We start from the raw sequence: 136,734 nt of genomic DNA on the forward strand, positions 1-136,734 counted from the left end.
ATGGGTTAAATGCTCCGACCAAAAGACACAGACGAGCTGAATGGATACAAATCCAAGACCCATATATATGCTGTGTACAAGAGACCCACTTCAGACCGAGGGACACATACAGAATGAAAGTGAGGGGATGGAAAATGGTATTCCATGCAAATGGAATTCAAAAGAAAGCTGGGGTAGAAATTCTCATATCAGAAAAAAATAGAATTTAAAATAAAGACTATTACAAGAGACAAAGAAGGACACTACATAATGATCAAGGGATCGATCCAAGAGGAAGATATGACAATTGTAAATATTTATGCACCCAACATAGGGGCACCTCAGTACATAAAACAAATACTAACAGCCATAAAAGGGGAAATCGACAATAACATATTCATAGTAGGGGACTTTAACACCCCACTTTCACCAATGGACAGATCATCCAAAATGAAAATAAATAAGGAAACACAAGCTTTATGTGATACATTAAAAAAGGTGGACCTAATTGATATTTATAGGGCATTCCATCCAAAAACAACAGAATACACATTTTTCTCAAATGCACATGGAACGTTCTCCAAGATAGATCATATCTTGGGTCACAAATCAAGCCTTGGTAAATTTAAGAAAATTGAAACTCTATCAAGTATCTTTTCCGACCACAATGCTATGAGACTAGATAGCAATTTCAGGAAAAGATCTGTAAAAAAATACAAACGCATGGAGGCTAAACACTACACTACTTAATAACGAAGTGATCACTGAAGAAATCAAAGAGGAAATCAAAAAATACCTAGCAACACATGACAATGGAGACATGACGACCAAAAACCTATGGGATGTAGCAAAAGCAGTTCTAAGAGGGAAGTTTATAGCAATACAATCCTACCTTAAGGAACAGGAAACATCTCAAATAAACAACCTAACCTTGCACCTAAAGCAATAAGAGAAAGAAGAACAAAAAACCCCCAAGGTTCGCAGAAGGAAAGAAATCAAAAACATCAGATGAGTAATAAATGAAAAAGAAATGAAGGAAACAACAGCAAATATCAAGAAAACCAAAAGCTGGTTCTTTGGGAAGATAAACAAAATTGATAAACCATTAGCCAGATTCATCAAGAAAAAAAGGGAGAAGACTCAAATCAATAGAATTAGAAATGAAAAAGGAGAAGTAACAACTGACACTGCAGAAATACAAAAGATCATGAGAGATTGCTACAAGCAACTCTATGCCAATAAATTGGACAATCTGGAAGAAATGGAAAACTTCTTAGAAATGCACAACCTGCCAAGACTGAATCAGGAAGAAATAGAAAATATGAACAGACCAATCACAAGCACTGAAATCGAAACTGTGATTAAACGTCTTCCAACAAACAAAGCCCAAGACGAGACGGCTTCACAGGCGAACTCTATCAAACAACTAGTGAAGAGCTAACACCTATTCTTTTCAAAGTCTTCCAAAATATAGCAGAGGGAGGAACACTCCCAAACACATTTTAGGAGGCCAACATCACCGTGATACCAAAACCAGACAAGGATGTCACAAAGAAAGAAAACTACAGGCCAATGTCACTGATGAACATAGATGCAAAAATCCTCCACAAAATACTAGCAAAGAGAATGCAACAGCACATTAAAAGGATTCATTTAACCATTGATAAACAATGACATAGTTAATGACTATGCCTTGCATATTTTAGGTAAATATTAATACAGTGAACAAGGGAGTGCAAATATCTCAGTAAAGTAACTAATTTCATTTCCTTCAAATATGTATATTCAGAAATGGAATTGCTAGGTTATATGGTGGTACTGTTTTTACTATTTTGAGGAACATCCAAATTATTTTCCATAGTGGTTGTACTAAGTTACATTCCCACCAACAGTCTGTAAGTGTTCTCTTTTTTTCTACATGCTTGACTACACTTTTATGTCTTGTCTTTTTCATAATGACCACTATAAAATGTGTGAGTCGATATCTTTTGGTGGTTTTATGTTGCATTTCTCTTACTAGTACAGAACTTGAGCAAATTTTCATGTGTCTGTTGGTCATTCATAGGTCTCCTATGAGAGGAATATATCTGCTAAAGTGTTCAGCCAACTTTTTAATTAGATTATTCAGCTTTTGTTTTAATTGTGTCCTTTTATGTTTGGACATTAGTCCCTTAGCTGTCATGTAGTTGGCAAATCTTTTCTCCCATTCCATAGAATTCCTATGCTTCCTGTTCCATTGCCTCTTTACTCTGTTCAAATATACGCACACACACACACATATATACACGTATACAGAAAAAAAAAATCTATAACCCCCACCTAACCATAACATTGTGGACAGTTCCCAGCTACCGGGATCTATTTACATCTGGCCCTGAAACTCTGCCCCAGAGAGGTGGGTGTAATTCCAACATCGCTAGGACCACAGGATGTGTCTCTAGACCCCTAACTACCTTAGATTGCTAGGTAAGGAATACTCCAATCAAGGCACTTATGTTACTAAGAATGGAACCCACAAAGTCTGGCTCCTGTGACCAAGGGGTTTACTGGTGGGATAAGGGGATTATGATGCAAAGGGCGGGGCTCCAATCAGTCCCCATCTGGCATGCAGTCCTCCTGGCTTGCTTCCTGGGGAAGGGAGCATCTGACCGTGCTGCTGTCTGGAGCTCTGATGTCACAGCCTCAAGCCCAGAAACATCCACGTCTGGGTGCTCTGGAGTGCCTTCCTGTCCTGTGTCCCTACGTGACAAAGGTCTGAGCACTGCCTGGGAAAACTCTTCTACGTGGGTACCAGAGGAATGTGACAGGAAAAGCAGTAACAACCCCAAAGTCCATCAGAGTAGAACGGGCTAACTGGGGTGTGTTCCTAAAATGGAATACTACCCTCCACCCAAAAAGAGTGGATAACGGCTAGTCATCTCAGAAATATAAGGATGAGGGGGAGAAAAGTCAGCTCCAGAATACCCATTGTATATAACACATAAACTTCAAAATTAAGTAAATATAATTTGGGGGTGTGCAGTGAAACTTTATACAAACTACAGAATTCAGAATTCGGGTTACAACTAGGTGGAAGGGGGTGGTGGGGCGGAGTGTCTGGAAGAAACATGGAGTGACCTTTCCAGGTGTCAGCAGTGCCGTTACTTACGATGGGGTGTGGGGTACACGAGTGTCTATTTTATTATGTCTTTCCTTTTACATCACTTATATACACTCTGATGTGTATGATTTATTTCACAAAAGTTTTAAGAGCCAGGTCTGTGCCAATCAGTGGTCTGAGAATCACTGTGGACATACACCATTCCCAGGTCACATATTTGTTTTTTAACTTGCTTGGGATGCCAACCTTAATTCACGCAGGAAGATAAAAACTTCCCTTAGTGGCTGCTTTCTAACGTTGTAAAGACTGAAAATTAAATCTGAGATGATGTAGTAAATTAAAACGATAGTGATGTTTTTAGATCAAATTGTATGTGTTAAAGTGTATTTGATGGCTCGTTTTTAACATTGAAGAGAATTTGGCATATTCATCTCAGATTAGTTTTGTTATTTCAATTAGAAACCTACTAAATAACTCAGTTTAGGATTAAATGGAAAATTTAAGAACATTGTATTAAATGATATTTATTTGTTTTATTATTATTATTTTTTGATGTGAGGAAAAGAAACCTCAGGTTTTCTGGTTTCTTTTTTTATATTGTGAATTTTATTTTATTTTTATACAGCAGGTTCTTATTAGTTATCCATTTTATACATATTAGTGTACGTATGTAAATGGTATTTTTAAAAGAACTAGAGATTCACCGTGTTTATGAGTTTATTAGATTCACTAGATCAGGTTAAATACTAGAAGAGGTGGCAATTAAAGGGCTTAAAAAGAAAATTAGGGAACAGTTCTCAGAGCTTTCTGAGATGCTCTTCCTGGGTTAGAATCCGCAAATTCGGCTCAAATAAAATTTTCCAATTTTTTCTTTAAAAAAGTTTAATTTAAAAAAATAAAAGATTTAATTTATAAATGCACTTAAAAAAAACAGTGATGCCCTTATGCCTTTTTATGGCAGTAGACTATAAAGAAAAGATCAGAATTAACTATTTCAGATACTTGCAATGACCAGGGTGGGTATTTGGTAAAGGAAGCAGCAGCAATGTTTTGTAGTTTTCTGGAGGACCAGGAAAAGAGGCCCGTGTGAGCGGGGACTGTGGGAAAATCCTCATAGAAAACCCATCCCTCTGACCAGAGGAACCCAAATAAGATGTCCCTGTGACCTGAATGGTGGCAGTGTGGTTTTTGTTTTGTGTTTTTTTAAATAATTTTTATGGGAGTATAGTTGATTTTAAATGTTGTGTTAGTTTTTGCTGTACAGCAAAACAAATCAGTTATACATCCACATATATCCATTCTTTTTTAGATTCTTTTCCCATAGAGGCCGTTACAGACTAACAAGAAGCGTTCCCTGTGCTATACAGTAGGTCCTTACTAGTTACCTATTTTATACATAGTAGTGTGTACATGTCAATCCCAATCTCCCAATTTATCCCTCCTCCTCCCCTTCCCACCGGTAACCATGTTTGTTTTCTACATCTATGACTCTATTTCTGTTTTGTAAATAAGTTCATTGGTACCATTTTTTTAGATTCCACATATAAGTGACATCATATGATATTTGTCTCTGACTTACTTCACTCAGTATGACCATCTCTAGGTCCACGCATGTTGCTGCAAATGGCATTATTTTGTTCTTTTTTATGGCCGAGTAATATCCCATTGTATATATGTACCACATCTTCTTTATCCATTCCTCTGGGGATGGACATTTACGTTGCTTGGCTATCGTAAATAGTGCTGCAATAAACATCAGGGTGCACGTATCTTTTCAAATTATGGTTTTCTCTGGATACATTCCCCGACCTCCTTCCCCAGCCCCACTCTGCAGCCCTTGGGAATCTCCTTCTGAACAAAAGCAGAGATGGCCAGATGGTTTTTGGTGGCGGGCCTCGCCCCACTCAGGGCCCGTGGGGGGACCATTACTGAGGAAGGCACACGTGACCCCGATGGGCCCCAAGGCTGCTCCCCCTCCCTCCTGAACCCTTAGGAGCCAGGCCGCAAGGCTGGCCACTCGACGGAAACACCTGAGAGTGAGTTTAAGCTTAAGTTTAAAAAAGGAAAAGGCGACAAGTACTTGCCCCCAGACCCATGAAATCAGGAATTCTACAGTAGGGCCCGGGAGTGGGAATTTTTCTGAAGTTCCCCCAGGTGACTCCAAAGTGCACCTCCCAGGCTGAAAACTACTAACAATTTGATTTGCAGCAATACTCCTTAGACCAAAGGCAACAGTGTCCACCAGCACGGCTGGGCCCAAGCTCTAACGAAGAGAGCACAAAGGCAGCTCCTGTGGTTCCGAGCACCTTCCAACTGCAGACACCATTTATGCCATTTGACTTGGCAAATGCCTTCTGTACAGCAGGACAGGGTGATGATAACTCAGGTCCTTTCAGAGTTATGGAGGGACCCCCTGTGTACAGAACCAGCCTTCACGGTGCTGCAGAACATTGGGAATTCTATTTAAGCTGAAGCTAAATTTTAGTTTCCTCCCTGAATTATTTATTCCTCAAAAAATAAATGGTGAACCCCAGGAGATGGTGGTGACAGTGCGTGTTGCTCAGGAGGGACTTTAAAAATCACTGCTCCAGCTGCTGCAGTAACAAATTCCACAAATAAAATGGCCATCGCAGAGCGCTCACCTCCCATCAGGTCACTTGGCAAGCTGATCTCGCCCCAGAACACGTATGTCACTTTACGCTCGTGGGTGGTTGGTGCCTCCATCCGGAATGAGTGGGAGGCACAGCGAAGCTGATGGTGCCCATGTCCTGGCGGAGCACAGCACATCTGACTGCACCCCCTGAAGCCACTGCTTTTATAAAACGAGTTGTACTTTTGTAACCAGCAGTGGTGACCCCCAACTTGGCCATCTATTCCCTGCGCCCCCATTGGCGCCCCGGGAGCTCCTTTCGTGGGTCACTGTTCATCCATCCCTCCTCTCTCACCCGCTCCCCAATCTTAGCCTGGAGGTGAGCGTGCGTTTCTGGACCAAACGTCAACGTGTAACTGACACCACAACTAGCCACAGTGCACCCTGCAACCTTACGGGTAAGATTCCAAGAACAGCTGAGAAGCAAGGAGAGCTGGGGTTGTGGACTGGATGAGAAACCTGAATAAAACAAATCCCCACCAGATAACTGTGGCATAAAATAAATCTAATGGCAGACTAAATGGAGTATCTGGGAAGTACCTTGAACCTTCATTCAAAAACACATAACTCCTAAACCACGTCAGTTTTCTTGTTTCCACTTTTAATTCTGCCATTTTCCCTTAATGTTCAGGTTTTAACAAAGACAACAGGGCTATTGCTTGCCAAATCCCAGCTAGGAATTCAGAGCATAGAACAAATCAAAACTACAGCAAAAAAATTATCAATCTGTACAACTAACTTTAGAAAATAGTTTAGTACAATTTTGTTGTAAAACTCATTTACAGGAGGTTAATCACATGTACTTATCAAATTTCCTCCCGATAATACATGAAAACAAAAACTCAATAAACTATGCATAGTAAATCCAAAGCAAATTATATACAAAGAAGCAAAACAAATTTTTAAGTACAATATATGCATGTTCAAAGAACTAAGACTGAAAGAAGGCCACTTTCTTTAACGCCAGGGCAAGGACGAAACTAACAGCTGCATTTTTCACCTGCAGTAAGGTTAACCACCAATCAACAACACTGCTATGACAGCCACATCAGGAAAGGCCACACTGTACATATGAAATGCTTCATGCAAATACATACAACAGGAACCACCAATCGATTCCAATGCAATGTCAGGTATGACTGTTTCCTGCTGGGAGAGGCTGTCAGGACACAGGCTTGCTCATTACCAGAGATGATGCACTAATTCTCACGTTGCCAGACCAGGTGGAAGGTGGACCAAAAGTGAACACAACGTGTGAGAACAGGCACCAAACTTAACTGGAAATAACATCGTTTGGGTGGGGCAGCAAAGTACGTATGGTGGGGAGCACTTACTTCACGTGTTGTGTGAGCGGAGTGGGAGAAGTTCCTGACCCCAGCTCTTTCCAGCATGCCTCTTCTCTAAGCTTACAGGTTTTAGATTCTCTACATTGTCACTGCAAGTGTCTGCTAAATGAAGCATTTTACCAAGATAGCAGGAAAGTAAACTTAAAGAAACAATGAGCTTTCTTGCCAAAGGCCAGGCAGGAAGCTTACGAAGCCCCTACCCAGAGTGGGGCTCAGCCCGCCTCTGTCAACAGGGAGCAGGGGCTAACTGTGGGGACAGAGCACGTGCTCCCCGAGTGACAGGAGTGTTCAATCCCATCAGCAGAGGTCTGGAAACCAGAGGGAGGGACAAGGGTAACAAAGAAGTAGCATGCTTAAACCTTTGGCAACCAAATGTTTTTTTTTGAAAGCTCTTAATAACCTGCTTCAGTAGAATTCCTGATGAACACAAAGCCCTTTTTGCTTAAAAAGCAGATGACTGAAAAAGTTTCAAATGGTGCACATTCGTCTTCAGGAATGCATGCTTTCTCCCCCAAATTAACTAGGGCTGCAAAGCATTCACTACAAACCGCTAGTTCAAACAATGGTCAACTGTTACTAACACAGATTCTCAGTCTGTGATACCTCAACATCAGTGTGTGTGCGCTTGGAAAACTGGACTTTGACATTAGGCAGCCCTGCCCTCCATCAAGTCTCTCAAATCACCACCCACCATGGCCACCTCCTTTCACAGAAGCACAACCCCTCTAACCAGATCTTCCACCACAGCGGTGTATTTGTGTCAACTTACGATGGTTTCCAAAGATGACAGGCAATCTGTCAACTCTCTCCCTGTTCTCAACTCCCAAGCATTTGCACTCCTCTCCCATCCTTCGCTTTTTAGAGGATGTTTCTCTCCTGCCTAAAATATTGTATCTGGTCTGCCCTAACTGGTTCTCAAGCTGCCTGGTGACCAGTATCCCTTGGGAAGATGTTAAACATCCAGATTTTCATGAGTTGGATTCTCTTGGTGATCCCCAGGCTTCCACAAGCCACCCCAGCACTGCTCCAATACTTGGCAACCACTGGATTTGTAACCCACCAGTTGCAGGAAATTCACAATATGCTGGGGGGATCTGAATGACATTTCAAGAATTATTCTTTCATTTCACATTCTTCTATCTCACGAAGAATGAGAATTTTAGCTAGAGAACTACGTGCTGACTACAATGGGCAGACAAACTCATCACAGAAATGTAACATCCTGTGCCAAGGTGCCTCGTCTAAAAAGGTGCAGGAGTGGAACTTCACCTAACAGAGCTCTGCTTCCCAGGGTCTTGCCCAGGACACTCCAGTTGGTTTAACAGGACTCTGACCCAACGCATTGACTCACTTCTCTCAGGCCACCTGGGCTGTTAAAAACGTCTGTTTGCTACAACAATCTCTGAAAGGAACTGCCCTGCTCCCATCTTTTTTTTTTTAAATATAAGGTTGGTTCCGTTGAAAATGATTAACATTTTAAGCAGGGGAAAGAAAAGCTGTCTACCAGATTAAATTTTAAGAGGATTCTGTTATTTGCTATACAAATATACATTCCAACTTTTACAGCATCCTCTTAAAATCCTCCAGTCTGACCTTTCCTACAGAAGAACAAGAGATCAACATTTTAAGTCTTCGACTTCGAGGACATTATTACTGATACACAAATGCCTTCTGAAAGCTTTTGCAACTGACAAAATGTACTGAAGATGACCAAGAGGCCCATGTGTTAGGATACATTTTCTGTTTTCCAACAGCACACAAACTCCTTTAAGGAAAAAAAAATAATCTTATCTGGACAGTCCTACTAGCTGGTCATCTGAAATGTGCAGTAATGCTTGTGGCTGACAGTCTCATTTGGCTCCACTACAAAAGCTTCCTCTTCTTCAAGCTACTGTCCTCCTCCTCCAGTCCCCTCTCGTCCCAGCCTGAGTTCCTCTTTGTGTGGTGGCTCAGAGAGCCACGCCTCTCCTGATCCCCCTTGGTGAAGGCCCTGGTCTCCCTCCTGTGGCTGAGTGCCTCCCCTTCCTGGGCACATCTTCTCTCACTCGTGGAAGTATTGGTACTAGCAGCTGGAGGATCACACTGCATATGAGGTCTGTGGTTGTTCACAGCAGCTCCCTTGGCGGGGGCCTGCTGCCTGATACTGGTCACATCCTGGTGACTTCCGGGGGAGCCTGGCTCTACAGAGGGAGGCGTTGCTCCAGGATACCGGGGGCTCGAGGGCTGCAGCTCACAGAGGCACTTCCCTTTGGCTTCACAGCCCAAGCCCATCCTCCTAAGCAGTCGTGGGTCCCGAAGCCAGTCCTGAAGGGGTGGCCTTTCAGGGTCCTTTGCAGTAACAGTGACAGTGGCTTCTTTGGACTCAGAGGGTGAGGGGTACAGGGAAGAAGCAAGAGACATCTTGGCAAATTCACTGTCTAGCTTGTTGCTGGGCACTCTGCCCTGGGGTCTGGACACCTCTGGGGTGATAGCAGGAGGGTGAGTCAGACTTCTCTGCAGTACGGGCCTGCGTTTCAGAATCTTCATTGCATCGTGTCTATAGTTTTTGTTGCAAGTCTTAATAATGGCACCACGCTTCTGCGCATCCTGAATCAGGTGGTTCCAATGCTGGTTTTCCTTGAAACAAAGAGAAGGAAGAAAATTACATCCCAAAGAAACACTCATATGCTTGGGAAGCAGAGGTTCCAGCTTTCACTTCTGAACAAATAGTAAGTATACTTTCGTGAACAGATTCTCAAGAATCCATTACTTTTCAGACAAGGCTGAAAGGAAAAATAAGGTCGAATACAAAACTATAAAGCCATGCTGCTAGAACAGAACACTGGGAACCACCTCTAAGAAAGTACTTCCATCATTTTACCACTGATACTCAGGCCACGTGGTGAATTAGCTGTCATGCAAATCTGTACCAACTGCCGGTAGCCTCATGTAGCTCTTTAATCTTCAATTAAATAAAATTAAAAATTCATTTCCTCAGTTGCACCAGCCACATTTCAAGTGCTCAGCAGACACATGTGACTAGGGTTAGTATCCTGGACAACACAGACACAGAAGGGCTCCGTCATCCCACCAAGTTCCCTTTGACACTGCTGACCCTAGAGTCTTGCCTGTCTCCGGCCAAGGCTAACATTCTGGAAGAGGAAGGCTTGGTTTCAGAAAGCTCTAACTCTTGAGTGCATGCTGACTGTTCTAGAAAGAGGACCACAGCTTGCATCAAATTCCCAAAGGCTTCCCAAACTCCCAAGGGCTAAACCATCTTAATCTGCTGAGATAACTATTCCAAAGATGTCGTCTCACTTGTGTCTCTTTTCTAGAAGAGCTTAAATTATGAAAAGCACATCTAAACGGAAAAACAAAACAAAAACCCAACTCACGCATCTCTCCTCTCTTCCTTTTAGAGTTTCCTCAGCAATAAATTGCTTCTTTACAACCATCAGAACTTGGGCCTCTTTAGACAGAAGAAAGAGAGAGTATGAGGGAGGAAAAAAAGACAGAGACTGAAGGAAAGAGAAGGAAAGGATAGCTCCCCTCATGGGGGCTCCTGCACTATTCATGAAGGTGGGTAAGGGTATAGCAGTGAAGCTGCATACATAGTACTGACCTGCTGTGTGACCTTGGTCAAATCACTTGACCTCTCTGAGCCTGTTTCCTCACTGTAAGGTATGAATAGTATTTTATTTAAATGACTCTAAAATGTGCGTTGAAATAAAATAAAATAAATAAAATGCACTTTATTTTCACATTTTACCATTTCTGACTTTAGGGTGCCTCTAGGCCAGACAGCAGTTTCCATGTATGTAATCCTGGAGGAATTCATGGCTGGGCGACTACAACCTCTTGACTTTTAGTCAACAAACCACTTCTAAAAAGAATGAGTCCTGGCTCTTGCCTGAAAAATCTTTCCACAGACATCCTCTGATAAGACAAGAAAGTACCAGCACTACAACTTGGAGAATGGAGATCAGAAGTTGGAAAAAACCCCGGGACCACAGTGGGGCCCTCTCATGACACGCCTCTGACTGCACAGGGAATGGTTCGAGCGTCAGCAAGGGTACATGGGATGGTGAATGGGGACGACCAGAGTGTTAGTCTGAGAGTGAGATGCTTTCAGGGGTATCTTAGTCTACCTATTTTGCTGTTTTTCCTAGGTATGAACAAGAGTGGTATGACACTGGGTTGGCCAAAAAGTTCATTCAGATGCTACAGAAAAAAAAACAAATGAACCTTCTGGCCAACCCAAAAAAATCTGTCTAAAGTCTAAAAGAGTTCTTTCAGTCACTATAAGACAAAAATTCTAAGTGAAAATAAAGTGTCACAGTTCAATAGTGGAGCATAAAATAATGATGCACATAATATAACTATTGGCTTCTTGGATTTGATAAACTATGGTGGCAATGCAGACCTCACAGGGCCTTTTAAAGTAAGTCACGTAAATCAAGTGCACGGTACGGTGACCGCATGCATCAGGAAGGTGCATGTAAGCAGTACCAGGCTCAGATCTCCCTGACTCAGGAGAGCTCTTGAGAGTCCTACCCTGTGGCTGGAAAGCAGATGTAAAGCAGACGGCCTTGCTGCTATTTCTGCCAATTCTACTGCACCTAAACTTGCTGTTTAATCCAATCCCTAGATCACAAAAACAGTTCTGAGAAGGGGCTATTAGTCTTGATTTCTCAGAGGAAACCGAGTGCCTTAATCACTGATTCTATCTCCATAAGGGAAACTGGGCTGAAAAACCAAAAAAAAAAAAAAAAAAAAAAAGAGGCTCGGGAAGGGGGAAGCCCAAGGACAAATACGCAAGTTGGATTGCGAAGTCCAAATGATAAAGTGGAAGTTTTTCTACTCTGTTCTGTCAGTCTCTTTTTGTCACACTGGCTTCCCAGAGTGAAGATAATAACGTCTATACTGCAGCTAGACGTCAGTGGTCTTCAAATCTGCGTGACGGTGACTCTGGGGCTCACAGAGACTTACTCGGGGGGATGTGAGCACGTTTTCTGGGAATCAATTTCCAAACCTCAGCTTCCAAACCCCAGTTCCCTATGTCCTCCTGGGGCTTTTCTGCCCTTCCACTCCATCCTTCACAACCACAAGTCTCACCTGTCCCAAATCTGACCACAGGGCACACAGCTAGGGGAGGTAAACACGCCTGGGTGTCAAATAGAGGGGGTGGTAAACAGAGGGGTACCCATGAAGGCTCCTGCAATCAGGGCATCTAAGAGACACAACTCTATAAACATTTTACTTTTCGGGTTTGAACATTATCAAAATTCAACTGTGTGAAAAGAGTAATTGTTAATATGTTACTCAACTGACAAGATATCATTTGTTAATACTCAGATCCTTATGGTCACAGGAAAAATATATTTTTTTAAAAAAACTCTTCGAGGTAACTATACATTCATAGGAAGTTACCAAAACAGTCCAGAGGTTCCACACACCCTTCACACAGTTTCCCCAAATCGTTATGAAAACCAATTCTTTAAATTTTCAAATTTACATGTAAAGATTTTGTGGCAGAAAAGCCTAATAGTCATATTAACAGAAAGCCTTTTAATTATGAAAATATATAAACTACCCCCACTGAATTTTATCCTAAACAGTATAAATGGCAATTCAATTTTAAAGAGCAGAAAGAATAGCACTGCTCTCTATTCCACTGGATATATTTAAGAGTGGCATAATGGATTTATTTTTAATAGCTTTCTTTTAAAATGTCAAATATTTACAATACATTAGAAACAAAATCTTTATCAACACTTAACGATGAAACACTTTCAATATAAACTTAAAAGCGGAGGATACACAGCTTTTAAACATTCTTTCAAGGGGGTACACAAACAACAAAGGTTGAAGACCACAAATCTAGGTAAGAGCTGAATGAGAAAGACTGTATTTGGGCGCCCTCTGGTGGAACTAACCAAAACAGGGGAAAATCCTACTGAGTTGGCACCTCTCCTGAGATAAAACAATGACTCTGTTAAATACAGAAATTAGAGAAACTGAGTTATTACACCTAATGAGGCAGGCAAATACATGCTTTATCTAGCTGTGGTTCACCAAATTAAGCTGTACTATTACTATTTGTCGACTACACATGTAAACTTGCCCCTCCTTCTACAGGAGTATCTGTACGCATGGATGAGCTCTGATGCCACTCACCCCTCAAGGGAAACAGCAAGCAGTGCTGCTCTAAGTGCCAAGACAGAAATGAAGATCCAAGCACTTTCCTGCAAATTCCCCCTCTCTCTGGCATTAAGCTAGGCTAATAGCCACATTTACTGAGTGTTTACTAAGTGCTAACCAATCTTCTAGCACTTTACATATATGGGTTTACATGTCTTCTTAACAATTCTACGATGTAGATACAATTTTTTTAAAGCTCATCTTGAGAGTACACTACGGATACCTGCGTCTTGGGCTAAGAAAGGGTGAGCGGTTTAGGCATTATAAAAGCTCCCAGGAAGAAGCTGCTGGAGGACAAAACAACCAGTGGGAAGAGGCTCATTATTGTTTGTAGCCTCAAAATCATTTCCACTTTGATGAAAAATAAAAACAAAACCTCAACCCGGTATCAGTCATCATGAGCAAACTCTGGAGTTCCCCGGTCCTCTAGAATGTACCTACCATCAGGGTCCTCAAATGTCCCAGGATGAAGAGGCTGTACTTGGCTCGTGTGATGGTGACATTCAATCTCTGCAAACTTGCCAGAAACCTAAGCAATAGAAGGAAAAAAAAAAGAGTTACTTCTTTCTTCAGAAAGACTCGGCATGTCAGTGTAGGTGAGACACAGGCATTTCAGACAGCTTTTCTTGGGCTCCTGCTTTAAGCTCGTGGTGCAGGATCCGACACAGAAGCAATTCCCATTAAGGACAGCAAACAAACAAGAGGCCCAGTGCTTTCCTTCAAAGTGATGCATCTGTCTGTCGATTTCCTATTTTGACTTGGATGAGATATTGGAAATTTTAATGGTATGATTTTTAAGCCTTCAAAGATCCTAAAAATATGATAGTAGATCAATTATGACACATACCATGGAGAGGAGCATGCCCCTGCAAAATATACTGGATTCAATAATCTGTTTCACTCTTATCAAGTGAAACAACAGATTCACACTGTGACATGGGTTAATACACAAGGTACCAAGAGAAGCAGACCTAACAGTGGATCAACTTCACAACTTAAAAAAGAAACCTTCATGATATTACTCAATTTTTTATATAAGAAAATAGAGCAAATGATGGTATTCTCTAACAGTGATTAAAAAGATCTAACTCTGGATCATAAACAAGCAAAGAATCAATGATGACAGTTACCCACCCAATTGAGCCTTGCATGGCATTTGCTCTGACACATGTAACAATAATACAGTCTTTCTCACGACCCTGGAAGGCATCCACGCTATCTACTTCTGCTGGCCTATTTACGAAGAGAGAAACATATTTGCTGAAAAAAGATAATTATTAAATATACATATTTATACAGTAGTATTTCTTACTTTTGTAGTGCTATCTTTTAAAACTGGAGTAGAATTCACATAACACAGAATTCACCATTTTAAAGCACACCATTTGGTGGTGTTGAGTCCATTCACTACAGTGTGCAGTCATCACCGCTATCTAATTTCATAGCATGTCCATCACCCAGGAGAGAAGCCCTGCGCCTATCAGCCATCAGTCTCTATCTCCCCCTCCCCAGGCCCTGGCAACCACTAATCTACTGTCTGTCTCTATGGACTTTTCTACATGGGAAATTTCATATAAATGGAATCATAAAATATGGGACCTTTTGTGTTGGGCTTCCTTCACCTAGCATAATGTTTTCAAGGTTCATCCGTGTCGTAGACTGGTAACAGTACTTCATTCCTTCCACGACTGACTATTCGCTTGTACAGATACACAATTTACTTCTTACCTATGTACCATTTTGGGACATTTGGGTTGTTTCCACTTTTTGACTATCATGAATAATGCTGCTACGAACATTCATGTACAAGCTTTTGTGTGAACCCTTTCTCAATTCTTTCAGGTATGTACCTAGGAGTGGAATTGCTGGGTCACGTGGTAATTCTATGTTCAACTTTAGGAGGAACTGCCAAACTGTTTTCTGCAGTTTCTCATCAGCAATGTGTAAGTATTCTAATTTCTCCACATCCCTTCCAAAACTTGTTATTGTTTTTTTTTTTTTTTTTGTAATGATAGTCATCTTGGTGGGTGTGAAATGATATCTCCTCACTGTGGTTTTGATCTGCATTTCCCTCATGACAAATGATGTGGAGCAGCTTTTCATGTGCCTGTTGGATTTCTGTTTATCTTCTTTTGAGAAATGCTCTTCACATCCGTTGCCCGCTTAAAAAGTTAGATTATCATTTTATTAAGTTGTATGAGTTCTTTATATATGCTGGATATGACTTGTCAGATAAATATTTTGCAAGTATTTTCTCCCACTCTGTGTGTTGTCTTTTCACTCTTTTGATAGTGTGTCCTTTGAAACACATAAGTTTTTAATTTTTATGAAGGCCAATTTACTTCTCCTTTGGTTACTGGTGCCTGGGTATCATATCTAAGAATCTGTTGCCTAATCTGAGGTCATATAAATTTACCTTTGTTTCCTTGTAAGTTTTATAGTTTTGTCTCTTAGACTCAGAGCACTCATTCATTTTGAGTTAATTACTCTATACAGTGTGAGACAGGGGTCTAAATTCATTCTTTTGCGGGTGGATATCCAGTTATTCCAGCACCATTTGTTGAAAAACTATTATTTCCCCAATGAGTAGGCTTGGCACCCTTGTTGAGTATCAACTGGCCATGAATGTATGGACTGATTTCTGGAATCTCACTTCTATTCTATTGGTCTATATATGTCTACCCTTATGACAGTACCAGTGTTGATAGCTTTGTAGTAAATTTTGAAAGAGGGAAGTGTGAGCCCTCCAACACTGTTCTCTGTCAAGCTATTTAGGGTCTCTTGCACTTCCATGTGAATTTTAGAATAAGCTTGTCCATTTCTGTAAAAGAAGGTAGCTGGAATTTTGACAGAGGTAACAATGAATCTGTAGATCAACCTGGGGAATGGTGCCATCTTAACAATATTAAGTCTTCCGATCCATGGACATGAAATGTCTTTACATTTATCTAGTACTTTAAATTCTTTCAACAACGTTTTGTCCTTCTGTGTATGAGCTCACACTTCTTTGGTTACATTTACTCCGAAGTATTTTGTTCTTTATGATGCTAGTGTAAATGGAATTTTAAGAAATTTTCCTTTTCAGACTTCTCTAGAGTGTAAAGAAATACAACTGATTTTTGTATACTGATCTTGTACCTTACAACTCTGCTGAACTTGTTTATAAGGACCAGTAGTTTGCATAGATTTTTTTAGGTTTTTCTAGATGTAAGAGTATGCCGTTTGTTTTTTGTTGTTATTGTTGTTAGCTTTTTGCGTGTGTTTTTTTGTTTGTTTGTTTGTTTTTGGATTTTTTGTGGCCACACAGCATGCAGGATCTTAGTTCCCTGACCAGGGATCAAACCCATGCCCCCTGCGGTGGAAGCATGGTGTCTTAACCACTGGACCACCAGGCAAGTCCCAGATTATGCCATTTGTTAAGAGACACTTTTACTTCTTCTTTTCCAATATGGATGCCATTTATTTCCTTTTCTTGCTTAATTGCTCTGCATAGAACTTCTAATACAGTGCTGCACAGAAGTAGTGCAAGTAGAGAGAGTAGAGAGTGGCATCCTTCCTCATCATAGGGGGAAAGCTTTCAATCTTAGCATCAAGTATGATGTGTTAGCTGTGGGTTTTTCATAGATGCTCTTTATTAGGTTGAGGAAGTTCCCTTCTCTTCCTAGTTTGTTGAGTATCTTTATCATGAAAGGTTACTGCATTCAGTCACATGTCTTTTCCACATTTATTCAGATGATCACCATCATGTGGGGTTTCCCCCTTTAATACGGTATATCACACTGACTGATTTTCATATGTTGAACCAACCTTGCATTCCTGAGATAAATTCCACTTGGCTGTGGTAAATAATCCTTTTAATATGCTGCTGAGTTCAGCTGCCATTATTTTGTTGAGAACTTCTGCATCCATATTCATAAAGGATATTGGTCCATAGTTTTCTTTTCTGGTGATGTCTCCATGGCTTTGGTATCAGGGTAATAATGGCCCCATAAAATGAGTTAGAAAGTGTTCCCTTCTATTTTTTGGAAGCATTTGCATAGGACAGGTGCTAATTCTTAATGTTGGACAGAATTCACCTGTGAAGCCTGATCCTCTGTTTTTCTCTGTTGGAAAGTGATTACTAACTCACTCTTTTTACATTTAATAGGTCTATCCAAAGTTTCTGGCTTTTCCTAGAGTCAATTTTGGTACTTTGTGTGCTTCTAGGTGCAGAAACTTTTGAGTTAATGGATTTCTAATATTTAATTTTTTTATTTTACTGTTGAGGTATAAAGGAGACAAAAACATGATCTTCACCCTATACATGAAGGCACTAAAAGGGTTAAATAATTTATTGTAAGGGAAAATGTGAATACATGATTCTCAGTAGAGTTAGAATTCAGATAACAAGTCATCCAACTAAAGGTAAAGGCCTGAAGAATTTCTCAGTCACTTCCATTGTCAAGTGTAACGGTGATGACATTTGAACTGGCAGGAGGCACTCCATCTGCAGGGGCGACACGTGTAACCACACTCCCTCCCAGCACAAGTCTATGGAGCCAGGGTCCTAGTCTCCTTGTTCTATACTACCAGGGTCTAAGACCACTCCCTAGAGTTAAGTTTCCTTTGCTTCTTTCCTTCTATCCCCTCTTTCTTCTTTTTAATTCAACAGAAAAACTCAAAATCTCTGTAAAAATAGAGATGCCTCACCCTTTTCTATCAAACTCTTTGTCCAAATCCTTCTGAATCATCGTCTTCTGAGCCTTGTAATGGGTTATTATGCCAATGTTTCGGAAAGTAACATCCCTTCTTCTGTCTTTCATAAGTTTAATTATTTCCATTACCAGTTTTATTTCTTGAACATTTACATATGAGCTAAATAAGATGAAAACAAAAAAATACAACACATCAAAACTAATAGCAGCCCAATTGCTAAGTTAAGTTCCACTTTGTTTTCCACTACAGTAAAGGGTACATAGGTAGGTTTCATCTTTATTCAGTCAGCAGTGATTCAAAGAGGCTGTTATAATGACCATTAATATTGTACATATGAATAAATATAAAAATAACTGCCCAGTGAAACACAAAGTTGTAGGAGAGAAAAGTGGTTCGAGTTACGTGATGTTAAGGCACCAGTTTCTTCACTTATTAAAACAGGGATAGCCACAGTGAGAACGAAAGTATTCATAATAATAATGAAGATATGACTAATGAATAGCTAACATTAAGGATTGACTATCTTCCCCACACTGAGAAAAGTGCTTCAGATGTACTACCTTCCTGCATTCCCCACCACAGGTCATGCAGATCATGCACCACATGACCGAGAGGATGGCAGCCACACGGACTAAATGTGACCCGGCTCCCAGAGATGAACAAACACGGGGCCCTACAGCAGGATCACGTCCTCTGTCCTTGCTGGCCTCATCCTGCACTCCCAACTCATCTCCTGAACTACAATGCGTTCCCTCATCACCATACCAAATGCAACATGTGTGCACACTGGGGGATGCCCTGCACGCGCAACTTTATTCCCGAGGCTACCTTATCTGTCTCACTTTAAAGCCTTAAATATTCACTATTCTAATTTCAAGACTTACTATACGGACAAGCCAGTCAGCTAGCTTTCTTTTCCATACCTGAAAGCTTTATTTGGTCACCTCTCAGGCCAACTCTCTTCCCGTGACCATCCATCTCCATAATACTTATGCGGTAAACTCTCAATCCCCTGCTCCATTCCAACAGACCCCACTACAACTTCCACAGTCCCTCTGGAATAGCAACCCCCCAGCCAACTGCTCCGTATTTCTGACTTCTTCACTGAGGGGCCCCTCCTTCCACCACTATTAACTAATATCTTATTCTCATGGAGGACACCACTTGCTTTGCAGCTCTCTCTTCACACAGAGGTGGAATTTCTATTTCTTCATACGTCATGATGCAGGGGTGGCATTTCTATCTGTGCTAACAAATGCAGCCTCCGGGCTCCTCCTCCTTTATTCTCTCACAAGAAGCCCCGGCTCCTCTGAGATGCTTGCTAATTAGCAACCACTGCTCCTTTTGTGCTGTCATTCACAAACCACCTGATTCACAATCCAACATGCTGGAAGTATTGTCCACCCTCTGCCTCACACCTTGATTCAACTGTATCTGTACTTATCCGTCACAATACTTAACCCAACTGGAACCATTAATCACCACGGTGATGGCCTGGTTAATGTCTGTCTCGCCTGTTGGACCACAGCAGCCTTGCACTGGGGCCACGTCTGTTTTACTCACAGCTGGGATCTCAGCATGGATCTACTGAAGTGCTGACCGCATTTTAGGTAACATAACCCCCATTACCCAGTTAAGAAAAAAATAATCAAGACTGAAATATATAAAGACATCAGTAATTTATGATTGAAAAGGTGAAGTTATCAACCCAGCTAAAAGAAAATGATTGTGCACTGGCACTAGGCAGAGAGATTTATATGGAAAGTATTTTGAATTTAAATATGAACAGAAACAATACAAAAATTCTGGGACCATCAGTGGGGACTGAAGAAAAAGGAGAACTTACTCATTATCCCGCTTTTCTGAACCATCTTCAACATCAAACACGAGGTAGGGTTGAAATGGCCAGTCAGATGAACACCGAATGGTCTCTGTCATTCTACAAAAGAGCAGCCACCATTTAGAATGCAAGTCAAATTACAAGAGAAAATGTTTTAGAATTATTATTACTATTTGTTCTTTCTGTGGAAGAGAGCAAGGGAAAGTTAAGAGGACAAGAAGGACCTTCTTTTTAAATAAAATTAAATACTTGTAAATAACATATTTTAGTGAGAGGTAGCAGGTGAATTTCATTTCTATTCTAGTACTAGGGAGAATGACCCATGTAAATTAAAATATAACAATCATGATTGGAAAGTTACTCATAATACAGTAAGTGAAAAATGCATGCTACAGTATACTATGTAGAGCATGGTGTGCTTTTTTCCTCCAAAAAAAGGAGAAAAAGTAAAAAAAAAAGATGTGCATAGTACAAGGACTGGAAGTAGATATAACAAAATGTTACCAGTGATTACTTCTGGGTAGTATCAATAGGGGTTGGGTTTATCCCTTTCTTTTCATTTATCTGCATTTGCTACAATCAATAGGACTTTTGTAATTAAAATTATTAAACCTTTGTGTTTTTAATAACAAGACCTAAAAGCACAACAAAAGAGCTATTCTTCCTAAGCAGCCAAACCTACAAATAAAACAGGTGAACATGCAATGAACAGAGCTCACCTATTTGTTTTCAAGTTCCTGTTATAAATGTAATTAGAAGGGAAGAGACATATGTCTGGGTGCATCCTGTACTGAATGGTGAGCTGTAAGACAGGCAGCCTGCCAATCACGTTGTGCTCCACGTTCTCTTCCAGAAGGTTGTAGAAGCGGGCCATCATCGACTGGTCATAGCCATACTCCTGGGCCTTCTGAAAGGAGGAAAACAAAACAATAATCTGCAAGAATTCATGTGTACTTTTCCCACTATTAAAAAAAAAAACAAAACAATCACTGAGCTCTCAAATGTACAAGGTATTACCAACAACCAAAGATTCAGAGAGAGAAGATATTTCCGACTCCAGCCCTAGAAAAGCCATGTAGCTTGACTACAAAAGTTAAGGTATTTTCCCCTTATTTAGAAAACCCACATACTGCTTATGAACGAGATGTGATCTTGTGAATGACCACAACTGTCGCTATTTTATAGGTGCTAACAGGGGTCACCTGAAAGAATCAATGATAAAAGCAGCAAAGAACTGTAACCCAGATTTTAACAATTATTTCTGGGCTATGCTATCACAACTAGAAATAATGAATGCCATTGTAAATAAGCCTCTGAAAGACCACTTTCTTCATCCATCCATCATATACCAAGCAGCTAAAATTTGGGGTGCTGACAGTCTACAGTGAAGATCAAATGTCACAGAGCTTACATTCTAGTGGAGGACACAGGCAACTAAGTTGATTTCATAAATCCAAGAAAGGGTTACAAAACCTGTGATCTGAAACACAGTGACTTAATTGACAAACGAAGAAAACTGTCTTAATGTTATCACGGTCGTGCCTTGGGATATACTTTTCAATGGTAGCATCATATCAAGATTCAAAAAGTATTACGTCTTAAATAATCTAGAAGCAAAAAATGTGCTCTGGAAAACCCACTAGGATGATGCAATCTTTATGAGTGACGTTGACAATATGAGCGTTGAAGATGTATGTGCAAAGTTTTAATAAACCTGTTTCACAAACTATCAGAGTGGAGAAAACAGGCGTTACTTCTTATTTATATTAGTTATATATGTGATTATTTACATATGTGATATTAAATAGGTTTGTATAATTAAAGAGAATATTTTTAGTAGACATTTGGCAATTTCATCTATACCCCCCAAAGTTTATCTATTCAAGTTAGCTAAAAAACCTCATTTATTTCACTCTGTGAAAAAAGAAAGAGGTTTATATGAGGTAACACATCTACTTCCAGAAAAAAAAACTGAGTCCATCCTACAAAATGATGGAGATTTTTATGTTTTGACATGAACATATATCCCTGATCTATTTACTGACTGGAAAAAAAGGTAATTTGGTACAGACTGATTCTTCCACCTTTAAACAAGGTCAAAACCTACATACAGGGCTTCCCTGGTGGCACAGTGGTTGAGAGTCTGCCTGCCAATGCAGGACCCAAGGGTTCGAGCCCTGGTCTGGGAAGATCCCACATGCCACGGAGCAGCTGGCCCCATGAGCCACAATTACTGAGCCTGCGCGTCTGGAGCCTGTGCTCCGCAACAAGAGAGGCCGCGATAGTGAAAGGCCCGCGCACCGTGATGTGGAGTGGCCCACACTTGCCACAACTAGAGAAAGCCCTCACACAGAAACGAAGATCCAACACAGCCATAAATTAAAAAAAAAAAACCTACATACATATACACAAATTTATACATTCCCTATAGCCATCTGACATTCTGAATCTAGTAACTTATTTACTGTCTGTTACCCACTAGAATGTCAGCTTCATGAGGGCGAGGATTTTTTTTCTCTTTGTGGTATGCGGGCCTCTCACTGTTGTGGCCTCTCCCGCTGCGGAGCACAGGCTCCGCACACGCAGCCTCAGCAGTCATGGCTCAGCCGCTCCGTGGCTTGTGGGATCTTCCCGGACTGGGACACGAACCCGTGTCCCCTGCATCGGCAGGCGGACTCTCAACCACTGTGCCACCAGGGAAGCCAGAGGTCAGGGATTTTTGTCAATTTTCGTCACTGTCATGACGCCAGAACTTAAAAACAGTGCTTGAATTAGCCTGGCACTCAATGAACACAGACTGAAAAAAAGTCAACACACACATGCCCACAAACTGTTCAAATACTCACTAAACTGTTCATAGTACTTATCCCTAGGGTTAGAAAGGCATGCTGAGAAAATTAACTTTGTAATTATTTTCTGAATCTTCTCAATAAGCCTCTATTATTTTTGCAACAATAAGAAAAGCCCAAATGGATTTTTCTCATTTCTGCTGTTTTTAATCAATCACCAAAGGAGACAGTGAAGTTGAGGCCTATCGACAACCCTTTTCACTAACCACGTGCTAAGGCCCTTCAGGAAGTTAAATCAGTAGGTTTCTGAAATACTGCAACTATTCAAGGAATGCAGGGCAGAGCTGGCTCCTCCTAGGTCTCCACAAGCAGAACCCCCCACAGCAGCTCTGTCCTATGGACAAGGTTTTCACTCAGGGACATGGGCGCTCCTAGGCTACTCCCTTGAACAGTCACGCACGAGTGTTCAGACGTCAAAGAACTGCACTATCATTTTGATGATTCCAAAGTCAAAAACAATACTAACCAAAAAAACCTGCTTTCTTTCCATAACGTAACAGAAATGCTGTGAAAATGGTCTGTTCTCTGGGACAGTTTATGCAGCCACTACTCTATATTTGTACAAATAATCTATGTATCAGTAAAATGCTCAAATTTCATTAAACTTCAAAACCGTCATCTAGACCTATGAAGATTACCCAAAACATCTGAATCCTGATTCTGCTGTGCATTTCTAGGAGCCATCTTTAGTGAGATTTAAGAAACGAAGTGAAGGGAACCACAACTTTGGTGCTCATCTTCCCACAAGCACAGCCCACAACCTCTTTCCTTTCACCACCTTCCCTTTCAGAGGATGTGAGGGACACCGGCATTTTCCTGTGCTATAGGATACAGAATCCTAAAATTGAAAACGTTACTGTAAGAATAATTTCTCTTTATACTGTTTTCCTCAAATTTGCACATATTGAAAGATAAATCAGGAGGTTGGATTCTATTCCCTGCTTTTAAAGTTTTTCTATTATTATTGTTTTGGTGTTTATGTTACTAAAATAAATCAGATACAGCCCTTAGAACAGCTGCACACTGCCTTTCCCAAAGGAACAGCCCACTGCACATGGGACATCCTCCTCCTAAACTTCTGGTCTGTGACACTCACACTGCTCCTGTCACACACACATAAGCACATTATGAACAAAGGAACATTTCCGGAGACTTTCACTATGAAGGCTCTCAACAGTGGTTCTCTTTTCTCAGCCATTCCCTATTTATCCTTGCAAATAAGAGATGATGATCCAAGAAAGACCGCCCCGCCGCCCCCCCAAAAAAAAAAAAAACCCAAACAAGCCCCTACCACTTTAAAGCAACACGAATGTGAAAAAACATACCATAGAAATGACTGTGGGAGGGAGCTGCTTAGGATCTCCTACAAGGATGAGCTTGTTGCAACGATGTATGAGTGGAGTAAGAGTTTCAACTTCACAAGACTGTCCGGCCTTGGTAAGAGAGTACAGAATGGAGACATAATCAGAATTATCTCTATTATTTATTTATCCATATACAGTCTATCCAATTCACAAGTGTCCTAACCATTCAGAAACATACACTTTCTCCTTCTGCACCAAAGATCAAAAATAAGAACTTCCTTTGGTTAGAAAACAAAACAACAAAAACATTCTAAATGCCGAACCGGGGGAAAAAGACCCACACACGTTTTGAAGTCAGCCACCACTCAGGTGCCACTACCACCTGGGAAGCAGCCCATAAGCAAGAAGGGCCATGTCATGTCCCCAGTTTGTCTTCTTTGTCCCTGCTGGGCACATGCCTGGGGGGACTGTGTGTCTGTGTGCCCCACCCCCTCTCTCTTCCTTGCTCCTCAGTAGGCCGCTTCAGTTGCAAGACTCAAGCTTCTTTTCAATTCAATGGCATTTCCTTCAATTATTTCATCACTTCCACCTTTTCTATTCCTTCGTTTTGGTGAATACTGGATCTTGGATCTCCTGGATGGGTTCTCTGTACCTCATTTTCCATCTCTTTTGTCTTCTGGCTCTACATTCTGGCAAACAGTAGGTACCCAATAAATGTTTGCTCAATGAATGAAGTAGAAATAAAGATGTTAGCTGAAAATACGGTGGCTCAGAGCTGTCCAGAGTTATATTAAAAATGCTTCAAAAGGTCACCAGAGGGCTTCCCTGGTGGCGCAGTGGTTGAGAGTCCGCCTGCCGATGCAGGGGACACGGGCTCGTGCCCCGGTCCGGGAAGATCCCACATGCCGCGGAGCAGCTGGGCCCATGAGCCATGGCCGCTGAGCCTGTGCGTCCAGAGACTGTGCACCACAACGGGAGAGGCCACAACAGTGAGAGGGCCACGTACCGCAAAAAAAAAAAAAAAAAAAAGGTAACCAGAGATATCCCAAGCAGGAGCTAGAATAATCCTTGGGAGGGATTTTATGAAGAACAATCAGGAATCTCTAAGACTACAGTCCCGATACTGAAAAAGCAATTTTCATCGTGGTGGGTCATTAGCAGCGTATTTCAACATAAGAGAATACATATGTAATGGCAGGTCAAAATCAGATGCAAAGACCACTTTGTCAACATCTCGGCAGCCACTCTTCATCTAAGACTTACTCCTTACTCCTAGCAAAGCTGTATGGCCGACTGCTTACTGACCTCATCAACAATGACACAACTAAAGGGGACACCCCCTTGCCCACGGAAAGCAGCCTCGAGCAGCAAACCACCACTCGTGCTCAGTGTGCAGCAGATGATGTGGGACTCTAAGATGATGATGTTCTGTGTCTTTTGTGGGCATCTTTGAACCTAAGAGAATAAAAGTTCATCAACATTCAGTTGTATATAAATTCTTAACTACACTTATTATGTGGCAGAATAATGTCTAGTAAATGTTAGGTAGGAACCTCAAGCCTAGAAAAGAGAAGAAACATTCAAGATAATCAGAAGCCACCAGAAAGAACACTTTGCAGTGGAGTCTAATCTCAGAACATGAGTTAATAATAAGCACATTAAGAAAAATTTATTCAGGTTTAATTTGGTCGAAGTGGATTACAATTCTTACAGCCTGACGTATGAGGGAAGGTATCAGAATAAGCAAAGATTAAGTAATTCTACTGAGTTGTGAAGCAATTATCTGAGTAAAACCAGGATCAGAACTAAGCCTGAACATACACTTTGCTGTTAGTTTTTAAGTATGTAATATTGTTCTTTTATAAGGGATAGTACCAACAAAAACGCCTGTGAAACTGACAAGCATTCTAGTTCCACAGTGGAATCCAACAACCTTGGTCCAGACTATAATGGAATAAACTGTGATGGAGACTAACAGTATGAATGACACCTCACAATGCATATCATTCAGTGTTCAAATTAATAAACTAGTACTCTCATCATAGATTCAGGTAGCCTATCTCCCCTCCTGAAAAAGCTGTCGTGAATCATCCCTGAACATGTGATAGATTCAACCATGGAGGCCAAGGCATGTATGTGAAGAGAGGGTGGCAACTGTGGCCTTCTGGTGCTCACATGTTAACTGTCACATACCTCTCCTCTCAGCTATCTAATGAGTAAAACTGCCAAGGACAATTAATTTAATGGCCCACAGAACAATGTGATCAGCGGCAAAAACCATAATACAGGTAAACATGGACTTCATCCTTAAATGTGGGAAGATTAATTTTGGGCTCAGCTTAAAGTTTTAATAAAAAGCTTTCCACATAACTTTTGATTTAAATAAACAAACTGCTAGTGGAAATACACATTAAGTTCAATTATATTTATTTAGCCACACAGAGAAGGTCAATAATACATTCAAGAGGAAAACCACAGCTCAAAAATACAAATACCATTACCGGTTGAGTATTACCCTCTCTTTCCCTGACCGCCAATTCATTTCATTAAGGGCTGCATGCTGGTGATGGGGTACACACCTGGCTCATTCTAGCTTTGACCAATATAAATGTTAGTTGATATTTTTATATCCAAAGAAAACTGGGAAAAGTTATACATGTTATAGAAGGATTTTTTGTGATCAGAAACAAGTAAAAGGAGTGTATGCTTTCAGCCAAAAACTGAGAAAAAAGGTGCTTATATTTCTTGGGCCACATCCCAGCCACTGTCACTCTACCTGAATTCAGATGTGTATTTTTTTTTTCCTGTATCTTCAAATAGTTACTTATTTATTTATTTATTTGGCTACGCTGGGTCTTAGTTGTGGCATGTGGGATCTTCCCGGCAGCGTGTGGGATCTTTTAGTTGCAGCATGAGGGATCTTTTAGTTGTAGCATGCGGGCTCTTAGTTGCAGCACATGGGATCTAGTTCCCTGACCAGGAATCACACCCACACCCCCTGCAATGGAAGCAGAGTCCTAACCACTGGACAGCCAGGGAATTCCCCCAAATTTTTAAATGTAATTGAGAAAAGACCACAGGTTGTCTGAACTATTTCATAATTTTAAAAAAGAAAAAGTAATACCAGTAAAGTGCTACACGTGAACTACTTACCTCTTTAATTTTAGAAGAAAGCTCCTGCCTTTCTTGTGAAACTTTGGCCATTTTTTCATCTAATTCTTGCCTCTGGAAAAAATCAGAATGCCATCATTAAAATTAAATTAAGCATTTTAAAATGCTTTCCAATGGACTGCCTCACATTTCAAAAGGGTGAGCCAGTACTTTACCAATGAAAAACTGATTCACCCAGTGTGTTTTCTCTATACCAGTCTTTCTGTATTGCTGTGTGTCAGAGTTTAGCTAAGCTACTCCATGGTACTGATGCCCTGGCATCCATTTTGTTTGGCCAAGCAGCCTGCAGAGACCCCAAACTAACACTAGGCCCCTTCACACACATGCATGCCCTAGATGGCAGCCCGTGGAGTCACCGGCCCACCAGCCAACATAAGCTCTTGTGATCAACAGTCTCCTCTGCCATCCAGTGCCTTCCCCTTATATGCCCTTTAGATAAGAGACCCTCTAAGCTACTTACCAAAACCCTGCTCTTTCAGTTAAAATTGGCCAATCCAGCCCTAGCCTGGGAACCCCAAAGTACTCCACGCATGGACTCTGATCATGACATGTGCGCCAGGGCCTGCCTCTCTCTGTCTGCACTCTCCCTTGACCTGCCTGTCATGCCCCACGAGACATGCCTTATACCTCCCTCAAGACCTGTGAAAATAAACTTCTCTATTTCGCTTTCTCTTGTGGTCTGTTTTTAAACATCAGCTCATTGTCCAGCAACCCGACAACCAGCACCCCATGCTTCAATCAGTAGGTGCTAATTTGATAAATTCTTTTATTTTTTGTGGCCACCCTGTGCAGCATGAGGGATGCTCATGAGGAACTAGGGTTCCCTGAGCAGGGATCGAACCTGAGCTCCCTTCAGTGTAAGTGCAGATTCTTAACCACTGGACCACCAGGGAAGTCCAATAAATTCTTAATAGTGTGTATGATTCAGTTCTGTTCAGAGTACTGCAGGTACGCTTTCTGCTTAAGCAGGCCAACCCTTGGGGCATCACTTACGTGTTATCTACTCTGCCTTCATGCTATTAACAGTGGCGTTCAGTGGCTAAAACAGACTGCACGTGGCCTGCAAAGTCTGAAATATTTACTATCTTGTTCTTTTAAAAAAAGTTTAACCCCTAATGTAAGGCATACCATCTCTGTGTACATTTTTGTACACAAATTATGCTATTCCACAATGAAAGAATGGCATCAAATACTCACCAACTAGTTTATCTATGAGCTTTTAAAAAACACTGATCAAGACATGTTTAGATACCTGTAGTTCCCTTCCACCTCGGCATAAAGCACGCTGGCGAGAAAGTTCAGCTAGTTGATGATCTAGAAATTCCTTTCTTCTGTGAATCTCATGAATATGAGAAGGTAAGTCTTTTTCTTTAAAAAAAAGATAAAAAGCTGTTGATTCTAACAAATACACACATATGCATACAAATGAGAAGAAAAACTAGCTTTCAAAACTAGACTACTTCTAGGGTCTCCAAATTACCTTTAATGCCCATGCCATTTTCTACCATACAAAAAGAAACAGAAATCAATTTATATATACCTTTATTCAGTACTTACTCATTCTGTGGTTAACTTGGCTCTCCAAACTGAATTTTAGGACCTCAGTATTAATACACTTTTCTGGACCTAGACGTACTAAATTTATATCTCCACAGTTTCCTGTTGATAGAAGTCACACTTAGAGGTTAATAAGAATGCTGTCAATTTCTGTACATAATAATTATTTCTAAGCAAATATATTAACAGTCAGAGAAAGGAGCTAACATGAACTATTAATCAACCAAATACCTGGAACTGCGCTAGAGGTTCCACACACATTCTTTTAGATTTGCTTCATAAGAATCCTATAAGGCAAGAATTTATTTCCACCTAATAAAAGCTACTGAGGTTGCACAAGCAGTACACTGCAGAGTTGAGATTCTATTACACTAATGCTTCTCAAACTATGTTCTATACATCACTCCATGGTAAAATGTATTTGGGAAATGGCGAGTGAAAATAAAACAAATTTCTTGACCATAGGATATTTCGAAGATGAAGACTTTTCTCTATTAATGCAGGTCTGAATTCCCCAAACAGAATCTTACAGGACCATCAAATGCTTTTCTGCAGAATACTGAGAACCACGGTTTTGAAACACTGTTCCACATCACAATGCCACTCCAGGATCTAAGGGACACAAGATGCTGGAAATTCTGGAATATGGTAATTCCAAAAACTGTCAGCATCATTTAACTGGTTTATTAACCACATTTTAATTTTAGGTTAGCACATTTCAGATATTATTTAATCTAAAAGTCTCCCACTGCTTCACTGAACTACTAAACTATAGCAATCATGCAGCGTTTATTAGCACTTATCCCAATCTGACACATCACATACTTGTTTGCTATCTCCTTCCACTGAATCCAAGTCCCATAAGAACCAGGTTTTGTTTTGGTCACAGCCTAGAACCGCAGCTGGCACGTAAGTACAATAAACATACACTGAATGAATAAATGAACTCATTATACAGCTGTTCACACATATTTTTGTTCCTAGTTCAGCTCATTCTTCTAAAATTTGAAGCCATCTTCTCTGACCAACATTTACTTGAAGGTGTCAAAATTGCTAACTTGTGTTTCTACCAGAAAGGTGGATGAGATTTATAGCCACTATAAGCATCTAAAAATGCTCCAGAAATTAAAACAGACATCCTTTAAATTGCAGGGTGAGCTCAGAAGGATGTAAGAGAAATTCCTAGGGGCCAAAAACAAAGAGAAAGGTGAAAAACAGAGGTGAAAGCCCCTGAGCTGCTGTGGCTTCCCTGGAGGGAACAGGGTGAGGGCTGGTCACTCTCTAGATGCTTAGGTGTTTGTTTTTTCATTTACATACAATCAAATGCAGAGATTTAAAAATCCTTAGTTCTACAGAGTTTGACAAATATCTACATCAGCAAAACTACCATTCCAATCAACATATAGAAATTGTATAATGGGGGCTTGGATTTTAACGTCCACTAGAAAGCAAGAGGGCATGGAAGAGGTGGAGGGATGAAAACGACATGAATCTATCTTGGCCTGGGCTTAGCTGGGAAAAAAAACTCTCTTCTAGGACTTTCCAACTATAGGCCCATGCCACATGTGGACTTAGAGCCTAAACACATAATACAGAGAATGACAAAGGTGACCCAACCAAAATACAGTTGAGATTTTAAAAATGAGAATACAGTGAACAATGTTATACCAATATATTTGAAAACCTAAGGTGAAGTGGAGATTTTTCTTGAATAATATGAATTAGCAAAACTCACTCAAATGTAGAAAACTTGAATAAACCAACAATTAAAGACATTCAGCACACAGAAACTTACCCATCTGTCAAAAAACAGACAAAAAACAAACAAACAAGAAGCCCCCCAAAAAACAACACTAAAAACAAATTAACCTTCAAGTAACAGGTAATTCCCTGTCATATATGAAACATCCCAAATAAATGTCTGTATAAATTCTTTTTTTTTTTTTTTTTTTTTTTGTGGTTCACGGGCCTCTTACTGCTCTGGCCTCTCCCATTGTGGAGCAGAGGCTCCAGACGCACAGGCTCAGCCGCCATGGCTTATGGGCCCAGCCTCTCTGTGGCACGTGGGATCCTCCCGGACCAGGGCACGAACACATGTCCTCTGCATCGGCAGGCAGACTCTCAACCACTACGGCACCAGGGAAGCCCTGTATAACTTCATTTTTAAAGTCTGTATAACTTCAATACTAAAACCAAAGATATGACAAAGAAAAATTATAGGCTGCCGTCAGTTAAAAAAATCAATAGCAATCCAGCAATGTGGTAAAAAAATAATAGTACACAACCAAGCAGACCTTATTCTAGGAATCAAAGGTATTTTCAAATTAGTAAAGCATTGTAGGGAATTCCCTGGCAGTCCAGTGGTTAGGACTCGGCACTTTCACTGCCATGGGCCTGGTTTCAAACCCTGGTCGGGGAACTCAGATCCCTTAAGCCTCGGGGTATGGAAAGAAAGAAGAAAAGAAAGAAAAGAAAAGGGGCTTCCCTGGTTGCGCAGTGGTTGAGAGTCTGCCTGCCGATGCAGGGGACAGAGGTTTGTGCCCCAGTCCGGGAAGATCCCATATGCCGTGGAGCGGCTAGGCCCGGGAGCCATGGCCACTGAGCCTGCGCGTCCAGACCCTGTGCTCCGCAACGGGAGAGGCCACAACAGTGAGAGGCCAGCGTACCACACACACAAAAAAAAAAATGGAAAGGAAAAGAAAGAAAAGAAAGAATGAAAGAAAGAAAGAAAAGAAAAGCAGAATTCCCTGGTTAGGACTCTGTGCTTGCACTGCCATATGGTGAGGGGGAGGGGTATATGAAGGAAAAAATACTGCATGCAGTAAAATTCAACACCCATTCATTAAAAAACTCTAATTAGGTGGGGACTTTTTTAACCTGATAAAAGCGTATATACCAAACCCCAGGAACAAACATCACACTTAATGGTGAGATGTCCAAGGTATTTCTGTAAAGGACACCCAGGACCACTGGACATAGTGAAAAGAAGCAAAAATGAAAGTACTGAATAAGAAGAAAAAAGCCGTCTTTACTGACAAGAGATGTCATTTTCTCTCTAACAAAAATATTAAAAATCCAACCTAGACACTACACTTGTGCCACCTTCGTCCCAGCCTTCTCGTGTTGTCAGCCCACACCTGAAAAAGGGCTTATTACCCTCCCTCAGGGAAAGGAAAGTGAAAACCACACGGGAACTGTTCTCGGTTGTATAATTTGATACAACTACTTTGGAGCAGAACCGGGCACTATCTAGAATCAGCACAAATCCTTCAACCCAGCATTCTCATTTCTAGGTATATATACACTAGACCAGTGTTTTTATAAACTCTTTTGACCGTGATCTATAGTATGAGGTACACTTCACATTGAAAGCCAGTACACTCATACCTCACCAATAAAACAGGTTTCACAAAACAATACTTTACCCCTCACTACCTACACTCTAATCTTTTCTGTTCTCTTCTGTTCTATCTTATCTTGTGTAAGTATGCTGGTTCTGATCTCCCTAAACTGATTTCACAATCCACTAACTGGTCACAAGCCACAGTGTGAAAGCACTGCCCTAGCAGCCTGTATGAATACTCAGGAGACGTGAGTAAGAACACAGTACTCCAGTGTACTCCCTTCAGCTGCTGTACAGTACAACACAATACAACTCAGTCACGGCAGTAAACGTTTTCATCCTGCACTGGAGAAACAGGCACAAGTACAGGAATTAAGTTTGAAATAACAAAAAAAAAAAAGGGAAAGAACTTACATTTCTATCAATGGATAACGAATGAACTGTGCACTCATAGATGAGACACCCTATAGCAGTTAACATGAATGACCGTATCCATATACAGCGATACATAAAGTCATAGTTCTCACAAACATAATGGTGAGTAGAAAAGTTGCCGTTCACAATGCATTTTCAGTTTTAAAGGCAAATGACCTCTAGATGTAGCTAATACATGTGCAATAAAAGGGGAAATATGTGTGATCCCTGCGAAGACAGACGACACATCCTGGCTGCTCCTGCAGCTGGTGTGGCCACGGGACTGAGTTCTGGCCAAAAGGAAATAAGCAGAGGTGCTACTGGCAGCGTCTCAGAACTTTCCTTAAAGCACAGCTAGTATATCTGTCCCTTTTTCCTTGCACTTGCTAGATGGGACTACTGGTGCTGGAGCAGCTGTTTCTGACCATGAGGTGCACTAAGGAGTGGGGGGGTCCCACGTAGTGCAGCAACAAGGTAGAAAGACCCTAGGTCTCTGAAGACTTGGAAGTAGAGTCATCACGCCAGTATCATCCCTCAGCTGCCCATCTCTGGGCTTCTGAGTAAGCAGGAAATAAACTTCTATCATAGTTAAGCCACTGTAGTTGGAGTGTCTATTATTTGAAGCCTAATTGAATCTTAACTGATTTAGGTCACTGCCAGGTAACATCAAGGAAAATAAAATTTGCTTAGGGAAGACGAGATACATGTGCTTAGAAGAGCAGCCCGACCCAGAGCCATAACCACGCCACTCAGGATGGCTGGTGTGAGAGGAGGTGTTAAGGTTAAGGGCACAGAAATGACTTTACACATTCGCTCAAGCATTCCGAATCCTCGGTGGCAATGCTCTTCAATCTGTCAACTGTACTGAAAAGACTTGTCCCTGTGGTATACTTTACATCTCAACTCCTCAGCTTCTCCGCCTATAAAATGTAGATAGGTTATTTATTGCATGGCTCAGAGGATTACTCTGAGTACTGACACATAGTGAGCACTCGGTAACCATAAGTGATGACTGCTCTAGCTTTTGTGTCACTAAACATCTACTAAGCCCCAACTGAGTGCCAGGCACTGTTCCAGGCACGGGGGTTACTACAATGAACACATTTTTAAAAGCCCTTGCCTTGGTGGACCTCGTTATATTCTAGCTAGACTGAACCATCCACGGTTCTCTGGCTTCTGGTCCTTTTTATGTACAGTAAGTTCCACCAGAGTCCTCTCCCCACTTCACTTCCTCATTGCTCTTCCAAGTTTCATCTTAGATATCATTTCCTCTAAAAGTCTTCCCTAACCCCTACACAACTGAATCAAGGGCTGCTCTAAGGTGTTTCAAACGGCACAGGGCCTGACACAGAATAAATGCTCCAAAATATTCAGTAAACAAAGCAGTAAGTACACATGGGCCACAGCCTCAAGTAGAAAAAATGACCAGAACTGGCTTGCTCTTTGTCATTCAAAGTTACCACACTAAACACTGAAAACAAAAACAAATGAAAAGCCCACATAAGTATCATACCTAAAGGATTCTTCTTGTCTTTACACTTCTCGTTGAATTCAAGCATAATTTTTTTCGTAAGTTCATCAACAGCTGTATTGGAAGGTGCACACACAAGGACACGGTTTTGTTTGATTTTGGCATTGGAGTTCTCATCTGAATGCCCCCTCTTCTGGTTCGACAATTTGCAACAAATAAACAAACAAACAAAAAAAACAAACAATACTGATAAGCTCTATTGTGCAGTGTTATAGTTCTTCTCTACTGTCACATATATTTGAAAGTTCCCCTAATAAATAGTTAAAAGTAAATAAAAGCACCTACATCTTACACTGATGTTAAAAAATTACTCTGGCCGGGAATTCCCTGGCCAACGAGTGGTTAGGACGCAGTGCTCTTACTGCCAAGGGCCCAGGTTTGATCCCTGGTCGGGGAACTAAGATCCCACATGCCGCATGGTGTGCCCGAAAAAAAAAAAAAAATTACTCTGGCATAAAATCTAACTTCTCTGAGCCTTACCTTACTATCCACTTATTTTATTCAATGTTCAATCCAAAATGTAACCCAGGAATACATTCAAGATTGTCTCCTGGGATTAGCCGTGACCTATAATAAAGCCCGAAGACCACTATTCTAGCCCATAGAATTAGTTTCACACAAGATAACATTTTCTGTTCCTTTTATTTCTTATAACCTTCTCTACCTCTGCTACCGCTTTATCTGATATAGTTCCACACAGTATCAAAAAGATACACAGAAGTGAAGGGAAAAACACACTTTAGTACTTATTTACACGTTAAAGTAAAACAACATACTCAATTAAGGGCACAGATGCCCTCGTGCACACTCTACCTCTGTCAGTAGGCGGTACAGGAGGCCCACAATGGTTTTTGATTTTCCTGTCCCGGGTGGTCCATGAATCAGACAGATCTTGGCAACTGCTGGGGAGTGTTTCACCATGGCATATGCAGTTTCTATCGCTTTCTTTTGGTCTTCATTGAAATCTTTTAGGTAGGCAATCTATACAAAAGACACTAGTGAGAACGAGCGGTTCTTCCTGGGATGGCACAGGAGAGCGAGAGAGTGGAAGACATCTGTTTGAACTGCTGCTGACCTTTGTCAGACAGAAGCTTTGGTGATGATCAGGCAAAACCCCAAAATGACCCTTAATCTAAGAACCACTTTCACTACTGGAAAGAGCTACTGATGAGTCTACAGGCCTCAGTCCACCTACAACCACAACAACTATATTTTTATTTGTGATTCTTATAAAGATGATCACAATAAACTGTTTTGTACTTTTCTTCTTTTTATTCCGTGGTTCTTCCCATTTTAGTCAATCCTCTCTTTAGACAGTAAAAACATTCCAAGACTTCCTTTCCTAACACAAGTGATACAGTCAAAACAACAGGGATTTGGGGTCAGATCTGAGTCTACACCTCAGTTTCACTCAAACGCTAGGTCTCTAAACTCCTAACCTCTCTGGGCTTCAGGCTTTGACAATCATTAAATCTGGGATTCCTTAGAGGGTGGGAACTGACTGAGAAAATGCATATGAAAGTCCTAACACAAGACAGGGGTTCAAATAACATTCCTTTCCTTCCGCCTGTCTCTGTGTTAATTTCCTGGAACTTACACCCAACTCTTACAACAATGAGAAATATGTGTTCACACAAAAATCACAACTTCGTCGTCACACTGACAACAGTACCAGTCAATGCTCCACTGATCATTCAAATGCAAAAGTCATTCCATTAAACCTCCTCTTACTCCTGTATTTAATTACCTAACAAACAGTTAAGTAGGATGTTCACCTCACATTTTAATGCTGCTCTGCAAGCATGTTTTCAATTCCTTTTTGGACTCTACCTTTTTTCCTGAGGTAAGCTGACTAACTTAACACAAAGAACTACTTTGCAATATTAAAGAAAACTAAGCACTAAAAACGTCACTGGGCACACATGGTGACTATGTCTTTGTTGTAGACAACAGGGAATGTGTGACAGATAAAAATAACATGCTTTAACATCTTGACATGAAATGTTCTGACTTTCCCTGTTATCAAATGACTGTCACTCACAATTCTCTCAGATGCTGTAGTTAGTAAATCTTTTGTACAGAAGTCCATGGGGTTTGGATTCAGAACGGCTCTGGCCAGTTGGTTCCGACCACTCAGCAAAGACATGGCTTTCAACTTCCTCTGTGTAGTCACCAGAGAGCTGATTACAAGACATTTCACGAATTCATTTAAATTGACTGGTAAATTATGTTGAGTCTGGATGGAAAGGGAACACTCAGATTTCCCATTACGCACTATTATCAAGAAGGAGAAAAAGCAATTTCAGTTACCAGTGAATAACAGTGTCCAGTTAAAAAGGTTATTCAGAACAAGGTGTTTTGTAACTTTTTTTTTTGTGGTATGCAGCCCTCTCTCAATGTTGTGGCCTCTCCCGTTGCAGAGCACAGGCTCCGGACACGCAGGCTCAGCGGCCATGGCTCACGGGCCTAGCCGCTCTGTGGCACGTGGGGTCTTCTCAGACTGGGGCACGAACCCACGTCCCCTGCATCGGCAGGCGGACTCTCAACTGCTGCGCCACCAGGGAAGCCCTGTAACATGTTTTTTATACATCATTTAAATAATTTTCTCAGTAAGTATCTACTGACTGCCTCCTAAGAACCAGGCAACATTCCTGTCCTCTGGAGGCTTATTTTTTAGAAGAAGGGGGCAGATAAGCAAATAAACATGTCAGGTGATGGTAAGTGCTAGGAAGAAAGCCGAGAAGGGGGATGAGGAAGTGATGAGGGTTGTGAGGGAGTGTTGTTGTAGACAGGAGAGTCAGGGGAGGTTTTCCTGATATGATATTTGAGCAGAGCCATGGCATTAAGTGAGTGAGCCATGCCCGTAACCGGGGAAAGTGGGTTACAGGCAGAGAATCAGCAACTGCAAAGACAATGGGGCAGCGAGGTGCCTGGATTATTTTCACAACAGGGAGAAGGCCAGAATGGCTAGAAGGAAAAGCAGGGAGAAGCGAGCTAGAAGACCAAGACGGTAAATGCAGCTACACTTCAGAGGGCTCTGCAGTTAACCACTCTGAACATGACTCTGAGTCAGGTCAAGAGCACGGGACAGCTCCGCGCAGGTAAGTGACACACGCTAAGTCACACATTAAAAGAATCACTTATCGCGAATGAAGAATAAACTGCAATGGAAAAAGCACAAGAAGACAACTTAAGAGGCTAAAATCTAGGTAAAAGTGAATGGTCACGTGGGCCAGGAGGCAGCAGGAGAGGTGGCACTTGGATGTAGGATATATGGCCAAGGAAGATCCGACAGGACTTCCTGATGCATTAGATGGAGCGTGCGAGGGAAAGCAGGACTCGAGGATGACTCTGAGGTTTTGGGCTGAGCAACTGGAAGAATGGGATGGAGGTCCCACATGCTGAGTGGGGAAAAACCAGAGCAACAGCAGATGTCAGGCAGTAAATCAAGTGCTTCCTTTTGGAGTAGGTTTGAAATGTCTAATAATCTCCAAATGGAGATGTCAGGTAGTTGGATGCATGAGGAGTTCCGGGAAGGAGACAGAAACCATTGCTAAATCTTAGAAACAGAACTTTGGCAAATGTAACCACTTGTAAGAGTTGAAAGCACAGATGAAGCTAGATATCCCTGGTGCTCAACGCATCTTGCACAAAGAACTGAGCTCTGACCACACAATAGTGGACATGGCACACCAGTTATGATGCGGCACGATGTTAAACTCTAAGAGCTTTGTTGCTATTTTTAAGATATGATACAAAAAGGGGAAGGAATAATGATCACATATTCTCTTCCCGTAACAGAGACTAAGAGAGCAGCAATGTCAAAAAGGCAGCTTGGCATATATCAAGCATGTGGACTTCGTAGTCAAACAAAATTAGGTTTCAATTCTGGACCAAGTGTTTAATAGTAAGGATGCCTTTGGATATGTTACTTAACATCCCTGAACTCTGATTTCCCAATGAGCAGGGAACAAACCATTCTGCTTTGCAGGGCTCTGGGAAAAGATGATAAATGTGTACAGGAAGGACAGGGCACACTGGCTGGCACACAGTCAGTAGTCCTTAAATTCAAGCTAACATTATTTTTGTTATGCTACCTTAGGGAGAGAAGTCCCTACACCACAATGGATGGGAGTGATGAAACAGTAAACCCCTCCAGTTGCCTTACAATTTGTTCTGTGTTTGGTCTGCTCATCAATAATTAGCCCCCAAACCAAGGCTGGAATGTGATTTAACAAACAGATGGTTTGCAAACTGTCTGTTTTATAACAAACACACTGACAGATGAAGGAATTTACTAGAAGGAGAAGACATTACAAAAGAAAGCTTTAAAATCCTAAGTCTAAAGCAATACGTGCTGGGCCTTTTCCAGCTGAGTCTAGAAAAACTAAAAGAGGACTCTGAATGGTAAGTAATCAACCTAGCAAATACAGTCTGGTAAACATAGAGCAAACATACATCTGGTAAATGGACAGCAAATAGAGGGCTGGTAAATGTATAGCAAATACATGGCTAGTAAAGCCTAATTTAGAGGGAGATGAAAAGATGAGCTGCTGACAGATTTCTCTTCCATGTCTCATTAGGTACTTACTGACTGAAGTGCGGCGGAACGTATGAACATAGCCACAGTAATGTTCACAGGGAACTTGCAGGCGATGTCTCTCTATATCCTTCTTCTCTCCATTTACTCTTTCAGGAACCAAAAACACCAAATCATTTTCCTTTGGATGAAGCTGTTTAGCTAGTTCACATTCCTCAAGATAAACTATAACACAAGAAGAAGCCAGCATTTATTCTAACAGAATTATTTTACATGAGATTAAAGGATATTGAACGCTTGTACTAAGTTCAAGCAAGTATACAGCACTAGCGGACTTTGTACATACTTCAAAATGATAGTCTAAGCTAGTCAGCATTGACAAATATTGATCACATAGCATTATAAAAGTCTTCTTAAAAGCTGCTACAAAGCCAAAATAGATGAAGTCATAATATTCAAAAGTAGCTAATACATTTCTTTTCCTTGAAGTTTACCTTAGTTTTTAATCAAGGAATTTTCACTTTTGTGCCCTGCTTTCAAAATCCCGAGAGAAAATCTGGAAACAGATCCATGTACACGTAAGAATTTTGAGCCTACTAGTGGCATTTCAAACAAGGGGGAAAGGACAGTAGTAAAATAAATGGGGCTGGGAAAACAGAGCAAGCTCTAAAATTAAAAAAAGTTCAGTACCAACTGCCAAATCCAGCAGCAACATACTGAACCAAAGCACGAAGTACTAGGATTAAGTAGACTGAACTACTAAGTCAAAAAAGAATTTTAAAAATGCATCATGTAAGAAATGTCTATTTGAAGGCATCAGAGAGCAAATACAACGATGAAGAATCACTCTGTTGATATCCAGAACAAGGTGGAGATCCGTAAGGGTCAGCCCAGTATTTTCCCTAGAAACATCTGAACTCTTCAGGGAGTGGCAGCCAGGAATTTGAGCAGTACCTGGGATAGCCTTGTACATAAAAAAGAGACAAAAACTGGAGTCCAGGGCCTGCATAGATAAAGTAGGCATCCTGGTAGCCCTCAAGCTTCAGGTAGGGACCATGAAGGACTACACCCAACAATGAAGGCAGCTTCAATTCACCCGAGTACTTCAGGAAAGCTCAATCCTTTAAGCCGGATTAAGATGATCCCACATTGCTAGTACTCCCAGAATCCTGGCAGAAGCAAAGAAAAATCCTCTCTGGAAGAGGACATCCTATCATCCTAGGCCCCTGATTATTTTTTAAATAGCTTTCCAAAGACAATGACCAACATATTAGAAATAAGCAAAGCACCAGGAGAGAATACATGAACTACTAGAATCAACAAACAAACAAAAAAGGGCTGCACAAGGCACTACACAGAGTACAGTCCTTGAATTGGTTCTAGGACTCCCGCAGGCACCAAAATCCTCAGATGCTCATGTCCCTTATGTAAAACGGCATAGTATTTGCATATAACCCACGCACATCCTCCAGTACACTTTAAATCATCTCTAGATTACTTATAATACCTAATCCAATGCAAACGCTATGGACATAGTTGTAAATCCAACATAAGTGGTATGTAAATAGGTGCTGGTGCATAGCAAACATGTTTTTCTGGAATTTTTTTTCCCTGAATATTTTCAATCCACGCTTGAATCCGATGACGCAAATCCCGCAAATACAGAGGACCAACTGTATGTATAACACAGTTTAAAATATAGAGTTAAAATACGTAACAATAATAATATACAAAGTGGAACAGATAAACAGGGTTAAAGTTTTTTAAGATTTTGCCTTATCTATGGAGACACTTAAAGTATCAATGAAATCTGTAAACTTTGAATCATGTACGCTCTAAGTTTTCACCTAAACTACTAAATGGCAAAAGAGGTACAAGTTGACGTATAATTTCCAAACTAAAAGAAAAGAAAAAATGAATGGTTCAAAGGTCTCACATATATGTAAAGAGTACACTCTAGTTCTATCAGTTTTTTCTTTATATATGTTATTAGGTATTCAAAATGGTCCTATCTTCTGTTCACTGAACTTGCTATCATTGTGAAATACTCGCTTTTAATCTCAAATAATGCTCTTCTGCCGTAAAGTCTATTTAGTCTGGTATTAACAGAGCAAAACAAGTTTCTTTTAGTTGGGTTTGCATGAGTAGCTTTCTCCAATCTTCCTCTTCTAACCTTTCTGTATCCTTATGTTTACATGTATTACTTGTAAACAGCATATAACATGCCAATACTGATCTTGAAATAACTTTTTCTACCCAAAGATACTACGGCTACTTAGAAAATTGAAAGCTCACATACAGGATAAAACATATAGATGGTATCGGTTATATCAGGTAGCAAGAAAGCTCTCAAAGACTAGCCTGTCTAAAGGGCTCAGGAGCCAACTTGAAGAAACCAATTACAAAGACTTGAAACAAGTGTATTTAAGTCCATGTGTTCATAACGAAAAAACATTTTTTTAAAGTTCACTGGTCAACCCAGCACTTGCAGAGAATTAAGTCATTAGTTTGAAAACTGGTCAGGAGTCAAGTATCAATACTTATTCTACCCTTCTTTATAAAGTATACTACTGAGTAATCAAATAAAATGGAGCACTTTTTCTTTACAGAACTACAATAGCAAATAAATGAAGAAATGATCAAATAAAAATATCACCATTTTGTATCCTTTAGTAAAATAATTAATCTAGGCATTAAGGATCAACAGTTATAAGTATTACAAAAAGAGAAATTAGAGATCAAGCACCTCCTGATAAAGGAACACACCAACCTCAGCTATGAACTAGTTTTGCCAAAAATATTAGGTCAAATGAAACTGATCAAGCCTCTAGATCCAACTATCAATTTACAAAAAGTACAAAGGACTGAAAAACATACTAAACACCACCAGGGGGATGCTATCAGCAAGACACAGACACAGACCCTGTAATTCTACAGGGTCAACAACACAATTTCTTCAAAAAATAAATTACAAAGCGGGAGGGATCCATGAAGGAGACAATTGTAATTGAAGAAGACATATTAACAATGTCAGTGAGTGGACCTAACTTGGATCTTAATTCAAGCAGGCTGAAATAAATTGTTCTTTATGAGGAAACGGAAAACTTGAACACTGTCTAGCTATCTAATATTAAGAAATCATGGTTCATACTTTAGCAACAAAATAATGAATTATCAGCAAAAATACTATGAATTTTTAGGTCCATCTCTATTAGAGATAGTCACTTAAATAATTATGACACCAAAAGAAAAAAAATCTAACCAATGATGATCTGCAAAACCTCTCCCTAGAAAACTGTAAAACATTACTGAAAGTAAACCTAAATAACTGACAGTATGTATCGTATTCAAATCAGTATTAGAAAGATGTCAATTCTTAACAAATGTCCACATCTTTTTTTTCTCTAAAACTTACATGGTAATGCAAAGGGACAAGAATAGCCAACGTACTCTTAAGGCCAAACAAGGTAAGCAGACTTGCTCATTAATGTTTATAATAAAGCTTAATTAAGTAAAATTAAGCAATGTGATATGGGAAGAAAGGTAGGCAAATGATCCAACAAAGAAGAAAGGAGTCCAGAAAAAGGCGAGTGCATTAAATGGACATTAGATTTGTAACAAATATGACACTGCAGACCATGGAGAAAGGATAATCTTTTCAATAAACACTACTGGGGTAATTACATCTCCATTAGGGAAAAAAAAATGAAACATGGCCCCTACATCTTACTCGTGTACAAAATCCATTCCAGGTCGGCAAAACAGCGAAGCCTCTAGAAAAGGGATTGGCAAACTTTCTGTAAAGAGCCAGATTTTTCTTTGCAGGCTACACATGGTGTCTGTTGCATATTCATCATCATCTTTTCTTCAAAAGCTTAAAAAAATGTAAGAACCTTACTCTTGGGCAGTATAAAAACAGGATACAGGGTAGATCTGCAAGCTGTGGTTTGCTGACACCTGTTCTAGATGTTAAGATAATATATTTATGACCTGCAGCAGGGAAAGGTCTCTTAAACCTTTGGCACAGACCATTAACCATAAAAAATACACAGATGCATTTGTTATGTTAAAAAATAAAGTCTAAACAAGAATAAAATAAGAATTTTAAAGACATCACTAAGAGAGACATAATGCAAGCCAAAGTGGGAGGATGGTTTATATCCAGATTGCATAAAGAACTTGCTACAAATCAGTAAGGAAAAGACAACTAACAGAAAATGAACAAGAGTCTTTAATAGGTGCTTCCCTAGAGAGGTTACTTGAGCATCTACTAAATATATGAGAAGGTGCTCAATCTCACTGATAGCCAGGATATTACAAAATAAAACCACAAATGGCCATCAATACACACACACTACAATGGCTAAAATGAACAGCACAATCAACACAAATGTGTTGGCAGAGACATGGAGCAACGTGACTTCCATACGCTGGTGGGGTGTGTCATTCTGCATGACTAGCTTGGCATTATCTACTCATGTTAAGCTCATGCATAATACCCTGAGACTCTGAGACCCACTTCAGGAGACAGACTCCACAAAAATGCCCTCGCATAACACGAAGAGACACATGAATGACCATAGTAGCATTATTCATAAAATGCTGTGTGTAGAAGAAGGCCTGAGGCTGCTCTCATTACAAAGGCCTGCTTACAAGGTTGGCCCCCTTGGAATCTGGGAACTTGGTTTTCCAGACAGCTCTCATCATTTGCTGATGACAATGGCTCACTGTACCTTACCTGTTTGCCAATTTTTTTCTCTACAGCTTATGTCAAACACCCACTTTACTTGTGAAAGTCATGAATGTGGGCTAGGCAGAGGGTGTTTTAGGCACTGGGTCTCTAAGCTTCCCTGGTAGATAATGTGTCACATGGGTTGTCGCAGCCCACTACTGGGAAAATTAAGTGTGTCCTGTGTGACTTCGCTGGGAAATGACTCTTGGAAACTTGCTCCTGGTTTCCTTTTTCCCTTTGCTGATTTTGCTTTGTATCCTTTTGCCATAGTAAGTCACAGCCATGAGCATGAATATAATTCCTGTGAGTCCTCCTAGCGAATCACTGAACTTGGGCATGGACTTGGAGAGCCCTGACACACAGGCCTAAACTGCTGAAAAAATGTCCATTAACGGGAGTTCTCTGGCGATCCAGTGGTTAGGACTCGGCGCTTTCACTGCTGTGGCCCGGGTTCAATCCCTGGTCGGGGAACTAAGATCCCACAAGCTGCATGGCACTGACAAAAAAAACTTCTTTAAAATAATAATCATAAAAATGTCCATCAACAGTAAAATTGTGACACAGTCACATATTGAAATACCACCACAGCAATGAAAAAAATACCAAAGATGCACACAAAATTGATGAATTACGAAGACATGTTACGTGAAAGAAGTCAGACACAAGAGTAAATGCTATGTGATTCTATCATACCATCAAGATAAATGGATGATAAACCAGTGATTTAAATATTAGAAAGAAATATAAAACTACTACAAGAAAATATGGAAGTATTTATCTGATTTCTAAAACCAACTGAACAGTAAAGAAATAAATACGGTATTTTTGAACATGTGAAGATAAAAATTGTCTGCCTCAAAAAGTGCATGTGAAACTGAACAGCAAATAATGAAATTGAAAAAAAATTAACAATGCATACAAGTAAGAAAATAACCTCCCTAAGAGATAAAAAAAGGACAAAAGGCATGAACAGACAATTATCCGCCCCCCCCCCCAAGAATATAAAAGACCAATAAAGATTTGAGGACAAAAACTACAACTTCAAATGAGATACATGTTCCATATAAAACTGAGGGATAAGTTTAAACTAGCAAATGAGAAGAGATACATTCTTACATTCTTATGTCAGAAGTGAAAATGGTATTCTTTTTGGTAGACAGAGGCAATATGAACCGAAAGTCTTAAAATGCACACACTGTTTGATCTAGCAAAGGGATTTATTCAGTGTAACAGTAAAAAATCATAAGTAATGTACATGTCTAACTAGAAATTACTGGTTAAAGAGAACTATGGAATACACTTACAATGGAATAACTACAAACACTGAACATGCTCTTATTATTTATCTCTGAAAAGACATTTATAATAGACTAAATGAAAATAAGTCAAATGTAAGCTTCACGAAGGTGGAATTTTATGTTTTCATCACAGCTACATACCTAGCATCTAGAATCATACACTATCAGGTAGTATAAAGTCAGTAAATATTTGCTGAATAAATACATGAAAAAAGTCACTTAGGTAAAATAACCCTACCCACCCACCCTTCACTCAGATGAATAGGAAGTCTAGCAGTAAGATATACAATACTATGTTCATAAGATGATCTCTGAATGATGGGAACTGTGAGTGATGTTTATTTTACTATTGGCTAATATTATCTGAATAATCTACAGTGAACATATAATACCTTCCCCCCCAAATATATGTACACGCTTTTTTTCTTAAGTGAATCTATGGAGTGGGATGGACTGCAAGGGGGAAGGAGACAGACGGAGAATTTATACTTTTTATTTTAAAGGGTTCTAAATGCTTGGTTTCTTTATAACTAAGACATAACTGTGACACCTGCTCCAGACAACTCATGAAGTGAGAGCAGAGACGGCAGAGAGATTTACTCAGAATCTGTACGCACGATCATGTCAACACCCCCTCCGCCCCCGCCAATCAAACTCCCTCACTCACCTTCTCTCTCCCTTGCCCAGCATCTAGGGACACTTTGGCCTGTGGTATTCTGCTAGCACAATGGTTAAAACCATGAATTTTATAACTGTCCCAGTAATTATCCTCATTAAGTAAAGACTTTAAACATACTCTTTGTAAGAGCTTACAAATTCACCTCAGGAAACCTATATCCCAGAAAATGCAAGCACTTATTATGTTCCCTCAAATAGCAATCTCCAATTATTATATGATAGAGCCCAAGTTACATAAGAAAGAACTCACCCACAAACTCCCAGTATTTTTTATAATCAGCAGGAAATTTTCGTAAATGCAACTGATGGAATTTCTCTTTGTTTGGAGAGCTGTTCCATTCCTGTGCCACCTACGCAAAGCAAAAAAAGCAACTTAAGAAAGCAAAAACATCTGAAAAGCCAATGTTAAACGGCAAAATTTTCCAAAGTAAGCAACCATAAAATCCAGAACCTAGAACTCCTGTGTGACACAAACATTAAAAATTAATTTGGGACTTCTGGTTTCCAGCTTGGCATGTAAGGAACTTAGAAGTCGCCACTCCATCCTAACAAGTAAAAAGAGACAAAAAGGTGGATACAGAAAATCACAACTTGCCAGCGCAGAAAACTCTTAAGTAGAAACCTCCATGCCAGGAGGAAATCCTGAACTGGATGCGACAAACTGTTGGAGGCTCAGTATGACCTCTCTTAAAAACTCTAGGGGGACCCAGTCATAAAAGGGACTCCACACTTTGGTGAGTCTTACCTCTAGGAGCTCGAACAGGCCCTCACAGTGAACACTGGAGAAAATTCCCTGTGTGCTTCCAGCGGGGGTGGGGGGTTGGTGGGGACTGGGGTAAAGGAACCATTGTGTAATACACCAGAGCATTCCTGACCTTCTTAACAAGGCCTGATCTATGAGATGCTATTTTACCGGAGTCAAAGTTGCTGGGATTTTATCAGAGCTTAAACTACTTGAGGGAAGAAAACCAGCTCCAGCCCATTCTAACCATCCTGTCTCACCCAAGGAGGTGGGGGGAAACTAAGAAGCATGTGGTGTAAAGTTCTTAGTCCAGAGGCAAAGGCTCACTAAAAGAGTGACACCTTATCATAGGACTATGGAATGGTCTTCCTTCCCCCATACCTCATTTCTATATCACTAAAGGCCTATTTACTGCTGTTCCTTTTATTTAGTAGATTACGTCTGCCTTGCAACAAAAAATTACAAGGCATACTCAAAGGCAAAAAACACAGTTTGCACAGAATAAAGAAGCACTAAAACCTGTCAGATATGGCAGGAATACTGGAATTATCAGACCAGGATTTTTTTTTTTAAACTATAGTTAATATACTAAGAGTTTAATGAAAAAAGGAGGCCATGAAATAATAGATGGGTAATGTAATGAATGAGATGTAAAGTAGAAAGAATCAAAAGGTAATGCCAGAGATCAAAAACACTGTAACAGAAATGAAGGATGCCTCTGATGGCCTCATTACTACACTGGACATTGCTGAGGAAACAATCTCTGAGCTTGAGGCTACAGCAATAGAAGCTACCAAAGCTGAAAAGCAAGGAGAAAAAAATGGGTAAAAAAAAACACACCCCAGAATATCCAAGACTGTGAGATAATGACAAAAGATGCAGCATACACATAATGGAGATACGAGAAGAAGAGAGAGCGAAAAAGAAGCAGTATTTGAGGTATAATGACCCAGAGTTTTCCAAAATTAACATCAGACACCAAACCACAGATCCAGGAAGCTCCAAGACCAAGCAGAATAAATGCCAGAAACTACACCTAGGCATATCATATTCAACCTTCAGGAATATGAAATATCAAAGATAAAGGAAAAAAAAATCATGAAAGAAGCCTGTGGGAATAAACACCTTATTTATAGAGGAGGAAGGATAAGAATTACATCTAACTTCTCCTCAGAAACCATGCAAGCAAGGAGAGAGTAGTGAAATATTTAGACTGTTGAAAGAAAAAATCCTACCAATCTAGAATTCGGAATGCTGAAAAATTATCCTTTAAAAGTGAAGGAGAAGGGCTTCTCTGGTGGCACAGTGGTTAAGAATCTGCCTGCCAACACAGGGGACACAGGTTCGATCCCTGGTCCAGGAAGATCTCACATGCCACAGAGCAACTAAGCCCGTGAGCCACAACTACTGAGCCCGCATGCCACAACCACTGAAGCCCACATGCCTAGAGCCCGTGCTCCATAACAAGAGAAGCCACTGCAATGAGAAGCCCGCACACCGCAAAGAGTAGCCCCTGCTCGCTGCAACTAGAGGAAGCCTGTGCACAGCAATGAAGACCCAATGCAGCCAAAAATAAATAAACTAAATTTATTTAAAAAAGAAAAAAATAACTCAACAGTAAGAAAACAGACAACCTGATGAAAAAGATGTGCAAAAGGCCTGGACAGACACCTCACAAAAGTAGATATACAGACCGTAAATTAGTATATGAAAAAATGCTCCATATCTTATGTCATCAAAGGAATGCAAATTAAAACAACAAGATACTATTACACACGTATTAGAATGGCCAAAATCTGGAGCACTGACAGGACAAAATGCTGACGGGGATGTGGAACAGTAGGAACTCTCATTTATTGCTCGTGGGAATGTAATGGCACCATCACCTTTTTCTTTTTTTTCTTTTTTTTTGCTGAGCCACGTGGCTTGTGGGATTTAGTTCCCTGACCGGGGATCGAACCTGTGCCCCCTGCAAGTGGAAGTGCAGAGTCCTAACCACTGGACCACCAGGAAATTCCCAAGATGGTACCACCACTTTGGAAGACTGTTCGGTGGTTTCCTATGAAACTAAACATATTCTTACTGTAGGATCCAGCAATAGTGCCCTCACTATTTATCCAAATGAACTGAAAACTTATATTTACGTTAAAAACCTGCACATGGATATTTATAGCAGCTTTATTCATAACTGCCTAAACTTGGAAGCAACCAAGATGCCCTTCAGTGGGTGAACGGATAAACCAACTATGGTACAACCAGACAATGGAATATTATTTAGTGCTAAAAAGAAATGAGCTATGAAGCCATGAAAAGACACAGAAGGACCTGAAATGCACATTACTAAGTGAAAGAAGACAATCTGGAAAGGCTACATACTGTGTGATTCCAACTATTTGACATGCTGGAGAAAGCAAACTATGGAGACAGTAAAAGGATGAGTGATTGCCAGGGTTGAGACTGTGGAGGGGTGAACAGGCAGAGCAGAGAGGATTTTTAGGGCAGTGAAAGTACGCTGATATTAAAGGACTGATACATGTCATTATACGTTTGTCCAAACCCTTAGAATATACAAATCAAGCGTGAACCCTAATGAAAACTATGGACTCTGGGTGGTAATGACGTGTCAATGTAGGTTCATCAGTTGTACAAATGTACTACATTGGTAGGGGATGTTGATAATGGGGGATGCTATGCAGAGGTTCTCTAGCTCGCTGCAACTAGAGAAAGCCTGTGTGCATCAACCAAGACCCAACCCAGCCAAAAATGAATCACATAAATTTCTATATATATTTAAAAAAGATAAGTACTGAGTACTATCTCCAAAATTTACGCCCAATGAATTCACTTCTCTTTATTTCCATAGCTACCACCTAGATCAAGCTACCATCATCTTTCTCCTGGGCTATTATAATAGCCCCCGACAGGTCTACTGCATCTATGCTTACCTTTCTACAGTTATTCTCTAATGAGCAACTAAGAATGTTTTCTTTAAAACAAAAAAGTAAACTATTACATATTGCTACTCCCCCAGCCTAAACACCAACCAACTAAAAATCCTCCAACATCTTCTCACTGTACTGAGAATGAAACCCCAACCTGCACTTACAGGGTTGTATACCATCCAGCTCTTGACCGATTTCTGCAATCTTACTTCATTTCCCTTTACCTCTAAGTTACCTCACTCCAGTCACATCAGCCTAATCTCTTTGCTCACATATGCTCAGTTAGGCCTACTTCAAAGCATTATAGTCTTGACCCTCCCCCCTCCTCTGCACAAAACCCTCCTCTCCTGGCTCTCAGCCCGATCTCAAAAGCAGCCTCCCAATGTCGCTCATCATATCAACCTGTTTTGTTTCCTTCACAGAACAAATTATAACAGGAAATTAGCTAAAAATGGTGCACTCTCCCTATAAGGGGTGTGGGCACTAAGAATCACAGCTGGTACTCCAGAAGGGCCCCCTTTCTGCCTGCTCCTTGTCTACACAACCTAAAAAGCAGCTGCCAATTACACTCTGCATACACGTGCATGCACACACAGGTAACCGAAGGGGACTGCAGACAGAGCCAGCAAACCAAAACTTTAAGAAAATAGAGTATTTGCCAAAACTGACCAAAACAATTGGTCCCTGTCAAAATAGTGCACATTTATCTAATATTTTTGTGTGTTAAACGTAAGGATTAAAAACTAATATATCCTCTATCAGTCACATCAGTGCACAAAAGACTCATATTTCTTTTTTCCCCCCACACACTGTATTTTATTTTTACAAGAGATAAATAAACTGACACCAAGCATTGCAAATGGATGACCACAACAAAAGCAACAATGATTGCAATTACCAAACACGAAACAGACTCATACTATGTCATAATATTGACATTCAGTCCAGGAATCCTCCACTGTAACAGCTCCTTTACTTTGCTGTGAAAATTGACTTGTATACTTTTTGCCTCTGAGTCCTGTGGGATTTTTTTTTTATTCAAGAGACTCATATTTCTAAAAGTTGAATTTGCTCGTTTGCCCTTTGGGGCAAGGGATAATTCTACGCAATGTCATTGCATTCCACCTGCAATAAGACATAAGAACTGGATAACCAAACACTGCGTTTCATGTCCTAAATAGGATACCAACCACATTTCTGTCAAAGGACTCTAAACACACTTCAGCATTCCATTAACAAACAATATTATGAAGTCAAATTACATCCAAATGAGGATAAGAAGCCTTGGCCCAAGACTGTGGTTGATGCCACAGTCTCTGGCTTATAAGAAAGAATAAACATTAAAAGTAATCAAGGTATCTGAGAATTCTCTGGCAGTTCAGTTGTTAGTGCTTTCACTGCTGAGGGCCCAGGTTCAATCCCTGGTCAGGCAACTAAGATCCCACAAGCCACACGTTACAGTGGGAAAAAAAAAAAGGAATCAAGGTATATTAATAATACCATTAATAAATGTTGGCCTATATAAACTAGAAATGCTAAAACAATGCTGTTTCACTACATGGTTAAAGAAAAAGAACAAGATTGCAAAAATAAGAAAAAAAGAACAAGATAAAACTTCATGGTAAAGATGACAGATTGAACACAGGCATTTCCTTTCATTCCCCTGAAACCCCACTAAAACACCCAAGGGATTTTTCACAACAGGATTAATTCATTAGGATGAAGAGAACAGAAGACGAGGCAAGAGTATCAAAATCTGGGAAGCTGGTAAGCAGATGGATGAATGGTTAACTAACTCAGCAAGTCCAAGAAGCTGAACTCTAAGAAGGAAGTGTCTGACATACACCTCTAGGAGGAGGAGGGCTGAAGGGAGACTGCCCATCCCTGTTCCTAGCAAAAAGCTAGAGTGGTTTCACTTCTATAAAGTGTGACCGTCTCTGCCTGTGGGGCAGCAGATAGAGAGGGGATACTGTACTTAAAAAAAAAAAAAAAAGGTGGGGGGGGGCGTCCCTGGTGGTACAGTGGTTAGGCATCTGCCTGCCAATGCAGGGTCCACGGGTTCTATCCCTGGTCTGGGAAGATCCCACGTGCCGTGGAGCAACTAAGCCCATGCACTACAACTACTGAGCCTGCGCTCTGGAGTCTTTGAGCCACAACTACTGAAGCCCTCGCCACAACTAGGGAAAAGCCCACGTGCAGCAACGAAGACCCAACACAGCCAAAAATAAATAAAATAATTTTAAAAATAAAATAAAATAATTTTTAAACAGGGAATTAAGCAAATATTTAGATACTGAATGCCTGGACCTTTCCCTCTGCCCCCACCCTCACCCCACAGTCAGCTCCCCATCAAGCCTATGCTTTCCAGGCAATCGATCTGAAGATTCTTCTTGGGGAAATCTGACCTCACTAAGAGGGGAAAAGAAAAGACTAAAAACAGTGACATGAGGGTGGCGATGAGGCTTCCCAATAAAATGCCAAATGGTCAACAAGCCTATCCCTTTCACTCAGAGCTTCTAATCGGTTTTAAAATCTTACATGTAACAAAATATAGATTATAACTATACCTAAGCATGTAATCTTAATATAAAGAATGAAACTAATTTGGATTTCACCATGTGATGGTGTCCTTCAGATCACATTTGACTTCCACAGTGCAAATAATAAAGGACCATTTTAGTAAAAGTATCTCTTTTCCTAAGCATCTCTTTTGACCTGTCATTATTTAAATGCATCCTCTTTTCTTATAGCATTAAAAAGTTGAGATATAGTTCACAATATAAAATTCACCACTTTAAAGTGTGCACACTACAGTGTGTTTTTAGTACATTCACTATTTTGTGTAACCATCACCATTATCTAATTCCAGAACATTCCCACCATCCCCAAACAAGCCTTATACCTATTAGCAGTCAGTCCTAATTCCCACACCCCTCCCTCACCCATCCCCTGGCGACTACTAATCCACTTTCTGTCTCTACGGATGTGCCTATTCTGGAAAATTCATATAAATGGAATTACACAATGTGTGGCCTTCTGTACCTGGCTTCTTTCACTTAGCATAATATTTTCCAGGCTCATCAAAGAACAGGTAAAAGTACATAGAACGGGTCATTCCTTTTAATAGTAGACTAATATTCCATTGTAGGCATATACCATGTTTTGTTTACCCATTCATCTCCTGATGGACATCTCGGCTGTTTACAACTTTTGGCTATTATGAACAATGCTCCCATCTGCTTGTTAGTATCCTGTTCTTAAATGTGAGTAAACCAACAAAAATCATTAGACATGTGAAGAAAGGAGTTAACATGAAAGGTCTGTAGACACTAAAATGAATAGGAAAAAAGCAACTGGGAAAACAGGGACAATGAAAAGAGAAGAAAACTTTCAACTAACTTTAAACTTATCATTAATTAACTTCAGGTAGTAAAAAATACTGTGCACATGAAGAAAGCACACAATCCTATAAAAAGGAATAATGAGAGGACAAGAGTACTGTGAAACTAAAAATATGCTCAAAATTTTTTTCAATAGACTTGGACGCTGAGAAAGTCTCCAAGGAAGGAGAATGACGATGACAACAACAAAGACAGAGATGGCAAAATAGAAAGAAATTTTAAGACATGCAAAGTTTCAAAATTTATCTCCTACACATTCTTTTCTCAGGAAGCTTGAAGGATGTGCCTTACTAAAATGAGAGGGTGACAAAAACAGACAACCCTGGGTACAGGAGACAAAGATCCAACACAGGAAAGAAGGAAATGCAAGCCCTAGGATGAGGATGGTGAGCATTTCAGGTTAACCATCCTAAACCAAGAAGATGAAATTTATCAACTATCTGATGTGCCTGATCATACTGAGAGACCTAAACATCCAAGAGACAGCCTGAAGCTAAATTAGTAATAAGTACATAGAAAATTAAGTAAACAATAAATCCAGAGAAAGCAAAGAGTCGGAAACGAAAAGTAGTTACAACTACCACATGACTTAGTCGCGGACACTTTTGTTTTTAATTCAAAGACCTTATTCTCTTTTGTTTAAATTAATTTATTTTTGCTGTGTTGGGTCTTCGTTTCTGTGCGAGGGCTTTCTCTAGTTGCGGCAAGCGGGGGCTACTCTTCATCGCAGTGCGTGGGCCTCTCACTATCGCAGCCTCTCTAGTTGGGGAGCACAGGCTCCAGACACGCAGGCTCAGTACTTGTGGCTCACGGGCATAGCTGCTCCACGGCACGTGGGATCCTCCCAGACCAGGGCTCGAACCTGTGACCCCTGCATTAGCAGGCAGATTCTCAACCACTGCGCCACCAGGGAAGCCCAGTGGACACCTTTTATATCGTCAAAATAATAACAAATACTGACCTAAAAATTACAAGACTACTCCATAGTGAGGATGGGAAAACAGGAGAGGTGTGTGTGAACACAGGGCTGGGAAGAGAGGGTACTTCCTGTAGTGGGTAATTACAGAAAATGTCTAGTACTGAAAAATTAACAAGTCAAAATAGTGGCATGTTATTTAGAAATATGGAAGTAAATAACAAAAGGATCCCTCAAGGATCAAAAATAATTACTTGGGGAGGTGAGAGTGGCTGATTTTTTTTTTTTTTAATAATGGGCCTTCCACAAGTATTTGACTATCTTAAACTTTGTGTATATACAAACGGAACTTGTGCTCATTCTGTTTTGAAAAGGTTCTGGCTACAGAAATGTCCTGAAGGAAGAAATCTTAAAGATAAACATATAAATACTTCTGAACTAAGGGAAAAATAAAATCACAAATGTGTCCTAAATTTAAGGGCTATGAATGGCCTCTAAGCAATTTAGTGTTTTCTGGAAAGGATAAACGTTCAAGAAAAAAATAAGCTCCAAGATGAAGAAAATCTCTGTATATTCCCCAGCTTATTTAACTGTATACACTGTTCACTGAACTAACGATTTTGTAAGGTAAGAAAATCATTCTTGTAATACTATTTCACATTGTTCTTAAGGAGAGAGACTGAAGAGCCTTTATCAGTTAGTTGTTTCTAATGGTTCTGAAACACTAGTAAAATAATTCTTACGACAATGGCTGAAATTTAGGGCATAAATTGACACCAACTTGCCTCTTTGTGCAGTACATCTCCTTTGCCTTTAACAATTCTAAGCTGGATCTTTGCAGTCTCTCTGCCTGCGATATACTTCCTATGGCCAACTCCTTCTGCTCACTCTGGTCTCGGTGTGAATACCATCGCTCACAGAGGCCGTCTCACCTTTCAGTCTCAAGTGCCTGCTCCCTTTTGTTCTAGATCATTCTAGAGCACTCTAGAGCCTTTTGTCCCGATCTGAAATGATCATTCCCAGAAGGCAGAGGCCTTGTCTGTCGTGTTCACCACTTTACCCCCGCCAGGTCTGTGATAGTACTGGGCAAGTATCAGGCACCCGAGGATCTGCTGACTGAATACGTGGGTATTTACCTCAGTGCTCTTGGTTTTGAAGAGTCTTGTTGCACACTCACCTTTTGGGTTTTTGTTTTTTAACCAATTTGAAAAAAAGGAAAAATCGACCTGCTGTGAGAACACCAAAAACATCCTTCAAAGTGCAGGTGGATGTTTACACTAAAGAATTACTGTTTTTCTGAGGTTCAAATTTAACTGGGAATCCTATATTTTTCTTGGCAATCCCAGTCAGGCAGTAAGAAAGAGAGAAGAACCAGAATGGGATGTGTTGGGGTAGGGGGGCAGCTAAAGGCTGCTATGAGGCCTAAGAAGTTGGGAAGACAGATGAGAAATTTGGGATTTACTGCTTTGTGCTGACCAGTGTAACTTGCCCTTTGCTACCTCCTCAAGAAAACTTCAGTAAAGGTTTACACTACTTTTCAAAAAAATAAACGCAGATGAGAGACTATGTCCTCTGAGAAGTCTTCCCTTATTTTACACCGAAAAACGTTTCCTCCTCCTGTGCCACCTCTGGACTTGGTAAACTAGCACTCTGAATTGTGTCTGTAAGCTCCAGAAGGGCAGAGTTTAAGGGTTTCCTCTGTATCACCGGCATCTAGAACAGTGTGGGGCACAATGTCTGTTCAACATGAAATCTACAAGCTACATCTAAATCAAAATGCGATCAGTTATTTTAGCCGTACTCAGCATGGTAAAGAAACGTAATTTCAAAGTCTGAAGGTATACGATTAGAACATATACTTACAGTTTCAAAAGTATTCAGGATCATCAAAGGGAAAAACACATTAAAATAATCTCTACCATCTTGAAATCTCACAGGCACAGGTCTTGTGATGGACTGACAAAGAGTTGAAGGGGGTCCGCACTGATCAAAGTCCACAAACATTGCGTATTTCCATTTTAAGACCTCTTTAACGAAGGTGTCAGAGATGGACTGTGCTGACAAGAAAACGTTTACCGGAGAGGAAGGTGAAAAAGATCTGTTTTCACAAAATGGAACTTTGTAGCCTTGCCTGTTGGAATTATTTGGAGTATGAGACTGGAGAACGTTGCACAAACCCTTCATTTCAGCCACTGGCTTCTGAGACACCACAGAGACTGGCTGTGGTACTTTCAAAGCAGATTGTACCCCACTTGACTTATTTTGCAGAGTTGGTAAGAGCGCTGACGTATTTACCAAAGACTTGTAAAGACCAGCAATTCGTGAAGTACTACTGGAGGTAAATATCTTAGCAGTGGGAGGTCTCGAAGGTTTAGATGAAGAGAGAGGCAAGCCAGGTCTACGAAATGTATCTTCATCTGCTGCTTTAGCTTCAGAGTGTTTGGAACAGTATTCACCCTGGTTTTCCAGTGTTTCCACACAATCTTTGTATTTACATTTTGTGCTACTCCAAGATTCCAACTGAGGCCGACTCACAGAATCTTCTTCTACCTGGACTGTATCTTTTCCATGAACTACTTCAATGAGTTCATCATTCTCTTTCTCCATTTGTGAACATAAATCCATATCTTCTGGATCACATTGTGTTAAAAATATATTATCCTCCTCTATGTCACTGTTGGATTCAGGTTCTCCCTCCTTCAAAGCTGCCTCTGCTGCTTTTTTAATGACCTCTTCAGGTACATAAGCTGGACCATAACCCCAATCATCTGTGATATCCTCTACATGAGTCAAGCACGAATTCTCTTCATTCTCTTGAACTGAATTCTTGTTGTCTGGTCTCTGATCTTGCCGAACTGAAAACACTTCACATGGACTTTCAAACTCAAAAAAATGAGAATCCGATTCCTCAAACCGCAAAAGGGACCTTGTATTTTCTTCCTTTATTACATTCTGTTCCACATTTGTGTTAGCTATTGAAGTATGATGCTCTGGACATCCTTTCTCAATGCATGTCTTACCCTGTTTAATGTGTTTCTTAAAACCCACAATTCTTTCATCATCATCATCATCTTCATCAGATTCTGAAATAATAATGACGTGTCCAGAGCAGGTTTCCCTGACACTATTTTGGTTGGCTGTCAAACATCTTCTATCATCTTTAACTTTTCTTTGTAGCTGGGATAAACTTCTTTGGGTTGAACCTGATGGGAACTTAGTAACACTGGCTTGAGCTATTAAAGATAGTATGTGGAGGTCGCTGTCTATCTGAGAATCTGTTAAAGGGTCAGACTTAGGACTGATGCTAAGGACCTGTTCTCTTAAATCAGAAGAAAACTCAACAGTACTCTTGCTAATTCCCATATCTCTTGATTCAAGTCCAGTCACAGGATCTTTAAAGGGAGGTGTTTTCTCCACAAAAATATTGGTCATTTCTGTGAATGAGACCAAATCTTTATTACCAACATGACATTCTAGTATTTGACAACTGATATCAGGGGTGGAGAAAATGCCCAACTCTTCTTCCTGTACTTGTTTCTTTTTCAGCAGTAAACTGTTTTCAGGTTTTTGTTGTCCATTTTTATCATCCAGAACACCATTAGGGCCTAAAGAGAGATTGTGTATGAAGCCATCTCCTTTCTGAGCTCCTGTATCTTTCTTTGAACAGAAACTTTCAATGCTAGATACAGTCAGGTTTTCCTCTAAAGTGGTACTTTTCCTGTCTTGCTTTTTCATTACATGCAATAACTTAGCACAGATTTCATCTTTATGTGCCTTAGTTTTTGCTTTTGAGGTTTTGCCAAGAGCATCATCCTTTAAAGATAAATCCTCATCTGATGTGGACACTTTTTCCAGAGAGTCATTGCTAGAATCAGTCAACAAACCTGTTGATGTGATTATTCCTCTGTCAAATACCTTTTCTGGACCATTTCTTGAAGTACAATTCTGTGGGGTATATGAGGAATTCTCTTTTACAGACATATGCTTCCCTGTACTTATTTTAACTTGGCCTCGAGCTCTTTCATTCACAAGCCTTTTACTACTCGGCTTCAAGCACAACTCAGCTGAGAGATGGTCTTTGAGTTTCAAATCTTTTAGATAAGTTTGCTCATTATCCTCTTCTATGGCATTATGTGCCTTGCTGAAAATACTCTCTTTCACTTCACATGCATCAGCTTTCATCGGTTCTTTAGAGAATGTTGGGCTGGAGTTTTCCAGACAGTGCCTTTGTTTTTTAGACTTCTTCCCTGTTTGTTCACTTTCTTCTTTATTGTAAGATGCAGGAGGTGTTTTACATGGAGGAGTCAGATCCACAGAAGTGCTACACTGAGGCACTTTGAATTTTATGTTTCTAATAATTTGCTTTAAACAAGTTTGTAACTCATGGGTTTCCTGACTAGTCAACTGCCAACCTAAAGATATATTTCCTCGTAGGTATAAGTTGAGCTTATCCCAGAATCGCTTACAAAGAGTCTGCTGCCCAAGCTGATAGCCTTCTTTAAGGAGACTTCTGATCAGCTGCACACAAGCAAGTTGTACAGAGTTAGATGGCACTGAATGCAGTGACAGAGATATCATTGTTGTGCCTTTGGAGCAGTTTCCAGATGACTTCTCAGAACTCCGAGCAAACGCGGTGGTGGGAAGCTTGGCACATTTTACGATGGCTTCCACCCACTGCTGGGAACTAACCCACAGCAAATGCAAACACTTTTTATTTCTATGCAGTTCAATCACTGACACCAAAATCAGAAGGAAAAACTCAGTGACTGTGTCACACACGGCGTCCGTCTGGTTGAGGACGTCTTTGACTTCAGAATGCAGATGATGAATAACCTCCACTATATAAGCCACACCCAGATCCTTAAGATCCATGAGGGACTGCACAAAGGGGATGAACCACAGAAACGTGCTGTTATGAACACGCATGTCTTGACCGATATCTGACTGAAGCACATTAGCTAATGTTTCCATTTCTTCATACATGTTAGGACAATAATCTGGGCAAATGGCTGATCTCCACCCTGAATCCTAAAATGAAAGAGATACTGACATTCAGATAAACAAGCACCATTCATGACAGGTTTAACACAAAAGTTGCCAACAAGAAAATACACTGCTCAACTTTCCTGTGTTGATGTACATATATGGACCCCCAAGAAATTGAAAACAGTCCAATTTTGAGGTGAAGCTTTCATGAAAAGGTTAAATTTACAAAACCTCCATGTACTCTGGACCTCTTTCCTTCAGTTGGTTTCGATTTCTAGTCACGTGATTTATCTCCCTCATGCCATAAATGTTCTACCCTTCCAAAATGTACTTAAAAATTAATCTCTCAAACTGTGCATGCTCTCATTACAGACCATTTTTCCTCATGAGCTACTGTTCAATCAGAAACTGTTTTATGCAACAGTTGATTCAGAATAGCTACATATCATAAAATCAGCAATGCAACTAACCACGTAAAACACTGACTATACAATATAAAGGCAATACAATATCATCTGAATTCTCAAAATGTTTTATACCTTTTTGGTCTTTTCAGGGTTATAATTGTATACCATCTGGCTGCAAGTCACCATATCATCTAAATATGACTCCGGTTCTGACTTGGTCCTTAAATATTAAGAACAAATAGAAATTACTGAAATGAAGGGTAAAAAGAAGAGAAAAATCCTACTGTTAAAGTCAATTATAGTAGACTTCCTCATACAGATTGTTGGAAATCCTGACACAGGAACTGAACGAACCTCACAGAGCTGTTCCGTATGTTCTGGATCTCTTTCCTGTAGCTCACATTGTTGATAATGGTTTGAAATGCCTCAATAGGATCAATCAGTTGACCCCAGACCTTAGATCCAAGACGATCCAGAATCACCATGAAACAGTGTAACGCTGGCCAGAAAGGATCCACACTATCATCTGAAACACAATGGAGTAATTTGCCAAATTACAACACAATTAGAGAAAGGGACTAAAATATATTGAGAATTAAGCATTCTTTACCTGGGTAGCAACAAAACTGAAAGCAAAGCAGGAAGTAATTTAAAGTAAAGTGTTGTCAACTACAGGTTTTAGAAACCTGGCAAACTTTTAAATAATGTCTGCATTTTTTTTTTTAAAGCAATACACCTCTGTTAAGAAATCTTGTTGTGTGGAACAAACTGAGATAGTCCAGATAAACTCAACTTTCTCACCCTATTTGCCAACCTGAAAGAATCGTTCCTCCTCTGCTTCTTCCAGACCTTTATACTCCCATCCTTCAATAAATAACAGAGGTAAAGTAGAAAAAAAAAAGGGAGAGAAAGAAAAACTTGGTATTTTCAGATCTAAACAAAGTCCATGATATGAGAAATCCTGAATTGTGTGTGTCATTCAGTTGGAATAAAGGACTGAACCCCTCATCCACTGGATAAGCAGAGATACATACTCTTTATCCATCCATTCTCAACAAGGCTTTGTTGTTATCTCCATTCCATCCAACTGGCAGGAATTCCCATTACTCACACACTCTTATGCCCGGTCCTTCCCCTCTTCTCTACATGCAGGGGCAAAACACTGCCCTGCTCAAAGACCTTCACTTGCTCCTTAATGTCTTCTAAGGAAATTAGAAGCCCTCAGTCAAGCATCTGTAAGATCTTACTCTTTCTTTCCAGATTTATTTTTGACACTCACATAAAGATACACCACCTACAGAAAAAAACAGATAGCTGGCTTTTTCCAAGTGAGAACCAGAATGGCTTCACTGTTAGCACCACCTGTCATCTTCCGCAGTATTCTTAGGAGGCAAGTGCTCTAACTCACCCAATTACTGTCAACCTTAGAACTTTCTGCTTTATTTCCCTCAGGGCTCTTAGAGTCTACTTTTTTTTTTTATCATAGTCGTTCGTGTAGAACTGCTCATATACTTTTTTATCCTCTACTGAAGCTGTCTTATGTCTAGGAAGCTCTCAAATAAGGAAGAAAGTCATTAGTTAGGTGAAGACAATTATGGAATGTTTCTTAAAGAGGGGACTTCCCTGGTGGTGAAGTGGTAAAGAATCCGCCTGCCACAACATAGGCAGAACACTCTATGACATAAAAGACCCTTTTTGACCCACCGCCTAGAGACATGGAAATAAAAACAAACAAATGAGACCTAATGAAACTTCAAAGCTTTTGCACAGCAATGGAAAATATAAACAAGATGAAAAGACAACCCTCAGAATGGGAGAAAATATTTGCAAATGAAGCAACAGACAAATGATTAATCTCCAAAATTTACAAGCAGCTCATGCACCTCAATATCAAAAAAATAAACAACCCCATCCAAAAATGGGCAGAAGCCCTAAACAGACATTTCTCCAAAGAAGATATACAGTTTGCCAACAAACACATGAAAGGATGCTCAACACCACTAATCATTAGAGCAGTGCAAATCAAAACTACAATGAGGTGTCACCTCACACCAGTCAGAATGGCCATCACCAAAAAATCTACAAACAACAAATGCTGGCGATGGTGTGGAGAAAAGGGAGCCCTCTTGCACTATTGGTAGGAATGTAAATTGATACAGCCACTATGGAGAGCAGTATGGAGGTTCCTTAAGAAACGAAAAATAGAACTACCATACGACCCAGAAATTCCACTCCTGGGCATATACCCTGAGAAAACCATAATCCAAAAACAGTCATGTACCACAATGTTCACTGCAGCTTTATTTACAAGAGCCAGGACATGGAAGCAACCCAAGTGTCCATCGACAGATGAATAGATAAAGATGTGGCTATACATACAATGGAATATTACTCAGCCATAAAAAAGAAACGAAATCGAGTTATTTGTAGTGAGGTAGGTGGACCCAGAGTCTGTGGTACAGAGTGAAGTAAGTCAGAAAGAGAAAAACAAATACTGTACGCTAACACTTACATATGGAATTTAAAAAAAAAGTTCTGAAGAACCCAGGGGTAGGACAGGAATAAAGATGCAGACATAGAGAATGGACGTGAGGACACGGGGAGAGGGAAGGGTAAGCTGGGACGAAGTGAGAGAGTGGCATGGACTACCACATGTAAAATAGCTAGTGGGAAGAAGCCACAGAGCACAGGGAGATCCGCTTGGTGCTCTGTGACCACCTAGATGGGTGGGATGGGGGTGTGGAAGGGAGACGCAAGAGGGAGGGGACATGGGGATATATGTATATGTGTAGCTGATTCACTTTGTTATACAGCAGAAACTAGCAAACCATTGTAAAGAAATTATACTCCAATAAAGATGTTAAAGAAGGAATCTGTAGACTCCACTCGCTGCAACTAGAGAAAGCCCATGCACAGCAACAAAGACACAACACAGCCAAAAATTAATTAATTATTTTTTTCAAAAGTAAGTTAACTTCCTTGGGCTTCAGTTTCTTCTTTTATGAAAGTAACGTGCTGAGTTAAACTCTAAAGGTCCTTTCCAATTAAAAATTCTGACTCTGTGACCAAAACCATAAAACGGTCATTCTTTCTTTCCTCCACATCATACACCCAAGTTCTTACAGTGACACTAGTATTTTCAAAGTGCACCATCATCACAATAGTCAGCAAATAAAGTTTATTACCATCTGATTGCCTCTCCATGGCGTGAAGTATTGATTGCATAAAATCATTCTGTTTGTTTGAGCCCAACAACAGTGAATCCATGGTTTGCTCCTCAAGAATGGTCAGCAACATGCAGATACCTGTAAGATCACGTATAGTTTTCTTGAATTGATTAAATAAAACTGTTCTAATGTCTTCTCCAGTTTAGTTGGCAAAAAGAATAACAAGACAGTAAGATGAAACCAAACAGTATCCAGTGCCTCAGACATTGAAGTCTGAGATATTCATATACAACTCCTCCTCCTAAGAACAGAACTTTAGACTGAATAAAAAGGGAAAATGGCACGAACCTGGTTAGAAAACCATTTCCAAAATGACTACCACACAATTTGCATCTCATAATATCAAAGACCCCTTAAATTTTAAGATCACTATATTTCAAGTACCAGTCACTGCCAAATATACACATGACTGTAAGACTCTGAATCAATGAAGTAGGACAGAACTACTTTAAGTCAATATACAACTTGATGAAAACCAAAGTTAGTATCGCTTTCTCCCAGGAAATATTTTACAGATGGGAAAAGAGGTATTAAACCTCTGTTTCAAGAGATCAAAACCCTATTAAGTTCAGCTGCTGTGCTAATACGGTAACATCTAATACTGCCTTAAATAAAAGATCTATTTGCCATACTTGAAAATGTACCTCTTACACAGATGATTTCTAGGATAAGAAATGTTTAAAGACAAGATGTTGTAATAGTCAATTTAATGACAGAACAAGAATTGTGAACTATGAAATCCTTTATTTAGCAATTTTGATCAGATTACCAGAAGAGATCCCTTCCCTTGCAGGATAATCGTAAGAAATATTGGAAAATACTAATTATATGTGTGTAGGAACAATACTCACCTAACCAATAGTTTTTGTAGTTGGCAGTATCATACATGTGTGAAGGCAGAAGAATCAGTTTACCCTTCTCAAGGACAGAAGAAGTATCAATGTCTGGACTTTCGAAAAGCCCCAACTCAATAACTTTAAACAGGCAAGTCAAAACCTCCTGTAAGTCATAATAATCATCTCTGTTCACTTTCCCCAAGTTTCTTGCTGTCAGGATAGCCCAACGTGAAACCTAAAAGTGTAACACATTCATTACTTCATTTAACACACAATTGTCTACAGAAAGAATACAGTTAAAATAAGATTCTCTACAGATTACAGAGGACACAAGATACATCAAATACTTTAAAAAAATCATTGCACCGTATATCTTAAACTTATACAGTGCTGTATGTCAATTATACCTCAATAAAACTGGAAGAAAAAAACTATCATATAGAATAAAGTACTTTAGGAAAAATACATGATTTTCAGACATTTAAAGGAAATAAACCAAAAGGTCCATGATGACAGAAAAAAAAAAAGACGGAAGATACTAATTACAATTGAACTTTGAACAACACACAAGGGTTAGGGGCACCTACCCTCTGCGTAGTTGAATACACTAATATAATTCGAATATAACATAGTTGGCAGCCCTCCATATCCTGGTTCTGCATCATGGATTCAACTAACCTCGAACTGTGTAGTACTATACTACATGCTATTAAAAAGGATCTGTGTATAAGAGGACCCATGCAGTTCAAACCCCTGTTGCTCAAGGGTCAACTGGAATGCGACATGTGAACCTTACTTGATCCTGATTTGATCTAACCCTGATAAAGCATTTTTGAGAGAGTAACTTCCACTCAAATACTGACTAGAAATATATTATTATTATTATTATAAGTGTGTCGATGTAATTGTTCTTTTTAAAGAGCACTTACCTTTTTGATACACGAACTAAAGTATTTTATGGATGAAATGCTCTGATGTCTAAGATTTGCGGTAACTAAACAGGAGTAGAATATTGACCACATATTGATAACAGATGAAGCACAGTGATGGATATATGGGGGTTCACTACACCAATCTATTTTTGTATGTTTGTAATGTTCCATAATAGAAAGTTAAAAAAGGAAAAATGAAAAGAGAAACCTCAGAAGAAATCAAAGGTCACCTCTACATGGCGATATAGCATAGGGAAGTGATTTTAAATTTATTCTGCACTACAAACTGAATTTAGTGATCACAACCAACCTTAAAAACTAAATAAATTTTTTTTTAAAAAATCAGTGGGCTTCCTTCATAGTAACAGTAAGTACTGTTTTGTGAAATGTTTAGGTCACGTACGTCTATATGTGTGTGAACTCGATGAAGAATATTTTTACTTAGGTTATGGGCAGAAAAGTTTGCAAAACATAGAACTAGTGGACAAAAGAATGGGCTCTATGCCAACATAATTAAGTAATGGATTTTAAGCTATCGAAAAAAAATACAAAGGAATCAATGAGTCTATAACTTATGATAAACAGATGAATAAATGAAGAGCAGGGAAAATGGCTCTTGATTATAGTATAATCAATGTCAAGTGCTGACTGGTAAAACGTGTAAAGTGCTGGGGTTGAAACTATTTTGCAATCTTAGAAAAACTGGCTCAGGGAAGAACCATCAGGTAATGCTAAATTTAGGAGAACATTTTGGTGAGGAGTAAGGTATTTATGTGATCTTAGAGTACTTAAGAAATAGACATTGTACAGTGAAGAAACTGGACAACACCTCAACTAGATGATCAAAATTAACATCACCATGAGAGGCCGGATGATATGGCATGCCGTATATCTGACAGCCTGAGAAGGACATAACATCCTTCACTTATGTAGTTTTCCAGTTGGAACGTATAACCGAAGCCTAACCATGCGCAAGCATCAGACAAACCCAAAATGAAAAGCATTCTATTTTTTGTAAATGGGAGGGAGGCAGAAATGACTATTCTTCAGAAATGTAATTGTCATAAAAGACAAAGATAGGCTGCGGAAATGTTACAGATTAAGGGAGACTAATGTAACACAACTACATGTAAATCCTGATCCTGGTCTGGATACTGGAGTACAGGGGGAAAATGCTACAAAGTACACTGGATCACACGACACAACTGGAAAACAGACCTTACTGTGTCAATGTTAAAGTCACTGAAGTTTATAATATTGTGAGAATATACTTATTCTTAGGAAATATACACTGAAGTATTTAGGGGCAAAAGGCTATGATACATGCAACCTACTCTCAAATGGTCAGAAAACAAACAGCTTTGTAGTTAACTGAAAGCAAATGATAGAACAAATGGAGTGAAACATTAGTAATTGGTGAATACAGCTAAAGAATATACAGGTGTTTTCTACTTTTTTTATTTTTGAGAATTTTCTGAAAATTTTAAAGTATTTTCAAATAAAAACTTTAAAAAAAGCATTAGGGCTCTGGATCAGGCTGCCTATATACAAATCCCAGTCACCATACTAGCCTGTGTAACTGTGGTTAAGTCTCCTGACTCAGTTTCCTCACCTACAAAAACACATATATAATGAAGAATACAGTCATTCCTGGCCCTGCAGACCCAGTCACCCAGTCTGCAAGTGCTTGGCCCAGGTCCTGGTTGCTCAGCTGGACCTGCTTCCTCTACTGCTTTGCAGCTTTAAGAAAGCCAGTCCCGGAGAGCAGCTGGCTGTACTTTCTGTCAGTCTTCTTTCACAGGCAGGAAAGCCCCACCCTTATTTTAAGCACAGGCCTCGACTCTGGTTCTACCCTTGCCTGGAGTAGACTTGTAATTCTTATTATCATGCACAAACTCAGTCCCCTGCTACCTACAGCCACCCAGGCCGACATACAGGTTTCCACCATGTATCACTTTGTATTTCTGTTCCATTACTGGTCCAAAGAAACATTTACCCTTTAAAAAGTGGGACTATACCTTTTAGAATTCCACTTTTTGAATTCTTTTCTATCATTGTTTGGGTTTGGCACAAAGGAGACAGAAATTCACCACCATTCTGACTGGAAACCCCATTACCGTGTTCTTTCTTCGCCACTTAAAAAAAAAGCCTCTTTACTATCCTTCTATTGGCAGAGCAACCCTTCGTGGCTATTGTCTTAACGTTGTAACTCAGTTCTAGAGGCCAATGTGCACAGGTCCTACTGCACACGCTGCCTCGCCACATGATGTTAAGTCCTCAAACTCGAGCAATCAGCTCAAAGTCAGGTTCCAAGCCTCTGGTGTTGCTCTCTGCTTCTGTCTACCTACTGTTCTGATTCTCATGTTCCTCTTCCTGTTTGGCACCTAAGAACTGAATCTCCTTGTTCTCCCCTCTACCCCATCACCTGTTAAAAATCTCATCTATTAGCAAAATAATTATTTCAAGTGTTTTAACTGGTATTTCCATGTGCTTGGAGCGGGGCAGGCAAGCAAGAAAAGCAAGAGAGAACTCTCCTTCTTCGTTAGTTCAGGTCAACACACTGAAAGTTCAGATTATTCCCTCATTTGTCTTTTAAACTGAAGCATCACCTGTCAGAACTGTTTCCCTACTCTTTTAACCCTCTTCTTTGAGCCCCCCAGCACCCCCTCCTGAACTACAGTAATGTTACAACAACAAGAGAATAACTTTGGCAAATATTTTAAACAAAGTACACATCAAAAACCTCTATTATAGTTATCTGTAATATAGGTGCAAAAATAAAATATCCCCTCTTCCACTGCCTAACACTCACACTCACCATTTCATTGGGATGGACCAAAAACAAATAGATCCCTGGATGTTTGTCAAAAACCTGAAAGGAGCAGTTAGCTTGTTCCATCCGGCAAAGTGCTTCAACGCATAATTCATCTAAATAGAAAAAATAAGGCAGTAAACATAAGACATAAATCTTATCAACGTATCAAGATTCCCTAAATTTGGCTCCTTCAGTTGCTCTGTAAGTAAATGAAAAGTTGCTCCTTTTTTTTTTAAACTGAGGCATAAAAATGCTGTAAATGTAGGAATGATATTTAGCTGCTGAAAGACCGGTAGGTTGATCATAGTGTGTGCCTATGAATTGCTCTGACTTTCCTAGTACAAACATCTTTTTTCACACTGGGCATAATTATCTCCAGAGAGCACCTTCTTAGAAGTATGGCTATAGGTCCAATTCCATTAGCATTTTACATTTTGATCCATGAGGACTTTATCTTGTACCCCAGGGATAAAATCAGCTTTGCCCCACAAATGGCTATTTTGTCCTACTCTCAGTTACTGAGTAATCCATTTTCTCCAGTGGTTTGAAATGCTATCATCAGCAAAGAGTATATTCCCCAAATATATTCGGTTTACTTCTGGAGTCTCTACACTGCTCCATGAGTCTATCTGTACCAGCACTATCTTAATCCCTGTTGCTTCATGGAAATTTCTTCATCACTCTTTCAAAAGTATACTGAATAGACTCATACGTTTACCATATCAGATGAATCAACTTTATTTTGTCAAGCTTCAAAGAATATTGTAGTGACAGTGGTTAGCTTTGGGAAGGAGGGACAATGACTGGAAAAGTAAGAGGAGAGCTTCTGGTGTGTTGATGATGATTTGTTTCTGACCTGGGTGCCAGCTACACAAGTATGCTTAGTTTATGAAAAATCAAGCTTATATAGTTTTCTGGATATGGTACTCTTTAATAAATGTTTGAAAAATGACTTGTTCGAATTTAAAAATCTAGTTATTTTGAATTTATTTAGAAAGAACTGATTTATCTAATAAATCTTTAGATATACTTTTCAATTTACTGAAAATACAGAGGATAGAGAAACAAGTCAAATAACATGACAAGGAAGAAATCAGAAAAGTCCAGGAAGCACATTATTCTTTAGGGCAACCATCTGGTCTCAGCAAGTCAAAGTTATGACAAAAAAAAAATCTATCTATCTATCTATCCATCTATCTATTTATCTAACTATATCTATACCTGTGCACACATACGTAAAAGTAAACTATTCTGGATTAAAAGAGATGTAAGAAATATGGAACCAAATGGAACCAAATGCACAGTCCCTGATTGGACTCTAATTTAAATAAATCATCCAAAAAACACATTTTGCAACTACTGGGAAAATCTGAATGTGGACTAGATACAGTAGTGGGTGCCTTAAAGGTACTGTTATTTCGTTAGATTTGACAGATCAGGAAAATGTCTTCAAGAGATTCATATTAAGAAATGCAAATATAAATGGCCAAAATCTAGGCAGACATAATATGCTATGCCATTGTGATTACTGAAAACTACTACAGACCAGTGGTTCTCAACCTGGCGATTTTGTCCCCCACTGGCCCTGACCCCCAACTCCCAAGGGACGTTTGGCAATATCTGGAGACAATTTTGCTTGTCACAACTAGGGTAATGGGGAGAGCAAGTCACTACCAGCATCTAGTGGAGAGAGGGCAGGGATGCTGCTAAACATCCTACAATAAACAGCATGTCCCTCACACACCAAGATTTATCCAGTCCAAAATGTCAACAGTTCCAAGTATGAAAAACCCTGCTACAGACAAATTCCAAGAATGAAAATTAATTGAATGGATAGAAGAATAAATATGTGATGAAGCAAATACAGCAAGATATCAGCAGCTGTACAATCTATGTGGTGTGTATATGGTATTCACTGTGTAATTCACTTTTCTAGGTTTGGAAATGCTCAAAATAAAACGTTTGGAAAAAAAAGTATCCTAAGTATATGTTTAAGAAACAGATTTTCAATATAGATAAACCCAAATTCTTACAATTCTTAAAATATAAAAATGATACAACTGTGAAACACCCAAGATACTCACTAACACGCTCATGTAAAAGCAAATAAGGATATTTCAGTATTTCAAGAAGAGCAACTCGAAGCTTATTTTTAAAGTCTTGGCCAGTAAGGTCAAACAGCTGTGCCTCTCCATTGTTGTCTACTATATGTAACTCGTCATCGTCTCCAATTTCTCCCTTCATGGCCTTTTCAAAGTGATTTATGAGACGTGAGGTTTCTAATTCCCATAAAACCTACAGGAAAAGAAAAACGGGCAGTGTGCTTTATATCTTATTAGCAACAAAATATACTGGATGTGACGATCCTTCTAGAAAGCCTTTTCCTAAGCATAAAAATTCAGAAGTTTAAAGAAGTACCAGGGCTTCCCTGGTGGCACAGCGGTTGAGAGTCCGCTTGCCGATGCAGGGGACACGGGTTCGTGCCCCGGTCCGGGAAGATGCCACATGCCGCAAAGCTGCTGGGCCCGTGAGACGTGGCTGCTGAGCCTGCGCGTCCGGAGCCTGTGCTCAGCAACGGGAGAGGCCACAACAGTGAGAGGCCTGCGTACCAAAAAAAAAAAAAAAAAATTATATTAGATTTAAAGAAAACAGTCACTGAACATAAAAGTGGCTTTTATGATACATGAACATGAGTACATAGAGCATGAGATGTTTACAACATTGCTCTTGCAGAGTTTTGTTATCAACAGCACTGTCAACTATACTCTATTGAAAAGGAAATGAGAAGTTGGAGCTTCTTTACACAAGCTGGGCCTTCTCTGACTTCCCTCCTATGTTCCAGCCATAGGTAATTACCTTGAAACATCAGCTTTAGCATAAAGGCATTGGTTAGCTTCATCGCTAGGCAACTTTGTAAACGTAAAGTTTTCCTCAAAATGTTCATAACTTATCATCCCCTCCTCTCTTCTATATTATTATACGTAACTCTATGGTCTGTATTCCATTTCTCACCAGATAAATATAATAAACCAATATTCAAAGCCACATATTTAAAATTATATGTTTCACTTTGGTTCCTGTGAATGAAAAAAATGTTTGTCTTTATTGATTTATAGCACTTAACATTAAAAAATGAAGAGAGGGGAAAAAGAGAACTATTAGCCAATAAAAGAATAACCCAAGCCATTCAGATACCTGGTTGTTAAGAAAGTCAAACACAACGACATTAAAACATGAACCCAAAAATACCCCATACGTCACTTCATTTCATGAAACTGTTTCACATCAAAATGTCTAAAAGTGGAGGATTATAAAATTCTGCTTTAGATTTCAATTCAATTCCATCAATCAATAAGCATTTATTCAGCACCTACTATCTACCAGGCTATGAGTTACATACTACACGTATATTAGCATTCACAGTTTAAATCACGTTTTCAGTTCCCTGAATGCTTCCAACAGAGTTTAAATTTATTCTCTTCCTAGTTATCAAGCTCTGAAAAATACTGCCCAATTAATGTAAAGTACCTTATGTAAGAATGGCAATTCATCCCTTGCTTTGTGGTATTCCGCCACACATTCTAAGCAGTAGCAGAGGTCTTCATCAGCTGTTTGAAATTCACTGGAGTGGGTCTTGGATGCATAGCGTTGCAGGAAGTCAATGGTGGAAATACCACCTGGTGTACACCAACAACATGTGCTCATTCTGTACCTGTATCCAGAAAAGAAGACATGGAAAGACTAAAGAAAAAAAAAAAAAACACACAACACTTCAGGCCTATTCTGGTGGAGAATGGGTACATTTCCTACTAATGATCATGTCTTCAACTTACAATGTGCCTCGACCACATCCAGAACATTCTGCTGGCCAGCTTATCAATCACTGGCTAAACTCAATCTGAGCTTACTCGTAAAAACTTTACCTGTGACACATGAAAAATAATGAAATGAAAGCAGTTAGTAATAAACATCATAAGGCAACATACAGCTGTGTTATAAAGCCGGCTCAAAACTATACAGTACTGATGGGAAATTATATACAGAGACATAGAATTATCAATGTTTTCAAAGTACAGATTTTGGAGTGTTCTAATCATGTACTGGAGTCAAGTGAAAAGCTCAGGAAACCTTTCACATTCCCTGAGGCCCTGCTCCCGAAATCCCTGGAAACCTTAGAAATCCCCAAATATTAGTCCATACCAATAACAAAAACTCATATAGAGAAGAATTTTCTCTTGGTTTGGAAGTATATATACACATGAATTTGCACATGTGTGTATGAACTGCTGCCCATAACTCACTGCTCGTCAAGGCAGTATAAACTGTAATGGCTGCAAATATAATAGCTACAAAACTATTCCTACTAAGTTTGAAACTTACAGTTTTCAACTGTCTCCAATTTGGGGTTTTATACTACCATCAGAGCCTCCACCATCCAAACTCAAGTAAAAAGGGTTAAATGAAATTAATTTCAGAGATTGGTTCAAGATGGCGGAGTACAGGATGTGCACTCACTCCCTCTTGCGAGAGCACCGGAACCACAACTAACTGCTGAACAATCATCAACCGGAAGACACTAGAACTCACCAAAAAAGATACCCCACATCCAAAGACAAAGGAGAAGCTGCAATGACGAGGGGTGCAATCACAATAAAATCAAATACCATAATTGCTGGGCTGGTGACTCACAAACTGGAGAACACTTATACCACAAAGTCCACCCACTAGAGTGAAGGTTCTGAGCCCAATGTCAGGCTTCCCAACCTGGGGGTCCGGCAACGGGAGGAAGAATTCCTGAAGAATCAGACTTTGAAGGCTAGCAGGATTTGATTGCAGGAATTTGACAGGACTAGGGGAAACAGAGACTCCACTCTTGCAGGGCACACACAAAGTAGTGTGAGCACTGGGACCCAGGGGAAGGAGCAGTGACCCCATAGGAGACTGAACCAGACCTGCCTGCTAGTGTTGGAGGGTCTCCTGCAGAGGCAGGAGGGGCGGTGGCTGTGGCTCACCGTGGGGACAAGGACGCTGGTGGCAGAAGTTCTGGGAAGTACTCCTCGGTGGGAGCCCTTCCAGAGTCCGCCATTAGCCCCACCAAAGAGCCAGGTAGGCTCCAGTGCTAGGTCGCCTAAGGCCAAACAACCAGCAGGGAGGGAACACAACCCCACCCATCAGCAGATAAGCAGATTAAAGTTTGACTGAGCTCTGCCCACCAGAGCAACACCCAGCTCTACCCACCACCTGTCCCTCCCATGAGGAAGCCTGCACAAGCCTCTTAGGTAGCCTCAGCCACCAGAGGGCAGACAGCAGAAGCAAGGAGAACTACAATTCTGCAGCCTGGGGAAGGAAAACCCTATTCACAGAAAGACAGACAAAATGAAAAGGCAGAGAGTGCTTTGTACCAGATGAAGGAACAAAATAAAACCCCAGAAAAACAACTAAATGAAGTGCAGATAGGCAACCTTCCAGAAAAAGAATTCAGGAAAATGACAGTGAAGATGACCCAGGACCTTGGAAAAAGAATGGAGGCAAAGATCGAGAAGATGCAAGAAAGGTTTAACAAAGCCCTACAAGAATTAAAGAAAAAACACCTAGAAGAATTAAAGAACAAACAGAGATGAACAATACAATAACTGAAATGAAAAATACACTAGAAGGAATCAACAGCAGAGTAACTGAGTCAGAAGAACGGATAGGTGATCTGGAAGACAGAACGGTAGAATTCACCTGCTGTGGAACAGAATAAAGAAAAAAAGAATGAAAAGAAATGATGACAGCCTAAGAGACCTCTGGGACAACATTAAATGCAACACCATTCACATTATAGGGGTCCCAGAAGGAGAAGAGAGAGAGAAAGGACCCAAGGAAATATTTGAAGAGATGATGGACGAAAACTTCCCTAACATAGGAAAGGAAATAGCCACCCAAGTCCAGGAAGCGCAGAGAATCCCAGGCAGGATAAACCCAAGGACAAACACGCCAAGACACACAGTACTCAAATTGACAAAAAATTAAAGACAAAGAAACATTACTGAAAACAACAAGGGAAAAACGACACGTAACATACAAGGGAAGTCCCATAAGGTTAACAGCTGATTTCTCAGCAGAAACTCTACAAGCCAGAAGGGAGTGGCACGGTATATTTAAAGTGATGAAAGGGAAGAACCTACAACCAAGATTACTCTACCTGGCAAGGAGCTCATTCACATTCAACGGAGAAATCAAAAGCTTTACATACAAGCAAAAGCAAAGAGAATTCAGCACCACCAAACCAGCTCTACAACAAATGCTAAAGAAACTTCTCTAAGTGGGAAACACAAAAGAAAACGACCTACAAAAACAAACCCATACCCATTAAGAAAATGGTAATAGGAACATACATATCAATAATTACCTTGAACATGAATGGATTAAATGCTCCAACCAAAAGACACAGGCTCGCTGAATGCATACGAAAACAAGACCCATATATATGCTGCCTACAAGAGACCCACTTCAGACCTAGGAACAGTTACAGACTGAAAGTGAGGGGATGGAAAAAGATATTCCAGGCAAACGGAAATCAAAAGAAAGCTGGAGCACCAATACTCATATCAGATAAAATAGACTTTAAAATAAAGAATGTTACAAGAGACAAGGAAGGATGCTACACAATGATCAAGGGATCAACCCAAGAAGAAGATATAACAATTATAAATATATATGCACCCAAAATAGGAGCACCTCAATATGTAAGGCAACTGCTAACAGCTATAAAAGCGGAAATCAACAGTAACACAATAATAGTGGGGGACTTTTTTTAATGTTAATTTATTTATTTTTGGCTGTGTTGGGTCTTCGTTGCTGCGTGCTGGCTTTCTCCAGCTGCAGCAAGCAGAGGCCACTCTTTGTTGTGGCGTGTGGGCTTCTCATTGCGGTGGCCTCTCTCGTGGAGTACGGGCTCTAGGTGCGTGGGCCTCAGTAGTTGTGGCATGCGGTCTCAGTAGTTGTGGCTCTCAGGCTCTAGAGCACAGGCTCAGTAGTTGTGGCCTGCAGGCTCTGTAGCGCAGGCTCAGTAGTTGTGGCGCACAGGCCCAGTTGCTCCACAGCATGTGGGATCTTCCAGGACCAGGGCTCGAACCCGTGTCCCCTGCACTGGCAGGCAGACTCTCAACCACTGAGCCACCAGGGAAGCCCGGAACAGAAACAAAGTGCACAAAACACAAAAGGATGGGGGCATGTCAAAGGGACATAATAGACACCAACCTGAAGAGCTCCCAGCGGCCAAAGCTGAAACAATCTGAGTAACAAAATCATGTAATATTGGATTATAACCCACAGTATAAATATACATGAATCCATACTGATACAAATGAATGAATAAACAAATGTGGGGGAAGGAACAAACTTTCCTTATGGAAGAATTGCAAATAATATATACAGATACTCCCCATTCCAGGAAGTGGAGCTTAAGCCCACCCTATCTTGAGCGAGGGCTGGACTTGGTGAAACACTTCCAAATAAGAAAGGATGCAAAGTGAAAATCACACTTATGGTGGAGACACCTGGCAAACACAACCTCAAACCAAGTGATCAAGGTTAACATCACCAGTGGTTAAGTCGTGTTGGTAACCCCTGACACAATGTGATGAGGCAGGAACTTCAACTCTGCAGTATGCTTCCCCAAACCCACAACCCCAGTCTATTCATGCGAGAAACATCAGACAAACTCAATGTATTAGCCAAACAGCTATTAGCCAGTCTTTGACAAAAATGGAGAAAACCACACCCAAGGGAAATCAAACCAAGTGTTCTATCGTATGGAAACATTTTATTGGGAATTGGGCCAGGAAATTACCCAACAAAACCGGTCTTGAAAACTTGACCTTCATTATCTAATGAATGTATATCAGCCTGATGGGAAAAAAGTTACAAACCCAACTGTAAACCCAATGAAGTTCATTGCCTAACTGGATGATCCTAATCCATGCATTCTCATCAGGAGTGACATCATCCTCAAGGAGATGAAAACTGGTTAGTGGAACACATCCTACTCTTTTTACATATAAAGCACAGGTATATGGACATTACGTAAAGAAGTATATAATATATATTGGTGGGATTAAAATTCATGGCAAATTCATAGGAAAGAAATGTCTTAAACGTTTCCTTTCAGAGAGGGAGAAGGGACAATAAAAGGTTAAGAAACATGACCCAAGTCATTGAATACTTGGGTACAGAAACTTGACAATGTTACATTTTTGAATGCATTACCACCCAAAAATTCAGACTGCATAATAAGCTCTGCTAATGGGACACTGATCACATCTTGACAGTATTTATAGTTTCTGTACAATCAAAAACATGGATTTGTCTTGTGAACTGATTTTTAAAATTTATTAAATATTAACTGTATACTTTCTTCAGGCTTCTGAAAAGAATGCAGGGCAGCTTTCAACATTAAAGTATAAAGAAAAAGACATTTTAGAAGGCAATTTAGAAAGGGAGAGAAATCAAAACTTATGTACAAGAAATTTAATTTCAATAAGGCCTAATTTAGGAGCTTCCTGAAAAGTAGAGCAGAAAAATAGCATGAGTTACACAGTCCTTGTGTGAAAAATTTAAAAAGTAATATGCTAGTTCAGCTGGAGGGTCCTGCCCTTTCCTAACACTAATTCTAATTCAATTACATTTTTTAAGGGTGCTGCAAACTAGGAAATATGAAGTAACAGAATAGACACTATGTTTCTGCAGAATATAAATTTCACTCAAAGAACTTCTCATACTTGAAAAACCAGTAATATAATACCAGGAAGTTAAAAGTCTGCAGAAGCTGTGTTTTTCCAGTGATGTAATCTAATTCAACAAGTTTCACCCTTCTAGACAATGCAAGGACAGAAAATGAAACTCAGGGAAGATTTCTCAAACATCAGTTGTTTCAAGCTTGACTTGAGCAGGAAACAAGACTGCAGTCAACTGCAACTTTGAAAAAATCAAGGTACTGAAGTACAAATAAAATGTTGTATACATTTTTTTTTTTTCTTTTTGCGGTACACGGGCCTCTCACTGCTGTGGCCTCTCTCGTCGCAGAGCACAGGCTCCGGACGCGCAGGCTCAGCGGCCATGGCTCACGGGCCTAGCCGCTCCGTGCAGCATGTGGGATCTTCCAGGACTGGGGCACGAACCAGTGTCCCCTGCGTCGGCAGGTGGACTCTCAACCACTGCGCCTCCGGGGAAGCCCAAAATGTTGTATACTTTAAAATAATTATTAACAGAGAAGTTAGTTAGCAAAATAAACTTTCTAGTAAAAAAAAAAATTATGGAGGCTGCTTTTTATTTCACTCACTCAGAGAGCTGGCTTACTTCCACATTCCAGAAAGCAAACTAAATGTTCTCAAAGTAGATAGGAGGTACTGCCATATAACAGATAAGTGCCATGGAATTTAGAAAACAGAGAGAACAGTGCTACAGCAAATCAACAATAGAAACATGTTTCCATAGTTCCTCTCAAAGGCCATAAGTGGGTGTGGTTATGTTCCTAAAACTAAAATCATCATTGGCCTGATAGCTAAGCCCAAAAAAATCTCAACAGGGTATACTGAAATTTTTCTTTTAAGGGAAAACTGCTGGTAGATGACTATGAATCTTGCAAATTTTTGTACAATTCAGTTCTTCTGGAGGACAGTTTTGTTAAGTTCATCAGTGTTTTTACTGCTTGGAATCATTACTGAACCACAAATGGGGGAGTCCAGGGAATCCTCAAGCTGCATGACAGAAGTAAGAGCGGCTCCTGTGCATCAGAGAGACAGTATTTTTGCCAATAACATAGGATGCTTCACCAGAGGTATAACTGTAATTTTCTATTGACTTATCCAGGGGATATCATTTATCAATAATAGCTGGACAGAAACTTCAAATAACAATCACTTTCTTCTATCCTTCCTAGCTAAACTTTTTGAAAATTTATTTATTTTAAACTTCTTCACAATTGCTTTTATTTATTTTTTTCCTCGGCCACGCTGAGCGACTCGAGGGATCTTAGTTTAGATCCCTGACAAGGGATTGAACCCGGGCCACGGCTGTGAAAGCGCCGAGTCCTAACCACTGGACCACCAGGGAACTCCCCTTGAAAAAATAATTTAGATTCACTTCTTTAGCTCCTTTGCACTCTGGCTTCTACCTTATGTTTCACTGAATGTTTTCACAAAAGTCCCTAATAATCTCTTTAATACCAAATCCAGTAGGTTCTTTAATGGACTCCTCTAAAGCATATGAAACTGCTAAGCATGTATTCCTTAGCTACGACAACACAGCATTCTTCTCTCACTTCCTCTACCCAGCCCCCATAATCATCTGTTCCTTTTCCCCCTGCTTCATATCAACATTTCCAAAGGTTTGTCCTCAGGACTCTAACCCTTCATTCAATATCCTCTTTGTGGGTGACAATTCAACCTATTTCTTCAACTACTATTTATAATGAAGCTTCCCCAAAGACTGAGAACGTAGGTAAAACTCAATGCCATGTTTGTGTTTCAGCTACTCAATAAATGATAGCCTAGCCTAGAATTCCACAAAGATATACAGCTGCCCTTCAGTTTCTGCAGGGGATTGGTTCCAGGAGTACCCCCCATGCACACCAAAATCTGCAGATGCTCAAGTCCCTTCCATAAAATAGTGGAGTACAGGGAACACAGTTGGCCCTCTATATCCACACATGGGAAACCCAAAGATATGGAAGGCTGACCGTACTCAATATCCAACTGTACAGTGAATCTATACTCACTTGACAGTTGCCTCAAAGTAAACAGGACCAGAACAGAACAAAGTCCTTCCCGTCAATGTGTTATCTGTCCTGTATTCTCTGTATCCACGGTATTACCATGACTTCACTTTTCAAACCAGTAACCTGTGAATTCTCCTATGCTATCCTCCCTTAGCCCCCATCTCTACAAGTTCTATACAGTCTACCACCTTGATTACCTCTGTACTTTACTCTCAGTGAGACTGCCATTTCCTTAGTTCAATACATTTTCATTATTTGTCTGGATTACAGAAGAAACCTAAATGATCTGCCTCTTGTTTGATCCACCATCAATTCTTCCTCCAAAGTGCTGCCAAAGGCCAAAGCCAAAACCAGACTCTAAAAGCACAAATGACTCCTCTACCTTTGGCCGATAAAATTAAAATTTCTGACCTCACCACACAAGGCTCTCCATGACCTGGCTTCAGCATCATCTCTTGACATTCCCCCTCACTTGCACTTCCTAAAATGCTTCCTGGTGTTTGGCATTACCTGCCTTTATGGAAGCTCTTCCATCTGCCTTGGACACCTACTCTTCATACCTTTGCCTGCTTCTTAACCCTGGATGTGCCTCAGACTCACCAAAGGAACTTGGCAAAAAAAATTAGCAAAGGCACATGGTGAGATACCACTGAGAAAATTCAGATGCGTTCTAAAAAAGACTCCACCAGTACGTCTGATAAAAAGCCAGATTTGGGGGACATCCCTGGTGGTCCAGGGGGTAAGACTCTGCACTCCCAATGCAGTGGGCCGGGGTTCGAGCCCTGGACTGGGAACTAGATCCCACATGCATGCCGCCACTGAGAGTTCGCAAGCCACAACTAAGACCCAGCACAGCCAAAATAAATAAATAAGTAAATATTTCGGGGGCGGGGGTGGGAGGAGCCAGATTTGAGAACTACCTCTGAGCATCATCATGCCTGGAGGCTTGTCTGACTCATTCCCTACCTTCCAATCTGTCTTTGATGACTTTTTTCTCCATCCCCTCAGGACTTTGTACATGGTCTCTATCACTGCATTTACCATGTTAGGCTGAGCTGTTTACTTATCTGTCTCCCACCTACAAGCTCCATCCTCAGCAATTCTGCGTGTGTTAGGGGGCAAGGATCCGTTCTGTATTTTTTTTTCTTTTGTCTTACTTCTCAGTGCTTGGCACATAATAAGTGCCTGAAAAAAAAAGTCTTAAGTGTCTATTTAACAAATAACTGCCGACACTTCCCTGGTGGCACACTGGTTAAGACTCCGCGCTGCCAATGCAGGGGGCCCAGGTTCGATCCCTGGGTCTGGGAACTAGATCCAACATGCATGCCACAACTAAGGAGCCCGCCTGCTGCAACTAAGACCCAATGCAACCAAATAAATAATAAAACATGTAAACATTTAAAATTAAAAAAAATAATAATAATTACCTGGGGTAATGGCCTACAGCGAAGCCATCCTTTCAGTCGAGATTCCTGGGTTTATTTGAGAATGGGTGAGGATCTGCATTCATATATAACCAGACTCTGGCCCCCAACATTTCTGAAAAAGCAAAACAAAACAAAACTGAGGAAGTGGTTTTTAGACTCGCTCTCTCACCTGGGCTTCACATCAATCCTTATAAAGAACCACCAAATATTACCATTTGATGACAGGGCTCAAGCTCCCAGAGGTTAGACAACATGCCTGTGGATCTAACAAGGAATGAAGAAACAGTGCAACTGCCATTCTGACTCCACAGGGGGAGTGGCTCCACGGGGGACCTCGTCCCCACGCTGGGGACAGCGAGGCACTTTGTCATTAAGTCCCGCAATTAGCAGGTGAGTTCAGCCCTACGATCGTCAGTAGCTAACATCTCTGCCGCTTTGACTGACCAGCCAAGGGCTCTTCTTCCTTCGAGCCTCGGGCCCGATTCCTTCTGGGCCACACAGGTCTTGCCACATCGTCGCTCCTGGAAGGTGGGGAGGACGGCAAAGGGCCCTCTGGCTGGCTGTCAGCGCTCCATCGCCTTCAGGTGGGGCAGGGAGGGCTCAGGTGGCCACTCGGGAGGGGCACACTCTCCAAAGGCACGAACCCCAGCAGGAGAAAGCAGGGGGCGCCGAGCGGACAGAGACTTTCTGTAGTGAGACACCCCACTCACTCCCACAGAAACTACGCAGCGCCCAGACTCAGAAGAGCTCACACGGGACGGCACTGCAGACGACGCGAAGGGAGAGGACCGGAGGGCGCCCCAATGGGCGCCGCAACTGTCCTGAGGGACGCGGCCGAGCTCACGCCGCCCCTACCCCACCCGCCCGGGCCTCACACGCTGCGACGGTTACACCGTGCGCACTCCCACGCTCACCGGGCCAGCAGCCGTGAGTTCAACGCTCTCCTCACCCGTCTCGGCCTCCCCCCGGCCGCTAACCAGCCTCCGCCTCCATGCCTCAACTCAACAGTCGGCCGAGAACGGAAGTGCGGGCCTGCGATCAGTCGCCAACATCCGTAACCGACCACCCAACCGAAGAAGCCCCGAGCGCAGGACCCGCCCTCTGCGTGGCGTCGGCCGTCCGCAGGCCCCGCCCCGGCCGCCGCTTTCTTGTTTTGGTGCCCCGAGGGGCGGGGCGTGGGAAGAGACACGCCCGGGCTCCGCCTGGAGGCCGGGAAGCCCGGCGCGGCGTCACTTCCGGGCTCCCAGGGCCGCCCAATCAGGAGCGTCCGTGAGGGGCGGGGTCTGGGGGAAAGATTGAGGCCGAGGTTCCACCGCGGCCTTGACCCGGATTTCTCCGGGTAGCGGCCGCCCACCGATGCGCCCACCCCGGGCGACCTGGACGCTTACCCTGCTGTCTTTTCCGCCCAGTCCTTTTTCTTCCCTTTTAGACGCCTCAGGAGTTTCAGCAGGGGTGTTACGGGTTGCGAAGGAATTGTTTTTCTCTTTCGATTTCCTTTAAAGACCTAAAATATAATATGTAATCAACACGTACTTTGGGGGAAGTATATACTTTGTATCATAGAAAAGGGATACATTAAGTATTGGAAAGAGGAAAAACAGTACAGAATATAACAGTAAAACCCCCTGGGAAGCCTACCCATTTTTTTTTTTCTTTTAACGCTTACTGCTGACTTCGACGATGAGGCGTCACCACTAGCTTATACTCTAATAGAGGAGACAGAAAAACAAATAATTACTAGTTCTGATCAAGGCTCTAAAGGAAAGCAGAGGCTGAGTTAGGCCCGATCCAGACCGGTCAGCCAGCGACGATCTTACTGAGCAGAAATCCCTAACCAAAGAATGAGAAGGGGTGAGCCAGGGAAGAAGTGGGCAGGGTCCTGCTGAAGAACATTCCAGAAAGAGGGCGTGGCTTATCGGAAAGCCCCGATGCCTGTTATGGAAATTTAACAATCCCAGCGGGAGGCAAAGACTGTTATTCTCGTTTCTAGATTTTTCTCTGTCAGGCAGACTGTTGGCCAAATTCAAATCCAGTGTTCAAATACGAAAGTTACAAAACTGTGCGGAACTATATTGCACTATAAATTGCGTAGGTATCCTTTTTAAAATAATATTAATACTTTTGTAAAATAGGGATCTGGCTGGCTATTAAAAAAAAAACTTTTTCTGAAAGAGAAGATGGAAAAAAAAATCACCGGAATCTCTATTTCCCTGAGATAACCATTTTAATGTGTATCCTTGAAGAATGTATTACATACGTTTTTATTAAAGTAGCCATGAAAGGATATTTATAAAATGCTAAGCTACTCACCACAGTGTAAGAAACGGAATATTACCGTGAATCCTGAACAGAGGGGCTCCTCCATTTTATAGGGTAGCTTGGGCTAGGGACACACAGAAATGTTTTAACTTCTTATAAAATCAGAAAAACAAGTGGAATATTACGTTGAAGAAAATCTTTTAATATTTACCATTTATTTGTCTTTATACCAATACAGTCATAAAATATAAATTTTGGTATTTTTAAGGAGGAGAGTGCCCCTGAAGGCAAAAAGTGCCTAGGGCCACTGAAGCCATAATTTCATCCTGCTTTGGAGCCCGCTGTGGGTCTTTCCTTATGATATTACCACGTTTGTCTTTAATCTGTAAACATATGAAGCTTAGCGTGTTTTTGAGCTTTATCAAATTAGACTGAATGCATTTTTCCGTGAATTGCTTTTTATACTCAGAGATTCATTGACCCAAGGTATGCTCAGGAGTTGTAGAGCAAAAAGTTTACAAAACTTGAGGGGTGTCTTTAATATTTATTTGAAATGAATAGCACAAATTACAAATTTTTTAAATGGACAAACCCCACAAATACTAAAAATTCAGAAAAAAAAATATTTAAGCTGCAAACACAACTCTATAAAAGTTATATATTTGGGCTTCATACACTTTTATCTCAGCAATGAGGTTGAAGATCATTTTCTATACAAGGAACACAAATGTAATTCAGTCTCTTTTCTAGTAAGATTGATGAAATTTTATGGTGTTTATGAACATTTCAAATTAATAATTCGTTTGATAATATGCACATTTTAGGATTGTCAAGTTTAAAAAATTTGGATCAAGCCTTTTTTCACAGATAAGCTGTAAGAATTCAGAACACATAAAGTTTCTGGTGTAATGATTGAACCTAAGTACTTGGAATTGATAACACATTACTACTAGGTTGTCATAGATTTTCTCATTTTTAGATACAGATTGTGAGTTTTATATGTCAGTATTTTATGTCAAATTTTCAGTACTTTTTCCAGTTTGATCATTTGACTCATTACTCATCATTATTTGGATCATCAACAATCCAAGAACATGTTACACATTATTTCTATTTGAAATGGATCTGTTCTTAATGAATTACTAAAATATTTGTTATATTATAATTTCTATTGACTTCATCAACATTAACCTTCATTGTAGCCTCTTAGTCCATTATTCTGTCAACTTTATATAATTTATAGACAATTATACACAATAAGTACACATTTTAGGTGTATGGTTGAGAGATTTTAACAACTCCATAATTTCATGTAACCATCTCTAATCATGATATAAAACATTTTCTTCCTGCCAGAAAAGTGCCCTTGGGACACTTGGCAGAAAATCTTCTCCCCATTCACCCAATGGAAACATTGATTTGACTTCTATCAACATATCTATCATCATAGATTAATTTAGACTATTCTAGAACTCTATCAATGGAATTATACACTATGTATTCTTTTGACCATCTGCTTTTGTTCAACAGGAAGTGTATGAAGTCCACAGATGTTACTGTATGTATCAGCAATTCATTTTTATTGCAGAGAAGGGTATCATTCAATGAATACACCACAATTGGGTTTTTTTCTTTTAGTCATCTACTGATGAATATTGGGTGGTTTCAAGTTTTCCACTGTTAATAGATAAAGCTGTTGTGAACACTACTGTACAAGTCTTTTTATGCTCATATGTTTTCATTTAACATGGATAAATATGCAGGAGTGGAATTGCTGGGTTACAGGGTAGGTGTGCCTTTAACATTACAAGAATTTACAAGCCATTTCCAAAGTGATTTTACCATCTTCAATTACCATAAACAAAGTATAAGACTGCCATTTGCTCCACATCCTTGTCAATACTACCCCTATTGTAAGTATTTTAAATTTCAGTCATCCCAATGGGTTAAAATGGTGCCTCATTTGTATTTCCCTAATGAATAATGATGTAGAACATCTTTTCTTTTCTTTTCTTTTGTGGAATGCGGGCCTCTCACTGTTGCGGCCTCTCCTGTTGCGGAGCACAGGCTCCGGAAGCACAGGCTCAGCGGCCATGGCTCACGGGCCCAGCTGGTCCGCAGCATGTGGGATCTTCCAGGACTGGGGCACGAACCCGTGTCCCCTGAATCGGCAGAAGGACTCTCAACCACTGCGCCACCGGGGAAGCCCTAGAACATCTATTCATGTGCAGATTGAGAATTAGTGTATCTTCTTTGTGAACTGACTGAGCTTTCAGGCAGAGCACAGAGGATTTTTAGGGCAGTGAAAGTACTCTGATATTAAAGGACTGATACAGGTCAGTATACATTTGTCCAAATCCATAGAATGTACATATCAAGAGTGAACCCTAATGAAAACTATGGACTCTGGGTGATAATGACGTGTCACCGCAGGTTCCTCAGTCGTAACAAATGTACTACACTGGTAGGGAATGTTGGTAATGGGGGATACTATGCATATGGCGGGGGGCAGCAGCGGGTATATCAGAAATCTCTGTAGCTTCCTCTGAATTTTGCTGTGAACCTAAAACTGCTCTGAGAAACTAAAGTCCTTTTTAACCTTATGGTCAAACAGCTCAGACGTTTGAATGGAAATGGCAGGTAGGTAGATTAATATTTTAGCCTGGAGTTTGGGGGAGAATCTGACCTATAACTACACATTTGGGAGCCATCAGCACATAGATGTTATTTCGAGGCACCGGGAGAATGTGAAGAGTCCAAAAAGTCTCGAGGAACATGAGCATTTAGAAGTTGGGGGCAGTTGGGGGAGTGTAGCAGAAAGTGGTAATTGATTCTACCTGTATAGAATCAAAGATAGCTAATACTGGGCTTCCCTGGTGGCACAGTGGTTGGGGGTCCGCTTGCCAGTGCAGGGGGTGTGGGTCCGTGCCCCCGTCCGGGAGGATCCCGCATGCCGCGGAGCACCTGGGCCCGTGGGCCATGGCCGCTGGGCCTGCGCGTCCGCAGCCTGTGCTCTGCGGCGGGAGGGTCCGCAGCGTTGAGGGGCCCACGTACCACAAAAAAAAAATAAAAAATAAAAAAGATAGCTAACACCATGGCTTGTTTGTATGGTGATAACAATGCAGAATAGAGATGACAATTGGGAACAATTGTCCACAGGGGTATTTACCCTTTCAGCCATTTAAGGAAGGTTGAGCTAAATCCGAGCTCCAGACATGAGCCCAGATGGGTTGAAGACCATCCTATTTTTTGTGGCTACAGTGATGGCTCAGAGTTGGGCACAAGCTCTAATTTGGGCACTGGGAACGAAACCCAGGACTTAAGCAAGAGCTATTGTTCTCTTCTCTGAATGGCATCCTCTATTTAAGTAATAATAAGGATGCTATAACATGGGGCTCTATGAAGGCACCCCTCAGGACCAAGGGGCCCCTTGTGTGGATTGAAGATGAAGTGGACTCTGGAGAAGGGAGAGCTGAGAATCAGCAAGAAAACACATTTTGGGGACTCCGAGTAGCTGGATCCATCCTCTCCCTCTGGATTTTCAGTCTGAGAGTCCCCGGATTCCTTTGAGCTATCTGAGTCTCATTTTCTGGCACTTGCAAGTCAAGACTTCTAACCTATAAACTCACAATCCCACTCCCCGGAGAGAACCACTGTCAACACTTTGGGTTTAATTCCTCCGTTACTCTGTAATGCAACTCTATTTACACATTTTTTTTTCTTTTTTGGCTGCACCACGCGGCATGTGGGATATTAGTTCCCCCAACAGGGATCGAACCTGTGCCCCCTGAATTGGAAGCAAGGTGTCTTAACCACTGGACCACCAGGAAGTCCCTATTTTTTTTTTACTGTTACAAAATTAAGAAGATAATATGTACACTTCTGAATGAAAAACAGTATATATTTTAGTTGATGATACTGTTTACCTTGTATGTTAAACAAATCTATCACTATCATTATTTTTTTTAATTTATCTATTTATTCATGTCTGTGTTGGGTCTTTGTTGTCATGCGTGGGCTTTCTCTAGCTGCTGCGAGCAGAGGCTGCTCTTTGTTGTGGTGCGTGGGCTTCTCATTGCAGTGGCTTCTCTTGTTGTGGAGCACGGGCTCTAGGAGCGTGGGCTTCGGTAGTTGTGACACACAGGCTCAGTAGTTGTGGCCTGCGGGCTCTAGAGCGCAGGCTCAGTAGTTGCGGTGCATGGGCTTAGTTGCTCTGTGGCATGTGGGATCTTCCCAGACCGGGGATTGAACCCATGTCCCCTGCATTGGCAGGCAGATTCTTAACCACTGCATCACCCGGGAAGTCCCTCATTATCATTCTTTAATTACTGCCTAATATTCCATTCTAGGAATACACCATCATATATAGTAAATTTCCTATGAAAGAACATTCATTTTTCTAGTTTCCATATTATAAATGTGCCATTCTTTTACACTAGTTCTATTATTTCTTTAGGTCCTAGAAGTGAAATTGCTGGACCTCAGAATATGTACATTCTTAAGGCTTTGATGTATTCTACCCGATTGTCCTCCAAAAGGAACATGTAATTTATATTCCCATCAGCCTGAAGATTGGTATGTTTGACAGATAGAAGGAGGTGACTAAAGGCAAGATGCTTATTAAAAAGAAAATATTCATTTGTTCTGGGACTTCCCTGGTGGCGCAGTGGTTAAGAGTCCGCCTGCCAATGCAGGGGACATGGGTTCACCTCCTGGTCCAGGAAGATCCCACATCCTGCGGAGCAGCTAAGCCTGTGCACCACAACTAATGAGCCCATGGGCCACAACTACTGAAGCCCACATACCTATAGCCCGTGCTCCACAACAAGAGAAGCAACCAGAGTGAGAAGCCCGTGCACTGCAATGAAGAGTAGCCCCTGCTCTCCGCAACCAGAGAAAGCCTCTGCAGCAACGGAGACCCAACACAGCCAAAAATAAATTAATTAATTAACTTTTAAAAAGAAAATACTCATTTGTGCCCTGAATATTTATCGAGTGTCTATTATTTGCACAACACCATGATAGGTGCTGTGGATATACTGGTGAATGAGGACTCCTAAACTTGTTTCTCTCTATTCTTCCTTCTCTGATGACGGCAAGCTTGGAAACATGTCTAGCTTTGTGGATGAATTAACCAACATCACACAGCATGATGCTACACTCAGGAGACAAGGGTGCTGCACCTTGGCCCAGAGGGTGGCCTCACTGTATGGGATATTGCTCACCCACACCTTCCTTTCTATGTTCTCCCCTGTACAGATGAGGCTAGAAGCCTGGGCACTTTATTCCCCTTGCCAGCAAGGGAAGTCTAACAGAGGCAGTTTTTCCAGAAGCAATGGAAGAGACTGCTGGATTCTTTGTTTTTTCCAGTTAAACACCAGAAGAATTCTGTGACTGGCTTTGAGAGGGCATCTTGTATGAAAAATACTTATCTTTGAACACTAGAATCACACTCGGGAAGATGAGATACGCACACCATGACAGGCACATGGGAACCGAAACCAGCTTCCAGGAACACAAACGTCCCTGTACCACTTACCTAATACGCACACACACTAAAATATACATCTAAACAACTGAAACACAGAAAAAAATGGCATGCATTATTAAAATTGTTAACATTCTCTGTTTTGCTGGATGCACGTATAGTTGAATCCACACCATGAAAATGTTCATTGGGGAATTCCCTGGCGGTCCAGGGGTTAGGACTCTGCGTTTTCACTGCCGAGGGCCTGGGTTCAATCCCCGGTGGGGAACTAAGATCCCATAAGCTATGTGGCACAGCCATTAAAAAAAAAAAAAAAAAAAAGAAAATGTTCCTTGGACATGACTACCCTCTGCTGCCATTAGAGGGACTTGGGATCCTGTTGTTGTATGAAAACCATTAGTTGTAAGTATTTTCAATATGATAATTTTCAATATAATAGCACAGAAAATATTAAATCAACTCATGTACTCGCCTTTCTTTTCACATTCAGACAAACTTGAATATGAAATGTGAATCAATTTTTAATGTTCCACAGTATGTTATTATTTTCATACCCTTCCTTTGGCTGTTGCACCTTCTTCAGTAAAATCAATAGTGGAAATAGCATTATTGACACGTACATAAACACAACCAGACCTAGAAAAATGGACAAGAGAGTATCAGCCGCTTAACATTGTTCATCTCCGTCTTCTCCCTCACTGTCATCGTCACAACAAAAGATGTCTCGAAACAGGAAGACTGGCTTGGGGGTTGCCAGAGTCTGGATCTCAGTCCCGTTTTTCTCCATCTTCTTCTCTAATTTTTCTTTAAGCAACGGTAGACTAGTCTCATGAAGGTAGTCTATAATCTCTAAAGAAAAGAAACTGAATCTTGAGATGATCTGACAAAGCCTCTTCCCAAGGTCAAAGGACGGACGGCACAGATGATGACAATGCATTGTTACTGGCACTACTGTGTGCAAGACCTGGCTCTAACTGCTTTATTCATAGTCACTCATTCAATCCTCTCAAAAATGCTATGAGGTAGGCACTATTGTTCACCCGTGTTTCAAATGAGGCATAAAGACATGAAGCTCATCCAAAGTCATAGAGTCAGGAGGGCGAAGCCAGGATTCAAACCCAGGAAGTGCTGTCCGCTGAAAGCAAGGAGCATTTTGTCACACACTGCAGGGTGCAGTGTTACCCGAACCAGTGGTTCCCAAACAATGATGCTGGGCAGGCCACTGGCGACTCATCTGTGAGCTTGTTAGAGAAAAATCTAGCCTCTGGACCCAGACTAGAGACTAGGATCGACTGGGTCTGGGATGAGACCCAGGTATGTATCTTTTTTCCCAAGTTCCCCAACTGACTCCGATAGTCCAGGTTTGGGAATTACATATGTAAACCACCTACAAATGGCTGCAGAGAAGAAACTGTACCTCCAGTTTTTTGTGGATCAGTGGGTGTGCAGGCATGTGGTGTGAGCATGTGTGCTGTGCAATCCAGAAGCACTCGCAGCTCCTCACCCAGTGCTTGCTAAACGCCCGGCGGCCTGGTGACCACACTTCTCAAGCTCATTATCTCATTTAGTACTTTTGAAAGTCCTGTCAGGTAGGGGTTATAATTTGCCAATTTTTACCATTTTCCATTTGAAGAATCTGAGGTTCCCAAAAGTCACTACCCAAGGTCACACTACCAGCGTGTGTCCCCATATGCTGCGTTTTTAACTATTCAGATATCGAAAATACTGACCTGGAAAAGTCTTCTTCTGCCAAAACGGAACACAGGAAGCTTTCAGCTTATAAAATTTACTTTGGACATAAGATGGAGGAACACCCCTTTAGAAAGGAAAAGGTGTCAAAAAGTTAGTGGCAGTTTAAAAATTAATCATTTCAGTCCTGTGTACTAAGTGCATTGATTGAGGGGTGGTCTACAGACCTAAGCAGCTTTCTTAATCCTCATGTCTACACATGTGAGAAAAATAAGACACGTATGAAAAGCTATTGTTCATCTGGTTAAACACACACACACAAAAGGAAGAAAAACAGAAGTACAACAACACGGATTCTGTCTAAACTAGAATAATCTAAACTACCAGTTGAGAAGACAAGGTGTAACACTAGCTCACAGGGGCTGATGCTAACATTGTCTTCAGCCCCACCCTGAGGGCTCTCCGCAGAGCAACAAATAACGCTCACGACCACTCTGTGTGGGGCCTCCTATGCTTATCCCTCGTTTTGGAGATGGGGAACCCAAGAGAAGATGCCCAAGATCTTACAGTGAATAGGGGGGAAGGGCTGGGACTTCAATTGGGTCCACTCCAAATTCTACTTTTTTCTTTCTTTTTTTTTGATATCAGTGTTTTTTAATGGAAGTATAGTTAATTTATAATGTGTTAGTTTCAAGGGTACAGCAGAAAGATTCAGTTGTACATATATATATATATATATATATATATATATATATATATATATATATATAATTTTTTCAGATTTTTTTCCATTATAGATTATTACAAGATATTGAGTATAGTTCCCTGTGCTATACAGTAGGTCCTTATTGTTTATGTATTTTACATACTGTAGTGTGTATATGTTAATCCAAGCCTCCTAAGTTATCCCCCTACCTCCCGCCCGCTAACCCTTTGGTAACCATAAGTCTGTTCTCTATGTCTGTGAGTCTATTTGTGTTTTGTAAGTAAGTTCATTTGTATCAGTTTTTTAAAGATTCCACATATAATTGATATCCTATGCTATTTGTCTTTCTCTGTGTGGCTTATTTCACTTAGTATGATCATCTCTAGGTCCATCCGTGTTGCTGCCAATGGCAACATTTCACAAATCCTACACTCTTAACCACTACCTTCAGGCTAACTATATATTTGTCACAATGCAAAAGCAGGGGTCTGGATTTTTTACTTTACAAAGCTAAATAAAGTGGATGCTTACGATATTCTGGTGAGCCAAATCCACTTTTCATTTACAATAAGTAGGACGGAAACAACCACATCTTAAATATTTTTTTAAAGTGAAAATCACTAACTTCACTTCCTGGGCACTCATTTCCTAAGCCACAAAAGTGTGGCATATTTGTTTCAGTAATTAATTAATCTAGTTGTTATATGATTAGTGGGAATAACTGGATCTGCTAGGTATGTGGAAGTACAAGATGGCTGGGCTCTCTCTGCCTCTTCATGGCAGCAGCTGCCCGCCGCGTGTGCATGGCATGACACGCACTGTCTCCTTGCTGTCGTCCTCATCACGGTGCTGTTACAATGCTGCGCAGATGAGGAAACCGTGACGCAGAGGCAAGTGAGGGAATGACCTGCCCAAGGCTGGCTAAATTAGGAGCAGAGTCCCAGGACTTGACGCCCGGTCCACCTGACTGCAAAGCCCAAGATCTAGGGCATCTATGCCTTCCCTCTTCCCACAGCGCCCCACACACAGGTTGTTCTGCAGATCAAAGCTCAGGCTTCAAGAAGTAACAATAACTGACCTGGACATTTTCAAACGAAGTAGGTGTTACATCTCATTACGTGGAGATGCTTTCTTTAAAATCCTGCCTAAACAATTCACAAGGGAGGCTTAACGAACCTGAAGAGATCGAACTTCTAATTTAATTATTTTCACTGTTTTAATTCGTTATTAAAACTTTGAGGATGTACTATTTCCAATGGTATTTGACTGGATGCCATGATGTCTGTTTTACAGCTTTGAGATTTCTAAACCTTAACCAGAACAATCAATATTTAAGTATATAATTCTACTTAAAATCATTAAAAACCCATTTTAATTTAAGAAATGTGATCTGAGGCAATGTCACAAGATACACAAACATTTATTGGAAAAGTCAGATTTTTCAAAAGGGGTTTGATATTACAAAGGGAGGGAGCTGTCGACATGAATACTTCTTAGGATGGGAGTTGGTGGGGTACACAGCAGGACAGCCTTCCTTCAAAGCCCCTAACACCCTCCCCTCTCAGGGACCCACACCCAAGAGCTGGTGCCCCACCCCTGAGACGAGCTAGAAGAGGAAAGGGTTTGGAACCGTGGGCATGTGTCTGTGACTCCCAACAGGGCCTGCCACGAAAAGATTCCAATTCTCCAAGTTAAAAAAAAAAGGACTGATTGTTCTTTGTCCATAATCCCAAGGTGTAAATAACTAACCAGCAGAACCAGTTTACACCCTTCCTAATGGATCAGTGACAACCTCACGCCAGCAGCCACGTTTCTGAAAGGCAGCCAGGTTGTGGCAGCCCTGTTCCCCTCAGCACCCTTCCCGAACTAAAGGCCAGACAGTCCCTCAACATCCCCACCTCCCAAAGCCCACCAACCCCTGAGCCCTGTGATGCTCAACAGTTTGCATTGCTTAGAGGGACTGTGCTTTGCCAGCCAGCTCTCTGTTGCTTGGCCAGCAGTGAACTCAGGTCTTCAGAGTGATGGCCTCTCCTCCAGTGGCAGGAACTGATTGAAAATGCAAGGACCATAGCAATGAAGACAGACAGTGACAACCGATGAAATCTCACTCCTCAGAGGAGAAATGCAAAGGAACAGCACACCGAAACCACTGAGGCAAATCCGAAGAGGAACAGGAGCTTGATGTGGTCTCAAAATATCTCCCCGTGGCCGTTTCTTTTCACCAAGAGAAAAACTTACTTTTCTACAGTGGGGCAGTGTGGCAGAGGCCGCCAGAGCCAGGGGATCAAAATCAGAACCACATGCCTCATGATGGGATGTGACATGGTGACACAAACACAGCCTCCCCCGTGACTGATTCCCGTGTAAAATACAAAACCCGAATCTAACAGTGAAGAAGCGTCTGACAAACTCCCCAGCTGAGGCAAGTTCTCCACAATGACTAGCCTGTATTTTCCCACAATTTCAACATCGTAGAAGACAAAGACATTAACAGATACACACTACTGTATATAGAATAGATAAACAACAAGGACCTAGTGTATAGCACAGGGGACTATATTCAATATCTTGTAATAACCTATAACGGAGGGACTTCCCTGGTGGTGCAGTGGCTAAGAATCTGCCTGCCACTGCAGGGGACATGGGTTCGAGCCCTGGTCCAGGAAGATCCCACATGCCGCAGAGCAACTAAGCCTGTGCACCACAACTACTGAGCCTGTGCTCTAGAGCCCACGAGCCACAACTACTGAGCCCACGCGCCTAGAACCCGTGCTCCTCAACAAGAGAAGCCACCGTAATGAAAAGCCCACGAGCCGCAATGAAGAGTAGCCCCTGCTCGCCCCAACTAGAGAAAGCCCACGCGCAGCAATGAAGACCCATCACAGCCAAAATTAAATAAATAAGATAATAAATATATTTGAAAAAATCTATAACAGAAATCATTTTGCTGTACACCTGAAACATTGTAAATCAACTATACTCCAATAATTAAAAAAAAGAAAAGAAAAGGCAGAACAACTCTGCTGTTTAGAAGACTCTAAGGAGACAGATCCTGGACTGGATCTTAAATCAGGGGGAAAGTGTTATAAAGGACAGGACTGGGACGCTGGGTGAAATTTGCATGGGGGCTGTGTTTTAGACAATAGTAGTGCATCAGTGTCAGGTGCCCTCAGTACGATCACTGTGCTGATGCAGAATAACAGCCTTGCTGAGGACATGGCGTCCACCACTAACACTGAAACGGTTAAGGGAAAGAATTCTATTCCCTTGTAGAAGGGAGCGGGAAAGGGAGGGATGATAAAGTCAATGTGGCAAATGGTAAAAGGCTAATTATGGGCAAAGGGACCATGGGTTCTTCATCCCAGTCATAGCTGGTGTGCTCCATGAAGCTTTTAAGAGACTCTGCACACATTTCATTCACTCTTCTCAGGTGTCTTGGGGTGGAGGTGGTGGTTGGAGCGGAGGGAGGACTGGTCTGATTTACCTGGTCTGGTACGTAGACAGGGTGTTCCCAATACATATATACACAAATACAATTTATAGATGAGTTCCATAAGCAGCAGGAATTTCAGTCCTGTTCTTCAAATCTGAGAGGCATTTATTAGAACTCCTCTCTGATTTTTTCATTAGATTAATATTAAACAAATGGCCTTACCCTATGGTGCTAGCAAGATCTTCCCAGTCTATTTCATTAACATCTTCCACATTTATTTCATTCAACCTATGAGAAAAAATAAAAATTAAGTTTTCAAGCCAAAAATCAACAGGATCCACATCTTCATGGGCTCACAGAATATTAAGAGCTGGAAGGCCTCAGCGTGTTCACCCCTGCTCCAGCTCCCCTGTTACACAGGCCCAGTGTCACTGGCATGCTAACCCAAGGTCAGCCCAAGGTCTTGGGCTGAGCTACAGACCAAAAAATCACCCTTCCTCCTCCTGAGCCCTTTGCATCTCCCACCAAGCCTAGTAAAAAACACAACTTCACAAGGAACTATATTAAATATGCTGTGATAAACCATAATAGAAAAGAATGAAATATGAAAAAGAATATATATATGTATAACTGAGTCACTTTGCTGTATAGCAAAGGTTAAACACAACATTGTAAATCAACTATACTTCAATTAAAAAAAAAAAAAAAAACACAGGGACTTCCCTGGTGGCACAGTGGTTAAGACTCCACACTCCCAATGCAGGGCGCACGGGTTCGATCCCTGGTCAGGGAACTAGATCCCACATGTATGCCACAACTAAGAGTCTGCATGCCACAACTAATGAACCTGCCTGCTGCAACTAAGACACGGCACAACCAAATAAATAAATACAATATTAAAAACCAACCAACCAAACAAACAAAAACACAACTTCACCATTCAATGTAGACACACAAGAGTAGTATACATGTGTACTCAGCACTTACTAAGTGACAAACACTGGGTTAAGACCTTGATACCCACTAATCCATTTACCCTCAACACCACCTGATGAAGCTAGGGGATTATGTCCTTTCCACAGGCCAGGAATCAGGGTTGAGAGCTCGGGTCATTGGCTCAAGGTTTCATGACTCATAGGTGGTACCCACATTGGAACCCAGGCCAGCCTGACGTGAGATGCCCTCCTTGGCTCTGCTAGTCTCTGCTGTCTCTGGTAGAGGAGAAAAACCCCAGCCAGGCCAGCGTGGAGAACGAGGAAGCCCACCAATGAAGGAGAAGCAGGCTTCCTGACAGAGCGCAAGAATAATGAAGCTGGACAGGGCGGCCAGAATCCAAAGGTTTCTTCTGCTCTTTGCTGTTCCTCATTGGACATGAGGCCAGGTCCACTAGACTCGCAGTCTTTGTAAAACAGTTCTGTGTCTCCCTGTCGATCAGGGGAGGGAGGACTCTGCACGGACCAGGAACTCAAAGACAAAAGTAAAGACCAAGCAGCAGTGACGCCAACTAATGCATGCTAGAGAGCAGTAGGGCTCGGCCTGAAGTATTTACCTCCATTTTCCAATGGACAGAAGTAAGCAATGTCTATGTGAAAGCCTTAAAGACTCAAAGAGCTATGTTTATTGAGTGCATGCTACGTTTTGCATGCATTATTTCATTTCTTCGGCCAATAACACTAAGAGGCAGGTACTGTTATTATCATCCTCATTTAAGATGAACAAACCAAGAACTAGAAAGGCAGGAAACACATCCAAGGTCATGCACGTAGAAAGTGCTGGAACAGGAATATGAACCGTGGTAATCTTACTGCAGATTCTGCTGTTTAACAATTACTCTTTGGCTAGAGAGGAAAACGGGTAAAATATCGTCACTTTCTATTTCTGTACCTTTCAATGAGGTTGATCTTGGCCTGTAGGGCATTAAGTCCCCGGTATACGTCCCGACCATTTGTCCTCTTCTTGGTTAGAATTTCCGTCCTACATTGAAAGAAAGAAAAACAGTTTATTTTCGGGGTAAAGTTTCCATTAAAATGTCCTTTGTTTTCCTCATTTAAATTGTCCTTATTCAGAACCACTTTATAACTTTTGCAACTCATCACAGCTAAGATTTACCACCATCAAGAATATACCTTTTTAAAAGTTTTTTAAAGTGGGAGAGGGTAAATAAAGAGATAGAAAGTTGATGGTTATTGAAAATGAGTGATGGATACAAGGAGTTCTAAGTTGGTGTGTGTTACACAATTTCCATAATAAACAGTATAATAAAAGGGAGGAAAAAAAAAGAATAAGCCTGCTTGCAGGTGCTAAAGGATGCTGTGTAGACTCAATTTATTTTTGCTTGTTTATCAAACAGAGAGATATTGCTCTTATTACCATTATAGCTGCTGAAACACCAAACTACACAGATTTACTAAAGTGATCAATGACTCCATGATTCCTCTAAGGCCCCAAGTTCAAGGCTGAGGGAAAGGGTTCCCTGAAGTTCCTAATGAGAGAAGCAGCCCAATTAAAAATATTTAAAAAGTGCTTCTCTTGAAGAGTGAAATCTGTCACAATCTGATGGACAGATCATGAGCTGTGACATTTACTTTCTTGAGCAGGGAGGTACATGAGGCACACACAGAGAAACTGAGAGTTTTTACTAATAGCCGCCCATGTTCACTGGTTTGAAATGTACCCGCTGATGCCATTTCAATGTTTCATGAAGTAAACCTATGCTCAGCATTCAAGTTTCCTACTTTTTTCTTCAAATTAAAAAAGAACCCTTGCATGTTATTTAATTATGCTGATTCTGAAGCACGGCTCCCCTTCATCATTTCCTTTTTAAGACACTGACATATCATCTTCCAACCGAGGCTTTATAACCCACTCCTTTTTTAAAAGTAATTAATTAATTAATTAATTAATTTTGGCTGTGTTGGGTCTTCATTGCTGAACGTGGGCTTTCTTTAGTTGTGGCGAGCAGGGGCTACTCTTCATTGCGGTGCATGGGCTTCTCATTGCAGTGGCCTCTCTTGTCGCAGAGCACGGGCTCTAGGCAGGTGGGCTTCAGTAGTTGTGGCACACAGGCTCAGTAGTTATGGCTCACAGGCTCTAGAGTGCAGGCTCAGTAGTTGTGGCACACGGGCTTAGTTGCTCCACGGCATGTGGGATCTTACCAGGCCAGGGATCGAACCCGTGTCCCCTCCATTGGCAGGCGGATTCTTAACCACTGCACCACCAGGGAAGCCCCCACTCCTTTTTTTTTTTTTTTTTTTTTTTCCGGTACGCAGGCCTCTCACTGTTGTGGCCTCTCCCGTTGCAGAGCACAGGTTCTGGATGCACAGGCTCAGCAGCCATGGCTCACAGGCCTAGCCGCTCCGCGGCATGTGGGATCTTCCTGGACCAGGGCACGAACCCATGTCCCCTGCATCGGCAGGCAAACTCTCAACCACTGCACCACCAGAGAAGTCCCCACTCCTTTTTTTAAGCCTAAGATATAGGGGTAGAAAGGGCTCTGGTTCCTCCATATTACACACTTCCCCCCCAAAACATTATCTGTCCTTATTTCCTGAGGGTAGTCTTCTAGTAAGATAAATATTCTACAGCAGAACTGTAAGGTATATAAACAATACTCAGTATAATCTAGCAGTTTGCTTTTAACGTACAACATGCCCACTCTGGATTTCATTCTTCTTTAATGGTCAAGATGACGGAGCCCCCTTTATGCAGGATGATGGAGCCCCGTTTATACAGGAGACCTGGGTCGTGGGCTGTAGAACCACTGCTTCAAGCTGTCATGTTGCAGCTGAAAGTTAGCTCGGAATCCCTCCAGGGCTGGGAAAAGCTACGTTGGGCAAAGAACATGCAGCAGCATCTGGACCGAAACTACTTCTTCATGATGGATGTACCTAAAGATGTTCTAGGATGAAAGAGTATGACTGCCCTGCTTTGGATGAAGACAGAGGAACTGCTGAATTAGAAAGCACAAGTAAAAAGGTGGAGGTATTACTGATCACTACACTTGTGATTTCCCTCCTAAATATCCAGACGTTAATTTTGTATTTCTTTCATGCTATAAATAGGTAACAATCTTGTTTTATGAAGAAAGGGACAGAGTGAAGAAATCAGAAGTCAATATTCAATATTAAAAAGATTCAAGTTCTGTTTACAAAACAGAAACAGACTCACAGATACAGAAAACAAACTTATGGTTACCAAAGGGGAAAGGGGGCAGGAATAAATTTGAAATTGCAGATTAGCAGATACAAACTACTATATATAAAATAGATAAACAACAAGGTCCTACTGTACAGCACAGGAAACTGTATTCACTATCTTGTAATAAGTTACATTGGAAAAGAATCAAAAAAAATAATATATATGCACAACTGAATCACTTAGTACACCAGAAACTAACACAACATTGTAAATCAACTCTACTTCAATTAAATAAATAAATAAATAGAATAAAAAGGTCCAAGTTCTTTATGAAGAAGCCACACAATGAATCAGGGGTGGTTAAATGCTAACTTAAATCAGCTTTCGATATTGAAGTGCTTGGAGCAGCGGATTAGAGAGGATCATTCTTGACCTACTGTGAGGCTTTCCACGTGGTCGTTACAGATATTCTTAGTAACCTCAGCAGTCCACCCCTCTCCGGAAGTTGCTGAGAGAGGGGCAGGGAATGCTTCTTGTTGAAATTTATGTAAGAAGCCTCAAACTTACCACTTACTTTGACACTGCATCCAATTCCTGGTTTCCACTTTTGCCTCCACTTCTACCCAGGATATGCCTTTGTACAGTTTTTCCCAAACAACTGACAGGCGACCTTCAGGATTCTCTTGGAGTTTAGAATCCATCTCGTTTAGCTCCTGGGGAGACATTTCCTTTAGAATCACTTCTTCAACAGCCTTGATTAGTTTCTGGGTGTCCGTCTTGCTCCAAGCACCATGATTTCTTTCTGTTGACATAAAAGGATGGTCTTGAAGTTGCTCATCTATTTGCTTTCAAACACAATATTAACAACAAAATGATGATGAGGGGTATCTGTCATTTGACATCTCTCCAAACCCACAGAAGCTACAACACCAAGAGTGAACCCTAATGTGGACTGTGGACTCTGGGGGGTTAAGATGTGTCAAGGTAGCTTCACGGATTGTAACAAATGGACCACTCTGCTGGGGGGTGTTGAGAATGGGGGTGTGCCGTGCATGTGTAGGGCAGGAGATAAGTAGGAAGTCTTTGTACCTTCCTCTCACTTTACCTGTGAACCCAAAACTGCTCTAGAACAATAGTCTTTTTTTTCCCTTAATTTATTTATTTTCTTTATTTTTTTGGCTGTGTTGGGTCTTAGTTGCAGCACATGAGATCTTTGTTGAAGCACGTGGGATCTTTTGTTGCAGCGCAGGCTCTTTGTTATGGTGCACGGACTTCTCTCTAGTTGTGGCGTGTGAATTTTCTCCCTCTAGTTGTGGTGCATGGCCCCTGTAGTTTGTGGCATATGGGCTACAGGGTGCGTGAGCTCAGCAGCTGTGGAACACGGGCTTAGCTGCCCCGCGGTATGTGGGATCTTAGTTCCCCGACCAGCGTCCCCTGCATCTGAAGGAGGATTCTTTACCACTGGACCACCAGGGAAGGCCCAAAATAAAGCCTTTATAAACAAAAAGGTAAATCAGACACTTTTCAGAAGACAATGGGCAACATCTCAATTACACAAACATAAAACTATCAGTTATGCACTTCCCTGGTGGTGCAGTGGTTAAGAATCCGCCTGCCAGTTCAGGGGACACAGGTTCGAGCCCTGGTCCAGGAGGTTCCCACATGCCGGGGAGCAACTAAGCCCACGCGCCGCAACTATTAAGTCTGTGCTCTAGAGTCCGCGTGTCAGAACTACTGAGCCCTTATGCCACAACTACTGAAGCCTGCGCACCTAGAGCCCGTGCTCTGCAACAAGAGAAGCCACGGCAATGAGAAGTCCGTACGCCACAACAAAGAGTAACTCCCGCTCGCCACAACTAGAACAAGCTCGCGCGCAGCAATGAAGCCCCAACGCAGCCAAACAAAACAAAACAAAACCAAAAAAACTATCAGTTACATGCAAATCAAAATGAAACTACGAAAGTGGCCATAGTTTCCTTTTAAGGACCAATCACACTCACACACACATACACACACACACACACATACACAACCAACTGCAAAGAAAAAAAATCCTTTCTTAATGCAATCTTTTTTTTATCTTCGAGAAAGCTGTTCTTCCTGTTTCTAAGAGTAATACCTACTGCAAGAAATTGTGAGGTTCCCAAACATTTAGTGGAAAGAGAATAACCAAACGACTTTCATGTTATATAAATAACTCTCCCCAAGAGTTTCTGGAGTGAAATTAACAGCTACAATGGTGTCACCACAGTACTTGATGAAGGCACCTGTGAATTTCTTTTTTTCTTTCTTTTTTTTACATATTGCACTCATTAAGCTATTTTTTTTAATTAAAAAACATTATTTGGCTGTGTTCGGCCTTAGCTGCAGCACGTAGGACCTTCGTTGTGGCACACAGGTTTCTCTCTAGATGCAGAGTGTGGGCTTAGTTGCTCTGCAGCATGTGGGATCCTAGTTCCCTGACCAGGGATCAAACTCATGCCCTCTGAAGTGGAAAAGTGGATTCTTAACCACTGCACCACCAGGGAAGTCCCAGCACCTGTAAATTCCTAAAGCCAGTCCTTGGTGCAGGGCATCAAAAGCTTCTATGATTCGCTCTTCTTGTCTACATGCTCACAGTCATGCTAAGGAAGAGGCCGCAAGCTGGAAGGCTACAGATATCTTCGATCTGGCCTACAGAATGTTATTGTTACTATTTCCCCAATAACAATTTGGATGAATATTTAAAAATCAAGAGAATCCCAAGAGGGTTTTCCCTGGTAGGGCAGTGGTTAAGAATCCGCCTGCCAACGCAGGGGACACGGGCTCAATCCCTGGTCTGGGAAGATCCCACATGCCATGGAGCAACTAAGCCCATGCACCACAACTACTGAGCCTGCGCTCTAGAGCCCACGAGCCACAACTACTGAGCCCATGTGCCACATCTACTGAGCTTGCGCTCTAGAGTCTGTGCGCCACAACTACTGAAGCCAGCGCGCCTAGAGCCCATGCTCCACAGCAAGAGAAGCCACCACACTGAGAAGCCCGCACACTGCAACAAAGAGTAGCCCCTGCTCACCGCAACTAGAGAAAGCCCGCTCACAGCAACGAAGACCCAACACAGCCATAAATAAATAAATAAATAAATAAATAAATAAATAAATAAATAAATTTATTTTAAAAAAGAGAGTCCCAAGAAAAAAAAGATCTTGATTTCACACACACGTGCAAATCCAGATGTTTGCTTTACTTCTTGGAAACTGGCAGAATTGGCTGTGCTGAGTCTTCGCGTGGCACCGGTGGCCAGAGTTGGTGGCACAAAAGGCGTGGTCTCCACCACCTCAGAGTTTACCACGTGCGGACATGCAGACGCCTTGCTGGGACCCGCTGCACGGCTCTGCCTGCAGGGCCGGAGCATGTGAGCCTCTGGGCTGAAGCTAACACCCACTAAGGACTGTCTTCTGAAAGCAACTGGGGACTTTTTAAGGTGAAGAATATAACCAAGGAAGCTTTTTATGAAAGAAGAGAACAGACAAGAGACGACTGACACTGGCTTTGGGAAACGTCCCTGACTAACAGGCCCTCCCTTTGATGGTTTCCCTGGTCACCTGGGGGAAAGGACCTTGGTGGCCCAGGTTCTCCTGCCCACCGGCTGAGTGGGTTTCAGTTTACCTGGCAGCTGGAGTCACACTGAAAGCTACTGACATAACGTGTGGCAGAAATCAGTCTGGTGAATAAAGGCTGCATCAATATGCATGAAGAAATAAATGAATCAGTAAGAGAATGGCTGAAAGAGTGATGACTCTCTCAGAAGACAGGCCTGCAGTGATGCCTGGGCCCTGGGCCACTGTGGGCTGATTTGTTCACCAAAGTGGGCTCTAGAGACCACGACTTACAACTGCTGATCTGGGAGAACTTCAGGGCCACAGAGAGGCTACTTCCAGACATCATCTCGCCAATCTTTCTCCAGTCGTTTCCATGGAGGGACTGGTATATCTTTAGCTTCTCGGTATCTCCTTTGCTATACCTTAGAGGAAGGGAAAACAGATCACAGCTAAGCGTTAACCACAAGCTTAAAACCACTATTCTCACTGCAGCACGCTGCGACGCTGGGAGAAGCTGTATAGGGCGGGCTGTCAGGAAACCTGCTCAGCGCAGTCCTACCAAGGTCCTGAGCCCAGATACTTCCTGTCTCGGCATCACAACCATGAGCATCCTGTAAGTCAGTCACCGCAGTCCCTGGCTCACTTACACAGAGGCCAGGACAAATAATCTGATCATGCTATTCCCCAGCCAAATCCATAAAGGCTTCACACAATAAAACCCAAACTTCTGACTGTGCCTGCAAAGCTCGGTGCTCCCTAAGTTCAACCCTATTGGCCTTATCGGCCTTTCTCACCTCGAAGCCTCTGGACCTGTGTTGGGAATGGCCTCCCTCCACCGCTGGAAAGCTCCTGCAAGCTCTTCAGAAGCAGCTTAAATGGTGCATCTTCAGAGAGGGCTTCCCTGACCACCTGGTTGGAGGTGTCCTGCTGTCCTCTCCCACAGGACACTCTGCTGCTCTCTCACTGCCCCCATCACCACTGGCAACTGTACGCTCGTGGCTTCCCTGGTTTATCTGACCCGTCGTCTAGGCCACCACTGGCCAATGGAAATATGAGCCACAGATGTCATTTAGAATTTTCTAGTGGTCAGGTGAAAATTAATTTTATTAATTTTTTTAAAGATAATTTATTGGCTCAGGCAATTGAAAAGTCCAGATACAAGTGGGCCCTAGGGTGAGCTTAATCCAGGAGCTCAGTCAAATCACCAAGGACCACTTTCCACCATTCCACTCTGCCTTCCATGTGTTTGGGGGTTTTATTTAGCGGCAGCATGCGGCATGTGGGATCTTAGTTCCCCAACCAAGGATCAAACCCACACCCCCTGCAGTGGAAGCACGGAGTCTTAACCACTGGACAACCAAGGAAGTCCCTAATTTTATTTAGTTTTAATGAATTAATAACATATCTTGTTTAACTCAATATACTAAAAATGCAGCCATTTCAACATGTAATCCGAACCTAAAAGTATGAATGAGATACTTTACACTCTCTTCTCCACACCAAGCCTTCTAAGTCCATTGTATACTTCACTCTTCAGCGCATCTCAGCTTGGACTAACCATAGTTCAAGTGCTCCATGGCCACATGAGGCTGGTGGTCACATGGATGGACAGCACAGCTCTGGAGGGGAAGTCCTCGGAGGGTGGGGACCCTGTCAGTTTTCTACACTTTGGAACCCGGTAATGCTTGACAGACAACAGATGCTCAATAAAGATGAGACAGGGACTTCCCTGGTGGCGCGGTGGTTAAGAACCTGCCTGCAAATGCAGGGGACATGGGTTCGATCCCTGGTCTGGGAAAATCCCACATGCTGTGGAGCAACTAAGCCTGTGCGCCACAACTACTGAGCCTGAGAGCCACAACTACTGAAGCCCGTGCGCCTAGAGCCCATGCTCCACAACAAGAGAAGCCACCGCCATGACAAGCCCACAAACTGCAACGAAGAGTAGGCCCTGCTCGCCACCACCAGAAAAAGCCCGTGAGCAACAACAAAGACCGAACACAGACAAAAATAAAAGATGTGACAGATGCCTTAGCACAAATCGGTCACAGTTTAAGGAAGTTAAGAGGCAGCAATCCCACATAAAAGCAAATACATTAAAAGAAAAGAACTAAAGTGCACTATAATATATGCAGATTTTGAGATTAAACATCTTAAATGTTTAAGGGGAAAAAAGCCATCATTATGACATTTTATAATTCCTTTTTGGTGGGAAGGAAGAGGGGTCAGAAGTGGTAGTTTATGTTATTACTAATGCAACACAAAAGCAGCCCTAATAAAATACTAACCATTTCTAATGAGGATGATCCACAACTACCGGGGGACAGTAAGATCCTAGCATTCTCAGAAATGGATCTAAAATGCAGAGCATGGTGAACAGAGATGCGAAATCCTTCACCATTAAGAATCAAGCTTTTTAGCAGTTTCCTTTATAAGGCAAGCAGGGTCTTCCTGAGATTTAAAACAAGACTTAAAAGTACCCTTGAAGCAACAAAAAAGAGGACATGAGAGAAAAACAGAGTGTACGAAAATGAGGAAACAGGTGTACTGACCTCCATGGCCCCTTGGAGCCTTACAATTCTTTGATTTTTGACTTTCTATGGTTTTTTCACTTAAGAGTTCCTTAAGTTGGAAACATACTTTAAGGGTAAATGGTCAGCACAACACAAGTAATATGGTACCAGTGAATGAACTTTATTATCAGAATGACAGACCTTCATTATTTGAAAAATGCCATTTCCCACAGTGATGTAACAGGTAGAAAAACAGGTTACCTCACTCATTTACCAAAAGCATCATTTTGGTCCCACTTAAAATGTCACCCTTAGTGAATTTCCTTAAAGTACATGGCGGGGGCTTGGGAAAAAGAGAGGGCAGGTTTCAGTCTGTGTGGAGGCGCCTTTCCTCTACTTCCGGTTTATTTCTTTTGGTAAAAATTTTTAAAAAGAAGCCGAGGTCATATCAATGTTACGTTCTGATAGTACCTATGTCCTGATTCAAGATCACGGCGCTCAGTAGGACCCAACTGGCCGTGACAGATTCACTCCATCTGCCTCCTGGAAGTGAGATCAGTAGTTGAGCCCTAGGTGGCTGTCTGGGCCCTCAAGGGTAGGAGCTGATGCTTTCTCCCTCATCCCTTTGTCCTTAAGCAGAGTGCTTACCCACCACTGACGCTCAGTCTACATTTGATTTATTTGGAATGTTGGAAACAGAACATAATTGGGTATTTTATTTAGGAAAAAAGGGAGGACAGAAAGGCTACCGCCACATGAAGCTCTGCATTGATGTTACCGAATCACACTTAAATGACCTCACACAAATGCTCACCCCCACCTTCAAATATTTACTGAAAACCCAAAGCACTGGGCTCAGTGCTGAAGGGCACACATCACACTGAGAAGGAACGTCTGGGTTCGCAAGGAGCTTACAACTTAGGAGACTGCCGAGAAAACTGCACAGGTGACGCTAAGAGGCAGCGCGTGGAGAATGCTACAATTGACAGCATAAAGTAAAAGCCAGGGATTTAGAAAGGGGAAGATGACAGAAGATTTATTCAAGAGGTGGAAACTGAAAGGGACTTTGGAGACATACACCTGACGGCACATCTGGTTTCACACACGAAACTCTTCACGATTTTGTTGTGTACGTTTTGATTTACAGTATCAGCAAAGACTAGAGAAATGCTCTGCTCAAGTTTTTTCTTACCTGCCTTTGTAATTGTTGACATCAAACATCTTCTTTGCTCGACAGTATATGAGTTTCCAGGGCCAGGCAATGCCCTTACCTAAAGTCGGAAGAGAGGTGGTCAGAGGGACAACCGGAGCGTGGCATGAAACACAGTCGCAATTATAAAAGAAACCCAGAAGGGCCCCTTTTTACAGCACACGCTATCCTAGACCCCAGGTGGAGGGTGCGGTTTCCTATGTCCTGCAGAAAGCCGTCTTGGGGAGCAGATATACAAAATCCCCAGTTTCCGTGGCCATCTCTGGAAACTAGATGCTTAGTATGTAGGGGCTCTAGCTTCTGTTCTGCTAAATTCACGGAAAAGACCCTTATTAGGCAAAGAGCTTTTACCGTAATCTGGAGGTGGAGGACACACTCCAGCAGCTCCCCATAAGATAAACAAAAAAACTTTGCAATTGAATAAGCTTCTTCCTGCTTTGCCACTCTAAAGATGAAAGGATCCCCCAGCAGGGGCTCACTGTTCTGTTTTCCTTTGTGCATTTCACCTAAGAAATTATCCTCTTTAAATTCAAGAGAGATTTTTTTTCCAGTCCAAACCTACATTGCTTCGTGACCTTCTAACTTCCCCAGGATACCTCCAAGAGGAGGGTTCCAGCTCAAAGCGCAAAAATGGCTCTACTTAAAAAAACGTCTGAGACTCTGGTGTATACCAGAGTACTTTGTGCAGTGTATGCAAAAAATACACAATAGAGGTCAAGAAGAGAAACCAAAACCGTAATTGTTACCAAGTAGGAAAGCTGGAAGCTGATCATCTAATTTGTTAGAAAATCTGTAAAAGCACTATCCTTGGGAGACGTGAACACATTCCAAATCCCTGAACGTATAGGCTGGCAATAAAAATACTATTAACGTAGCAGCGGCTAACATGCACTGCATGTACTGGACGGGCCAGGCATTGTGTTCAATACTCACCATGGTTATCTGTGCAAGGCTGGAAGGCTGCAGATGGTCAAAGAGGCCACAGTTCTAAACTTACCAACGTGCAATCTAAACGAGTACTTTCTTTTTAAGTCGGTGATTAGAGATTTCTCCTCTGGGTATCTGTCTGTGTACAGCAGCTTGTCTGCATTCTCGATTCCTGTCAGAGACAGAAATTCTCGCACATTTTTCTCTAACTGCTTATTTTCCTTCACGGAAATCTTGCCAAATTTAATAGCGACACCTAGGATTTGGGGAAGGAGAAAAAGGTACACAACTGTCAACAATGAATGAAAGCGAACCACCGTTTTGTCTTTAGCAATCACAACAGCACCCGTCAGCTCCTCCCCACCTATCGGGGAGCAGCCCCTGCTTGTGCCCTTGACATTGGCTCTCCTGCAGAGTTCGGCCAAAGCCACACTGTCCTCCCAAAGTCTTCCCTGGCCATCCTACTCCAATGTGACCTTTCTTGTGTCATCAATTCCTTTTTACACAGTTATTTAAGAAATAAATTAACAGTAATAGATATTCATTAAAAATTCAAACAGTGTTGAAATAAAAGTTTAAAAGAAGCGCCCCCCCCCCACTTCACTATCCTCTGCCCCTCCTCCCCCCAAGGCAGTGCTGGGAACTGGGTGGCACAAACATGAACATGTATATTCTCTACGAATATATGTTGGGGGGAGGTGGGGACAATGTCACTGCAATTTACGTTCTATTCCTCGTCATAACTCAAAGCACTCAAGTCTCCTTATTATTGACTGCATTACACAGTACATTTTCCTAATCTTAAACTTATTTTAAAAATCTTTTATCACTTGCAGTACACAACCTTACATTTGTAGTTCATTCTGAAACCCAATAAGCTTTCTGGGAGGTTCTTGTAACACAGTGAAATCAAGAAGGAGACCAAGCTGGGTGTTGCCTGAAGCCATGCCCACTACAACCAGCTCACCCTCAAATTAATATCCTTGAAATTACACCTCATCAAAGCTGATGATGTTGATATGCGTGTTTTAATTTGATTACACTTGTGCCCCCCTCCCAGTGTCTCAACCACTTAACCTCCTCCCCCTCTTCTTCCGGGCTTGATCTTCTAGTCTGTGGATCACCTGGATCCATTAGTCCCGTTTTTCCTCGCCTCCCCTACCAGAAGTTGGGCACAGAGGAGGAAAACTAGTGCACTTCAGTTTGGTAATTTTACAGTGCAGATAATGATTCTGGAAGGAGATAAAGCTGAAAGTAGCTAAGGGATGCTCTTTGTGAATCTATAAATATGAACCACTCACAAAAGAAAGTCAGGGCTAGTTACGCATATAGAAAAGTTCAACAAATATTCAAGTCCCACAAGCTTACCCTGGGCTTTAAATTCTTTAAAGCGTCCCAAGTCATCCCGATATATTCACTTAATTGTAGTGGCAGCCCTCTCCTTGATATCAGGGAGGAACTCCTGGAGCTGCCTCACAGTGGAATCCAAATCCACGTCTGAATTATCTGAATCTCTCGAATCTTCAGATAAATATTTCGTTTCAGGATCTTTAGCCGACTCCAAATTGCTTTCTTCTTCATTTGTGGGTTCTAATCTAAGGAGAAAAACTGGATTGATTAACACTGACAGGTCACGTGCCCTAATGGCTTTCAGATTCTTTCCTTACAGTGATTCTCCCTTTGACTACGACAGCATTAAAGCTGGAAGGGATCTTGGAGTTGATTCCGTCTGTGATGTCTGAACTCTTTAATGTAGCTTTACTAACTTGGATACACCTCAGAGGCTGCCTGGAAGGTAAACATGTCGCCTTAAGCCCTATTTCCACCAGGCATTGCTTATGTTACTATTTCTCAACTGTATTGTTTCAGATATTGACTTCCTCATAAGCTCAGCCCTCTTCTACACCCATGGATACTCAAGACACCTCCCCCCCACCAAAGAGTCGTTTTATAATAATGGTTACTAATTAGTTAAGTCAATATTCAGGGTTTACATCGTTACAATTGCTTCCTTGCAGTTAACAATGGCCACATATTTTCCCCTTGGCAGTATAAAGAAAACATAGTCTTCTATGTATCTATCACTAATTCATTCCCACAGACTTTCTGCCAGATGTGCAAAGGTGTTCTTAGCCAAGGGCATCAGCTAACCACCCAGACAGGAAACTGAAACAAAACAAAAACAAAAACAAAACTGTACGCATTTGTCTGAGCAAAGGGTCAACAGCTTTCACAGGTCCACAGCCCCATACAAGTTAAGAACCACAGGCCGAGAACATTCCTGCATCATTATCAGTGATCTAAAAATGTCCCCAAAGAGAGGGCACAGAGGATGATGTGAGTTGGGCCCTCTGCCATTTAACTTCTATGTGAAACTATTTTAAGCCAGGACAATCTAGCAAATGTAAGAACGTCACAGAGTAGAAAAGGGGAGAAAACCTGTCCCAACTCCCAGGAACTGAAATAAAGTGCTTCAAAAAAATTCCTGCATCTACTCATCGGCCAGTATACTTAAATGATAATTATATAAAGAACGATATCTAAGTTTCTTTTATTAGGGAGAACCCTAAGTCAAGTTTTTTTCCTGTTCTGTGGCATTCTAAGTTCTCTGATCCTTTCTCCTCTCTCTGTACATATAGACAAGGTAATTGTGGGGTCTTAAAATTCTTTTTAAACTTATACATAGAATTTCAGGGCTGGAATAATTCTTAGTGAAAACAGACTGTAACTGCCTTATTTTGTACATGAAGAACGCAAAGTACCTGCCAAGTTACTCAGTTAAATGTGCACGACATCCTATACATTCGATGGTCTATCTCTTTATGATTTCTGCCACTTCCTATGGCCGTGCTGAACAAAGAGGTAACGGGCAGACTTCACACCCAAGACGCACACCATCAGAAGGCTCTACACCCACACGTTACCTCTGCACCTCTTCCGAACAGGCCTGGGGTTTCTCCTCTTGTGGCCTGGGTTTCACACTTTCTTCAATCAAGGTACCAGTACCTTCCACTGAATCAAAGCGCGTGTCCTCAGAGCTCGTCCTGAGCACTGAACACTCACCAGCAGGTGCCACGGCAGTATCAACAGAAGATCTTCTCTTCCTTTTCTTAGACTTTTTCTTAAGGCCACTGGACTCCTGATTGCCCCCTGCAGTCCCGACCTCACCAATCACTTGAGATCCCTCTGAGTATATTTTCTCAGCGCTCTCAGGCGCAGGCAAGGCCTCGAATTCCTGGTCACTTGGACGCTTCCTCTTTCTTGTCTTAGACTTGCTTTGATCTGCAGACACTGGTAGTTGTGCGATTTCACCTTCTTGGCCCATGGGAGGCTGGGGTTCCTGCTCTTGGGATTCTGATCTGGGCAGGGTGATGCTTGCACCCAGACTCTCCTGGACAGCATCACAGGACCTGACTTTCCTCCGATGTTTTTTTATGCTTTTTCCCCCGAACTTTATCATGCAGTTCTGACTCATTTTCACGTGACTTAGTAACTAAATGTGCTTCAGGCCCTTTTGTTGACTTTTGCCGCTTGCTTACATCAATGTAAATGACATCGACATGCTTTCTAAAATTCTTGGGTGTGTTCACAATGTTTTCTTTTTTTTTTTAATTCTGTCTCAATTATCCTTTATTTGTAGTTTACCTTGAATTACTCTGGTAACATATTGAAGTTTTTTTTTTTCCTCCAATTCGCGCTGTCTCGGCGCACGTACGTGTCACCAGCTCTTTTTTTTTTTTTTTTTTTTTAATTTATGGCTGTGTTGGGTTGGGTCTTCGTTTCTGTGAGAGGGCTTTCTCCAGTTGTGGCAAGTGGGGGCCACTCCTCATCGCGGTGCGCGGGCCTCTCACTATCGCGGCCTCTCCCGTTGCGGAGCACAGGCTCCAGACGCGCAGGCTCAGCAATTGCGGCTCACGGGGCCAGCCGCTCCGCGGCATGTGGGATCCTCCCAGACCAGGGCTCGAACCCATGTGTCTGGCATTGGCAGGCGGACGCTCAACCACTGCGCCACCAGGGAAGCCCCCACAATGTTTTCTTTATCCACCAGGATGTACACAATACCTGTTTCCTTATAGACTCCCAAAGCACATTTTCCTCTCTTTTTATTCTTTTTCGGTATAGAAGTGGTCTTTTCAGGCTCATCACACATTTCTGATTGTTTCAAAGCAGAAGAAACAAGATGCTGGGCATCCTTTCTCTTTTTTTTTTTACCCTTAGTTATGTCAGCCGGTTTCTTTGCCAGGGAGGAGTCTCTGAATCTTTCATGGGGATGCCTCCCATGTCTCTCCTTATGTACAGAATGCTTGATCTTTTTCTAGACGAAAACTGGAGTGTGGGTTTCCAATCTGCTTGATCCTCCTTCCATTTTACTCCTATAGGGAAACAGAACCACATGGTTTCTTTTTGCAGAGCATTTTAAACATTAGCCTCAGGAGGAAAAAAAAAATCACACAAAAACGAAACTGCAGGACAAATGGCAAGCCTGGAATCATGATTATAAGTTTTCCATTATTCTAAATGTGTAGCAAGCTCACTGTAATTCACTTGTCTGGTTCCATTGCCTTTATGATATGGAAAAAATATAGTTAATTGAGAACAGTGCTCTGCCATGATCGGGCCCTTGTTCCCCCATGGCCTCATCTTCTACCTCTCCTCTCAAACTCTGTTGCTCCAGCTACACGGGACTATTTTTTTTTTTTCGGTTCCCCAAACATGCTCCAATCCTTTCCCTGGCTTGAGGTCTTATAAATCACGACTCCCTCACTCTGGGCCGCTCTCCGCTGTCTCCTACCCCTCCCTGCCTCCTTTCATCCTTCAGAGCTTGGCTTGAGCATCGCTTCTTCCAGAAAGCTTTAAAAGAATATAAACATTATGATACCATGCATCCTGAGTTAAGACAATATAAATGTTATGATGACGTGTATATTGAGTTAAGAGAATACATACATGATGATGCCATGTATGTTACATTCAAAACACAAAATCGTTTCATGTATCTTTTCTGAATGGATACATATGTAGTAAAACTATGAATAGAGCATAGGGAATATAACTGGTAAATTCAGGGATTAGGGACAAGTAGAGAGCCAGTTACTCTTATATCTTCAATCTTTTATTTCTTAACTGGAGTAACGAGTACAGGGGTATTTGTTATATTTTTGTCTACTCTTATTTGTCTACTCTTTTAAAGTGAACTGAAATAGTTCACTTTCTAAAAAGCAAGGGGCAGAACAAGAATACAGACTCCTTTCACTGAAAAATAAGCATTAAGGACTTCCCTGGTGGCGCAGTGGTTAAGAATCCACCTGCCAGTGCAGGGGACACGGTTTCGAGCCCTAGTCCAGGAAGATGCCACGTGCCACAGAGCAACTAAGCCCTTGCACTACAACTACTGAGCCTCTGCTTTAGAGCCCATGCTCCACAACAAAGAGTAACCCCCCGCTCACTGCAACTAGAGAAAGCCTGCGGGCAGCAACGTCGACCCCACACAGCCATAAATGGATCAATAAATTTATTTTTAAAAAATACAAGCGTAAAAACAAGCAACTGAAGGATGTAAACATACTGTTTCAAGTATTTACCAAAAAGAGAGAGAGAGAGAGAAAAGAAAGAAACCTTTCCTGACCCTTTGAGCTTGGTCCATTCCCCAAATGCTATACTTTCATAGCAAACTATTTTTCTTTTGTAGCATTTAGCCCAGCTGTGGTTCAGAGCGGGAACATCAAGTATCCACTGACCTCAAACTAGTAGATCGCATCTTTGAGAAAGAGGCTGAATGGGCCTTGTTAGTGTCCAACAAAATGTCCAAGTTCTGCAATAAGTTGGAATGAAGTTTAATAAGGCTCCAATGTCAATTCTTATACAGAGCACGTGCATCCTGGAGTTTAAGTACAGGAATAGAAATGTACTTCACAAAAGACATGGTTAAAAATATAATTTTACAAACACATCTTACAACTCTCCTTGCTCCGTATTGCTTCTGGGTTTCAATTTTTAAGATTTTATTTCTCTGCGACTAAAAGTAATACTAAAGGTAATACGTTTACATGGTTCAAACATCAAAATAATCTGCCCTTATTTTCCCTCCTTTCTCACAGAGAAGGCAGCATCTGTATATTCTGATCTGCATTTTGCTATTTTCACTTAACAACAGATCCTGGAGACCTCTCTGTGTCAGTGGTCTTTCAAGTCTGAATGCTTAAGCACCTTTTCTACCAGAAGGTACCTACTTTCTCCTCGGTAGTCAAGAAACTATAAGAATTGTCTAGCTGGAAGGATGGGGAATAACAAACATATGGACTGATACCTATAAGCCAAAACTACCAGCCTCAGGATCTCACCTCCAACGGAGGCAACAGGAGCTTTGGTTAAGGCCTTCCTACCTGGTGTCACCCAGAGATGCACAGAAACCCCTTCTTAACCCACTTCTTTGCAGCTTCCATCTCCAAGACACGCCCCCTGAGACTGCTCTAGTTAGAGTGCCTATGACCTTAGAGCCACTAAATTCAAGAGATACTTTCCTGGCCCATCTTTCAGGATCTCTCTCTCTCTCTCTCTCTCTCTCTCTCTCTCTCTTTGGCTGCACCACGTGGCTTGGCGGAATCTTAGTTCCCTGACAGGGATCGAACCCGTGCCCCCTGCAGTGGAAGCACAGAGTCCTAACCAATGGACCACCAGGGAATTCCCTCAGGATCTCTCAATAACAATGAACAGAGCAGATAATTCCTTTTAGTATTTTTACCTTCCATTAGTTTCTTTCTTTCTTTTTGTAAATACCTTCTATGCTTCTCCTTCTGGTCTCTTGAACTCAGCACCACGTTTTAAATATATAGTCACGTCCCACTAAAACCTTCTTATGGCTTCTCCATTATTCTTTGTAAGTTTATTTATTTTATTTTATTTATTTTTGGCTGTGCTGGGGCTTCGTTGCTGTCTGTGGGCTTTCTCTAGTTGCCGCGAGCGGGGGCTACTCTTCATTGTGGTGTGCAGGCTTCTCATTGCCATGGCTTCTCCTGTGGCAGAGCACGGGCTCTAGGAGCGCAGGCTTCAGTAGTTGTGGCGCACAGGCTTAGCTGTTCTGAGGCATGTGGGATCTTCCCGGGCCAGGGCTCGGACCCGTGTCCCCTACACCGGCAGGTGGATTCTTAACCATTGCACCACCAGGGAAGTCCCTCCATTATTCTTAAAATAAAGTTCCAAATCCTTACAGACCTACCATGCCCTTCATGAGCTAGTCTAGTCCATGCCTACCCCTCCACCGCTCATTTCTCCCTGGGTTTCAGACATCCTGTCTTCTTTCCGTTCCCAGAATACACCGTGATCCTTCTCGTTATCAGGGACTTTACAAAAGCATCTCATTTCCCCAGGAATGCCTTTCCTCCGTTACCTTTCTGCGCTATAACTGGTCTAAGTTTGAAACTCACTTTCTCTTATCACTTCTGGGTCCCGCCTTCTCGTTACAATGTTTCTCAACAATCCAGCTGCTTGCCTACTGCACTTCGCTCCGTTGGGACAGAACCGGCCTCCTAAGGGCTGGGATCTTCTCGTCCGTCTGGCTCCCAAATGATTCCCCGGCATTCGATATGTATGGATATACATTTACTCACACTTATTCGGAACATACCACTTCCCGCCTTTCAGGGACGTGCCCAAGCCTGGTCCCGATCCCCTCCCCACTTTGGGGTGCCCTGGAGACCCTGCTCTGCCCCGAGGTGGGCGTTCCGGGGCTGAGAGGGAGGAACGAACGAGAGGTTCCCGAGTGGAGGGGCCTGGAGCGGCTGCGGAGAAAACAGGCGCCACCCTCATCCCTGGGGACCTGGGCCAAAGGCGGGCCTCCGGGGAGGTGAAGACAGCAGCCACACACCTCTCGGCTCAGACACGCCAACTGGGAAAAAAGCCGGAGCAACTATAAGGCGCTTTCACTTACCTTCCGAACGCGTGGCCACCTGCCTTCCAATCCGGAAGTGCTGGTGTGGCGAAGGCGGAAGTGGGTGTGTCACTTCCGGCCCGCCCCCTTCGGCATCGCCCTGCCGTAGCAGCTCGCTGGCTGTGGGGCTGTGACTCGCGTCGTTTTCTGCCCAATTTGCTCCCGGGCTTGTTGCGAGTGGGGTGGGACAGGGTAGAGCGGGATCCTAAAACTAAGAAAGTGGGACAGAGCCCTTCCGCCGACTTGCTTATTCGTGCATGCATGCCATTTATTCAACAGTTTTTTTTGCTGAGGTCCGTCTGCAGTCTAGGAGTGAACAAGATGCTGAGGGCTAACCTGAGGAAGACAGAAAACAAACTAATCAACCAAGATAATTTCAGATTATCCTCTAAGGAAAATAGATCAGAGTAATGTGATAGGGAGCGACTAGGGACAGTGAGAGCTAGGTTAGATAGTAAGGAAGGCCCTTGGACGAGTGACCGTTGAGTTCTAAATGAAAAGGGTGAACAAAAATCGATGGAAGAGTGTTCCAGGCTGGGAGCAAATCCAGGGGCCCTGAACTTGGTTGCTGCAGGAACTGAAAGAAGGCCAGGGTAGCGGGAGCACCGTGAGTGACGGGGACAGAGGTAAGGGGTGAAGTCAGGGGATGGCAGGGGGTCAGCGGTGTGGAGTCTAATGCATATTGAACTTAGGTGGAGGTTAGAGGTAGAAGAAACCTTGAAGATCTATTCCGATTCTCCCATTTCCACTGAGTCCTGAAGAAACTTAGCTTATGATTAAAAGTAAAGCTTTAAGCAGGCCATCAAGTCGAGGCCAGTATACATGCCACCCAAACTTTTAGTCTTACTGCATAGTGAAGACAATCACACCAGCAAAGAGATTTCTCATGGAATCCTATAACAACCCCCTGTTTTAGGAAATCTTTATTAGGTAATATCAGCCTTACTTTGTGGATGAGAAAACTAGGGCTTCATGTAACTTGTCACAGGGGAACTTATGTGGCCCCAGCTAGGATTCAAACCTGTGATCTTCCTACTACTGCAGTATCCTGCGCCTTGCTGCACCACCTGACTTCCTCTGTGTGAGCTGCCAAGCAGCTTTGATTAAAAAGTGCACAACACGCACTTATGTGAAAGTCTGAAAGTGAAGCAGACTAGAGAAACCATAAAGCGTACATCATACACCTGTCACCACCCAAGGGCCTCTTCAGGCCTTGGATGGACAGTCGGAAGTCTGTCTGATTTGCTCTGGAAAGGCAGTGCTGCTGTTGTCCACTGTTGCTGTGCAAGGCCGTGCAGTGAAGGTTTGTTGTCTGTGCAACTTCTCTGTGGTGAACCCTTTACCCAGAGCCTTGTGGATATTTGCACATTTAATGAAGATGATAATGATGGGTGAATGACGGCACTAAAGGCTGGAACTAGAAGGCAGACTAGGGATCATCCAGGCTAGTGGTTCCCAAAACACTGCACCAATCACTCGGGAAGCTCTTAAAAAGTGCAGATTTCCCACTTTGCATACAGACTGCATACCAGGCACCATTATTGTGACATTGAAATCCATAGACATAATAGCATTGTAGTTCTGTGTGAGACTGTCCTTGTTCTTGGCAGGTACATGTATTTAGGGTCAGATATGATGCTGTCTGCAGATCTTTTCAAAATGGTTTAGCAGTGTGTGTGTGTGCATGTTCACACACACACACAGAAAGTAAACGTGGCAAATACTAAGGACCAGTCAATCTAGGTGAAGTCTATATGGGTTTTCCTTGTACTCTTCTTTCAAAGTTTCCATAGCTTTGAACTTAAAAAAAAAAATCCAAAGGGGAAGAAGGATTAAAATACAGATTCTCAGATCCCATTTCCAGATATTCTGATTCAGTGAATCTGTATTTTTCAACTTCCCTTTTTTCTGTTGCACAAAGTTGGGTACCATTGATTTCATTCAACTCTAGACTTTCCCCCCCTACACATTTCACAGAAGAAAATACCGAGGACCCAAAAGGTGACTAATTTGAGATCACACAGTGGTTTAGCAGTAACATCAGGCTTGGCATGCGGATTTCTATTTCATTCTGAAACACGTAACGCTCTGCCCCGGTGTGTGTGTGTGTGTGTGTGTGTGTGTGTGTGTGTGTGTGTGTGTGTGTGTGTGTGTGTGTGTGTGTGTGTCGCTGGGAGAAGTGGGAAGGGGCGGCGAGAGGGGTCGTGGTGAGTGGGGGGGTGTATGTGTCTTTGACTTGGAAGTCAAGTGTAGCTGGCCTTCTAGAACTCCGTCGCTTTTAACACAGCCCAGTGGTGATTCTTGGGTTTTTCTCAGGTCTACTTAAGAAAACTCAAAACACGTCCACTGAGGTGGCCGCCAAAAAGTTTCCTGAAAGTAAATCGACCAGCCCTGTTCCAGTGCCATTGGTCTCCTGTCACCATGGAAACGGACGGTTCCATTCTTCCTCAAGGGGTGGTCGTGATTTTCTCTCCTTTTCGAATCCACAGCGCAGAGCCCAGAAGGCGCTCTCAGGAGCCAGAGGGGCTTTTGTAGGTCTTAGTGCTCCTTGCAACGAGGGGGCGGCGCGAGGTGGGCGTGCCTCGCTCCGGAGGGAGCCCGGCGTCTGGTGTCCACCCCGGCGTCCGGGTGGTATGTCCCGGGACTGGCGGAGGGCCCCTCCGAGTTCCGCACCAGCCCCCTACCTGGGAAGGCCGCTCGATCCAGCCGGCTGGTCGACTCGCCACGATCCCCAGGATGCCAGAGGCCAGGACCTCCTGCCACGACCTCACGCGACGGAAGAAGAAGCAGCCGGTGCGCCACACCGTCAGCCAGATCTGCCTGCCCCCGCGGCGGCCCCTGACCGTGGCCGACATCCAACCGGCCATGGAGAATGAGAGGCTGGGGGTCGTGCGGGATTCCATGTTTCAGAACCCGCTCGCTCATCGTCAAGGTGAGCCGCCCCCACGCCCTTCACCCTCTTGCACTCGTCCCCTCACTGGGCACCCACGCGGCCGGGGGTTTCCACCCATCCTGCCCCAGCCCCACCGCCCCGCTCCAAGCCTGGCACTGGGAGCTCCAGCTGTGGTCCAGACAGACCTGGACCCCCAGGCGGTCATGGGCAGGCCGCATCACCTCGCTGAGCCTCAGTTTCCTCATCCTCAAAGTGGGAGGATAATGGCACTCATTAAAGGGAGTGACTGGGAAGATTGTATAAGGTAATCCCTGTGAGATCCCTGACACGTGGTAAGTGCTCCACGTTGGCGGCTATTTGCATATGTATTCACGCAGGGTGAACCCCCAGGGTGACAGACAGGTAGCAGCACCCTTACCACCAGCCAGCCCTCGCAGGGTGCAGGCCGCCTGTCCCGATTCCCCTGAATGCCTGGGCTGCTGTTATGTAGCCAGTGTTCTGTACGTCCCTTGGAAGCATCACATCACACGCTAATTTCCACCCAATCATACTCTTAACCAGAATTACGACCCTAAGAGACAAAAAGCGCGAATCTCTGCCCCAGGAGTCCCACAGACACAAACGAGCGAGGGAGCCGCCGTTTCCAACTAGGTCGCCGCCTCTTTGATCGCACGCTCCCTTACATTAGTCACGTTTCGGGAATGGTGATCACCCAACGCTGGCGTGGCATCAACGCTCCTTTCCGGGGCCTCAGGGAAGGTCAAGTTGAAGTTTGGCGCTTGGGAAGCTGGTCATGGAGCAATTTTACCTTGCGCCACTGGAGGGCAGTGTGCCTTTAAAAATGTGCGCAGTTCCCCAGATTCCGGGGGTGGACGGCGCAGGTGATAACCGTGGATTCAGTAACAATTATTTATCTGAACGCCAGGAGCTGTTTAGAGCCCAGAGGTTTTGGTTGTTGTTAGTTTTTTGTTTGTTTCGTACAGGGAACCTGGGCTTTCTTAACATCGTGGTAGAATTAGCTGAGTTAACTGGCTCCTGTGAAAACATGGATTCTCTGCTCTTGCCCTACCCAAACTGTTTCCTGGACCAGCAGCTGGGAGAAGCTGGCTTATCACACTAGGCACCCTTCCATCTAACACCTCCCCTTCCTAGGCCTCCCAAAGTGGAGCAAAATCCTTCACTTATTTATAGGTGAGAAGAGCCACTCTCAGAGGACAGATGGCACAGACAGATGGGGTTCACCACTCTGGGATCAAGGGGAGAATCAATTTCCTCACCTCTGATCATTGCTTTTACTCAAGCAGTTACTGGGGGACCAACGCCTTCCTAGTGAAATACAAAATGGACAGTGTAATGGAGTTATTCTCCATGGTGAATTAAGTGTGATGCACACCCCAAGCTATAACATAGCCATAGAGACACATACATACATATAGGTATATGCATAGATATATACACCTTGTATATACACATATGTATGCACACATACACACATGTGTATGTACAATATACATGTGTTTAACATGTATAACATACATCTCTAAGTAAACATTTCCCCTCCCATTTTTCCTTTTGCTCGTGCTGCATATCAAGAAAGACAGTATTTGGCCTCTGGATGGCACTAGCTGAACAGCTTCCAGATGAATTCAGTCCTAATTCCTGAACTTGAACTTTGGGTTGGAAAACGTGCGGGAGACACTGACCCACCACCGAGGGTTCTGTCTTCAGAGCATGTGACACAGAGCAGGGCTGCCCCGTCAGCGGTGACTCGGCTCAAGCAGCAGGGGGCGCCCTGGTGATCGTGCCCAGCTTGTCTCCTGTCAGGAAAGCAGGTGTTTCCTTCTTACTTTTCTCCCTCCAGTTCTTGATGGGCCGTAAGGTAGTTTCAGTAGCAGTGAAGATTATGTCCACATTTCAATACTGACCACCACCACCAGATTTTTCTACTAAAATCTGGCCTAAGTAAAAGCTGCAGAAACATTGAGAGCAAGGAGTAACCTTGATTATTACCTTCTTCAGACCCCTCCTTACACTGGCGACGCTGAGGAGGTCTGTGGTGGGTTCTTTGTGCCAGGTTCTGGCAGAGCCAGGGGTATAAGCTTCGTTCACTGGCTCCCAGCCCAGCTTTACTTTTACCACTCCAAAAAGCTTCCTCTATTTTAAAGGAAATTTAAATTATGAAAAAAAAACTTTGAGGTTTTCAGCTCTCAAGAAAAGAAGATTGAAAGTATCCAAGATGGTGGAGCCTTTAAAAAAATCTTTTTAAACAATAATGTATTGCTGAAATTTCTGTTGAGGCATGGCTTGTGGATTTCTTGACTGTGGCATGTCAGTTTCACAATCCCAGATTTTCAAACCCTTGTTTCTGTGCGAGTTCTCATTGTGTGCAGCAGAGGTGGGAGTGCCCTCTGCCTGGGGTGTCTGCAGGAGAATGATTGGAACTGAAGTATATTTTGGTTTTGTCTCCGTCTGAATCTGAACGTTGCATCTGTATTGGGGGAACATAGCACCTGAGAAAGAGTCATTGACTCCCCCATGTTGGGAGGTTGTTGCTCAGATTGTTTTCTCCAGTGAATAGGATTGCAATTTTCTTTTTCATTTAAAATGCAGACACACTGCCTGAACGAACACAACACTGCTGTTTCACACCCATGGAATTTACCGGGACGTACACACATCAGTTATTCAAGAACATGTCTGCCAGATGTCACCGTAACCAAGTGAAAAGTGAAAACCTCAGACATCCAAGCAGATATTTTATCAGCAAGAGCTCAACAACTCTTTGCCTCATTTAAAACCAAGCCAGCTGGCTATTGAGTGGGGCTGATTGAAACAACTGCATGTTTTAATGTGGCCACAAGAAGATGCAGGTGTTTTCCATTAGAAAGGGCATCTATTCTATTGTATAAAGTGACGTGTGGTTAGCCAGTTTTCCTTCAAATGTGACTCTCTGGGAAGAATAAAATTAAATAGAGAAAGAGCCAGGCTTCTCCCTGCTTGATTCTCATTTCCCCAGAACTCTGTGACTCAACAGAGGATCCTGCAACAATAGCCTTCAAGGCTCCTTTACAGAACCTGTCAGGGTGCACCCTTCCTGCCATCAGAACTCGACTGATATCCTGTCAATACAATTATGGGGAGAGACTGTTTGGTTTGCTCCACTGACAGCCTTGAATCTTCTGTTGCCCTGGAGAGGCAGGCTAGGTACAGGGGTGGAATTTATTGAATTGAGCATCCTTAGAGTGTGCAAATGATCACGGCACCCGATGTTTTTCATAATTTCTCACCGACTCTGTTTTTCGGTGGGGCTTTGTGTCACAAACAAGAAGCGTGTACATTTGTAGATAGAGCTATAGAATCACGTCATTCTGGGGTTGGAAGGAAGCTTACAGCCATCTAGTCCAATTCCTTTTTTGAGGCTATTAAGACCCAGAGAGGGGAAGAGACTCACCCAAGGCACTACCCTGACCTGGTCACAGAAGTGGGGTGAGATTTATGTCACCTGACTTCCAGACCCATGCTCTTTGGCCGCGATACACAATTAGTTAATGAATGACAAGCCAGATTGGTTATATCTCTACATCAGGCAGTCAAAAAAATGTTCATTGCTGAGTCCGGTTCCATTATTGTTTCACTCAACATTCCTTCCAGAGTGAACTCTGCTAATTTCTTGGGATTGGTTGACAGCCAAGAAATATTTATTGAATGTTTACTGAGTACTCTGCACCAACCTAAGCTCTCTTGGGGGCATAGAACCAAGTTCAGAACTTAGCTCTTTCCCATAAGGAATTAATTATCTAGTTGGGGAGACAGAATATCTATCTATATCATTATATATATGTATTTCATATGTATGACATATATATTGCTTTGCATAGCCCCTGCATCAAAGAAAGCTCTCAGGAAACATTAGCTCTTACTCTTGTGCATGCGCGTGCGCACACACACACACACACACACACACAGAGAGATAAGACAAACAATGTCATGGGTCACGCCCCTGTAAGTTTCAAGTTTCTGCACTACCCAGAAAGGTTCAGATTTGTGGGGAGGAAACCCTGAGCACGACTCAGGAGGCTTTATAAAGGAACAGTCCTGAAACTGGACCTTGAAGGGTGAAAATGTAGACTCTGATCAGGAATGGAGATTGGGAGAAACTCAGCCCTCTGGGGCCAGATGACTCGCCCCTCCTTAGATCCTAAGGTTTCATAGACTTTCACCCCAACCCGAGTTCTATTTCCTAAGACTCAGCACCGCTGCTGGGATTCTTATCATCGTCTTCACGGGGAAGAATTTATTTAGAGCCAGTGTGTCCAAATTGGATGCTCTACAAAATTAGGCAACCACACTCAACCACACTAAGAGCCTAACATCTCTAATAAATATTGAGGCTGGTGAACATTGGCACATAGGTAGAGACAAATGCAAAGAAGGTGGGCAGACAAACACACAGTCGGGCAAACAATCCATCGTAGGTCAGTAATTTTTTTTTTTTTTTTTGGCTGTACGTGGGCCTCTCACCGTTGTGGCCTCTCCCGTTGCGGAGCACAGGCTCCGGACACGCAGGCTCAGTGGCCATGGCTCACGGGCCTAGCTGCTCTGTGGCACGTGGGATCTTCCCAGACCGGGGCATGAACCCGCGTCACCTCCATCGGTAGGCAGGCGGACACTCAACCACTGCACCACCAGGGAAGCCTCCGTTGGTCAGTATTTTTATCATGTTTGAATGAAATGGGAAAACGTTATATTCCGCTATGTATTGCAGAGAATATGCCTTTGATTGCTCAGATCCTTTTATGTTCAATTTACAATGTAACTGGAGAAGGTAAAACACAAGGAAGGGGGGCTGAAACTGAGCTACCCACCTTAACGACCCAGTCTTGGCAGGCTGGTGGGCAGTTTTCATTTTTCTAGGGAAAGCTATGTGGTTGTCGATCCCTGCAACTCTTTCTCTCTCGGTCCTTTTTTTTTTTTTTTTCTTTTTTCTTCTTTTTAAATGAAAGCTTCCAGCTTCCTGGCGCCTTGGCACATCCTTCGGTGAGCAAGGGTGAGCAAGCAGGGGCTGCAGCAGTGCCCAGCCCTGTGGTCGGTTCAGAAAGGAGACCTGCTCCCTCCCAGGCTTTTTACCACTGGCCCGGGTCGGGGGGTGGGAAAGATCTGCTGGAGGAGGGGCCCACCTTCCTCTTTGTTTCTCTAAAAAAGGGGGGCTTTGGCTTTGCAACGTTAATGAAGACCACAGAATGTGGGTTCCTGGGGGATGAGCTCAGCCCCCTTTTGAACACTCCTCACAGATCAGTGGTGGGAAGGCCGTTCCTCCAGGAAGAATTCTGAGTCCTGGATGAACAAGTCGGCAGTGGCTTCCAGACCTTCCAGAATCTTCCAGGCTCAAGTGCTGCTCATAGTAGAATTTAGGCCCCTTTTCCTGTATTTGAAAGACAAAGTTTTCTTGCTTTATGACTGGGCCTGCGGACAAAATTTCAACCCCCTAGTTCTTTCTCTTTTAAAAGAAAGCATTTATTTATTTATTTTTGGCTGCATTGGGTCTGTGTTGCCGCGTGCGGGCTTTCTCTAGTTGTGGCGAGCCAGGGCTACTCTTTGTTGCTGCGCACGCGCTTCTCATTGTGGTGGCTTCTCTTGTTGCAGAACACGGGCATGCCGTGTTATAGGCATGCTGGCTTCCACAGTTGTGGCACACGGGCTCTAGAATGCAGGCTCAGTAGTTGTGGCATGTGGGCTCAGTAGTTGTGGCTCACAGGCTCTAGAGCACAGCCTCAGTAGTTGTGGAGCACAGGCTTAGTTGCTCCACGGCATGTGGGGTTTCCCTGGAGCAGGGCTCAAACCCGTGTGTCCCCTGCATTGGCAGGTGGACTGCTAACCACTGCACCATCAGGGAAGTCCTTGATATTATCTTTAAAGCGATGAGGAGTTTCATGGAAGGGGTGTCATGACAGAATTTGTGTTTACAAGACACTCTGGCCACAGTGTGGAAGACAGAGTCAAGGGGACTGGAGTAGAGAGGAGGAGCCAGTTGGGAGGCAGTTGGAGTAGTGCAGGTGGGAGGTGATGGCTATTTGGAGTACGGTGTGTTGGTGGAGAGAGGGGGCAGTGAAAGGATTTGAGAGCCACGGGGATGGGTTCACAAGGAAGAGAGGACGAGGGGTCAAGGATAAGCTTTGGTTTCTAATTATGCAGCTGGATGCATAATGGCCCATTTACGAGTCAGGGAACAAAGAACCAACAAGAAAATCATGGCTTTAATTTTGGACTTACTGACTTTGACATATTATTGACAAACAGGCAAGGAGAGAAGTGGCTTGAGATACACATTCCTGTGTCACCTGCATTGAGGTGGTAATGACGGTGCTGAGGGAGAAAGCGGAGGGTGGCAAGAGGAGAGGGGCTAGCCTTGAGCTTAGTGATTCTCGAAAGCTTAAAGGCCTTGTAGAGGAGGGTGAACCTGCAAAGGAGGCGGAGGGGCAGGAGGAAAACCAGGACGATGCTGTATATCACGAAAGGGAAGAGAGCGCTTTCAGATGAAGGGACTGTTCAAGAGCATCAGATGCCATTGAGCGGCCAAGCGAGGCGTGACTGAAAACTGCTCATTGTGTTGAGCAGCGTGAAGGTCATTGGTAATGTGAGAGAGCTGCTTTGTGGAGTGGAGGGATTGGAAGGCAGATGGTGGAGGAGGGTAAGAATAAGTGGGCAGTGGGGATTCCCTTCTGGCACAGTGGTTAAGAATCCGCCTGCCAATGCAGGGCACACGGGTTCGAGCCCTGGTCCGGGAAGATCCCACATGCCGCGGAGCAATTAAGCCCGTGTGCCACCACTACTGAGCCTGCGCTCTAGAGCCCACGAGCCACCACTACTGAAGCCCATGTGCCACAACTACTGAGCCCACGTGCCTAGAACCCGTGCTCCACAAGAAGAGCCCGTGCTCCTCAACAAGAGCCCGTGCTCTGCAATGAGAGGCCCACTCACCACAATGAAGTGTAGTCCCTGCTCGCCACAACTAGAGAAAGCCCACGCACAATAACAAAGACCCAACACATCCAAAAATAAATAAAATAAATGAATTTATATAAAAAAAAGAGTAAGTGGGCAGTGACCATGTAAAGACAGAAGGATGGATAACTCCTTTGGGAATTTTGGCTGTGAAGGGCAGGGGAGAGACAGCAATGGGTAGAAGAAGGAGGACTGAATAAAGTGATTTAGTTTTGCTGTTGTTTTAATGGGAAAGACTTGAGCATGGTTCAGAGTCAATGGAGAGCCTCCAGTCAGCACTGAATGCACAGAAGAGAGGACGAAACTGTATTGTTTAGATCCCGGGAAGGGCCGAATGGAAGTGTTCCTAATAGAGGTGGACAGAACAGCCTTTGACAGGAGGAGAAACACCACATCTGGCCCTTCGGGGGAGGGCGTGGATAAGACATGTGCCTATGGAGGAAGTTTTGTACTTGGTGTCAGGAGGGCGGGGGAGTGTAAGTGGATGACTTGAGATGTTATCAGTAACTTATAAAACAAGAGTGCCTAGTGAGAGTGAGGTTTGAGGGCAGCACTGAGATTTGGAGAGGCCTGAAGGAGCTTTGAAATAGTCATTGTGAATCATGAGAGCGAGAAAACTGTTGGAGACTACTAAGGGGATCCCAGGCAATTTGGGAGTAGGTCATCATGAGTTTAGAGTTAAGCCACAAAAGCTGTTTTGTGATTTTCTCCAGTTACACTTGATTACCACCTAAAATATGGGGTCAGCCACTTCAGTTTGCTAGGGCTGCTGTAACACAGTACCACAGATTGAGTGGCTTACACAACAGAAATTTGTTTTCTCTCATTCTGGAGGCTGGAAGTCCAAGATCAAGGTGTCAGCGGGGTCGGTTCCTTCTGAGATCTGTGAGGGAGGGAGGTGTTCCAGGCCTCTCCCCTTGGCTTCTAGATGGCTGACTTCTCCCTGTGTCTACACGTCTTCCCTCTGTATGTGTCTGTGACAAATTTCCTGTTCTTACAAGGACACCCGTCATATTGGATTAGGGCCCACCCTAGTCATCTAATTGTAACCTAATCACCTCTGTAAAGACACTATCTCCATATGTGGTTCCATTCTGTGGTACTGGGGGTGTAGGATTTAGCATATGAATTTCTCTGCAGGGGGGTTCAATTCAGCCCATAATATAAACACGTACACTCAAGTTTTCAGCTAAGAATATAAAAAGTAAAATTGTACCGGTGTTAATAAAGGGAAGGAAGCTGAGAAAGGGAGTCAGTTTATGAGGGAAAGGTGAAAGGAAAGAAGGGAATCAACTGTTTATGTCCAGGATGAGATGTCCAAATGACCTATTTGTTGACTGGCTACTAATACTGCAGATTTGGAAGAAGATAATGCCATGGGAAACACACCACACTTACAATGATAGAATAGCCAGGAAACTCTATCCTGAACTTTATGGTGACATGATTTATCATGGTCTCCAGTCTTTATTGTATGAGGAAGATCAGAGAGAGACGCAGACAGAGACAGACTGACACACACCAACAGCAGTGTGGCCACACTTAGAACCCAATGGGCCAATTTTTACCCCATGCCGCTTCACTTTACCTTCGGTTTTACTTCTCTTTCAGTAGGCCTGGGATACAAATGAAGAATATCTCCTCAAAGTGATGGTGTCTTTCTCCATGAGAAGAGTTCCCAACAGAGAAGCAACTGAGTAAGTAAGCAATGAAAAGTCTAAATTGACTGTTTGCAGCATTATTTGAGACAGGACGTTCATTGAAAACTCAATCTTGAAAATAATGTATACCTCAAATTTTTAGGGACACACTTTTTAATTTAACATTAAAAAGAACCTTTATAATCTAGCTCAGCTTATAGTTTATATCATGTTCAAACAATGCTCTTCATTCAATAGGCACTATGAAGATAAGTACAAAAATTTGTAGTTACATGTCATAAGCTTTCTACATTTATATATATGTGTGTGTGTGTGTGTGTGTGTGTGTGTGTAATATATATATATATATGTATTTTATATATATATATATATATATATATATATATATATATATATATATATATATATATATATATATATATATATATATATATATATTTTCTTGCAGATAGATAGATAGATAGATAGATAAAGATAGAAAGAAAAGAGTTCGCTTCTCATTGTATTGGTCTGCTCTGGCTGCCATAACCAAATACCACAGACTGGGAGGCTTACACAACAGAAATTTATCACAACAGAAATTTATTTCTCACAGTTCTGGAGGAGATGCTGACAAGGTAGGTTTCATTCTGGGGCCTCTTCTTTCAGCTTGTAGGCAACACCAAATCTTTGTATGCTCACATGATCTCTCTTTTGTTGAGGGGGAAGTGACAGGGGAGAGAGTGAGCATTCTGGTGCCTTTCTGGATGAGGGTGCTAATCCTCTCTATCATGGCTCCACCATTATGACCTCATTTAACTGTAATTATCTCCTTATAGGCCCTATCTCTAAATATTAATACATTCACATTTGGGGTTAAGACTTCAACATGTGAACTTGGGGCCAAGGGGATAAGTGCACAGCACTCCTTTTGAAAATAACTTACATATGTATTGGTTCATCGCACTGTTGGTATCTGTCACAGCACCTTGTTTATTTTCTTCAGAGCCTTAGTCCAACTTTTAATAGTTTTACATTTGAATCTGTTCTTCCGAAGGAATCTTCCCTATTTGTGATGTTTCCGTCCATCTCCATTTGTGATTAGGGTAACACTCCTGGTTTCTCTCTACTCCCTTACTTCACTCTTCCCTTGAGAGGTGAAATGACTGATTTGATTGGTGGGCTGGAAGGATAAACGGGGCATGGGTTCCCTTCTCTTGAGGAGCCGGCCTGCCCTCTGCACACATTTTTCTGTGCTGCTCCCCACACTAAGTACAGAATCAAGCCCTGCCTGGGCAAGCTCACACACCCACATGGTTGTCCGTGCTGTCTGTAGCTGTAGACTGTTTAGATTGGCAGGGGCCAGATCCTAAGGTGTTAAATATCTTGCATATTACACCAGAATATCGTGATACCTGCCTCGGTTCAGCTCTGCCTGGGTCAGTGTAGATGAATTTATCTCATCGCAGGATATTTTTAAAATTAGGAAGGAAACTTGCCCCCTGATAAAAGTCATATCCTCCCACGCAGCCTTTTATTGTGGTCTCCTGTCTGCTTCATTCTTTTGTCTTAATTTTATTGAGAACTTGACAAAGAGGGTTTCTATTTATTGTCTTCCTCAGACTCAAAATGTATCATGCATGGACTGTGAATATAAGGGATAAAAGAGAAGAGGAACATTTGGGGGAGCAATATAAACATATGATATGTGGATTTGTGTGTACACAAACACACACATATATACACAGCACATGTATGTATTTTAAGATACGTAACATGCTCACATGATTCAAAAAAATTAAAAGAAGGAGGTGTAAGGTAAAAAAACAAATGATGCCCTACATGAACTTTACTCCTGTTTTATAGATTTTTAGAAAAGATATATTTGCCTTTATCTTATGCTTTAAACAGAAGCATTCTTTCCAAAACAATTTATAATAACCTTTTAAAAATAAAAAATGAGAAGGTTGCCTTCCAAGAAATGAAAAAGGGAAAATATAAGGAGAAGAGGGAACCCATGTACACCATTGGTGGGGACGTAAATTGTACAGCCTGTGTGGAAAACAGTATGGAGGTTTCTCAGAAAACTAAACATAGAACTACCATATGACCCCGCAATTCCATTCCTGGGTATATATCAGAAAAAAAGAAAATCCCTCACTCAAAAAGATACATGCACCCCAATGTACACAGCGGTGTTATTTACAATAGCCAAGACACGGAAGCCACCTAAGTGTCTATCAACAGAAGGATGGATAAAGATTATGTGGTGTACACACACACACACACACACACACACACACAGAGACACACATACACATACAAATACAATGGAATACTACTCAACCGAAAAAAAAAGGATGAAAACTTGCCATTTGCAATAACGTGGATGAACTTGGGAGGCTATTACGCTTAGTGAAATAATAAGACAAGTACTGTATGTTATCACTTATATGTGGAATCTAAAAAGTAAAGTAGTGAGTATAAGAAAAAGAAACACACTCAGATATAGAGAACAACCCAGTGGTTCCCACTGGGGAGAGGGAAGGGGGAGGGGCAAGATAGGGTTAGGGGGTTAAGAGGTACAAGCTACTATATATAAAATAAGTAAGCTACAAGGATATATCATACAGCAGAGAGAATAGAGCCAGTATTTTATAATAGCTATAAATGGAGTTATAGCCTTTAAAACTGTAAATCACTGTGTTGTACACCTGCAACTTATATAGTATTGTACATAAACCTATACCTCAATTTTAAAAGATGCAAAAAAAAGAGAAGAATATAAGGAAAAAAGCCTCTGGTCATCTCACAATGCTAGCCCCTCAGCTATTCTCTTTTTATCTTATTGTCATGTTTGATCAACAGATTTTATACATTGCTGTGTTCATTGTATTATTACTTCCTCTTAGTACCTAAATTACACCTTGTAACTGACTGTGTTATATCACATTTCCATCCTTAGTAAAAGTTAATTTAAATATGTAACATTTCAGATTAGTTTTGAGGAATTGACTTTGGGAATTTTATTTTTCGGAACCCAGACATTGTAGGAGTCTGTGCATATGTAATCTGGTTTATTTGCAAAGGTGTTTTAATTGGAACTGGGTGCATAGGCTATATAGAGGCTTTTGTTGCCAGTGTCAGTTGAAAAATTGAAAAGTGCAAACCTAGATTGGGGTCAACAAATTGTTTTCCTGCGAACGCTCAGGCAGCTGGAGTCCCAGCAGCACTGCGCTCAGGGGGCTGGGGGCTGAGGGCTGAGGGCTGCCTCATGAATCAGGATGTGTTTAAGATGCAGTACACGTGCTGCCCCCCAACAGTGGCTGCTTCTTTACATGAGCAGGTTTCCTCTATGGGAAAGGGCACCACAGGATGCAAGATGAATTGGAAACAGCTTCCCAGACAGGCTGGCTCTCCCGAGTGTGGTGGGTAATAGAAAGACACCACTAGCTTGGCAAATGGATCAGATTTTAAACGTGCTTTTCAGAGGTCTTTTGGTGCCAGTGTGAGGCAGAGTGGATTCTACAGGGTGGGAAGAATGCCTGTTAGGATGGCTTTAGACATTCAAATCTTGAACATTGGCCGTTTTTTTACATCTATTTTTTCCTATCCTGTCACTGCTTATTCTATGGATACTGCAGAAAACTCAGACCTACTGAGATGCGCTGGGTGGAAGATGTAAAGAGTAACTCACCAAAGATAGTCAAATAATGAACAGAGTAATGAAGACTCTCCGTCCCACCTTTCACCCAGTCCTAACTATGGTATCTCCTATCGAGCGTGATGACGTCCAGTGACACAGGGCTCAGTGTCTCCTCTGCATATTTGGGAACCTACCGCCAGCCTACCCTTGACCCAATATAAGCTGGATTGACTCTGCAAGAGGGTGTTGTTTCTAAAGCGAGGTCCTGGCCACATCCATGAAGGACTTGCAGGAGAGCTGAACGGGTGCAGTCACCATGACCCCAAGCGGGTAGTGGAAGAGAATGTCGATGGTCCGAGAAGCAGAGGGCGAGGCCCTGCAGAGAGGGTGTGGTGTGTCCACGGCCTTCCCCACAGGACAGGGGCGGGGATGGGCCCCAGTGTGGGTGCACCACGCAGCCGGCTGGGAGCTGACAGCTGGGTCCATAAGATGAGTTAGCACCCAGGCCACACTAGTGGACCGCTTGCGTGTTCTCCTGCCCACCTCAGGTCAGGCAGCGCTGCTAGTAGAGAGAGGAGCCGTCTGTGAGAGGAGAGAGGGGCACATCACTCCCCAGCTTGCAGACGTTCCCAGGGCCACTTCCAGCTGATGCCACCAGAGTAGCAGCACCTGGAGCGCGAGCCACCGTGATGGTGTCCCCAGCCACTGAGACTATCCCGTGGGTGGAACAGAAACTGGCGCCTAGCTCTTAGCTGGAGAGGTCTGAGGGCAAAGGCTGGCTTGAGGCTCCGTGGCTGGGTGAGAGAGGGCGGCTTTTCCAACAGCCTGCACTCGGATGGCTGCCCGGGGACAAGCAGAGGCCTCCGGAGGGAGCTGCACGAGTCGCTGCCTGTGGGGCCCGAGAGCCAAGTGAAGGGCCGAAGGAAGGCGGCAGAGCGGGCAGGGAGGGGCGAGATGGAAGCCTTCGGCCAGACTGTGTCGTCCTTTTCAGGGGCAGGGGCAGTGCGCAGGCCCCCAGACCTGTCTCCTGAGGCCCCCCGGGTGCACTCTGGGTGGAGAACGCGAGGACCCGCCCCGACAGGAGCCACCAGCGGCCAGCGGGCAGCACAAGGAGCCTGGCTTGGGAAAATGAAGCTTGCCTTTTTCTCTCCTGTCGGATCCCCGCCCTCTCCCACCTCCCTTTTCCATCCCCCAGTGAGCAGGACTGCGGGGAGGTAAGGGGCGAAGCGCAGGAGGGGTGGAGCCAGGAGAGTCAAGGAACAGAGCACGCCGCTGAGGCCAGCACGGCCGGGGGAGGGAAGCTGTGTGTTAAGGGCGGGAAGACAGTGCGTCTAGGTTTCGATCAGACTGGCCCGAGCTCTTTAAGGGCCAGAAATGACAGGCAAGCTCCATCGCGCCTCCTCGCGGTGCTGTCAGGGAGTGAGGGAGAGAAAGAGCTGACAGAGCGCCCAAGGCAGTGGTGTGAGAAGCAGAAGCCTCTTCCTCATGGCGCTCTCCTGAGGCCGCCTGTGGGCTGCACTGCTGGATGGGGGCCAGAGAATTAAGTAACCTGTGTTGGAAGCCTGCTGTGTAGGCTGCTAGGTAGGCCCTGAGATTTAAATGATGGGTAAATCCAGGTCCCACACAGCACGGGCCCACACGCAAGAAGCCGGCCCTGGGGGTCATGGAAGACGGACGAAATGTGACAGAAACAAGACAGTGAAACAAGACAGTTCCTTTAAAAGCATTACTTACAAATCTTGATATCAAGTGGTTTTCTTGCTCTTCCCTGGATTTTCGTCAAGGTACAATGGAAGAGGGAAGGACAAGTTTAAGTGGTAGAAAGTTCTGGTTTCATTAGATCAGATTACTCGAAGGTTTCTTGGGACTTTGACTGAAGATGGTAAACAGGTGTTTTCAAGTTTTTACAAGAAGGTTTAGGCCAGATTTTCTAAAATCCTTTCATAGGAATTTTTCAATGTTGGAAGTAGTATTATCTCAGGAAAATATGATTAAGTTTAAACTTCAGTCTATTTTCCAGGTGAACTGAGAAATCTAATTGCCTAGTTTACTCCAATATTGGTTTTGTAGAATAATTTTAGCAGGAGAGGCAGAAGAGTAACTCAGGCATAGTGTTCTCTTTCTGAGTAAAATGATGTAGGGCACGGAGTGGATGTCTTCCTCTGCCTAATTAGTCAGGGATAAGCCTTGTGATCTAAGAACGAACAACATGCTCTTGTATCCACCGTAAGGGGATGAACGGTCTCGTGCCTGTTAAACAGCAGCACAGCTCCTATTTAGTCCTTTGATTTCCAGAAACAAGAGCCCGATTCTTCCCACCCTAGTTGGCCCTGTCTGGCGCCACTGATGAGAAGTGGCAGTGGAGCCAGTTCTTAGACAGTTACCTTCAGACCAGGGCTTCCCACCCTCAAGGAATGGGAGGGGACATTTCTACCCTTTTAGTTTTTGCTGACAGGAGTAATTGTATATGTATAAATATTACAGCTTTGTGAAACAGTTGGACAAAATTGTTATTCCAGTGAATACAAAGGATTCCATCAGACACATCTATATTTACAAATCTTGAAAGTGTAGGTTTGCTGTTTAGCTGTGCTAATGCCATTTCAGGCATTTATTTATTTATCTATCTATCTATTTATTTATTTATTTATTTTTATTGAGGTATGATTGACAGACCACATTATATTAGTTGCGGGTATACGACATAATGATTTGATATTTGTGCGTATTGTGAAATGATCACCTCAGTAAATCTAGTTAACATCTGTCACCGTGCATTGTATTATAATTTTTTTTTATTGTGATGAGAAGTTTGTAAGATGTAGGCACTTCAGTTTATTTATTACATCAAAACATACTTTAAAAGACATGTTTAGTTCAGTCAGTGCTGTTGGCTGATTAATATTTCATTTTGTGCAAATCTTAGAGGACATTCTGTGATGACAAGTATTAAGGATCATTGTGATCACACGTGTTTGGAGCATTGTGATGACAGAGATCATGGATCATTTTGAGTTCAAGGAGCATGAGCATTGTGATGACAAGAGCAGGAAGAAATGTGATCCCAAGGTTCATGGAGGACTGTGATAACAAGCGCATGGAGCATTGTGATGACAAGGTCATGTAGTATTTTGCTGACACAGGCATGGAGCATTGTGATGACAAGGGTCATGGATCACTGTGATAACATGCATCAAGGATCATTGTGCTTACAGGGTTCATGGAACTTTGGGATGACCAGGTCATGGATCATTGTGATGACAAGGTCATGGAGAATTTTGATGACAAGATTCCCAGATCATTGTGTTGTCAGGGGTCATGGAGCATTGTGATGACAGTGGTCATGGAGCATTGTGATGACAGGGGTCATTGAGCATGATGAAGAGAAAGTCATGGATCATTGGGCTGAAACTGTTCCTGGAGTATTGTGATGACAGTGGTCATGGTGCATTGTGATGGCAAGGGAATGGAGCATTGTGCAGACAAGTTCCTGAAGCATTGTGATGAGAAGACCATGGAGCCTTGTGATGAAAAGTCTCATGGAACATTCTTATGAAAAGGGGCATGGAGAATATTGATTACAGGGGTCTGGGAGCACTCTGATGACAAGCGTATGGAGCATTGTGATGAGAAGGCCATGGAGCTTTCTGATGACATGTATCATGGAGCTTTGTGATGACAAGGACATGGAGCATTGTGATTACAGGGTTCCTGGAGCATTGTGATGAAAAGGGCATGGAGGCTTGTCATGACAGTGTTCAAGGAGCATACTGACGACAAGTGTCAGGGATCATTGTGATGACAAGTGTATTGAGCATTGTGATGACAAAGATCATGGAGCATAGTGATGAGAAGACAATGAATAATTGTGATGATGAGCGTCATGGGGCATTGTCATGACAAGTGTTATGGAACATTGAGATCACAAACGTTTGGAACATTCTGATGAGAGAGGTCATGGAGCATTTTGATTTCATTTTGATGAAAATAGCCTGAAGCATTAAGATGACGGGCATGGTGCATCATGATGACAGTTTTCGTGGAGCATTGAGATGAAAAGGAGCATGTAGCATTGTGATAACAGGGATTTTGGAGAATGTTGATGACAAGAACATGTAGCATTGTGATGAGAAGGCCATGGAGCATTCTGGTGACATGCGTCATGGAGCGTTGTGACAACCAGGGAATGGAGCATTGTGATGGCAAGACCGTGGAGCATTTTGATGAGAAGACCATGGATAATTTTGATGACGAGTGTCTTGGAGTACTGTAATGACAAGGGACAGCATTGTGAGAAAATGTGTCATGGAGCTTTGTGATGACAAGTTTCATGGAGCATTGTGATGAAAAAGGTCATGGAACTTTCTGCTGACAAGCCTTTGGAGTATTGTGATGACAATGGCATGGAGCATTGTGATGAAAAGGGCATGGATCATTGTGATGAAAAAGGCATGGATACTTTTCATGACAGGGCTCAAGGAGCATTCTCAAGACAAGTGTCAGGGTGCATTGTGATGACAAGTGTATTCAGCATTGTGATGAAAAATGTCATGCAGCATTGTGATGACAAGGGCATGGAGTATTGTGGTGACAGGCATCATGGAAAATTGTGATGACAAGTGTTATGGAACATTGTGATCACAAGGGATTGGAGCATTGTGATGACAGAGGTCATGGATCATTTTGATTTCAAGAGAAATGGAGCATTGTGATGACAAAGGTATGAGGCAATAGGATCCCAAGGTTCATGGAGGATTGTGATGAAAAGCGCATGTAGCATTGTGATGACAAGGTCATGTAGCATTTTGCTGACAAAGTCATCGAACATTGTGATGACAAGGGTCATGGAGCATTGTAATGACATGCGTCAAGGAGCATTTTGATTACAATGTTCATGGAGCATTGTGATGACAAGGGCATGGATCATTGGGATGACAAGTTACATGGAGCCTTTTGATGACAAGAGTCCCGGATCATTGTGTTGTCAGGGGTCATGGAGCGTTGTGATGACCGTGCTCATGGAGCATTGTGATGGGAAGGTCATGGAGCATTGGGCTGAAAATATTCATGGAGTATTGTGATGACAGGGGTCATGGAGCATTGTGATGGCAAGGAAATGGAGCATTGTTATTAGAAAGGAATGGAGCATTGTGATGAGAAGTCCATGGAGCTTTGTGTAGACAAGTGTCATGGAATATTCTGATGAAAAGGGGCATGGAGCATTGTGATTACAGGGGTCTTGGAGCATTGTGATGACAAGGGGGTGGAGTGTTGTGATGAGAAAGCCATGGAACATTATGATCACATGCGCCATGGAGATTTGTGAATGACAAGGGCATGAAGAATTGTTATTACAGGGGTCTTGGAACATTGTGATAACAATGGTCATGGAGCCTTCTGATGACAAGGCCGGGGAACATTGTGATGACTGGGGTCATGGAGCATTGTTATGACAGTGATAAAGGAGCATTGTGATGAAAAGGGCATGGAGCATTGGTGTGAAATATTTCATGGATTATTGTGATGAGTGGGCACGGAGCATTGTGAAGACATGGGCACGGAACACTGTGATACATGGGTCATGGAGGATTGTAATGACAAGGGCATGGAGCATTGTGATGAGAAGGGCATCGAGCATTTTGATGAAAAGTGTCATGCAACTTTGTGATGACAAGGACATCGAGCAATGTGATGAGCGGGTTCATGGAGCATTGTGATGACAATGGCATGGAGCATTGTGATTACAAGTTTCATGGAGCATTGGGATGACAAGGGAATGGATCATTGGGATGACATGTGTCATGGAGAATTTTGATGACAAGAGTCCCGGATCATTGTGTTTTCAGGGGGCATGGAGCGTTGTGATGTCAGTGCTCATGGAGCATTGTGATGAGAGGGGTCATGGAGCATTGTGATGAGAAGGTCATGGAGCATTGGACTGAAAATGTTCATGGAGTATTGTGATGACAGGTGTCATGGAGCACTGTGATGGCAAGGGAATGGAACATTCTAATGAAAAGAGGCATGGAGCATTGGGATTACAGGGGTCTTGGAGCTTTGTGACGACAATTGCATGGAGCATTGTGATTACAAGGTTCTTGGAGACTTGTGATGAAAAGGGCATGGACCATTGTGATGAAAAATGCATGGGGCCTTGTCATGACAATGTTCAAGGAGCATACTGACGACAAGTGTCAGGGAGCATTGTGATGACAAGTGTATTGAGCATTGTGATGACGAAGGTCATGGAGCATTGTGATGAGAAGACCATGTATAATTGTGATGACGAGCATCATGGGGCGTTGTGATAACAAGTGATATGGATCATTGTGATCACAAGTGTTTGGAGCATTGTGATGACAGAGGTCATGGAGCAGTTTGATTTCATTGTGATGACAATAGCATGAAGCATTATGATGATGGGCAAGGTGCATTGTGACGACAGGGTTCATGGAGCATTGAGAGGAAAAGGGGCACGGACCATTGTAATTACAGGGGTCTTGGAGCATTGTGATGACAAGGGGATGGAGCATTGTGATGAGAAGGCTATGGAGCATTCTGATGACATGCGTCTTTGAGATTTGTGAATGACAAGGGCATGAAGCATTGTGATTACAGGGGTCTTGGAGCATTTTGATGAAAAGGGCATGGATCATTGTGATAACAAAGGCATGGAGCCTTGTCATGACAGGGTTCAAGGGGCATACTGATGACAAATGTCAGGGAGCATTGTGATGAAAAGTGTATTGAGCTTTGTGATGACAGAGGTCATGGAGCATTTTGATTTCATTGTGATGACAATAGCATGAAGCATTATGAAGAAGGGCATGGTGCATTGTGATGATAGGGTTCATGGAGCACTGAGATGAAAAGTGTCATGGAGCATTGTTATGGCAGCGGTCTTGGAGCATTGTGATGACAAGGGCATGGAGCATTGTGATGAGAAGGCCAAATAGCATTCTGAGGACATGTGTCCTGGAGATTTGTGATGACAAGAGCATGGAGCATTGTGATGACTGGGGATTTGGAGCATTGAGATGAAAAGCGGTATGAAGCATTGTGATTACTGGGGTAATGGAGCATTGTGATTACAAGGGAATGGAGCATTGTGATGAAATAGGCATGGAGCCTTTTCACGACAGGTTTCAAGGAGCATTCTGATGACAAGTGTCAGGGAGCATTATGATGACAACTGTATTGAACATTGTGATGACAAAAGTCATGGAGCACTGTGATGACAGGGGTCATGGAGCATTGTGATGAGAAGGTCATGGAGCATTGGGCTGAAAATGTTCATGGAGTCTTGTGATGACAGGGGTCAGGGAGTATTGTGATGACAAGGGAATAGAGCATTGAGATGACAAGACCCTGGAGCATTGTGATGAGAAGTCCATGGAGCCTTCAGATGACAATTTTCATGGAGCATTCTGATGAAAAGGGGCATGGAGCATTGTGATTACAGGGGTCTTGGAGCATTGTGATGACAAGGGCATGGAGCATTGTGATGACAAGGTGGTGGAATATTTTGATGGCAGGGGTCATGGACCATTGTTATGACAGTGGTAATGGACCATTGTGATGACAAGGGCATGGAGCATTGTCTATAATGTTTCATGTATTACTGTGATGAGAGTGGGTATGGAGCAATGTGATGACAAGGGCTCGGAACACTGTGATACATGGGTCATGTTGGATTTTAGTGACAATGGCATGGAGCATATTGATGAGAAGGGCATCAAGCATTGTGATGACAAGCGTCATGGAGCTTTGAGATGACACGTTCATGGAGCAATGTGATGAGAGTGTTCATGGAGCATTGTGATGACAATGGCGTGGAGCATTGTGATGCCAAAGGTCATGGAGTTTTGTGATGACAAAGGTCATGGAACATTTTGATGACAAGGGCGTGGTGCAATGTGATGAGAAGGGCAGAGAGCATTGTGATGACAGGGTCATGGAGCAATTTGATGAAAAGGGTCATGGAACATTTTGATGACAGGGGTTATGGAATATTGTGATGTCAAGGGTCATGGAGCATTGTGATGAAAAGGGTCATGGAGCATTTTGATGACAGGGTTTATGGATCATTTTGATGTCAGGCATCATGGAGCATTGTGATGATCAAGACATGTAGCATTGTGATGACAGGGGCCATGGGAAATTGTGATGACATGGGTGAGGTAGTATTGTGATGACTAGTGATGGAACATTGTGATATCAGAGGTGAGAGAGCATTTTGATGAGAAGTGCTTGGAGAATTGTGATTACAATGTTTATGGAGCATTGTGATGACAAGTTTGTTGAGCGTTGTGATGAGAAGCGCATGGCATATTGTGATGACATGTGTCATTCAGCATTGTGCTGACAAGCACATGGAGCATTGTGCTGACAAGGGTCATGGAGCATTGTGCTGACAAAGGCATGGGGTATTGTGATGACATTTGTCACAGAGTATTGTGATGAAAATTTCATGGATCATTGTGGTGACAAAGGTCACAGAGCCTTGTGATGACGAGGGCATGGACCATTGTGATGAGAAAGGTCACGAAACATTGTGATGACAGGTGTCACAGAGCATTGTGATGACAGGGGTCATGGAGCCTTGTGATGATAAGGGCATGGAGCATTGTGATGACAGAGACATGAAGAATTGGTCTGACATGTTTCATGGATTATTGTGATGACAGTGGGTATGGTGAATTGTGATGACAAGGGCATGGAGCATTGTGAAGACAAGGCCATGGGGTATTGTGAAGACAGATGTCACGGAGCATTGTGATGACAATTGTCATGGTCCATTGTGATGACAATGAAATGGAGCATTGTGATGCCAAGTGTCATGGTGGATTGTGATGACAAGTGTAATGGAGCATTGTGATGACAAGTGTCATGGTGGATTGTGATGTCAAGTGCATGGAGAATGGTGATGATATGGGCCATTGAGAATTTTGATGACAAATTCATGAAGCGTTGTGATGACAAGTGCATGGAACTTGCTATGACACGGGTCATGGAGCATTGCGTTGACAAGTGCATGGAGAATTCTGATTACAAGAGCATGTAACATTGTGATGAGAAGT

The 136,734-nt window shown here is 42.2% G+C and overlaps 1 protein-coding gene and 1 pseudogene across 2 annotated transcripts; both read right to left on the minus strand.

Annotated features, from left to right (window-relative positions):
* Positions 1 to 8,493: 8,493 nt before the first annotated feature.
* LOC308609753 (putative helicase senataxin) lies at positions 8,494 to 70,430 on the minus strand. Its single transcript, XM_081223464.1, has 24 exons — positions 69,940 to 70,430; positions 68,496 to 68,706; positions 66,415 to 66,524; positions 62,680 to 62,899; positions 61,787 to 61,906; positions 58,956 to 59,127; positions 58,734 to 58,821; positions 55,072 to 58,236; positions 45,458 to 45,557; positions 38,551 to 38,724; positions 36,001 to 36,233; positions 34,773 to 34,940; positions 33,942 to 34,092; positions 28,672 to 28,773; positions 28,367 to 28,482; positions 27,097 to 27,168; positions 25,249 to 25,398; positions 23,965 to 24,072; positions 20,510 to 20,697; positions 19,797 to 19,889; positions 17,945 to 18,109; positions 14,390 to 14,488; positions 13,697 to 13,784; positions 8,494 to 9,691 (listed from the first exon to the last, which is right to left on the minus strand). The coding sequence occupies exons 1-24, from the start codon at positions 70,114 to 70,116 to the stop codon at positions 8,939 to 8,941; spliced, it is 7,023 nt and encodes a 2,340-aa protein (XP_081079590.1). The 5' UTR covers positions 70,117 to 70,430; the 3' UTR covers positions 8,494 to 8,938.
* A 17,244-nt stretch (positions 70,431 to 87,674) lies between these two features.
* LOC308609652 (transcription termination factor 1-like) lies at positions 87,675 to 112,124 on the minus strand (annotated as a pseudogene). The gene is made up of 10 exons: positions 111,971 to 112,124; positions 107,471 to 108,144; positions 105,915 to 106,141; positions 104,617 to 104,802; positions 103,602 to 103,680; positions 100,188 to 100,318; positions 96,880 to 97,114; positions 94,060 to 94,149; positions 92,398 to 92,463; positions 87,675 to 88,163 (listed from the first exon to the last, which is right to left on the minus strand). The product of its transcript is annotated as a transcription termination factor 1-like (transcript).
* Between the last annotated feature and the right edge of the window lie 24,610 nt (positions 112,125 to 136,734).

The sequence above is a fragment of the Mesoplodon bidens genome (genome assembly GCF_964165515.1).
Source record: "Mesoplodon bidens genome assembly, chromosome: Y".
NCBI classification, from domain to species: Eukaryota; Metazoa; Chordata; class Mammalia; order Artiodactyla; family Ziphiidae; genus Mesoplodon; species Mesoplodon bidens.

Excerpts from the sequence above, each read along its gene's own strand:
- LOC308609753 (XM_081223464.1), bottom strand. The coding sequence starts at position 70,116 with ATGAGCACATGTTGTTGGTGTACACCAGGTGGTATTTCCACCATTGAC. Across the intron at positions 38,725-45,457 it reads AAAATACTGGGAGTTTGTGG|TTTATCTTGAGGAATGTGAA; the intron begins GTGAGTTCTTTC and ends CTTGTGTTATAG. Across the intron at positions 20,698-23,964 it reads CTCCCACAGTCATTTCTATG|AAGGCCCAGGAGTATGGCTA; the intron begins GTATGTTTTTTC and ends TCCTCCTTTCAG.